Source organism: Neoarius graeffei, chromosome 23 (genome assembly GCF_027579695.1).
Source record: "Neoarius graeffei isolate fNeoGra1 chromosome 23, fNeoGra1.pri, whole genome shotgun sequence".
In the NCBI taxonomy this organism is placed as follows: Eukaryota; Metazoa; Chordata; class Actinopteri; order Siluriformes; family Ariidae; genus Neoarius; species Neoarius graeffei.
In genome coordinates, this window is record NC_083591.1 from 13,522,266 (window position 1) to 13,644,161 (window position 121,896).

General features: G+C 41.4%; 2 protein-coding genes across 5 annotated transcripts; both read left to right on the forward strand.

The window, feature by feature from the left end:
• The first annotated feature begins 26,142 nt into the window (after nucleotides 1–26,142).
• On the forward strand, nucleotides 26,143–61,055 carry ppp5c (protein phosphatase 5, catalytic subunit). Its single transcript, XM_060905799.1, has 13 exons — nucleotides 26,143–26,227; nucleotides 32,566–32,807; nucleotides 36,176–36,323; nucleotides 36,434–36,555; nucleotides 36,988–37,053; nucleotides 37,137–37,235; nucleotides 39,914–40,019; nucleotides 40,122–40,264; nucleotides 43,631–43,718; nucleotides 43,855–43,895; nucleotides 44,404–44,582; nucleotides 50,678–50,759; nucleotides 59,853–61,055. The coding sequence occupies exons 1-13, from the start codon at nucleotides 26,161–26,163 to the stop codon at nucleotides 59,913–59,915; spliced, it is 1,446 nt and encodes a 481-aa protein (XP_060761782.1). The 5' UTR covers nucleotides 26,143–26,160; the 3' UTR covers nucleotides 59,916–61,055.
• Nucleotides 61,056–72,576: 11,521 nt separating this feature from the next.
• On the forward strand, nucleotides 72,577–121,635 carry si:ch211-235m3.5 (BICD family-like cargo adapter 1). 4 transcript variants are annotated; one of them, XM_060905801.1, is made up of 10 exons: nucleotides 72,577–72,873; nucleotides 79,897–80,109; nucleotides 90,521–90,637; nucleotides 90,919–91,065; nucleotides 91,990–92,169; nucleotides 104,455–104,604; nucleotides 105,167–105,244; nucleotides 114,413–114,522; nucleotides 117,423–117,543; nucleotides 120,271–121,635. In XM_060905801.1, the coding sequence occupies exons 1-10, from the start codon at nucleotides 72,649–72,651 to the stop codon at nucleotides 120,466–120,468; spliced, it is 1,539 nt and encodes a 512-aa protein (XP_060761784.1). In that variant the 5' UTR covers nucleotides 72,577–72,648; the 3' UTR covers nucleotides 120,469–121,635. The 4 variants fall into 4 exon arrangements, with proteins under 4 accessions (XP_060761784.1, XP_060761783.1, XP_060761785.1 ...); XM_060905800.1 differs by having other exon boundaries at nucleotides 72,578–72,873; nucleotides 79,897–80,112; XM_060905802.1 differs by lacking the exon at nucleotides 105,167–105,244 and having other exon boundaries at nucleotides 72,578–72,873; nucleotides 79,897–80,112.
• Nucleotides 121,636–121,896: the final 261 nt, after the last annotated feature.

A 121,896-nucleotide genomic window follows, 5' to 3' on the forward strand; every position in this document is an offset into this window, starting at 1 on the left:
GCTTCTCTAATCTTTAGGCCATGGTTGCCCCTCATTTAAGAGGGCCAGCAAAAATATACAGTACATTACTCATGGATTGTCTCACTGATATTCAGAACAATCTTAATGAAATTTGAAACTTCCTGTAGTTAAAGATGAGGGGAAATATATGTACGTACTAGTACATAACAGTTTTTACACTACAATGATTGTCTTTATCAAAACTTTCACTGTGTAGCAACCATTTTCAGGTTTTTCTGTAAATGTTTCTAAGAACTTCAGAGCATCTTTTGTGTCACCTTTGTTCAATTTTGTGATTAACCTCACAACAAGTTTGTTTATCCATCCATCCATTATCTGTAGCCGCTTATCCTGTTCTACAGGGTTGCAGGCAAGCTGGAGCCTATCCCAGCCGATTATGGGCGAGAGGCGGGGTACACCCTAGACAAATCACCAGATCATCACAGGGCTGACATAGACACAAACAACCATTCACATTCACACCTATGGTCAATTTAGAGCCACCAATTAGCCTAACCTGCATGTCCTTAGACTGTGGGGAAACCGGAACACCCAGAGGAAACCCACACAGACCTGGGGAGAACATGCAAACTCCACACAGAAAGGCCCCTGTCAGCCACTGGGCTCAAACCCAGAATCTTCTTGCTGTGAGGAGACAGTGCTAACCACTACACCACCATGCCGCCAACACAAGCTAAATGTCAACGAAAATGTATGTCTTTCAACTTGAGTTTTTTGTCAATTTGACATTAACATGTCATGGGGGAAGCCATGGCCTAATGGTTAGAAATGCTGTTTTGGGACCAAAAGGTTGCCAGTTCAATTCCCTGAGCCAGCAGGAATAGCTGAAGTGCTCCCCAGGCTGCTCTGGGTACCTTGTACGTTGCTCTGGACAAGAGTGTCTGCTAAATGCCTGTAACATAACGTAATGTAAAATTGAAGAACGCAGCTGGAATAAATGTTTAGATTTATGCCAGTTGTCATGTCAGCCAATGTAGGCATTGTGAAGTTAAAAAAGTGCTAAGAAAAAAGTCACTGGAGTATTTTTATGTATCAGTTTTTATTGGCTGTATGTCATTGAACCATCCTGTCTGTGACTTTAAAATATTTGTGAAATGTGTTGTAAAGTGTAGAGATTCTGGCACTGAGCTCTTTGTTGAAGCCACATTTTTATTTACGTCACATGGGAACATTGCTAGCACAATTATAATGGTGTAGTATCATCTTGTCAAGTTGGAGTGTTACTATAAATAGTTCTAATGTTAAAATAAAATTGCCAAGAAATGTTATTAGATCAAATCAATGTGTATACCCCACTGGGCATTTGGAATTAGGGCTTTCGGGGATTTCAGAACATCAACAGGGGATTAAAAAAGCTGTACTTCATATAAAACAGCTTGAGAAATAATGTAAACAGACTCTTGGTATATTATAAACACACTCTGTCTTTGTCTTATCTCTGTGTCTGTTTGAATGTGTGTGTGTGTGTGTGTTTGAAAGGAAAGGAGGCAGTGCTCACGAAAGTATGTAGTTATTCTGTAGTATTTTCCGCTATATCAAATTTCCATCCTTGCAGTCACACTGAAACAACCTGAGTGAACTTTTTTTTTTTAAATGGTGATTTACACACAGGCAGCACTTTTATACAGTACTTTACTCTGCATGATTCTCGAGAAACCTGTTAATGTTAATAGTCACGATGAGTCACTGGAACAATCACCTCACAAAAACATAAATTGTCAGTGAATACCATTACGGGAGGAAAAAACAAGTCAAAATAATATGACAGGATGCCCTCTAGCACTGGAACACAACGAAGAGAATGAGGAAGGAAACTAGTAGAGAAAGTGTGTGTGTGTGTGTGTGTGTGTGTGTGTGTGTGCATGTGTGTGTGGGGCGGAAGGGTGGGACCATACAAATCAACTTCTATTTATTTAAGCAGTGACTTCAAGGTTTTGGTGGGGTTTTTTTTTTAGGTTTCTCTCGCTGCCTCTCTGAGCTCATTCCAAAAGCATATGTGGTTGCAAAAAAATGCACCCCCCTCGCCGGACTTCCAGCAGAACCCCTGTAGTCATCTACTCATTAATGATAAAGAGGAAGCTGCACATTTTCACTGCTTTCAAGCCCTTATCGTTTAAGTTGTATCATAGTTTAGGGACTACTGATAATGAAAACATGAGGCTGAAGGGAGGGAAGCAGGCCAAAGGACCACACCCAGGCTTTTATGTTGCAGTACAAACCACAGGCTGTCACTTAAAACACACACACGGGCATGATAATATGTTTACAGGGACAATGTGGCCAGTATATGTCTCTGTTCAAGTGTAAAGTGTGTGGCTCAAACCTGACCTCTTGCAAAATGCATGCTGGATATTACAATCCGGCATGCATTTTGCAAGAGGTCAGGTTTGAGCCAGGCTAATGTGAGAAATGATATGACTAACATCACCTCTTAAGGGTGATTCGCAATCCAGCATGCATTTTGCAAGAGGTCAGGTTTGAGCCAGGCTAATGTGAGGAATGGTATGACTGCTAACATCACCTCTTAAGGGTGATTCATTTGTCGCCCATCACTTTGTAGCTAACTATTGCCGCTTTTCCACTACCAACACGGCTGAGTTGGGCTGAGCCGTGCCATGCTGAGTTGGGCTGAGTCGAGCTGAGTGGGGCTGTTGGAGTTGCATTTCGACTACAACCGCGCTGAACCGTGCTGGCTGGGAGTGGGTGGACACATTGGGTGGAGTTAGCGAAAGTGGGCGGACGTCACGTGATGTCGTTAGGCGGCGCAAACAGTGACATCAGTGATCTTTTAAGCGGTAGTCTCACGACCCGGATAGTAAACAATAAACATGGAGGACATGGAGTCGTTAGTGTTGCTGGTCTTGGTGCTGTGGCTTGTTGTCACCGACAACGCCAACAGATACTGGCAAGAGCGTATAGATGAGGCGAGGCGCATAAGGCTTCATAATTCTCATAATTCGTAATTCTTCTTCTTCCGGGTTTACGGTGTTTACAGATCCCAGCATGCTCGCGGGGCGTGTGTGGGCATGTGAGGACACTCCTCCTCACCAATCAGTGCACAGGGGAGTGTCTCCTCACGCCCCTAGCCCCACTCGGCTCGGTTTGGCTCGCTTCAGCCCCACTCCAAAACCGTGCGAGTTTTGGGTGCTGAAGCGAGCTGAGTCGCGCCGCTCTGAGGTAGTCGAAATGCGAGCCGTGTCGGGCTGAAGTGAGCTGAAGTGAGCTGAAAAAGGGTAGTGGAAAAGGGCCATATTTGTTAGGTTTTGATCTGTCTGTACCAAAGGAGGTTGAATTGACAAAGCATGATCTAGGAACGTAGACCTCTGCCACCTAAAGGCCAATTTATGCTGACAACGCAGTCCTCGCAGATGGCGTAGCAGATGGCGTCTGCGTAGCCCCCCCTTCACAGACGCTCTGCGCGCACCTCCCAAAAATTGTGACCATCGCAGAAGCCTCGCAGACAGCATCGCAGACAAGAGGGCTCTGATTGGTCCACTCTACATCCGCTGTACACGCACTTCCACTTCCCTACTTTCCTGGTTTGGTTTGTTTTCACGACCGCCATTTTTAAAAACACAAGCGAAGATGGAGCAGCACGAAGAGTGGTTGATCGAGGAAGTGAGGAAGTATGTACATCTATACGACTCCAGTTCTAGTCATTATAAGTAACCGGAGGATAAACACTCCACTAACCACACCCACCAACTACTCCTAGCGATTTCGCGACTTCGCGCCCCCTTGCGTTGTGGCAGTGAATAACATCGCGCACGCCTATTACTCCCCGCTCAACGATAAATTACAACTGTCTGCGAAAAGCTATCTGCGAAAGCCTTGTCGCAAGAGCATGCAGAGGCCCTAAGAGGTTCTGCCTCATGGATCGATCCGGCCCTTATCAAAAAGAAGTATACTTCAAGTTCATTTTATTAAGTATACTTAAGTAAAGTTAAAGTAGATTTCCTTAAGTATACTTTTGTGTACCAAGTATACTGATATCAATGTTCTTACTGTATACTTGTAAGTAAACTAATCTAATACTTCTTGGGACTAAATTGGCCCACTTTTAGTTTATAAAAAGTATAATTTAAGTCTAACAGAAGTAAACTTTGAGTATACAACTAGTATTTTTTATTTTGTACTGCAAGTATACCACAAGTAAACTTGTATACTAATAGTTTACTAGTTCTATACTTGTAGTCCACTCTTTAGTTAACAAAAGCATACTTAACTGGAAATATACTATGAGTTTACTTGTTTTATACTTCTAGTCCACTTTTTAGTTTACTAAAGTATACTTTGTAGTATATTGGAAATATACTATTGGTTTACTTGTTACACACTTCTAGTCCACTTTTTAGTTTATAAAAGTATACTTTATAGCATATTGGAAATACAGTTAGGTCCATAAATATTTGGACAGAGACAACATTTTTCTAATTTTGGTTCTGTACATTACCACAATGAATTTTGAACAAAACAATTCAGATGCAGTTGAAGTTCAGACTTTCAGCTTTAATTCAGTGGGTTGAACAAAATGATTGCATAAAAATGTGAGGAACTAAAGCATTTTTTAAACACAATCCCTTCATTTCAGGGGCTCAAAAGTAATTGGACAAATTAAATAATTGTAAATAAAATGTTCATTTCTAATACTTGGTTGAAAACCCTTTGTTGGCAATGACTGTCTGAAGTCTTGAACTCATGGACATCACCAGATGCTGTGGTTCCTCCTTTTTAATGCTCTGCCAGGCCTTTACTGCAGCGGTTTTCAGTTGCTGTTTGTTTGTGGGCCTTTCTGTCTGAAGTTTAGTCTTTAACAAGTGAAATGCATGCTCAATTGGGTTGAGATCAGGTGACTGACTTGGCCATTCAAGAATATTCCACTTCTTTGCTTTAATAAACTTCTGGGTTGCTTTGGCTTTATGTTTTGGGTCATTGTCCATCTGTATTATGAAACGCTGACCAGTCAGCTTGGCTGCATTTGGATGGATTTGAGCACACAGTCTGTCTCTGAATACCTCAGAATTCATCCGGCTGCTTCTGTCCTGTGTCACATCATCAATAAACACTAGTGACCCAGTGCCACTGGCAGCCATGCATGCCCAAGCCATCACACTGCCTCCACCATGTTTTACAGATGATGTGGTATGCTTTGGATCATGAGCTGTACCACGCCTTCACCATACTTTTTTCTTTCCATCATTCTGGTAGAGGTTGATCTTGGTTTCATCTGTCCAAAGAATGTTCTTCCAGAACTGCGCTGGCTTTTTTAGATGTTTTTTTAGCAAAGTCCAATCTAGACTTTTTATTCTTGAGGCTTATGAGTGGCTTGCACCGTGCAGTGAACCCTCTGTATTTACTTTCATACAGTCTTCTCTTTATGGTAGATTTGGATATTGATACGCCTACCTCCTGGAGAGTGTTGTTCACTTGGTTGGCTGTTGTGAAGGGGTTTCTCTTCACCATGGAAATTATTCTGCGATCATCCACCACTGTTGTCTTCTGTGGGCGTCCAGGTCTTTTTGCATTGATGAGTTCACCAGTGCTTTCTTTCTTTCTTTCTTTCTTTCTTTCTTTCTTTCTTTCTTTCTTTCTTTCTTTCTTTCTTTCTTTCTCAGGATGTACCAAATTGTAGATTTTGCCACTCCTAATATTGTAGCAATTTCTCGGATGGGTTTTTTCTGTTTTCGCAGCTTAAAGATGGCTTGTTTCACCTGCATGGAGAGCTCCTTTGACCTCATGTTTTCTTCACAGCAAAATCTTCCAAATGCAAGCACCACACCTCAAATCAACTCCAGGCCTTTAATCTGCTTAATTGAGAATGACATAACGAAGGAATTGCCCACACCAGCCCATGTAATAGCCTTGGAGTCAATTGTCCAATTACTTTTGGTCCCTTTAAAAACAGGGTGGCACATGTTAAGGAGCTGAAACTCCTAAATCCTTCATCCAATTTTAATGTGGATACCCTCAAATGAAAGCTGAAAGTCTGGACTTTATGTCAATGTCCATTATATAACTATAACTTGAATATGTTTCAGTAAACAGGTAAAAAAGCAAAATTTGTGTCAGTGTCCAAATATATATGGACCTAACTGTATATTATTAGTTACTGGTTATATACATCTAGTCCACTTTTTAGTTTTGAAGTATACTGCAATTACTCTTCTAGGTATATTATTAGTTTTCTAGCCCTAACCCTTACCTCATGCAAACTACCAGGAGACAACTTAAGTGTTTGTTGAAGTTATAAAGGTAAGAATTCACAAAGTAACAAGAGATACTCAGGATTAGGAACATATTCATTTTCTTTAAAAATCAAAATTTAAAGCAACATTGTATTAAATTCCAAAGTATAAAAACATGGCAATGGCAACTGAAATTGACGTCCAAGCTCTAAAGAAAAAGAAATAAATTAAAAAAATGTAATTATCCCACTCAGGAGAAATAATAATAATAATAATAATAATAATAATAATAATAATAATAATAATTAAAGCCACTAGCGGCCTTGACAGGCCCTTGCACATGTGGTTCTGCAACCCAGGACATCTATCTCGCCACCCAACAAAACAGTCACATGTCATATATTCATCAAATGTTCAAAGGTGATGTGCATGTTGCAAATGCCATGACTGCTTGACGGATGAGAGATAGACAGACAAAGACTGTGTGTGTGTGTGTGTGTGTGTGTGTGTGTGTGTGTGTGTGTGTGTGTGTGTGTTTCTGTGGTGTGAAAATGTACATTTATATATGTACAAAACTATACGTGTCTCCTCCTTATCTCTATCTCACACTGTAATCTTAAGTCATCTTAGCTTTCCTGTGTCTGCAGTGTGTGTGTGTGTGTGTTTGTCAGAGTGTGAGTGCGTACTCGTGAGAGAGTGTATGTGTGTCAGGGGCGATTTCTCAGAGACAACAAGGGAAGCCGAGCTTCCCCTAAAATTCTCTCCCCAAACTGCGGCGTCTACAACGTTGAATTCTCATTAAAACAATAACTTGCATAACATAATATATGCCCAAGATTGTATTTATGTTCATAACTTATTTGAGTGATGTCTGACGAACTTGCAGTTCGCTACGAGAATCACCTTTGCTGCCAGGCTGTAACCTTTCTTATTTCAATGGGCTCTATGGACTGGCAGCAGTGTTGCCAGATTGGGCGGTTTTAAGTGCATTTTGGCGGGTTTTGAACATATTTTGGGATGGAAAATGTCAGCAGTATCTGGCAACACTGACTGGCAGCCGGGTTTCCGTTGCAGTCTATGAGAGGGCTCTGAACAGCCAATTTTGGCTAGTTGTTATTGGTTAAAATCAACAAAATCGTCACTTCCAGGGAAGCCGGGCTTCTCTGGGACTAAACGAGACAGTGGGAGGGACAAGAAGCCGGGCTGATAAAGGATTATTGGAGGTAGTGTTTGAAAGACATGAGGAGGGCAGTACTTCGGCGAGGAACACCACCGTATGATCAGTCAGTCCCTAGCGGATGTCGAGAAAGTGTAGTCATGTGCTAAAGTGCTGTCCGAATTTCTTTTCATATAAACGGTTCTTCTCATTGATGTCTCTGTACATTACTCTGTAAATAAATGTAAATATTACTCGTTGTGCTCCGTTAACTTTCATCCATTCTATCAGTTTGATCATTTGTGAATTCACTCATTTATTTCATTTGTAGTTCAATCTGGTTGTAGGCTAGCTTGAGCCTTATTGGGATCTGCAGTGCTACCTGCTAACAGAAATTGGTAAAGTCTCTGGAAGGCACAACCAGCTGGTATGACAGGGTCACAGACCATTTTCTGGAAAATAAGCGGAGGGCAGAATTTGTGTATAAATAGTGTTCATGTTCATGAATCTGAAGTGTGTATATTGTTCAGTAATGTTAAGAGAATGGTGGGCTCTGTGTTATAGGTTATACCTGGGTATAATATTCAAGGTTCTGTGTGTTGCATAGCCTACCTGGTTATGAATTTCCAGACTGTGTTGCAGAAGATGTTCAAGGATGTGTTGCACAGCTGGGTGTTGTGTTAAAGACTCTGTGTTGCATATCAGGGTATGATGTTCAAGGCTCTTCGTTGAATAGCCAGTGATTTTTGGATGTTTGATATTTTTGATTAAGGATATGAGGCACTAGCCTGGCAAGCCAGACTATAACATGAAATGTACAAGCAAAAATACTTTCTGCCACTAGGTAGGGTTGTCTAGTTCACTATGCTAATGGGGCACACCTTTCTATGCTTTGATAACCGGCCTACAGGTTTTACAATGAATGCGTAAAATGGGCTTCCCCTGTTTTAAAAACCAGCAGCCGCCACTGATGTGTGTATGCGTAAATATGCATATTACTGTGTGTGTATGAGTGTGCACAGAATTGTATATGTTATATCATCAGACTCACGATATCCAATATTTTGTGAAGTTACAATATGTGATATGTGATTGTAATGCAGTTTAATGAGGTGTAGCGTTTTGTTTTCACCACAGCGGGTTACAAGTCACAAGCCTGAAATTCATGTTGTGACACCACATTTTGTTTAGGACATGCCCAGGCGTGTTATGTTTGTAAAGAGATTAAAGCCCGCTTTACACGGGGACAGTCTGAAACAAAAACGCAAAAGTCTGTTTTCATTCTCACTTTTTTCCGCGTCTACACGACCGTTTTCAAGGAGGAAATCTGCGTCTATACGGTGACGCATAAATGTGTGGAATTCAATTGGATGTGCATGCCAGGCGGCTAGGTGGTGCTGTGAAAGACCTCTGCTATGTCTGCACGCATGCGCAACGTCTTCCGTCTTGTCTGATCTGCACCGCGAAAACTTTACTCTGGCTATGGCTACTCGTGAGGTGAAGAAAAACTTCGTCTGGACAGACGAGGAGGTGGAACTCCTACTTCAAGCCACGTTGGACTACAAAACAGCAAAAACACTAAACGGAATTGACTGGGAATCCTGTCAAACCAAATATGCAGATATATGGAACTCATTCATTGAACAGTACCCGGCTCCCAAAGACGGTGAGACGAGAGGTGATTACCCTCATACACCTACCGACATCACTAAACCCCAAATTGCTGCAAAGCTGAAATCAATACGGAGTAAATACAGGGATGCAGTCGATACACAACGACGGAGTGGCCATGGTCGGGTTATATATCTATTTTTTGACTTGTGTAACAACATATGGGGTGGTTCGCCATCCACCTCATCTCTAGAATTCGGATTGGAGACAGCTGAGATCAACGACGATACCTTGAATGACTCTAGTGAGTCAAGCGAGAGTCAAGCGTGTGCTACAGAAGAAAGTGACAGCCAACAGGCCCAGAGTGTCGAAACCCCCCTCCAAAGACGAAGAGGTCTACTGCAGGTATGTTTTGTTTATTTTGTTCGAAATTAGATCTGTGGAGTATGCTTAATTACTGTAATCAAGGTGTGCTGTCTTCCCGTTTCATTTCAAAAGCCAAAAAAGTCGACATTAACATTACAATAACTACCTTTCATCCAAGGCCTGATTGAGCCAGTCAGTTGAGCCAGTCCACCTACGGTGAAATGTATCAATTTTTTTAAAACCGCGGTAGAAATGAAAAATGGACAGACATCAATTGAGTGGTTGTGCGAAGAGAAAATTTAAAAAAAGAGAGGCTCCAGGCGTGTAGCTGCAATTAAAAATGTTCCAGTGTTAGATCGTTTTTTTTATAAAAACATCGACAACTGCTGTCACTACCAGCGCTGAAGCCGAAGCTAGTGAAATCAGCGATGCTAGTGAGGGAGATGACCCTGCTAGCACTAGCCGGGGAGATGCTACAACCACAGCCAGTGTTAGCCGAGGGAGACATACAAATATATGCTGTTCATTTTTGAATAAGACATTTCAATATGCCTACATGCATATCGTTGGTTGTTTTCAGTGAATTTGATGGGCTGATGTAGCCTACTTAATACATTTTCAATGAGGAAGAATGACCTTGTTTATGTGTACTATTGTTTATGTATATGCTACTATTTTTGACAGCAAAAGGCAAGGTTTGTGAGTGTGTGCAGGAGGTTACTGAACGCGTGCGTGCAGGGTGTGTGTGTGTGGGGGGGCACTTGAGGTATAGTGCCCAGGGGCACCGCATTGGCTTAATACGGCACTGCTTTCATCTGAAGGCAATTGGGCCTGCTTTTGTACTTCCATAAGTGGATATGACTTATTTTAATTTTAACTGAATATTCAACCATGTATTTCTACTTTCACTGTCAATACTAAACATTTCGGCTGCTAACGATTTTTCTCCCTGCTCTTCTTGAAGGCAAAGTTAAATAGCTACAGAAGTGAAAGGCTCCAGAAAAAAGTTCGTGTGGATCCAGTCCAGACCGAGCTCGACATAAAGAGGAAGATTGTAGATATTATGGAGAAGGCTGAGAGAAGCAACAGTGAGAGGCTGGACACAATTGCAGAGGCTCATGTCAGATTGAGCAACAGTTTTGATGTTCTTGTGAGACACTTGTGTCAACCTCGTGCAAACTGTGCCGCCCCTTTCCAGTACAACACAGCACCAGAGCATTCACACACAACCCCATCCACAGCCCCAGCAAATTCTTACTCAGCACCACCATCCATGGCCCCAGCAAATTCATCCCCAGCACCACCATCCATGGCCCCAGCAAATTCATACCCAGCACCACCATCCATGGCCCCAGCAAATTCATACCCAGCACCACCATCCATCGCCACAGCACATTCATACACAGCACCACCATCCATCGCCACAGCACATTCATACACAGCACCACCATCCATCGCCACAGCACATTCATACACAGCACCACCACCCATGGCCACAGCACATTCATACACAGCACCAACCATTGCCACAGCACATTCATACACCCCTTACGAAAATTAACCATGGTTTTACTATGAAAACTAACCATGATTTTACCATGGTTTATAGTTATTCATGGTTTTCATGGTTTTTTGGGTAACCATGAAAACCATGGTGCATTTTGCCTCAATGTTCACTTAAATTTTTAGGTTCTAAGTAAATGTTAATGTATCTGGGCTGTTAATCGAGATCCTTCTCTACAGCATTGACTGTTGGACGAAAGCATGTTAATACTACAGTTAGTGCATCCTTTTAAAAACCATACTATCCCTTTTTAAACTAATTTCGTAGTTACTATGACCTATTACACATACAACTATGATGCTACCACAGCTACTGCAGTACTATGGATAAACCACAGTAATGCTATGGTTGGTTCATAGTACTTAGAATCACCATGAAATACCATAGTAGAACCATGGTTACTACAATGGATGAACCATAGTAATACTATAGTTGGTTCATAGTACTTAGAATCACCATGAAATACCATAGTAGAACCATGGTTACTACCATGGATGAACCATAGTAATACTATGGTTGGTTCATAGTACTTAGAATAACCATGAGATACCATGGTAGAATCATGGTTACTACATAAAAACCATGGTAAAACCATAGTAAACCATGGTAGATTTTCGTAAGGGACACCACATTTGCACACAGTTAAGCAGATGGGCCCTGCACCTCAGTCCTACAGACGATTACTGGAGCGACACTCAGATGAGGAAGACGTTGATCTGGTGTCATAAACAATTTGCACTATTTTTGTTTAGTACCTGGGTAGTACTTAAGTAAGCACTTTAAGTTTTTTTTTTCTTAAACAGCAGCCAGAGGCTCACTAGTGGACAGCTGAGTGATGTGTGCCACTCAGTACGATAAAGATCTTGTTTACATTTTATTACACTTGTTCCATACCTGCCTAGTGCTACAGTTTAAGCATATGGGTCACTTGGTGTAATACAAAATAATTGTTTACATTTTGCTACACTTTTGCTCAGCACCTGCCTAGCACTACTGTTTAAGCATATAGGCAACTTATAAACCCAAAAGCATTTCATTTTTATTGTATTGTTCACATGTGTAGTTTCTGTTCTATTTACCAGGGTATATTCTGTGAAAAACACTTCTGTAAGTGTGTCCTGGAATAAAAAACAAAGAATTTACAGTCTATGCTTTGGTTAATATGGCACTTTAATATACATACAGTATTGAAACACACCTGAGCTTAAACAGTCAATGTGAGGATGAATGTAGTAAGTAACAAGGAGCTGTAAAGAACATACAGCCAATAGGCAGCCATCTTGATCACAGTCCACCTGTGGAGTCTAATACAAAGGCCATTAGGGGTCAAGGTATTTAGTGAGAATTCTTCTTACTCTCTTCCCACTTCCCTCATTGCTGTCTGTCAGGTAGTTATTTGTTTGTGTAGGAGGTTGCAAATCCCTATCGGATTGTATGGCCTCCTGTTCAACACGGGGATCCACAGGGGTGCCCCAGGCCTCACAGTAATTGTATAATACAAAGCAAGCGTAAATGACATTTGGCAGATCGGTGAGATTTATGTCCATGGGCCGTCTGAGAGCTGAAAACCTGCCCTTGAGTCGACCAAATGCACATTCAATTACCATACGGGCCCTGCACAGACAAAGTCCAAAGTATTGCTCTGATGGGTTAGAGCTTCCACCTGAGTATTCCTTCATAAGGTAAGGGAGAAGGGGGTAGGCAGGGTCTCCTAACAGAAAGACAGGTATGGGATCCTCTTCATCCACTATTCGCTTTTTCAACGAAGGTATCTTTCCTGTCTTCAAGTAGGTGTTCACTTTTGAATTGGCAAAGACGCGTGCGTCGTGCACACTTCCAGGCCATTTTATGACCACGTCCATGAATCTGTAAGTCAATAGCATTAATTGTAATTTCCAATAAATGAAGCCCCCCATGCCCCCCAAAACACACACACACACACACCACCCCGATCAACAGTGCCTCCTCCCTCCTGCCCAACTAACACTCTGGCCCTGTCATTCACAACCACACTCGTATTTTCCTACACAATATAGTGAAATGATATCAATATATATTTCTACCATAATAATAATAATAATAATAATAATATAGCATACTATAATAGCAATTTAGTGAACCCTACATGGGCTACAGAAAAAGCAGAAAACGTTTATCTTACCTATATTTGTGGTCGCAGATAGCTTGGACATTAAGGGAATACTTTCCCTTCCTGTTTATGTAGTCTGTGGCATTGACGGCTGGCTGTTTTATTTCTATATGAGTCCCATCCACTGCTCCCAAACATTGGGGCATTCCATGATCCTTCAGGAATCCGGAAACAAGCAGCTCTGTTTCGGGCACAGTGAATGGCAACTGGATATACTTCGGACCGAGGTGGACAGTTATGGCCTTGCATGTTTGTCTAATAATGACTGACACCGTTGATCGGGATAATCCGAAGGCGTTCGCAGTTTTCCTTAGCCGTCCCTCGTCGCTCAAATAGTACAAAGTACAAGCTACCTTTTTCAAGACTCCGACAGGTGCTCTCATGTTTGTTGTTACACCCTCGATGTAGGGTCGAAGTTCTTCGCTTAAAGCCACAAGAGCAGCTTTGGACATGCGAAAGTTTTCCCTCCAGGCATTGTAATCTGTTACTCCTCTCACAAAATTGTCCCACCATTGACTGGTTCTCCCGGGTCTTGTCCAAATCAGTCTCGCACGCCTCCAACGAAATGGTGTATCCAAAAATTCATAAAGGTAATTGCATACCCGCCTCTGTTCATTAACGGTATATGTGCAGATTCGGTATAGATGTTCGAAGGACTCCTGGACGTTTATTAAAGCTGCCAGAGCAGCTTGAAGGTCCATTGGATTGATGTAATCAGACATGCTCTTACTTACTTCCCGGGCTGGCATGGACAGTATATGACATATGTATGACGTAAACGCGTACCCGACGTGAGCAGAGCCGAGCAGAGTTTCGCGTATTGGGTAGTTTAGACGGATATGCAACGGGGGCCATTTTTAACTTATCCACTCTGGAAGGCGTTTTCAAATTTTTCCGTTTTTCAGCCTCAGAAACGCCGTCCCCGTGTAGATGAAAGGCACTTCTGATAAAATATTTAGTCGTTTTTACCCGACAGCATCCTCGTGTAAACGGGCCCTAAAAGAGTTCAGAGTTCTCCCTACCGCGACTAGATAAAGTGTAAGATTGTGATTGTTAATAAAGATGCCATAACGGCTAAAGAGTATCAGAATCATATTACAAGATATCAAAAATCCCTTCGCAATTTAATATCAGTGACATCTTGGCATCATGTATAACGAATTTCACATGAATCTCATGAACCGTCTAGGAGGAGCATGTTAAAATTCATCATGTGTCAAAACACACATATTCAAAACCCTATTCTTTCCTTGGCCAGTTGGTGGCACTATACCAGACAGGCATATTGGGCATCTAGATGTCATAATAATCACATTCTCTAATAACCTGAAAGGTTTCAGCCAAATCATTAAATGTATTATGACTTCATGACACATTTCCTGTTTATGTGGCGAGTATTAAAATTCATAATATTGCCATTTCAACATATTACAACATATCAAAAATCCCTTCGCAATTCAACATCAGCAATATCTTGGCATCATGTTTGCCAAGTTTGACATGAATCTGATGAACCGTCTAGGAGGAGTACATTAAAAATGACTATGTGTCCAAACGCATATAAGCCCAATTTCCTCACACCCTGTTGGACGTGGTTAATGCATAGGGGGCGCTATGAAGTCCCTGGGCTATTATTGCCATTTCAACATATTACAACATATCAAAAATCCCTTCGCAATTCAACTTCAGCAATATCTTGGCATCATGTTTGCCAGGTTTGACATGAATCTGATGAACCGTCTAGGAGGAGTACGTTAAAAATGACCATGTGACATCATCGCTCCAAATGACCTTATGACATCATCACTCCAAAGTTCTACCCATTCATTTCAATAGGAAATGGAAAAAGGGGTGCTATGAAGTCCCTGGGCCATGCCCGGCCAAACATCTGTGGCTGAGAAGCGGTTACAATTACTGATGTGTGTATCAAATTTCATGAGTTTTCGTGCATGGGAAATGCCTCAAAAAAAGCCAAGCGCGACAGAAAAATAATAATAAGAATAATAATAATCCTTCGAAAAACAATAGGGTCTTCACACCAAATGGTGCTCGGGCCCTAATAATAATAATAATAATAATAATAAAACCTTATATGGAACCACAGACATACCTAAGAGTCGACAATGCTGAAGCATAACTACAGGGCAAGTACACTTAAACATTTCATCTCATTCATCTCATTATCTCTAGCCACTTTATCCTTCTACAGGGTCACAGGCAAGCTGGAGCCTATCCCAGCTGACTACGGGCGAAAGGCGGGGTACACCCTAGACAAGTCACCAGGTCATCGCAGGGCTGACACATAGACACAGACAACCATTCACACTCACACTTATGGTCAATTTAGAGCCACCAGTTAACCTAACCTGCATGTCTTTGGACTGTGGGGGAAACCGGAGCACCTGGAGGAAACCCATGGGGACACGGGGAGAACATGCAAACTCCACACAGAAAGGCCCTCGCCGGCCCCAGGGCTCGAACCCAGGACCTTCTTGCTGTGAGGAGACAGTGCTAACCACTACACCACCGTGCCGCCCTCTGATTGCTACTTGTTTTGGTTAATTAAATCCTTGAGATTTTTCAACCATTTTTCAACAACCGCCGTCCCAAAGTCAGCAAGTCAACTGCAGTCCTAAAGTCAGCAAGTCAACTGCAGTCCCCAGCCACAAAAGCACCATTGCAAGAGTCCAGAGCGTCCTCCAGGTGCGACCCCCAACTGTCCACATGGGGCCGCCCTCCACAGGAGTGATGCAATGAGACTCCAACCAGACACAGGGCACCAGGATGGATCAGGCAGGTTCGAGGAGCAGAAGAGGTCAGCATCTCGATCCCAGGACCGACATGTAACTCAGAGGGACAGATTTTTTTTGGGGGGGGAGAAAAAAATCCCTTTTCCCTAACCTTAACCTAACTTTTCAGATGAATCGATTTGAGCTGAGTAAACATGAAAAAAGTTCAAGCACAGAACTGATTATTCATGAGAAACCAATGGTTGAAAGATTACAAAACCCACTCAATAAAAGTAGTGCTACTCCAGTAATAATTCACTTGAATAAACATCAAGAGTAGCCAAATGCTGTTGCGGTTTCATTAGCTTGCTAGACTTTTTAGCTAGCTAGCTCATTTTAATTCATACATGTTTTGAGTTCCATACACTGCAACCCCGCTATAAGGATCTCCTTGGGGGACGTCTAAATAGTTTGTTATACCGAAAAGTTCGTAATACTGAAATGGACCCACTTGTCACATCAAACACTCACTCTTACGTAAAACAAAATCAACTGTGTTTAATTTATATTTACACTTAATTCATTCACATATTTACGAAGTAAAGGAAATAAGTCACTCTTAAGTAAAGGAAATAAGTCACACTCGCCATCATTTGCTTGCTGTATCTTCTTTCTTTTCAGCTCACCATGTTGACTGCAGTTATAGAAGTCTTGGAGCTCTTTTTCTTTTGCTTTAAAAGTTGAAACTGAACTTTTCAGAATACTGTGTTTTTTAGACAAATTTGCTGCTTTCTCACTACACTTTAGACAACACAGGATGTAAATTTTGTCTTGAATGGTATCACGTCCGTGCGCAGCAGCACGCCTCAAACTGCTACTCATGTGCACATGCATAGCACCATTACGACTAATTACCATGCACCTGTTCTGGATTACAGCGCACTCACCACGTGCACTTATAAGGACTCTCACTACACACAGCCTTTGCGAAATATACATGCTGTACCTTGTGTCTCACATTACCAAGCCTTTTGTAGCACTGTGTTGATATTCTGGTTTCCGACTCTGTTTTAGATTTTGGTTTTTGCCCTTTGTCTCTGCCTTTGATATCCTGTCTGTGCCTCACTTGACCATTGCCTGTTTCTTGACTCTGATTTATTTTTATTCTGTGTATATAGCTACTTTTGTCTTTGCTAAATTCTTCTATCTTAAATGTTTAAGCACCATTCTGTCTTTGCTAAATTCTTCTGTCTTAACTGTTCAAGCACCATTCACCAAAGCAAATTCCTTGTATGTGAGAACGTACTTGGCAATAAACTTGATTCTGATTCTGATTCTTGATCACTGATTTGAATCTGTTTGCCAGTGTGTTTTTAAATAAAACTCTTCCAGTGATTACGTCTGTCTATTGCCTGCATTTTCTGACAGATGGAGATTATCTTACGTTTATGAGTAGCCATGACATCAGTGCTTACGGAGTAAAGACTCGAGTAAAACTGATTTTAGCTCATAAAATAAAGTCCTTCTAAGGGATTTTCTGAGGTCACTGATCCCCGTGCTCAATAATTGTTAGTCATCGATGCCTAAGTGAGGCTCATTAAGCCTTTGTTTTATGGTGTTAACACATATTGTTAACTTGACTGCAGACTTAATTACTTATTGTTTGTCTCTGGTAGGAAAAGGAATGCATGGCTTAGTGGGTTTTTTTTTTTTTTGAAGACTCTGACGCATTGTCATTAAAGGCAGGGGACATGAATGTAGTTTGTTATATGCAAAAGTTCATAGTAAAAGAGTTCGTTATAGCAGGGTTGCAGTGTATTAATTTGAGTGTTACCTGGTTTTCAGCTGTAGCAGCGCTTAGATTTAAGATTTTTAAGACAACAGACAATGAGTAATAAACATTAAAGTGATGTGTTATGGTTAATACAGAGCTTTCGTATTGTCAAAATATGGCTAGTTAGTTTAGCTCACTCAGCAAGCTAATGGTATAGCTGTACATGTTTCCACAGATTGGATGTTAAGCATGTTCAACACCACCATGGCTGCCCAAATACAATATCTCATCTCATCTCATTATCTCTAGCCGCTTTATCCTGTTCTACAGGGTCGCAGGCAAGCTGGAGCCTATCCCAGCTGACTACGGGCGAAAGGCGGGGTACACCCTGGACAAGTCGCCAGGTCATCACAGGGCTGACACATAGACACAGACAACCATTCACACCTACGGTCAATTTAGAGTCACCAGTTAACCTAACCTGCATGTCTTTGGACTGTGGGGGAAACCGGAGCACCCGGAGGAAACCCACGCGGACACGGGGAGAACATGCAAACTCCACACAGAAAGGCCTTCATCGGCCACAGGCTCGAACCTGGACCTTCTTGTTGTGAGGCGACAGCGCTAACCACTACACCATCGTGCCGCCCCCCAAATACAATATATTAACTGAATTTGATGCTTTACACTCTGCTTTCAGTGAACTTGAAAGAAAATTAAATAACCGACAGTGGAATTTGTAGGACAGGAAGAGTAGAAGTTAAAACGTGCTACTTCTAACTAATAAATTGGTCAAAAATGAATAGGAACGGTGTGTAGTTATGAAAGTGAGGGAAGCACTTCTAGACCAAGCAACATGTTTTGGGAGTTTAAGGGTTTAAGGTATTAATGACTACAATATTATAAGGTATTAATGACCAGGCTTGTACTCGAGTCCAGGACTCGGACTTGAGTCCAACTCATGCCCTAATTTTAAGGACTCGTGACTTGAATTGGACTTGAGCACTGATGACTTGGACTTGGACTTGGACTTAGACTCGTGCATTAAGTGCATTCAGACTCGTAAATTGGAGATAAGGACTCTGATTTTTTCTTTATTTTTTGTAACACACCATAATAATTTGGCATAAGATATTTATATCTATATTCATTTTTGTACTAATTTCATGCAAGTGAATGCACATTCACCTGTTCAATACATCATGTTCAGGAACAAATTAACATTAATGGTGTTAAAATACCTGGAGAGAAGTCCCTTAGGATTATCCACTTTGCTTATACAAACTTCTCATGCAGTGGGGAAAAATGCACTGCTATGTGTTCCATATGTAGAAGAACTATCGAGGAGACGACGGGGACAACCTCGAACTTCAGTCATCATTTGGCAAGACTCCACTCAGAAAAGGAAGTGACATGCTGTGTTCATTGCTCTGTTGATAGCGGGGCTTTCTGACTGATGAACTAGCTAGTGTTAACCCTCTCTCATGTTATTTGCTCTGTTGATAGTGGGCAGGGCTTGCTGTTCGATGAACAAGCTTTTTATCTGTAGCCTATTAACTAAAATGGGGCAGTCGAGCAGTAACGTTAGTCCAACACAGTAGCAGAGACGCTTTCACATAAAGGCAGCAACAGCCACCATCAAATGGTGCAGTTGAAGTCTTGTTCTTGGACTCGACTCAAAATTTTCTTTAATGACTTGGACTTGACTCAGACTTGAACACTGGGGACTCGAGACTTGACTCGGACTCGATGTTTAGTGACTCAACTACAACACTGTTAATGACTACAATATTATGAGTAATACCATCTGATAATGAATAAATGTAAATACTTGTAAACAAAAACTAGCTATTGAACAATCCTCCTCAGACAAATGATATATATACTGTCTTGAACATTAACATCCCCTTTCACTCAGTCATATGATGTCAGATGCTTACATAGGATGGCATATGAAGCAGTTGACACTTTTAGCTTCAAAAGTAAATTTTCCTTTTCCATAAGGTGAGGTAAAGGTCTGTTTCGTATCAGGCATTTGCCTCTTTATTAATTATTCACTCTCTGCACATTTTAAACTCATATATCATCCAGACAGAATATATATATTTTTTCAGATGCAGTGAAAACTAAGAAGGATTTCAAATGATGATTCATGAGCTGCATGACATGATGTAACATGACTAATACCAGACTAGGATTCAATCTTGTCAAGGAAACCAGCTGTATGAATTTTGTTTTCGATTTTTTTTTATTTTTGCAAATATTAAATCATCATCATCATCATCATCATCATAATCATCAGGAACCACTTTTGATTTAACACTTGACGCAAAGCAGGAGAATTCATCATGGATGTGACACCAGCCCATTCTGCGCACACACATTCACACACTCCTTCACACCTAAGGGCAATTTAGCGTCACCAATCCACCTACCTGCATGTTTAGTTTAGTTTAGTTTAGTTTAGTTTAGTTTAGTGATTTGTCAGATATGTTACATTAAGAAAGACAAAAGAATAATTTAAGATATAGCAAAATAACATGAGAAAAATTGAAAACGGCTCCTGACAGGGGAAGAATAAGGCGAAACCCTGATTGATTTCCGACCCCTACATGTTCAAGGTTCAAGGTTTGTTTTTTTGTTTTTTAATTTGTCAGTTCAACCATATACAATTGGTACAGTACACAGTTAAAACAAAACAACGTTTCTCCAGGAGCATGGTGCTACATTAAACATCACAGGACTACAATCTACAATACAACAATGTGCAACACTGCAGACAATAAATGACACAAACAACATAACGTACAGAGTTGAGTGTGCATACTGAGGTAGTATCTCATCTCATTATCTCTAGCCGCTTTATCCTTCTACAGGGTCGCAGGCAAGCTGGAGCCTATCCCAGCTGACTACGGGCGAAAGGCGGGGTACACCCTGGACAAGTCGCCAGGTCATCACAGGGCTGACACATAGACACAGACAACCATTCACACTCACATTCACACCTACGGTCAATTTAGAGTCACCAGTCAACCTAACCTGCATGTCTTTGGACTGTGGGGGAAACCGGAGCACCCGGAGGAAACCCACGCGGACACGGGGAGAACATGCAAACTCCACACAGAAAGGCCCTCGCCGGCCCCGGGGCTCGAACCCAGGACCTTCTTGCTGTGAGGCGACAGCGCTAACCACTACACCACCGTGCCGCCCCTGAGGTAGTATATGAAAGGGAATAAATAAATGTAAACCTTGTGTGTGTGAGAGAGAGACATTGTAAACATTGTAAGCAATAGTGCATTACTGTCCACTGTGCAAAGATTGCAGTGTGAGTGGTGTGTTCAGCAGTCCGTGAGAATCAGTCCAGTCCCTTAGAGATGAGAAGTCTGATGGCAGTGAGAAGAAACTGTTACAGAGTTTGACTGTGAAGGCCCGAGTGCTTCGGTACCTTTTACCAGATGGCAGGAGGGTGAAGAGATTCTGTGAGGGGTGTGTGGGGTCGGCCATGACGCTGGTGGCTTTCAGGATGCAGCGTGTGGTGTAAATGTCCGTGATGGAGGGATGAGAGACTCCGATGATCTTCTCAGCTGTCCTCACTATCTACTGTAAGGTCTTGCGATCTGAGACGGTGCAATTCCCAAACCAGACCATGATGCAACTGCTCAGAATGCTTTCAGTAGTCCCTCTGTAGAATATTGTGAGGATGGGTGATGGGAGATGGGTTTTGCTCAGCCTCCGTAGGAAGGCTGCTGGGCTTTCTTGGCTGTGGAGCTGGTGTTGAGGGACCAGGTGAGGTTCTCTGCCAGATGAACACCAAAGAATTTGGTGCTCTTGACATTCTTCACGAGTGAGCCGTCGATGTACAGTGGAGAGTGGTCACTCTGTATTACAAAATAATTAAAAGAAAAAGCTTACAACACAGAAGTGTTAAAAATGTAAAAGGGAAACTAAAGAAAGAAATATAAGAAATAAACAAAAGTACTTTACAATAATCATCATTTATTGTAAGGATAATGGACAGCACATGTGGAGAGCTTGGGAATTAAGCTAAGAGAGATGAGACTGAGATGATATGGGCACATCCTGAGAAGAGATGCAGAGCATGTGGGAAGGAGAATGTTGAGGATGGAGCTGCCAGGCACACGAAAACGAGGAAGGCCAAAGAGGAGATACATGGATGTGGTGAGAGAGGACATGAAAGTGTCAGGTGTGGTAGAGAAGGATGCGGAAGACAGGGAGCAATGGAGACGAAAGATCTGCTGTGGCGACCCCTAATCGGGAGCAGCCAAAAGAAGAAGAAGACTTTACAATAATCATCGCTTATGTTGGCCGTTATAACGCAAGCTTCACTTTATAGTGATTCTTGTGGTGTTTTAAGCCAATGGGAGGAAACTGGAAAACCTGGAGGAGACCCATTATCCAAACATGGGGAGAACATTCATAGAAAGTCCACACATACAGTAACTCAAGCTCAGAATCGAACCTGGGACCTTGGAGCTGTGAGGTAACCATTCCATAAGTGGACTGGAATTTTGAAAAAATAAAAAATAAAAATAATGTATGCACAAAGAAACTGAAATCCCCATTTGAAGTAATATATTAAACTTTGTCATATTATATACTATGTCATATTTGGCAGACAAAAGTCAACAAATATTCCTTGGCATTTCAGTGACAGGAATAATAATTTCTTTCCTGCTCTTTTAATCGTAGGACTTTTTGATGACTGTACATGTCTCACTCCTAGTTTTCTTCTTTGCCTTACATTTTGGCTCTACAGCTTCCTGTGAGAAATCCTTTCCATTTAGTCCTCCATTCCTGTCTCTCACCTGAATCAAGGGCCCAGTTCTCTTTACTCCATATGAGGAATGAATGCTGCGGAGAGAGAATCATTCCTCAAATGGCGGTGAGCGAAAGTTCACTTGCACTTCAAAACATCTGCTTCTAAAGTCTTTTGATGAGGCTGGCTGAATCACTCCAGCATGGGATACCCCTAGTGAGTCAAAATGACAGGACCCCCTACCGGCACACGCACATTTCCTTTCTGTTTGAATGACTGTCTCGCATGCATGCTGCTTTGAGTCATGATATGGATCCCCTAGAGGAAAGCTGAACAATGTCTCACCTTTTTTGCTTGAGTGAACTGAATCAAACAGTCGAATGTCTAATTAAATCAGACCCCATGAATCAAGTTTTGGAAAAGGAAGAAAGAAAAAATTTCATACCCAAGTCAAAAGCATTAGTCTTTGCAGCTGTGATGCACAATAAGCTCTTAGGAGAAATGCCCCAAGTGAGTTTGTGAGGTTTTAATTTAAGGTTGCGTGTTGTTTTTGACAAACACTAGAAGAGGGCAGGGTGTGTGTGTGTGTGTGTGTGTGTGTGTGTGTGTGTGTGTGTGTGTGTGTTGGATGGCACGGTTGTTTGTGAGTAACACTGGACACCTGCGGTACTTTGGCCCATTTCATCAGCTTTCACTGGACCCAAACTTCTTTGTTTTATTTCCAAAAATACCACATGGAGAGGAAAACTGGACAGAAAGTGTAAATAAACTTCACGGAATTGCAGCCCCAGATCAGACAACCACATGCGTATAATAAAAACCTAAATCAGAAAGCTTTCTGATGAGAAGATATTTGAGTAAGCTTTTATTGTATGTTATTGGCCTGACCTTTTATATGGCATGAAAAAGGTGGTTTAGATGAATTATTATGGCCCATGAAAACATGACTTGTCTCCAGCAGAGATGCAGCGCCCTCTAGAGACCAAGATGAGAATTACAACTAAAATAAAATTCAAGAACATTGAGTCACCTGCAAAAGCACAATTAAATGAAGTTTGGATGTTCTCACAGATCCTGCAGTGTAAAATAAAAGATAAATAATAACAAATAAGTGACAATGTTTTTTTTTAAATAGAAAATAGTAATGGGCATATTTCACATAAGCTTAGTCTGTATAGACTTGTGTGAGGTATTTGTTTCAAGATGGAGTGCAACATTGAAAGAGAAATAACATCATGGTATGAAAAATAAGCTATGCTTCAGATAACAATGAAAATTTTATATATATATATATATATATATATATATATATATATATATATATATATATATATATCGGCGGCACGGTGGTGTAGTGGTTAGCGCTGTCGCCTCACAACAAGAAGGTCCGGGTTCGAGCCTGTGGCCGATGAGGGCCTTTCTGTGTGGAGTTTGCATGTTCTCCCCGTGTCCACGTGGGTTTCCTCCGGGTGCTCCGGTTTCCCCCACAGTCCAAAGACATGCAGGTTAGGTTAACTGGTGACTCTAAATTGACCGTAGGTGTGAATGGTTGTCTGTGTCTATGTGTCGGCCCTGTGATGACCTGGCGACTTGTCCAGGGTGTACCCCGCCTTTCGCCCGTAGTCAACTGGGATAGGCTCCAGCATGCCTGCGACCCTGTAGAAGGATAAAGCGGCTAGAGATAATGAGATGATATATATATATATATATATATATATACACACACTAGTGCATCTCAAAAAATTAGAATACCATGAAAAAGTTTCTTTTTTTCATAATTTAATTCAAAAAGGTAAACTTTCATATATTCTATATTCATTACATGTAAAGTGAAATATTTAAAGCCTTTTTTGTTTTAATTTTGATGATTATGGCTTATAGCTCATGAAAATCAGAAATCCAGTATCTCAAATTATTAGAATATTCCCTAAGATCAGTCAAAAAAAAAGGATTTACAATACAGAAATGTCCAACTTCTGCAAAGTATATTCATTTATACACTCAATACTTGGTTGGGGCTCCTTTACCATGAATTACTGTATCAATGCGGTGTGGCATGGAGGTGATCAGTCTGTGGCACTGCTGAGGTGTTATTGAAGCCCAGGTTGCTTTGATAGTGGCCTTCAGCTTATCTGTATTTTTGGGTCGGGTGTTTCTCATCTTCCTCTTGACAATACCCCATAGATTCTCTATGGGGTTCAGGTCAGGCAAGTTGGCTGGCCAATCAAACACAGTAATATCATGCTCAGCAAACCATTTGGTAGTAGTTTTGGCACTGTGGGTAGGTGCTAAGTCCTGCTGGAAAAGGAAATCAGCATCTCCAAAAAGCTCGTCAGCAGATGGAAGCATGAAGTGCTCTAAAATCTCCTGGTAGATGGCTGTGTTGACTTTGGACTTGATAAAATACAGTGGACCAACACCAGCAGATGACATGGCACCCCAAATCATCACAGACTGTGGAAACTTCACACTGGGCTTCAAACAACTTGGATTCTGTGCCTCTCCACTCTTCCTCCAGACTCTAGAACCGTGATTTCCAAATCAAATGCAAAATGTACTTTCATCTGAAAAGAGGACTTTGTACCACTGAGCAACAATCCATTTCTTTCTCTCCTTAGCCCAGATAAGACACTTCTGACATTGTCTCTGGCTCAGGAGTAGCTTGATATTAGGAATGCGAAAGTTGTATCCCCTTTCTTGAAGATGTCTGTTCGTGATGGGTCTTGATACACTGACACCAGCCTCGGTCCATTCCTTGTGAAGCTCTCCCAAGTTCTTGAATCAACTTTTCTTGACAATCCTCTCAAGACTGTGGCCATCCCTGTTGCTTGTGCACCTTTTCCAGCCACCCTTTTCAGCAACGACCTTTTGTGGCTTACCCTCCTTGTGGAGGGCATCAGTGATCATCTTCTGGACAACAGTCAAGTCAGCAGTCTTCCCCATGATTGTGGTTGTGTGTACTGAACTAGACCGAGACATACACTGTGTTCATACTGTTTTACTCAAACTCGAAATGAAATATTCTAATATTTTGAGATGGGTTTTTTTATGTTTTTGTACTGTATGCCATACTGGTTAAAATTAAAATAGAAAAATGCTTGAAACATTTTAGTTTATGTGTAATTAGTCTATAATATATAACATTTTGACTTTCTTAAATAACTGATGGTGGCACGGTGGTGTAGTGGTTAGCGCTGTCGCCTCACAGCAAGAAGGTCCTGGGTTCGAGCCCCGTGGCCGGCGAGGGCCTTTCTGTGTGGAGTTTGCATGTTCTCCCCGTGTCCGCGTGGGTTTCCTCCGGGTGCTCCGGTTTCCCCCACAGTCCAAAGACATGCAGGTTAGGTTAACTGGTGACTCTAAATTGACCGTAGGTGTGAATGTGAGTGTGAATGGTTGTCTGTGTCTATGTGTCGGCCCTGTGATGACCTGGCGACTTGTCCAGGGTGTACCCCACCTTTCGCCCGTAGTCAGCTGGGATAGGCTCCAGCTTGCCTGCAACCCTGTAGAAGGATAAAGCGGCTAGAGATAATGAGATGAGATGAGAAATAACTGATGGAAAATATTGAACTTTTTCACAATATTCTCAAATTTTTGAGATGCACTTATGAGGCATTAAAAATATCAATCCTATGAACAGACCATGATATGACTTAGGGTTGCTATAACATTCATTCATATATTCATTTCGCGATATAATTTTTTTTTTTTAAAGAAAAAGGTCAAAGCTTTTCGAATTGATCATAGAAGTGAACAAGCTGTCGTAAACTTCAGTTTTTACGACAGCTCCGACGTTTGACGGCCATCCTAACGGATTACGACAATAAGAAAATGGCGGAGGAGGAGCGGAGTGCCGAGGCTGAGAAACTCAAGGAGAAGGCGAATAATTACTTTAAAGGTAAAGTTAAAACTAATAGTCGTTCGACATTTACATAACTGTGTGATATTTTATGGGTCGAAAAGTGTTCGTGTTCTCAGAATGCTTGGTGCATGTGTTAGGCGGAGGAGTTAGCCTGGCTAGTGAGTTTTGAAGTCACGAAGCCGGTAGGCAGCTTAAATCCATTATCAGCCCGCAGTACCGTGTAATTATACCCGACATAAACATGTCCGCTCGGTGAACTGTGCTGTAAAGCGTGTCTGGTTCGTGTTTGGTGAATAATTAAGTCTGTAATGCGGTGGTGTTGTTAGCCAACGTGCTAACTAGCGTGCTGTGATGGTGAGTCGCGCGGTTGCTGGAAGTTGTTCCACTCATTCCGCTTCCATTATTTAGTAAAGATTACTGTTACACACGGGGAGGCTCAGCAGCTTAGTCACATGCTGCTTGGTGGTTGAATGTTAGCTCTATTGTTCCAGTTCGAGTCAAGAGTCATACGCGTTCATTCATTCATCCATTCATTCACAAGTAGGGTGACCAGATTTCTAAAACCGGGACACTTTGCGCGTGGCCGTGATACTCGTGCACGCACACGCGTTTTGATGTAAACATGCGCCGGCTCAAACCATGGCTCAGACAGGTGCTTTTATCATTTTGTAGAAGCTCACTTTTATCAACATTTCAGAGAACAATCAAGTATTTTCTTATCTACATGTACTTCTATCATAATTCAGTTAAAGTAAGAAAATCAGACAACGGATGTGATGAAAGGGAACAGGCCAATAGCCTAAATGTCAACTGATTTATTTCACCTTTGTGAAAACGCCAAGAAAATGCATTGCTTGCATATTAACACCAACATTTTATGTAATGTTCATACAATACTTTTGAAATATCAAACAAAAACGATAAATCAAAATCTCATCTGATTATCTGTAGCCGCTTTATCCTGTTCTACAGGGTCGCAGGCAAGCTGGAGCCTATCCCAGCTGACTACGGGCGAAAGGCGGGGTACACCCTGGACAAGTCGCCAGGTCATCACAGGGCTGACACATATGGCCCTTTTCCACTACCCTTTTTCAGCTCATTTCAGCCCGACACGGCTCGCGTTTCGACTACCTCAGAGCAGCACGACTCAGCTCACTTCAGCCCTACTCAGCACCCAAAACTCGCACGGTTTTGGAGTGGGGCTGAAGCGAGCCAAACCGAGCCGAGTGGGGCTAGGGGCGTGAGGAGACGCTCCCCTGTGCACTGATTGGTGAGGAGGAGTGTCCTCACATGCCCACACACGCCCCGCAAGCACACTGGGATCTGTAAACCCGGAAGAAGAATTATTACGAATTACGAGAATTTCTGAAGCCTTATGCACCTCGCCTCATCTATACGCTCTTGCCAGTATCTGTTGGCGTTGTCGGTGACAACAAGTCACAGCACCAAGACCAATGCATTCCCATTGGGTAACTTGTGTTTGACTGACAGCTACACTCAGCGATTCCCCCAGAGGCTGTTCCCCCATTTCCTACTCAGATTTTGGCGGACTGTTTGACGAGTACGGGACAAATGTGTTGTATGTGTTGCAGTAGTACACATTATGCAGGCGTGTTTAACGTTAGCAAGACAGCTATTATATTGGGTAGTGGAGCTAAGTCTAACATTTGACTTGCCACGAAACACCTGCATAATGTGTACTACTGCAACACATACAACACATTTGTCCCGTACTTACACTTTGTTGAATTAATTCAATATCATAGTCGCCACTGAAGTCCACTCGATCCTTGTTTACCGTCAAGGGATCAGTCACTCGTCAAACAGTCCGTCAAAATCTGAGTAGGAAATGGCCGCAACAGCTTCCGGGGGAATGGCTGAACGTAGCTGTCAGTCAAACACAAGTTACCCAATGGGAATGCATTCCTGGACAGCCCACCCACACGTGAAGTTTGTGTCAAAGCTGCAAGAAAAAAGTCAGGGAGTGCAAACGAGAAAGCTGGAATCGCAACCAAAATAAATTACGTCAAACAAAACTGAGAAAGACACGGAACAAAAATAAAAGGTTTCTGAAGAGTAATAGACTGATATTTTGCACGATTACACGAATAATTTGTTTGCCAGTCTGAAAAAAATTGACTTTTTTTTGTATTTTGATTTGTCGTTTTTGTTTGATATTTCAAAAGTATTGTATGAACATTTTGGCACAAAATTGATTCCATATTTATGCGATGAACTTTTTTTTTTTTAAACAGGCTATGCACTGTAACAGGAACGAGCGCATGAGCCTAATCATTGTCACCTCCGAACCTTTACCCAAAATGCCTCTGTTTAATATTAACCAGTGTAGGCTTATTAACTATTTTGAAACCGTGAACCCTGAGTTGACAACAGCATCAAACAAGTCAAGACAATCTGTGATACAGATTAAAGACAGATGAAAGACAACAAAAAATGTTTCAGAAACACAGCCACCCAACCCTCCCACCCTAAAGAAGACGCCATTTTATTGCATATATTTACATGATGAGTGAATTTGCTCCAGTAGCGCTTTATTGCCCGAGAGCCTGCTGTGAAACTGCGAGCAAGTATCGTCGAAATTGGCCCGGGTAATGAGCAAGGCTTCGAGAGTAGGCATGGTCATGCGATTCTTCTCATCAGTCCAGGTGTTGTTCATGAGTGAAAATATTCGCTCAGCTGGAGCATTGGTGCAGGTAGGTACATGGCAAACTGGCAAAGCTGGCTGACATTGCTGTGAGGAATCTCCCTACTCTTGAAGTACGCGAACATCTCCGCCCAGCGCTCATCCGTTCGGCATTGTCGCGTAGTAGTTGACAGCCGCTAGCGAAAAAAACGTTATAACGCGGCCTCCATGTTGTAACATTGTACAAATAGATACATTGTAAGGTTGACTGCGCGCACACGCACATTGATGCTGAATTGCTAGAAGCTTTATTGACATCTCGTTGGCTATGTATGATCGCTGTAACCTGGACAGTTTTTGTTAGTGTTTGGTGTAAACTGGGACATTTCAGCATCCTGACGGACCTTTGTCAGGACTGGGGACACGCAACTCAAAATCGGGACTGTCCCGGTCAAACCGGGACGTCTGGTCACGCTATTCACAAGACTAATGTTTTTGTAACTTTACAACAATGAAAGAAAGTATGCTTTAATTAGAGAGGGGGTAAAAAATCCAGAAATTAATGTTTTTTTTTTCTCTAACTGGCAACCCTCATATATGCAGGTAGTCCTCATCTCTTTCCCTTTGTCTTGTCCAGTGGTGTGAAACTTCAGCATGTTGCCTATAATCACAGTTGGCCATGTGATTGTTAGAAAATGAATTAAAGCTTAATAATCAGTGTCTTTTAGCCTATTCTCTCAAAGGACAATTTAGTTTCTTTGACTGTCCTGCCTTTAAAAAAAACACCATCATATACGCAGTCCATGGTGAGTAACTTGAATTGACCCTCCAGCTTATCACATCTGATCTCATACCCAGGGCTGGTTAAATTCAAGGTACAGTATTTATCTCCCATTGGCAAAAACAGAGACCCTGAATCACCTTTTTTTTTTTTTGAAGGTGGGAAATTATGTGAGAGCTGATTCCTGATTATACATTCACAATGAATGTTCTCACAGCAACCAAGCTGACTGACTTTTTGCCAAGTCATGTAAAACTTCAAAGGAATGATGTGCATGTGGTTTGATTGAGCCCGTTCCCGGCTGCTCCCGAAGGGTTTCTGGCAGACACTCCTGCAGAAAATGTAATCAATCCCATCCAGGTTTGCAGAAAGTTTGACCAATCCTACTCGCTCTCATGGAAAGCCAGGGCTCGACATTAATGATAGTCCGACTGTCCGGGACAACCAAATGTTTGGTCCGGACAAGTTAAATCCGCATCTGGCTGTCCTACGGGACAAGAAAATATTTGTTGAAAATCACCATTTTTATAGTAATTATTCAAGAGTTACGTCAGTAAAGTTCCAACAAAACTAGTTCAATCCCCTCAGTGATCCAGCCATGTTATTGTTTACGAAGTTCTGGGGAAGCAGAGTCAAACAGGTACGTGTGTAAAAAAAAAATAATAATAATAACCATGTCGTAATATCTAATTATAGGTGATTAGATCTTTAATTGAACTGGCAATCAAATACCTCAATAAAATAAATATCTGTAGTGAATCTTTATTTCATTCAGACGTTTGTTTGTTTGTTTTGTATGATTCACATTAACCATCACAAATGATGTAAAATATTCCGGGGAAGTTTTATAACCGTGCTGAACTCACTATTTGTTTTCATTCACATCCTGATTTGGTCACCCTTATCATGTCCAGCTTGTTTTCCTTCGGTTTCTTTTTTTATTATTATTAATTTAGACTTCAAGTTTTACTGGATTAATCAAGATTTAACTTTTTTCCTCCAGAAGCTTTGACTGTGGCTGAGTCTAACTCTTGAAATTTCAGATCAGGTAATGGGTTATAATAATAACATCCACCATAATGGGGCATTGGATAGTTTTTGTTTGTTGCTAGTTAGTTTTAATGAAAAAATAATACCGTATTTTCTGGACTATAAGCCGCTACTTTTTTCCTAGGTTTTGAACCATGCGGCTTATACAAAGGTGCGGCTATTCTGTGGATTTTTCTTCCACCGCTAGGGGCGCTCTAACCGGAAGTAGAATCAAAAATAAGATAGACGAAAAATCAATGCAAAGAAGAATTAGCAGATCTTTAGCAGATAGAACACGCACAACAAATTACTAACTGGTAATTATTTTCAAATCCAGCGAAGATGATTAAAGTGACTTGTGGTTTCAAACACAGGAGAAATGAAGGTAAATAAATACCGGTTATTTTCTCTTGGTTCTGTTCCGTTTTAATCAGCAAAGTTGCTGCCGTGTTAAAAGGCACTGTTCGGAAAAAATCTGTTCAGGTACATACATGTACATTTACAGTACAAAATCGTTCTGTACATGCAGTAAATATCTAATTTTTCAACATAGATATCTGCGGCTTATAGCCCGGTGCGGCTTGTATATCTTTTTTTTAATTTTTTTTAAAAATAGAGCGGATGCGGCTTATATACAGGTGCGCTCTATAGTCCAGAAAATACGGGTAAGTCATTAAAAGTATAATGATTATCATAACTATACCTGCTTTTTGATAAACTTTGTTAACCACTTTCCTTCCACTGAACTAGTAAATACATAGTAATACAACGGTTATGGTCAGGACAAGTGAAACATCTTGCTGCTTGTCCGACTGGACGTGTGGATTAAAAAGTTAACGTTGAGCCCTGAAAGAAGAAGAAGAACTTTATTCATCACATGTACACTTGTGAAAGTCCTCTCTGCATTTAACCCATCTGAAGCAGTGAACACACACATGAGCAATGAGCACACACCCAGAGCAGTGGGTAGCTATGCTGCAGCACCCAGGGAGCAATTGGGGGGGGTTAACCATGTTAACCTAATCACATGTCTTTGGACTGTGGAGGAAACCCACACAGAAAGGCCCCCGTCAGCTGCTGGGCTCGAACCCAGAACCTTCTTGCTGTGAGGCGACCGTGCTAACCACTACACCACCGTGTGATCAGTCTTGTTTGCATGTTCAGACTCTCTTCACCAATCCCACCCAGTCCTGCAGAAACTTTGACCAATCGTCTCTGCTTCTGAAGAACATTTGTCCAGTTCTATTTGCACCTGTAGAAAGTTTGACCAATCGCACCCACTCCAGGAGACTTTTTTTTTTTTTTTTAAATCAAAACAACTTTGTCCCCTTCCCATAGATACACTTTATCAATCTGGAATGTTCCTGCAGAAACTTTAAGCAACCCTGACCAGTCCTGCCCACTTCCCACAGTTACTATTCTTTGCACCTGTCTGCAATATTTTTTGATGATGTTTTGTTTCTCGGTTCCTGATGCACATCTCTGCTTTGCAGGTCAAGTTTAGTCCTGTGCTCATGTTCAAGTTCAGCAGCAAATTAATTTGACGATTTGCAAAACCTGAGTCAGCATTTTAGCCTCGTATCAATACAGATACACACATTTGATGTCTGATCTGTGTATTTTGTCTCTCATTCTGTTGGCTGAAAAGCAGCGTTTGATGGGAAGGCTTGCTTTAGCCCAGCTCTATAATCCTGCTGCTGCTGTCGTCGACAAGGGATTTACTGACCAACATCAAGTGTGTCTAGATAATCAGAAATGTTCCACTGGTTTCAGTAGTTTGCCCTTTGTTCTGCATTGAATGTTTATTGCGTTAACATCGAAAGCATTTGTTGAATCAGCATTCCGTAGCGTGACGTGAAAGAACAAAGGTAAACGTAGATAGACAGATTGTGGTGATCACTCTTTGGCTCTTCTTTTCAGAAAAAGACTACGAGAATGCAATCAAGTATTACACCGAGGCGCTGGAACTGAATCCATCCAATGCCATCTACTACAGTAACCGGAGCCTGGCATACCTGCGCACAGAGTGCTATGGCTACGCCCTGGCAGATGCCACCCGTGCCCTGGAGATTGATAAGAACTACATCAAGGGTTATTACCGGCGTGCCACTTCTAACATGGCGCTGGGTAAATTCAAGGCCGCGCTTAAAGATTACGAAACGGTATGCTTATTAAACAGGCAACTTTCAAAAGCAGGGTCCTGAAATGAACTCTTGTTGTGTGTAAAAAAAAAATTGTCACTGGTTCACTTTTTTTTTTTTCTTGGTCACAAGTAAATACATCTTTCATTCTGATTAACTTGACAATTTATTGGATATACAGTGGGGCAAAAAAGTATTTAGTCAGCCACCAATTGTGCAAGTTCTCCCACTTAAAAAGATGAGAGAGGCCTGTAATTTTCATCATAGGTACACTTCAACTATGAGAGACAGAATGGGGGGAAAGAATCCAGGAAATCACATTGTAGGATTTTTAATGAATTAATTGGTAAATTCCTCAGTAAAATAAGTATTTGGTCACCTACAAACAAGCAAGATTTCTGGCTCTCACAGACCTGTAACAACTTCTTTAAGAGGCTCCTCTGTCCTCCACTCGTTACCTGTATTAATGGCACCTGTTTGAACTCGTTATCAGTATAAAAGACACCTGTCCACAACCTCAAACAGTCACACTCCAAACTACTATGGCCAAGACCAAAGAGCTGTCAAAGGACACCAGAAACAAAACTGTAGACCTGCACCAGGCTGGGAAGACTGAATCTGCAATAGGTAAGCAGCTTGGTGTGAAGAAATCAACTGTGGGAGCAATTATTAGAAAATGGAAGACATACAAGACCACTGATAATCTCCCTCGATCTGGGGCTCCACGCAAGATCTCACCCCGTGGGGTCAAAATGATCACAAGAACGGTGAGCAAAAATCCCAGAACCACATGGGGGGACCTAGTGAATGACCTGCAGAGAGCTGGGACCAAAGTAACAAAGGCTACCATCAGTAACACACTACGCCGCCAGGGACTCAAATCCTGCAGTGCCAGACGTGTCCCCCTGCTTAAGCCAGTACATGTCCAGGCCCGTCTGAAGTTTAGTTTGCTAGAGAGCATTTGGATGATCCAGAAGAGGATTGGGAGAATGTCATATGGTCACATGAAACCAAAATAGAACTTTTTGGTAAAAACTCAACTTGTCGTGTTTGGAGGAGAAAGAATGCAGAGTTACAGCCAAAGAACACCATACCTACTGTGAAGCATGGGGGTGGAAACATCATGCTTTGGGGCTGTTTTTCTGCAAAGGGACCAGGACGACTGATCCGTGTAAAGGAAAGAATGAATGGGGCCATGTATTGTGAGATTTTGAGTGAAAACCTCCTTCCATCAGCAAGGGCATTGAAGATGAAACGTGGCTGGGTCTTTCAGCATGACAATGATCCCAAACACACCACCCGGGCAATGAAGGAGTGGCTTCTTAAGAAGCATTTCAAGGTCCTGGAGTGGCCTAGCCAGTCTCCAGATCTCAACCCCATAGAAAATCTTTGGAGGGAGTTGAAAGTCCGTGTTGCCCAGCGACAGTCCCAAAACATCACTGCTCTAGAGGAGATCTGCATGGAGGAATGGGCCAAAATACCAGCAACAGTGTGTGAAAACCTTGTGAAGACTTACAGAAAACGTTTGACTTCTGTCATTGCCAACAAAGGGTATATAACAAAGTATTGAGATGAACTTTTGTTATTGACCAAATACTTATTTTCCACCATAATTTGCAAATAAATTCTTTAAAAATCAGACAATGTGATTTTCTGGATTTTTTTTTTCTGATTTTGTCTCTCATAGTTGAGGTATACCTATGATGAAAATTAAAGGCTTTTCTCATCTTTTTAAGTGGGAGAACTTGCACAATTGGTGACTGACTAAATACTTTTTTGCCCCACTGTAGATGTTTTCCAGTGTGCTGTACAAATTAAACTGAATTTAATGTCCCTAAATCTCACTTTTTTTTTTTTCCCTTGTACAAAGCAGCAATTATGTTGATTTGACCATGTGTTTTTGAACCATAGCTGATCCATAGGCTATAAATTAATGGAAAATCAATGAAATCAGCCGATTTTCACTGAACCGGAAGATCCCGAAGAGGTGCGTGACGTCACACGTGTAACAATCCAGGTATCAATTTCGTTCCCTTGGAATCACGTTTTGGAGAGAATTCTGATCGTGATTGGGATTCTTATATGTCGGACGAAGGGGCAGATGATTATCAAGGATATTCCGGAGTAAATGGTTATCTTTTCGAGCCCCTAAGATGAGAAACTGCCAGTTCACCCAATTCACGACACTCCCACTCAGCGCCGATAGCGCACCACCAGCCAGAGAGAACTGGAAACACAGATTGGTTTGTGGATTTTTATTCTAAGCTGGCCGCTGCAAAATATAGGGAAAATATTTACATGTACCTCGATAAATGCAGAAATATAATCTTTAAAACGTACACTTAGTGTAATTACTGAAAGAAAATATGAAGTGGGCGATAATAGGGGAATCGACGAACTGTCCAAATATCAGATTAAATGTCGTTTATTAAATAAATGGGTTTCTTTTTTGCTCCAGTAATTCCTGTGTGGTCGTTCTGGTCGTGATGAACACATGATGAATCAGATTTATTATTAGTAGGCAACACGAAATCTGTCACTTTGTTTGCGCAAACCTCACCCATTGTCACCTTTTTAGATTAGTGTCATTTCTTGGAAATTCATGAACTGAATGTCCTGTTGTATTTGGATTTGACCATCCAAACACAACGCAGCGCTTTCCCATCGTTATTTTTGTAAGATTCCAACAACAATATCCAATTTCAGCGAGTAAACAAGCACAGAGTCAGATGAACCGAAATGACCCAGATAACCGAGGTTCCACGTGTGACGTCGTGAGATTAGCCCTGGGGCAAGGCTGCCTTTTTCCGGGGATGCGGAAGCCGTGATTTATCAGTAGTTTTGTGCTTGATGATAAAATAACAAATATTATCTCCCCCCCCCCCCCCCCCCCCCCCCCCCACCCCCCCCCCCCCCCCCCCCCCCCCCCGCTTTATTAATTCATTTTGGTCGTTACTAATGATATATATTCATTTTAAAGCATTACAATAAGGCATTACATTCACTTTAAACCTGTAGATTTATGGGTTTATTTTGTGCAAATTCCCACATATATTCCTGATTAGTCCATGTCAGTTTCATGTTGTAGGACCTGCTGTAAATCCTTATGCAGCACACTGTATGTTAAAGATGTAAATTTTTATGTAACGAGCAATAATGTTTTTCGAAGTCAAATAACTCGAGTGACTTTAAAATGCCGAGAGATATTTCTGCAGGATGCTTGCGGTTGATTTCATTTGCATGATTCGCTGTTTCACCCTCCACTTATGTATTCAATAAGATTATTCTGCCCAAACACTTAGTATAAGCTTTGAGAAATCGTTCATCTTTGCACAGACTCTGTTCAAACGTGCTTCACTTGCATTTGTTCTCATCTTCGGCGTGAACAGGTAGTCCGGGTGCGACCCAACGATAAGGATGCCAAGCTGAAATATCAAGAGTGCAACAAGATTGTAAAGCAGAAGGCCTTCGAGAGAGCCATCGCCAGTGACGAGCTGAAACGATCAGTAGTGGATTCGTTAGACATCGAGAACATGAGTAAGTCAGGAGTCGTCTCTGCAACTTGGTCGTTATTTTGAAAAGATGCAGGTTCTCTGTAATGGAATAACCTTCCAACATGTTTTTGTTATGAATTTTCTCCTTTACAGCGATTGAGGATGAGTACATAGGTCCAAAACTGGAAGACAGTAAGGTCACGTTGAAATTCATGAAGGAGCTGATGGAGTGGTTTAAGGAGCAGAAGAAACTGCACAGGAAGTGTGCTTACCAGGTAAACCTCAAGTCCGTAATTTGCTGTCTCGCTACTCATCTTGTGACTAGCAGCTTGACTTAAGTTTTCTTATTCACCCAATTATGACTCAAGTAACTTGTAAAAGAATAAAGTCTCCAATTTTTTTCCCCCCCTGCCATTAATATTGTAAGGTCTCTACTGAAGTAAAAAAAAAACAAATATATTTCACCAAATTGTATGGAAAGCTCCTGCAATTATCATGATGGATAAGGAGCCATTGTAACAGACGTGGTGATGAATCCAGTCAGTCTGCTTAAAGACGGCTAAAACCCTGGTAGCTCGGTGAGATTTGCTCACACAGTGACTGTCATCTACGTGCTGTAGCCAAATGCACCAGGACTTGGAGCTTTTTGGCTCCACTCTAACATGCAGAAGGTTTTCATATTGTGGTGTTTGTGAACTCCTTTTCAGATACTGGTTCAAGTAAAAGACGTTTTATCCAAATTACCAAGCCTCGTTGAAATTACGTTAAAAGAGGTAAGAAAATAAACTTTGTTAGGATTAAGATCTAAATTGTTTTCTTGTTGCGTTTATTCACAAATTATTCCTGACTCTTCCAGACAGAGAAAGTAACTATTTGTGGGGACACGCATGGCCAGTACTACGACCTTCTAAACATCTTTGAGCTGAACGGCTTACCGTCTCCGACCAATCCATACGTATCCTTCTCCTGTCTTCTTAAAGAATTTAACGCAGATGCTTATTCGCCAGTGAGATTTCGCTCTAATAAGGTTTAGTTGGCACCAGGGCTTTGAACCAGAATTTTTTTCCTATTGGTTCGTTCCGAACAGAAACGGAATTTTAACGTTTCTGGTTTTGGGTTCCACCATTAAATAGACGTTCCCGAACCGGTTAGAACAAAAAAAAATTTCGTTCCCGGAACGGTTAATTACGTTCCCTGTCAGCTGTTTAACAAATAGCTATAAAATTATGTCTCTGTCTCATCCAGCTTAAGCCAAATGTAGGCTAATTCTATTACAACCTTCATTAAATAAGACAAGAAATAATTCAAAACAATTATTATTTCAAATGTTGGCGATTTGGATTCTCAGTATGTCTTCCCATCTACACAAACAGAAAAAGTGCCAAAAATGAAAGATAGTTCGTTTAGTGTGTTACCAAAGGCTAGTCAGGCCCTATGCATTGATAGGCTAACAGAGGTTAACTTCATTTAATGTTCGCGAGCCTCTCATTAACGTGGACAAATATATTGATATCGTGTTTGAAATTGATGTTTTTGAATAACGATAGACTGCAATATTTACCTCTTATTTAAGATGTGGAGACGTGATAGTAGTCCACCCTCCCGCTCTCTCCATTCAGTCAGCGAACGTCACACAGGAAGTGAACCCCAGCGGGTCATAGAAACTTGCGCAGGAGAAGAATGACCTTTTTATTTGTAGGCTATGGAAACTTTGAGGAACGAAATAAAAACCGGTATTAACCGGTTACCATTATTTTTAATAAGCGTTTCTGTTCCGGAACATAAAAAATAATAAAGTTTCTGGTTTCGTTTCTGTTCCATGTGAAATAGAAAAAGTTCCCGGTTTTCATTTTCGTTCCTTGAACCGGTTCAAAGCCCTGGTTGGCACCAATGGACAAAAATCTGATGGGAGAAAAAGCATTTAGTGGTGCGTTGCTTTTGATTTGACCGCGACAGCTGAAGTACCTGGAGCTTGGTCCAATACATGCACTAATTTATTCCTATTCACCTGATTCCATGTAATACTGTGTAACACAGGACTGTGAAAAATCCGCGGAATTCCGCAAATTTGGCCGCCAAAAATATCATTTTAGTAAATCATCTAATTTTGCAATAAAAATGGGGGGGGTAGGTTTCTTTTGCGACAATGACAGACCGGTTTACGGCATTTGCGCCATGCTTACAAACCACGGCGTGAATCTTGTGCTCTTTAAACATGCTTTCAATATCAACGGTTTTGAAAAGGAGAATTTTGCGGTATGTCCGTGTCACGGAGGGACATCGTTCAGAGGGAGGACGGTGAGACCGACGATGTCAAAAACATTTGACAAGGAAAACGGCATCAAAAATCCATGGAATTGGCGATGGCTGGAGTTTAAAGTCGGTAGAGAATGAGCACATACGGAAGATAAAAGAACCGGGGAAAGCTTACTGCATCTTGTGCCATCAGGATGTGAAGTACGGTTCTGGTGGAAGAACGCGTTTGGTTGACCATGTTAAAGGAAAAAAACATGCGGAATTGGTGAAATTGAAGCTGTCGAACTATAGATTACCAGGTAGACCATCTTGTTCACATTTATATATTCAATTTATAATAATAATAATAATAATAAACAGTTCAAATTAAATGGCATGGTTGAGAAAATATTTGCTTTCAGGAGATGCTTCAAATCTATCAATATACACAAAATCTGTTCAGCTTCTGGGGCCCTGTGGGCCCCCGGCTCTTGGGGGGCTGCTCCCCCCAGACCCCCTGCTAAAATTGTTTCCTCGGATTTTGTCATTTCTATTTCACAGCCCTGGTAACATAAGATTAGAGTACGCTGTTGCGGTAAAGAACAGGCGATGCAACATGACCGCGATCTGGACTTGTGTTATGAGTAATGCTGATAATCATATCAAAGTAGATTGAAAAATGTGGCTTGTGAAAATGTCAAGAGGAGGAACTGCAGCAATACAATACAGAAAATTATGACTTCCAGCTGAACAAAGCCATGACACAGTTATGCCTCAGTCACAACCGGCCGTACGTGCTCCTACGGCCGGTCTACGTGCAAAAAAACGCAAGAAACGCATGGAGGGCGCGTGTGTGACGTGCTGATTTTCGAGCCGTAGACTGGCCGCAGAGGTTCTTTGTCATGTCAAACAAACTCTACGGGCGCTTACGTTTTTTTTCAGGTTGCAAGATAAACTTACGGCCAACGTGCGTCTTTCTCCACGAACAAAAAATCGCAGCAATTTGGGAAACGCCAAAAATCGCACGGCCAAAAAATCGTACGTCCAGTTGTGACCTAGGCTTTATTTTAAACTACGTTTAAAATAATCTAGCTAACATTATAAAGCAGGAGAGTAGTAGCCAAAGCGCATGAACGCACATGTAGCCTTTTTTTTTTTTTTTTAAATGGCTTCTGATTAAACCGGGGAAACTTTTTAAACTGAGCTAAATAACATCCTTTGATGGTCCTGACTGATTAATATTAAGAATGTTAGTCATTTCAGTATCAGTAGTGCTCTAGTACTCAATATGAAAGGGTACTGATTCATCCCTACTTTTCACAAGAAGTTTAAAGGCATAACTTTCTATTTAATGACTTGCTTATTGCAATGTGTATGAGTCTTAACCGCAAACCACAGCTGTTCAACGGTGACTTTGTGGATCGTGGCTCCTTCTCAGTGGAGGTTATTCTCACGCTCTTTGGTTTCAAGCTCCTTTACCCAGACCACTTCTACCTACTGAGAGGTATGCTCTGCCTTCAGTATTTCACATCAACACACACACACACACACACACACACACACACACACCAAGAGTAAGGATTCATAACCTCCACTTCATCCCTAGGTAACCACGAAACGGATAACATGAATCAGATGTATGGCTTCGAAGGCGAGGTCAAGGCCAAGTACACGGCACAGATGTTCCAGCTGTTCAGTGAGGTCTTTCAGTGGCTTCCGCTTGCACAGTGCATCAACAACAAAGTGCTGGTGAGCAACACTATGTCCATTTTTGAACAACCCCTATATCTGCAAATGTCCATCATTTGTGGAACGTGAAATGCTGCCCTAATCTTCACATAGTCAGTTCCAGAATTATTGGCACCCTTAGTAAAGATGGGTTTAAAAAAAAAAGTCCGCAATTAATTAATCTCGAACTGAAAATGTGGAGAACACTAAAGTTTATTAATTCATTCATCTTCAGTAACACAGCGTTTCCCTTAAAGTGCATATTCTGGAACAATTTCGTTTTGTTTTTTTTATATGAAAGAATGTCCCTTTACACACTCATCCAGAAGGGTAATTTTGCACAAGGCCATCTGTCTACAGCAGAAAAAAATAAAATAAAAAGCGTCTGGAAAAATCCCAAGGGAATCTGGGGCCATGATTCGTGACGTAACCTGCGGAAGCGCCAGCAGGCTGCGAGAGCTTGCACGGTTTCAGTGCCCAGCCTGTGTAGACCAAGCGCTCCCATTTCTCTCTCATTGTCCGGTCTTTTGGGAAACGATGAGTACTAATCCCATCAAGATTGGTGTTGCTACACCCTCCTCCGTTTCACCTGTTAACCATTTTAATAATGATGTGATAACGTCACGAAAATCAATGTTTGCCGGGAAATCCAAATGCCAAGTTTTTTCAGAGGCGGACCAATTCGCCTCAAATGGCTTGATTTCAACTGAATTTTTCTGGTATTGCGCAAGGTAAAAAAATTGCACAAAATGCAAAAATTGACAGATATTTGACCAAAGTTTAATATAAAATAGGAGAATTACATTGATCTTGCTCCTTAATTTGCCCGTGATATGCACTTTAAGTTTACTGGGGTTTTTTTGGGGGGGGCGCTAGATGAGTGTGGTCATCTGCAGGACCCCTCTCCGTGGCTCCTATTACAGAGCATTTGGACCTGAACGAACAGTTAAAGGAGTCATATTTAAGTCTTCACATTTATTTTAGAACAAAAAGTAGAACAATTTTTACAACAGAACTGCAGTCCTGGGGTTTTTTTTTTTTGTATGGTGGTTTTTTTGTTGTTTTTTGTTTTGTTTTTCCCCTGGACTGTAAAATGTTTGTATGTGGGGGGGACTTTCAGGGGTGTGTGGGACCTGGGCTTTTTAAATTAAAAAAAAAAAATTTTGTGGGGGTGTTAGCACTGTAGCACCCCCACAATATCACGGTAGGGGAAACACTGATAACCTAAATAAAACCCCTAAACTTCACCCTTCTTTGTTAGTTTTGCCTTTAATTTGTCACCCATCTATAGATAAAGCATGATGTTACAGCATGAGTTTATAACAAAACTGTTCTTACAGTGCCTTGCAAAAGTATTCATACCCCTTGAACTTTTTCACATTTTTCCACCTTACAACCACGAACTTAAAAGTTTTTTATTGAGATTTTATGTGATAGACCAACACAGAGTAGCACATAATTGTGAAGTGAAACGAAAATGATAAATGGTCTTCAAAATTTTAAACAAATAAAAATCTGAAAAATGTGGTGTGCATTAGTATTCAGCCCCCTGTACTCTGATACCTCTAAATACAATCCAGTGCAATCAATTGCCTTCAGAAGTCATCTAATTAGTTAATAGAGTCCTACTGTGTGTAATTTACTCTCAGCATAAATGCACTTGTTCTGTGAAGGCCTCAGTGGTTTGTTAGAGAACACTGAAGAACAAACAGCATCATGAAGACCAAAGAACTCACCAGACAGGTCAGGGATAAAGTTCTGGAGAAGTTTAAAGCAGGGTTAGGTTATAAAAAAAATCCCAAGCTCTGAACATCTCAAGAAGCACTGTTCAATCCATCATTCAAAAATGGAAAAAGTATGGCACAACTGCAAACCTACCAAGACATGGCCGTCCACCTAAACTGACAGAGCGAGCAAGGAGAGCACTGATCAGAGAAGCAGCCAAGAGGCCCATGATCACTCTGGAGGAGCTGCAGAAATCCACAGCTCAGGTGGGAGAATCTGTGCACAGGACAACTATAAGTCGTACACTCCACAAATCTGGCCTTTTTGGAAGAGTGGCAAGAAGAAAGCCATTGTTGAAAGACAGGCATAAGAAGCCATGTAGGGGACACAGCAAACGTGTGGAAGAAGGTGCTTTGGTCAGATGAGACCAAAGTTGAACTTTTTGGCCTAAATGCAAAGCGCTATGTGTGGCGGAAACTAACACTGCTCTGCTCATCACCGTGCACACACCATCCCCACTGTGAAACATGGTGGTGGCAGCATCATGCTATGGGGATGCTTTTCTTCAGCAGGGACAGGGAAGCTGGTCAGAGTTGATGGGAAGATGGATGGAGCTAAATACAGGGCAATCGTGGAAGAAAACCTGTTGGAGGCTGCAAAAGACTTGAGACTGGGAAGGAGATTCACCTTCCAGCAAGACAATGACCCTAAACATACAGCCAGAGCTACAATGGAATGGTTTAGATCAAAGAATTTTCATGTGTTAGAATGGCCCAGTCAAAGTCCAGACCTAAATCCCATTGAGCATCTGTGGCAAGACTTGAAAATTGCTGTTCACAGACGCTCTCCATCCAATCTGGCTGAGCTTGAGCTATTTTGCAAAGAAGAATGGGCAAAAATGTCAGTGTCTAGATGTGCAAAGTTGGTAGAGACATACCACAAAAGACTTGCAGTTGTAATTGCAGCAAAAGGTGGCTCTACAAAGTATTGACGCAGGGGGGCTGAATACTAACGCACACCACTTTTTTTTTTTTTTTTCAGATTTTCATTTGTTTAAAATTTTGAAGACCATTTATCATTTTCGTTTCACTTCACAATTATGTGCTACTCTGTGTTGGTCTATCACATGAAATCTCAATAAAAAACTTTTAAGTTCGTGGTTGTAAGGTGGAAAAATGTGAAAAAGTTCAAGGGGTATGAATACTTTTGCAAGGCACTGTACCTTCAGTGAACTAGCAGAATGCACTGAACGTGAAACTCCACTGATAGATCGTATCCCGATGGATATTTCATACTTGTCTAATTGCTTGTTTGTTTTATGCATTTGAGCAGGAAAATTTTACATCCGCTATAGTTTCTAGTTTAAAACATATTTTTTACAAGACACATTTTATTAATTTATTTTGAACCGTGGCTGTATCCTGCAGCATAACATAAGACAAAAGAAAATGATAAAAGAAAGAAATCACTTGCTGTGACGCTTTCAATCCCCAAGCCTGAGCTGAACCAAGGCAGTGTGTAACATCTGACAAGAACATGGTGTAGGAGTTTTAATAAAATGAGATCTTGTGATTGTCTTTATTACTTTATCCTGAGGGTGTACAAACTTTTGCATGCTACTTTTTTTGTTCTTCTGGTTAAGTGACCTGTGTGTGTTTTTAGGTGATGCACGGGGGACTATTTAGTGAAGATGGTGTAACTTTAGATGATCTTAGAAAGATTGACAGAAACAGACAGCCTCCAGACTCCGGTAGGAAATCCAGCTGCTTTGAATGAGTCAAAAAAAAAAAAAATTTTAAGATGGCTAATCCTGCTGCTTTTTTTTTTTTCTCCCTCTCTCTTCTTCCCCTTTCTCACCTCATTTATCACATCCATCAACTGTTCAGGTCCTATGTGTGATCTCTTGTGGTCAGACCCTCAGCCTCAGGTCAGTCTTTGCTCTAATTATAAAGCTAAGCTCTGCTGACAGTTGACTTGTGGGATATAGCGTATTCCCAGCTTGCTGTTTTAATATGATGATTTTTTTTCTAGTCATTTTTATGCATCCACAACTCATAGACTTGATTCAGATGACATTTTTGCTGCAGTTCCATCTTCAACAGGGAACCACTTTCTTCCCAAAATTATCATTATAACCGATTTAAATTGACTTCACTTGAGGTCATGGTTCTTACTTGAGCTCCTTCTAACAAGCTCGTAATAAATTCAAATGCAAAGCTAACCGGGAATAAACTAAAATTAGTCATTTGATGTGTTACCTTTGCATTTGTTATTTGAATGCTGGCTATGCAGGCAAATTTGTCATCTGAATTTCCGGTCTCAGTGGTAGATATGAGAGTGGCAGAGTGCTATGATGATGTTTTGTCTTCATTTGATTCACAGATATTGAATGGTCTTGCCAAATTGAATTTTTAAAATGTGACATTGCGTTTCAGAACGGGCGGTCCATCAGTAAACGTGGCGTGAGCTGTCAGTTCGGGCCTGACGTCACCGAACGTTTCCTGGAACAGAATAAGCTGCAGTACATTGTGCGCAGTCATGAGGTGAAAGCTGAAGGCTATGAGGTCACTCACTCAGGGAAGTGCATCACGGTGTTCTCCGCGCCCAATTACTGGTACGGTACTCCTTTATTAGGGCCCGAGCACCGTTCGGTGCGAGACCCTATTGTTTTTCGAAGGATTATTATTATTATTATTATGCCGTGTTTGGCCTTATTTGAGGCATTTCCCATGCTGAATACTCATGAAATTTGATACACGCATCAGTCATTTGTCATCGCTACTCAGCCACAGACTTATGGCCCAGGGACTTCAAAGAAAGAAAGCACAGCTTTATTCATCACACACTTGTGAAATTTCCTCTCTGCATTTAACCCATCTGAAGCAGTGCACACACACATACCCAGAGCAGTGGGCAGCCATGCTAACAGCGCCCGGGGAGCAATCAGGAGTTGGGTGCCTCGCTCAAGGGCACCTCAGCCCAAGGCTGTCCCATATTAACCTAACCGCATGTCTTTGGACTGTGGGGGAAACCGGAGCACCCGGAGGAAACCCACGCAGACACGGGGAGAACATGCAAACTCCACACAGAAAGGCCCTTGCCAGCCGCTGGGTTCAAACCCAGAACCTTCTTGCTGTGAGGCGACCGTGCTAACCACTACACCACTGTAGCGCCCCTTTTTCCTTTTCCCATTGAAATGAATGGGTAGAACTTTGGAGTGATGTCATAAGGCCATTTGGAGTGAGTCATTTTAACGTACTCCTCCTAGACGGTTCATCAAATTCATGTCAAACTTGGCAAACATGATGCCAAGATATTGCTGAAGTTGAATTGCTAAGGGATTTTTGACATGTTGTAATACAACCCCGATTCCAAAAAAGTTGGGACAAAGTACAAATTGTAAATAAAAACGGAATGCAATAATTTACAAATCTCAAAAACTGATATTGTATTCACAATAGAACATAGACAACATATCAAATGTCGAAAGTGAGACATTTTTAAATTTCATGCCAAATATTGGCTCATTTGAAATTTCATGACAGCAACACATCTCAAAAAAGTTGGGACAGGGGCAATAAGAGGCTGGAAAAGTTAAAGGTACAAAAAAGGAACAGCTGGAGGACCAAATTGCAACTCATTAGGTCAATTGGCAATAGGTCATTAACATGACTGGGTATAAAAAGAGCATCTTGGAGTGGCAGCGGCTCTCAGAAGTAAAGATGGGAAGAGGATCACCAATCCCCCTAATTCTGCGCCGACAAATAGTGGAGCAATATCAGAAAGGAGTTCGACAGTGTAAAATTGCAAAGAGTTTGAACATATCATCATCTACAGTGCATAATATCATCAAAAGATTCAGAGAATCTGGAAGAATCTCTGTGCGTAAGGGTCAAGGCCGGAAAACCATACTGGGTGCCCGTGATCTTCGGGCCCTTAGATGGCACTGCATCGCATACAGGCATGCTTCTGTATTGGAAATCACAAAATGGGCTCAGGAATATTTCCAGAGAACATTATCTGTGAACACAATTCACCGTGCCATCCGCCGTTGCCAGCTAAAACTCTATAGTTCAAAGAAGAAGTCGTATCTAAACATGATCCAGAAGCGCAGACGTCTTCTCTGGGCCAAGGCTCATTTAAAATGGACTGTGGCAAAGTGGAAAACTGTTCTGTGGTCAGACGAATCAAAATTTGAAGTTCTTTATGGAAATCAGGGACGCCGTGTCATTCGGACTAAAGAGGAGAAGGACGACCCAAGTTGTTATCAGCGCTCAGTTCAGAAGCCTGCATCTCTGATGGTATGGGGTTGCATTAGTTCGTGTGGCATGGGCAGCTTACACATCTGGAAAGACACCATCAATGCTGAAAGGTATATCCAGGTTCTAGAGCAACATATGCTCCCATCCAGACGACGTCTCTTTCAGGGAAGACCTTGCATTTTCCAACATGACAATGCCAAACCACATACTGCATCAATTACAGCATCATGGCTGCGTAGAAGAAGGGTCCGGGTACTGAACTGGCCAGCCTGCAGTCCAGATCTTTCACCCATAGAAAACATTTGGCGCATCATAAAACGGAAGATACGACAAAAAAGACCTAAGACAGTTGAGCAACTAGAATCCTACATTAGACAAGAATGGGTTAACATTCCTATCCCTAAACTTGAGCAACTTGTCTCCTCAGTCCCCAGACGTTTACAGACTGTTGTAAAGAGAAAAGGGGATGTCTCACAGTGGTAAACATGGCCTTGTCCCAACTTTTTTGAGATGTGTTGCTGTCATGAAATTTAAAATCACCTAATTTTTCTCTTTAAATGATACATTTTCTCAGTTTAAACATTTGATATGTCATCCATGTTCTATTCTGAATAAAATATGGAATTTTGAAACTTCCACATCATTGCATTCCGTTTTTATTTACAATTTGTACTTTGTCCCAACTTTTTTGGAATTGGGGTTGTATGTTGAAATATTATGAAATATAATATGCCAAGATATTGCTGAATGTTGAACTTGATATCTTGTAATATGATTCTGATTCTGATACTCTTTAGCCATTATGGGCCTGTCTGGTATAGCGCCACCGACTGGTCAAGGAAAGAATAGGGTTTTGAATATGTGTGTTTTGACACGATGAATTTTAACATGCTCCTTCTAGAAGGTTCATGAGATTCATGCGAAACTTGTTATACGTGATGCCAAGATGCCGCTGATATTAAATTGCAAGGGGATTTTTGATATGTTGAAATGGCCTTATGATTTTAATATCTTGCCACATAAACAGGAAACGTGTCAGAAAGCCACAGTGCATTGACTGTATGGTCAGACACTTCTTACTTCAATAGATATGATGATTATTATGATAACCTGACGCCCAATGGGCCTGTCTGTTATAGCGCCACCACCTGGCCAAGCAGGAAATATGCCAGAAATTGGCAATGCCTTAACTGATTGATCTGACACTTTACAAAATATTGTGTATTATGATTGTGGTGTAATTCAGATGCCTAGCACAGCGCCACCATCTGGCCAAGCAGGAAATGGGGGGAAAAAAATGTTCAATTCATTGATGGATTAATCTGAAACTTTACAAAATATTGGATATCATAAGTCTGATGATGTACAATTCTGTGCACACTCATACACACTCAGTCATATGCATATTTATGCATACACACATGCACTCACATGCACATGCAACATCTGTGAGCACACACACTCTCTCACACACACACTCTCTCTCTCTCTCTCTCTCTCTCTCTCTCTCGCTCTCTGACAAACAGACACACACACACAATAATAGTGGAGCTCCAGCGGAGCACCATACCTAAGAAAAAATGGTAAACCCATCGAGTCGATATTTTTTTTGTGGTTTGTCCGTGTATGTGTACCACCAGTCATACACACCGCCTAGTGGCCAGTGCTAGTAATTACCAGTCATACACACCGCCTAGTGGCCAGTGTTAGTAATTACCAGTCATACACACCGACTAGTGGCCAGTGCTAACCAGTAAAGAAATAAAACAAAAGAGACTGGTTAGGATATAAGAAAATTCTACAACCCAGAAACAGATGGGAGCTCCGCTTTTAGGCAGTGCCTAAATCTATATATTAGTGACCTGCCATCATTGTGCATTTTGTTGCAGACATATGAAAATTCTGCATGTACACACACACAGACACACACACACACACACACACACTGCAGACACAGGAAAGCTAAGATGACTTAAGATTACAGCGTGAGATAGAGATAAGGAGGAGACACATGTATAGTTTTGTACATATATAAATGCACATTTTCACACCACAGAAACACACACACAGTCTTTGCCTGACTATCTCTCATCCGTCAAGCAGTCATGGCATTTGCAACATGCACGTCACCTTTGAACATTTGATGAATATATGACGTGACTGTTTTGTTGGGTGGCGGGATGTCCTGGGTTGCGGAACCACACGTGCGAGGGCCCGTCAAATCCGCTAGCGGCTTTAATTAACATGAAAAATTAATGCCAACTCTGTCTGTCTCACTCACACACACACTATAGCATAGGGTAAACTTTAAAATGAATAATTAATTATGTTATGATTGGTCATAAAGCAGGACATTTTGTTTTTTTGATCATTTGTAACAATCTATAAATGCACACTAATTCGACATCATGTCTAATGTCTGTATACCAGGGGCATTCAACTAAAATGCTTGTTTGGCAGCAATAGTTACCTTTGTTTTGTTTCATAGTGGTGCATTACGTTACCACTTCTGACTGAAACCACAGACTGAATTTGATGCTGGGAGAGAAAACACATGCTTCTTTGCCATGCCATCATTTCACTCGTCTGTGGCTCGTCTCTGGTCTGATGAGCTGCCTTCAGCTAAATAATTTACTAAATGCATGTGACTGGCCACAGCAGTAGATCTGCTACAGAAGCTGCATCGCTTCATGTTAAGCGCTGCTGAATGACAACCATTGTCCCTAGGCATGTAACGATCCACCCAGTTCCTCATTCGATACACAATATTGGGTTCATAATGCAATCCCCCCCCCCCCCATCTATCTTTATATATAATTATTTTTAAAAAAAATTTAATTTTTTTAATTATCAAAAATGCAGCGTTTTCCTTTTCTTTATCATCTTAAATATTCCTTTTCTTAAAAATAAACCTTTTTGTTTCATTTTCTTAATAAGCAACAATACCGGGGCGGCACGGTGGTGTAGTGGTTAGCGCTGTCGCCTCACAGCAAGAAGGTCCGGGTTCGAGCCCCATGGCCGGCGAGGGCCTTTCTGTGCGGAGTTTGCATGTTCTCCCCGTGTCCGCGTGGGTTTCCTCCGGGTGCTCCGGTTTCCCCCACAGTCCAAAGACATGCAGGTTAGGTTAACTGGTGACTCTAAATTGAGCGTAGGTGTGAATGTGAGTGTGAATGGTTGTCTGTGTCTATGTGTCAGCCCTATGATGATCTGGCGACTTGTCCAGGGTGTACCCTGCCTTTCGCCCGTAGTCAGCTGGGATAGGCTCCAGCTTGCCTGCGACCCTGTAGAAGGATAAAGCGGCTAGAGATAGAGATGAGATGAGCAACAATACCCACATTTGTAAAGGTTGGAGTAAAATATAATAATCTATTAACTAAAATTTTCCTTTTATTAAAAGTGTGGGGGGGAAATAGGCCATTTTTTAAAATAACCATTTATGAACATTTGTACTACCTTTGTTTTGTTTTTCTTCAGCAGTCTGTAAAAAGAGAGGTCTGGTTTCTTGTTAAATCTATTTGTATACAGTCAACCACACAATAATCTTTTCTCATTTTAGATGGGTTTTTTTTTCTTTTTTTTTTTTGATGGGGGGGTTTCGTTCCCCCCATTAGAGCTCTGTTACTTCCGTCGAGGGTAAAGTCACGGTTATTCCCACTATTATACGTTATTGCTCCCTCTGCTGTCTAAACAATGCAATTACAACTAGGAAAAAACTAGGGTTACGTAGCCTGATAATTGTGGGGTGTTTTTATATTTCATTGATTCAAATTGTCATAAATTGGTATCACGATTTATCATTGCACAGCATATCATTACATGCCTAATTGTCCACCATTGTAGTTCAAACTAACCGGGTAACTCAGCGGTATGGTGGGATTCACTAATATAGCAGAAAAAGAGGAGGTTAGTTCATTACACATTACACATTATACTTTATAATGACTGCTCTGACCTTCAAAGACTTGGATCTCATAATAATGCCAGCCTGAAATGTACATTATTGTGAGTTGGCCTAGTGGTTCACGTGTCTGCCTTTCGATCGGGAGATCGTCAGTTCTACTCATGGTTGGGTCATACCAAAGACCATCATCAAAATAGTACCTACTGCCGTCTGGCAAGGCATACAGATGTGAGTGGGGAGTCAAACTCTTGCGGTTACCAGAGGACTAGCCCCCCACTGTAACCCTAGCTGCAAGAGGCCTAGGGCTAAGGAAACCAAGATCGGCACCACCCAATGTGCCCTATTGTATGGCGCGGGAAGGACTTTAGACTTCGAAATGTACATTAATTTGATAATGTTCATAGGAATGGGAATTTATTTTACATTAAAATTAAAACATTTCAAGGTAATTCTAATGTGACGTACAGATCAAAAATTTATGTAGATGAATGATTGCATTCCTTGTGACCTGATGTAAGCATCCTCTTCTTCTCTTTCTGCCTGTAGTGACCAGATGGGTAACAAGGGAGCCTACATTCACCTCAGGGGATCAGACCTCAAGCCTGAATTCCACCAGTTCACTGCTGTGGTTAGTATCTTCACTCTTAACCACTTTGTAAAGTTAGACAGGGACAACGTGACCTGAAATCATTATTAATTATTAGCCATGTTTGATTTGGATGTGGGATTTTGTTTTATGCCTGTAAATCTATTTGGTATAAATACACAGGTGATTTATCGAAAGTCATGTGCGCTGATTGGTCGAGAAATTCATACGATTTAACAATTCACTGAAGGTGACGTGAACATCGGTAATTATTCTATCCAAATTTCACTGGATTTGAGCAATCGCATGCTCTGATTTACTACCCTACGACTAGGCTATCAGCTCATGTACCGTGAGTAGAGAAAAACAAAATGGCAGAATGCATCAAGTCAGATACATTGCTTTATCAAGTATTTAAAAGAAACAAATGGCTAAAAGAATAATCATTGCCCCACCCCCCAAATATCTCCTGTTCCACACTCCAGCCCAGTTGGTGGCAGTAATGCACCTTTAAGTTGGTTTGTCACCCGCCAGAAAAACCCTAAAAAAGAAGAAAATGGCAGCACGTTTTGCTGAACCAACCGAGAATGAAATAAAAACTCTCTACTCGAAAACAAAACTCCGAAAAATACAAAAAAGCAACAAAATATAGAATGAAAGTATTTGATGATAAGCACTTTTTTTTTCCCCAAAAAAATTATAGCATTTTTCACAAATCGCTACTATCATTTCGTCGGTTTGTTTACATTCTAAGCGGAAATGATTGTCAGACGTTTTGTATAAAATTTTTATTTATCGAATTTGCAAAAAAAAAATTTAAAGTGCTCTGTTTCTCAAAATCCAGTGAAATGTGGATAGAATAAAACAGTCTCGTTGTACGTGGCTTATAGCCAACTTGGCTGTACGCGCCTCGTAGTCTATCAGCTCGTGTACAGTGGTGCTTGAAAAGTTTGTGAACCCTTTAGAATTTTCTATATTTCTGCAGAAATATGACCTAAAACATCATCAGATTTTCACACAAGTCCTAAAAGTAGATAAAGAGAACGCAGTTAAACAAATGAGACAAAAATATTATACTTGGTCATTTATTTATTGAGGAAAATGATCCAGTGTGACACATCTGTGAGTGGCAAAAGTATGTAAACCTTTGCTTTCAGTATCTGGTGTGACCCCCTTGTGCAGCAATAACTGCAACTAAACGTTTCCGGTAACTGTTGATCAGTCCTGCACACCGGCTTGGAGGAATTTTAGCCCATTCCTCCGTACAGAACAGCTTCAACTCTGGGATGTTGGTGGGTTTCCTCACATTAACTGCTCGCTTCAGGTCCTTCCACAACATTTTGATTGGATTAAGGTCAGGACTTTGACTTGGCCATTCCAAAACATTAACTTTATTCTTCTTTAACCATTCTTTGGTAGAACGACTTGTGTGCTTAGGGTCGTTGTCTTGCTGCATGATCCACCTTCTCTTGAGATTCAGTTCATGGACAGATGTCCTGACATTTTCCTTTAGAATTCGCTGGTATAATTCAGAATTCATTGTTCCATCAATGACAAGCTGTCCTGGCCCAGATGCAGCAAAACAGCCCCAAACCATGATACTATCACCACCATGTTTCACAGATGGGATAAGGTTCTTATGCTGGAATGCAGCGTTTTTCCTTTCTCCAAACATAATGCTTCCCATTTAAACCAAAAAGTTCTATTTTGGTCTCATCCATCCACTAAACATTTTTCCAATAGCCTTCTGGCTTGTCCACGTGATCTTTAGCAAACTGCAGACGGGCAGCAATGTTCTTTTTGGAGAGCAGTGGCTTTCTCCTTGCAACCCTGCCATGCACACCACTGTTGTTCAGTGTTCTCCTGATGGTGGACTCATGAACGTTAACATTAGCCAATGTGAGAGAGGCCTTCAGTTGCTTAGAAGTTACCCTGGGGTCCTTTGTGACCTCGCCAACTATTACACGCCTTGCTCTTGGAGTGATCTTTGTTGGTCGACCACTCCTGGGGAGGGTAACAATGGTCTTGAATTTCCTCAATTTGTACACAATCTGTCTGACTGTGGATTGGTGGAGTCCGAACTCTTTAGAGATGGTTTTGTAACCTTTTCCAGCCTGATGAGCATCAACAACGCTTTTTCCGAGGCCCGCAGGAATCTCCTTTGTTCGTGCCATGATACACTTCCACAAATGTGTTGTGAAGATCAGACTTTGATAGATCCCTGTTCTTTAAATAAAACAGGGTGCCCACTCACACCTGATTGTCATCCCATTGATTGAAAACACCTGACTCTAATTTCACCTTCAAATTAACTGCTAATCCTAGAGGTTCACATACTTTTGCCACTCACAGATGTGGATCATTTTCCTCAATAAATAAATGACCAAGTATAATATTTTTGTCTCATTTGTTTAACTGGGTTCTCTTTATCTACTTTTAGGACTTGTGTGAAAATCTGGTGATGTTTTAGGTCATATTTATGCAGAAATATAGAAAATTCTAAAGGGTTCACAAGCTTTCAAGCACCACTGTACGACTCCATTTCATGGAATAACTGTTAAATATTATTCACTGAGCCTGAGGTGGATAATTGTTCTAATATAAATACATCAGTGATTTTTATTTTTAATAAAATCATATTAAATTTCAGTCTTCAAAAGTGGCATGCGCATGTAAATTTTTCCTCACTTAGTGACAAAGCGATTGGCTGCCATTTTGCCAAGTTGTTCAAGGTGATTTATGAAGAAGTCACTCGACTTCATGACGGTTATTATTCACTTTGCCTTCGGCGAATAATTGTTAATCATCGCGGTGATCGGACTCATGTCACAGTCTTTATTCCAAGAAAAACAGTAATGAAGCATATGAAAAACACCAAAGGTTTCGGACTGAGCATTCAAACCAAAACCTTTACAGTACACTCTTGAGCTCCAGTTACCATTGATTATGTAAACATTTCATCCATTTCTATAGTTGAATAGCTTCCTGGTGTAAGTGTGAATGCGATGGCTTTTTACTGATGCTATAGTTTCTTCATCAGTGCTAATAGTTTCTTCAGCTGATAATTCAGGTCAGAGTGCCTTGGCCACTTTGTTTAGTATGTTTACTGGACCTTAATTTTATATTTGAACTCACAAATTCCCAGTACAGTGACTCTCTTCTTTAAAAAAAAAAATGCAGATTGCTTGGTATGCAGCCATATTCTATTTTTAGAATATTTTAATGATATCTACAAAGGATTTTTTTTTTTCCCCCCTCATTGAACACATTCTGCTTTCTGGAAATTTACTGGATATAGATTTCCAGAATTGGAACATCTGGAAAATAGGATGTTGGTGTCATGATAATAGCATTTGATTATTAATAATTCGTAAAGACTAGGAGGATTATTAATGCTTATGTAAAATCATATGGAATAATCTGATTTTTCTACACATTGTCTGTCTGTGAAGGTTCTCTGTCATGTAGGTCATCGTAAACCGTAGGTGCTAAAGAAGGCAACTGGACTTGCTTGAAATCTTTTGAAGACGTTTCACCTCTCATCCGAAAGGCTTCTTCAGCTCTGTCTGACTAGTAGTCAGGGAGCATATGTAACCTACTTTGCAAAATTTGCCAAGTCTGGTTTCTCAGTATTAACCCTTTATTTACATCCCAAACAAATTATTTTTACTTGTTGTAATGTCAGCAATCACCATTTTCACCAAAAAAAGGAAATGCTAAATATTGTATGTAAAAACATAAAAAAAAAAAACCAACAACCATATATCCGTATCACTCAAGTCAGTCACTCACTATCCGTTTTTACGTCCTTTATCCTCAATGCAGAGGGTTGGATGGCGCATGGTTCGTCAGAGTTCTCCAACGCCTTCTGTCTTGGGTGTCAGTTGAACTTGGACCGAGCCCTTTAAGGTCACTTTCCACACACTCCCTCCATGACTTCTGTGGCCTCCCTTTCCTTCTGTTGCCATCAACATTGAAGTTGTAAACGCGATTTATTATTGAACTGCTCCTTTGCACATGGCCATACCAATGGAGTCTCCGCTGCTGGAGTGTAGACTTTAGATCTTTAAGACCAAGCTTCTCTCTTAGGACGGCAGTTCTTGTTCTGTCGTCAGGTCTTATGTGGCAAAGCCAACGCAACATGGCCCTCTCATTTCTTTCGAGTCTCTTGATATCGCTATCCTTCACCGGCCAGCACTCGCTACCATACAGCATAGCTCCTCTTATGCAGGTGCTATACACCTTCCCACGGGTTGACAGAGACAGGCTCCTACTGGACAGGACTGGGAGTAGCTCTCTAAACTTGCCCCATGCATATCTTGTTCTAAGGATAGTAGCAGCCTCACAGCCACCACCAGGCATAAGGGTATCCCCAAGGTAACAGAACGAGTCTACAACTTCAAGCCTTTGGTTGCCAATGGTCACATGGTCTGGTGTCGATTGGACGGGCTATTCCGCAACACCTACTACATCTAAAAGCAGAGTCAGCGGTCAGCCTTCCCTTGATGCCACTACACCTCTTGTGGATCCAGTGGGAACAGCCTGAGCAGAATATAGAGTTGCTGCCTACACCACTGCGACAGACACCACACGGGTGCTTTCCAGAGTCCTTGAGAGGGTTTAGGTTTGGACCACAGAACATAACCTTAGTTTATGTCTTTTAGTTCATACCAAGTGGTTTAAGTCCATTATAACATCTGTATTTTTTAATTACCCGTTTACTAACTTTTATGTGAATAAAAATCATATTTTTACAAGTTTAAAATGACATTTAAGTACATAAACATAAAAATGCCAGAAATATTTTACACTATTGCTACAGAACTTGAGAATATTTATAGCTTATCTACATTCCAGAACTCAGCTCACAATCTCTCATTTCAGAAATTTCCGAGATACATTTATTACTAAGCTGCTAGTGTTTTTTTTTATGTCCAAACTACATCAAGAAGTAACACACTGCCTAAGGATTCAAACACAAAACACGAAGGTAAAAGCAGTTATTGGTAACACATATTATGACCAGAACAGCCTCTGGACTATTTTCAAAAGTAAACAATGTCATTTTCACAACTAGACAATGTCCGTTTTCTCTGTATCTGCTGGACTGTCTGTTGTTCTGTTTTGGCATGCATCGCCACATCCATTTTCTAAGAGCATGCATATTAAGCTACCTTCAAATGTGTCCACATGTTTATGATGCAATGAACTCTTCATCATTTGATATTCCATATTAATGAATAAGTAAAAAACGAATGTGTGGCAGCGGGGGCGTGGTCAAGCGTGTCACTGTGACAGGAGGGCGGAGTCAGGGAAGGTAAGTGGCAGAATCACTACACCTGACTGCAATTAACCTGTGTTTGTGTGTGTCTTCCCAGTGTCCGCGCCCTATTTAAGGAGGGAGAGTGAGAGCGGAAGGGAGCTTCCCCAGAGGAGACCACAGTGTGTGTGTGTGTCTCTCTGATTGATTGTTTAGTTGTCAGACTGAAAAATACGGCAATAAAGCCTCCTGTTTACCCTGATCTCTGTCCTGCCGTCCTCTGTGCTCCACCCACACGCAGGGAACATTTACAGTGGTGCCGAAACGCCTCGCGGTCTTCCTGCTGGGCCAGCACCAGGGCTTCGAAGCGCCGCTCCTGTTCCTTCCGGAGTGCGATGAGCGCCTGGTGCTGGCTTTGCTGAGCCGTGGCGAGGGAGTGGACCAGGTCGGCGCTCCACTGTCCCGGGTTTCGGCACCACTGTAAATGTTCCCTGCGTGTGGGTGGAGCACAGAGGACGGCAGGACAGAGATCAGGGTAAACAGGAGGCTTTATTGCCGTACTTTTCAGTCTGACAACTAAACAATCAGAGAGAGAGACACACACACACACTGTGGTCTCCTCTGGGGAAGCTCCCTTCTGCTCTCACTCTCCCTCCTTAAATAGGGCGCGGACACTGGGAAGACACACACAAACACAGGTTAATTGCCGTCAGGTGTAGTGATTCTGCCACTTACCTTCCCTGACTCTGCCCTCCTGTCACAGACCGCCGCTTGACCACGCCCCCACTGCCACAGAATGATACTTCTAATTCGAAATATTATATTTGACATGTGCAGGTTTCAAATTTTGTCTTTATAAAATCTTGTATTCAGAGAAGGAATCACTTATCCTAGCTTTTTATGGAAGAGTTATGTGGACACATTAAGCATTAGCATGTTAGCACAAAGCATATTTACAGGATAGGTGCAAGGATGAGGAATCTGTTGTGGTTGTGCATGGACAGATAAGCATCAGACATTTCAGTAACTCTATAACTAAGAGGTTCACTAGTTATCGACAGTTTGTAAGAGAGTTATATTCTTAATTATGGCAGACATCTGAGACAAGCATGCAAACGTACAGATAGGCAAAGATAGACACACAAAGATGCGACTAACTTGCTGAAATATTTTTGCAACAAATCTCTGAGTTATGGGACCCCAACAGAAAATCAGTCACCTTGTTAAACACTTTTTTTTTTCATCAATCTTGAAACAAACATACTTTTAGATAAAGACTCTATAGAGTAACAAACTCCAAAAAGCAAAAAGTTATGTCAGTTGAATAGACTGAGCAGCACACCACACCACCTCTGCGGTTCTAATGGCCCTTTTCCACTACCCTTTTTCAGCTCACTTCAGCTCGCTTCAGCCCGACACGAGTGAGGCTGGGGGCGTGAGCAGACACTCCCCTGTGCACTGATTGGTGAGGAGGAGTGTCCTCACATGCCCACACACGCCCCGCGAGCACGCTGGGATCTGTAAACACCGTAAACCCGGAAGAAGAAGAATTACGAATTACGAGAATTTCTGAAGCCTTATGCGCCTCGCCTCATCTATACGCTCTTGCCAGTATCTGTTGGCGTTGTCGGTGACAACAAGCCACAGAACCAAGACCAGCAACACTAACGACTCCATGTCCTCCATGTTTATTGTTTACTATTCGGGTCGTGAGACTACCGCTTAAAAGCTCACTGATGTCACTGTTTGCGCTGCTTAACGACATCACGTGACGTCCACCCACTTTCGCTAACTCCACCCAATGTGTCCACCCACTTCCAGCCAGCAGGGTTCAGCGCGGTTGTAGTCGAAATGCAACTCCAATAGCCCCGCTCAGCTCGACTCAGCACGGCACGGCTCAGCCCGACTCAGCCGTGTTTGTCGTGGAAAAGCGGCATAACTGATCCCACTCAGTAGTTTCGGTCCTTTTAGGGTTAAATGGGTATCTAATGTATGAACCATGCTTTTGACCTGAGTAAAAAGGTTGTGTGCCACAAATGACACCTATTATGGATATAATAATTGCATATTAATGATGTAATACTTTTATACCAATATCCTATATGTGGTTTCAGGGCTCTTTTTATGCACAAAGTTCCCCTGCATAATTAACGATGAAACAGCAGCCTACAAACATTACAAGAAGTCCAGATTTATGGATTTATATCTGAACTTGCATATTATTACCAAAAACAAGACTTGGCAAATTTTGCAAAGTAGCCTCCAAATACACTACCGTTCAAAAGTTTGGGGTCACCCAGACAATTTTGTGTTTTCCATGAAAAGTCACACTTTTATTTACCACCATAAGTTGTAAAATGAATAGAAAATATAGTCAAGACATTTTTCTGGCCATTTTGAGCATTTAATCGACCCCACAAATGTGATGCTCCAGAAACTCAATCTGCTGAAAGGAAGGTCAGTTTTATAGCTTCTCTAAGGCCAAGTTTACATTAGACCGTATCTGTCTCGTTTTCTTCGCGGATGCACTGTCTGTTTACATTAAAATGCCTGGAAACGCCGGGAAACGGGAATTCACCAGGGTCCACGTATTCAATCCAGATCGTGTCTGGTCCGGTGCTGTGTAAACATTGAGAATACGCGGATATGCTGTGCTGAGCTCTAGCTGGCGTCGTCATTGGACAACGTCACTGTGACATCCACCTTCCTGATTCGCTGGCGTTGGTCATGTGACGCGACTGCTGAAAAATGGTGCGGACTTCCGCCTTGTATCACCTTTCATTAAAGAGTATAAAAGTATGAAAATACTGCAAATACTGCCCATTGTGTAGTTATGATTGTCTTTAGGCTTGCCATCCTTCCACTTGCAAGTGGTAAGTGACGCGCATGCCCGACATGCACTGAGATCACACACACAGCGGCTCAGTCCCGAATCACAGCTCGCGCGCTCTGTGAGCTGCGCAGGGCCGGAGTGCGCACCCTCCAGAGGGCACTCGCTGTTCAGGGCGGAGTGATTTGGAGCGCAGGATGCCTGCGTAGCCGAGCGTAGCCGTGTATTGGCGTTGCTGTGTGCACGCGAATCGTGTATTGGCGTTGCTGTGTGCACACTAATCGTTTTAAAAACGTTAATCTGATGATCCGCTGATACGGTCTAATGTAAACCCCACCTAAAGAGCTAAACTGTTTTCAGCTGTGCTAACATGATTGTACAAGTAATCATCCATTAGCCTTCTGAGGCAATGAGCAAACACATTGTACCATTAGAACACTGGAGTGAGAGTTGCTGGAAATGGGCCTCTATACACCTATGGAGATATTGCACCAAAAACCAGACATTTGCAGCTAGAATAGTCATTTACCACATTAGCAATGTATAGAGTGGATTTCTGATTAGTTTAAAGTGATCTTCATTGAAAAGAACAGTGCTTTTCTTTCAAAAATAAGGACATTTCAAAGTGACCCCAAACTTTTGAACGGTACTGTATAAACAAATATCGCCTGACTATAGTGGGGAGTTTCAGGTATTTATCCTCTAGTGGACCAAAAGCAACCCAAAGGAGAGTCACATGGGTTGTTGACCCTGTCAGCCATCCTGTAGGGTCTCCTGAGGGTTGCTTTTGGCCCACTAGAGGATAAATACCTGAAACTCCCCACTAGTCAGACAGAACTGAAGAAGCTTTTTGGATGAGAGTGAAACGTCTTGAAGGATATCAAGCAAGTCCAGTTGCCTTCTTTAGCACCTACGGATTATGCATATCTACAAAAGTCTTGTTTTCCCTCAGGTTTTTTTTTTAAATACTTTCATGTCAGGTACAATGTTACTCAAAACCTTGCAGCCGTGAATGACTAACTGAATGTTTCCTCTGTCTCTACAGCCTCATCCGAATGTTAAGCCCATGGCATACGCCAACTCGCTCTTGCAGTTGGGAATGATGTAGAGGCTCGAGTCATCTCTTAGCAGCTGTTACTCTCTCAAGTTCACACTAGTCCCTCCAGACACATCACATTTGTCATTCCTGTTCTTTTTTTTTCCCCCCCCCCACAAGCGATTGGTCTTCTTAATGCACATGAACACTCAGAGTGATCCGATGCTTCTTGCTCTAGCGAGGAGACGAACTCTTGAGCGTGCCAAGTTGAAAGAAAGAAAACAGGACCTCTTTTGTTAATCCGTTTTAATTTCGTTATGCATCAGTGTATTTCGCCTCCATTTTTCATTGATGTAAAGCTGTTAGGGTTTTTAATCCAGTATTAGCAGATAATTTCTGAGCTCTAGAGCACTGAGCTGGATTGAACCAAAGACCTGGGGTCATGTGTCTCAAATGGTTTGGAGAAAGATGGTCGAGGGTGTAATTTTAAAAAAAAAAAATTTTGATTTATTGCCCTGCCATTTGAATGACTGTGGATGAGCCGCTTGATGCATCAAGATCCTGAGTTAGGAAACTGAATATAAAGTGTCATCATGTGTAACCAAGCCTGCATTTGTCACACAACGGTGTGTTTCTGTAGCAGTGAACTCATCCGTCGCAACTTGGGTTTTTGTAATCAGCTGCCTTCATGTGTATGTCTCGGTCTTTACTGTAGAGCCAGACTGAGTTGGATTCATTTCGACTCAAGCTTTTGCCCATCATATAAATGAGCTCAATGAGACGACTGTACAGAATCCAAGCGCACAATAACATCTACTCCCTGTAGTTACTTGACTGTTTAACTCTCTCCATATGTTCTTCAGTATTGTGAAGCTCCACTGTGTCAGTCGTACTCCGATCTGTTGGCAGCACCAACACCCGTTTTTCTCCCAGCTCCCTTAACTGAAGTGCACTGGAGATAGCTGTAGTCCTCCCCATTGTACGATTGTTTAGCTAAATCCACCCCCCTCTTGCCAGTGTGGATTTGTGACAGAACATGACTGGTGTTTAGAAATCTTAAAACGCACAGCAGCCATATCCCATGCCCTTGACTTTTTAGATAATGTTCTATACACAAATGTGTATGTATATACAGTATATACTGTAACAAATTCCCTGTGTACATGTTTGGAAAAAATTACTGAATTAAAAAAAAAAAATCCATTCTAGTAATGAAGCGTGTCGTCTTATTGTAAACCACTCAGGGAGGAAGCTAAATGGAGAATAAAGTGGTGGTGCGTTTTCCATAAATATATAGTGGGTTTGGAAAGTGTTCAGACTTCCCATTTTTGCACATTTTATTGCATTCTAGTTTTAATTTCAAACGTGTCTAATTTTTTTTGCCATTATTTTACACACACACACACTTGTAATGCCAAAATGAAATGAACACGTTTACCTGTCAGACCAGGGGTGGGTTTCCCAAAAGCCTCTTAACGCAAAGGGCATCTTAACTAAGAGAGTGTGTGTTCATTGTGCTGCTCGCTCTACCATTTATAATGATGATCTTTATGTCACGATGGTTTTTGGGGAAACTCGGCACAGTTTTTTGCAGCACGTCTTCTGACAGGTTTTGAGATTCACCCCCAAACCAACTTCAACTCGTCCAACGTGGAACCAAATAGCGTGCTTGTATATAGCTTTTGGAAAGATGTACTCGTTCTCTCATTTTTTTTTCTGTCATGTTTTTTTCACTTATTGAAATGATTGGAGTGTTAGAATAAGTCTTTCTGCAGTCATGCTTCATTGGAAAGCTTAATCTAACATCTCAGGATAACTTACCCAATACATGCATGAAATCAGCAAAGATCTATTTTTTGCCTCTTTTTTTTTTTTTTTGAACGACCGTGTATTAGAGCTACTGTAGGTTTAAAAAATCTATGTAACTCGGGGAGGGGTTCATATTCAGAGGGGAAAAAACCTCAATTTCTGAGACTGAACTCGGAAATTTGTGAGAAAAAGTTTGGATATTTGAGGAGACTAAAAAGTCTCAAATTTTCAAGAAAAAAAATTGTAAAATAATGTTTTTGATCACTTTGCAAGGTTGAATCAACACACAACTCTCTGCCCAGCTGTAGTATAGGAAATGCACTGTTTCCTCCATGATTGCACAATATAAAAGAATAATGTGCTAAGAGACTCTCATACATTTCCCAGAATGCACTGCAGCCAGGAACCGCAGAAGCATGAAAGTGCCCCCCCTCGTAACTTTGTGACTTTTTCTTAATATTGGAATTTGAGTTTTTCTCTGAATTTTTTTTTTTTCCTCGCAAATTTTTGACTTGATAAACTTAGAGAAAATCTGAGTAGGTTTTTTTTTTTTTCCTCATAAATATGCAACTTTAAATCTCAGAAATTCTGAATTTCTTTCCCAGAATTTTATACCCCCAACTCCGCTCCATTTTTTTTTTCTCCCCAACAATGACTCCAATACTTTTTTTCTTCAATTGGTGGCAGTGCATTTTTGGCCCCAGAGAAATACTTGGAGCTTTGGAAGAAAGGTCTTTCAACTCTCTCATGCTTTACAATATAACAAAACAAAAACAGTAGTGCCTAGACAATGAATAGAAGATGTGTAATGAGCCAAGGGAAGAGGTAGAATTTTAAAGTGCAAATTAAATCCTTAAGTGATTGATTTTATACAGTATCAGTATTTTGTAGTATATACACCTGTACTCGTTCTTTTTTTTTATATTACCATTTTCTAAACTGCAGAATAATACTGAAGACACAAATTTTGAATCAACATATGGAACACACACAGAACTATGTGACATGCAAAAAGTATTAAATTAATATTTTATATTCTTCAAAATAGCTACCGTTTATCACCCCCAAAACACACATGCTACAGGAATGACAGACCGTACAAGAAATAAGGGGATATAAAAATTAGAACAACAGATAATAGAAATAAAAGAGGAATGACAAAAAAAAAACCAGCAGGAAAGATCAACCAAAAACAGATTTCATCTCATCTCATTATCTCTAGCCGCTTTATCCTGTTCTACAGGGTCGCAGGCAAGCTGGAGCCTATCCCAGCTGACTACGGGCGAAAGGCGGGGTACACCCTGGACAAGTCGCCAGGTCATCACAGGGCTGACACATAGACACAGACAACCATTCACACCTATGGTCAATTTAGAGTCACCAGTTAACCTAACCTGCATGTCTTTGGACTGTGGGGGAAACCCACACGGACACGGGGAGAACATGCAGACTCCGCACAGAAAGGCCCTCGCCGGCCACGGGGCTCAAACCCGGACCTTCTTGCTCTGAGGCAACAGCGCTAACCACTACACCACCGTGCCGCCTCCAAAAACAGATTTAAAAAAAAAAAACTTATAATACTGATACAATGATCATAATGTAAAAGGACAGCTACCAGCGAAACAAGCAGGGGCCCAGTGTAGACACGGCAACCACCGACAGGCACATATCGCTGCACCCAGCACCCCAGACAGACCAATTCAGGGCAGCAAACGTGAGAGTAGAGCCGACACCAGTGCACAGCTTTGTCCTTGCCCTGCACTGTGACTACCTCAGGCCACCTCTCCAACAGCTCAATGTCAGTGAGCACCATCAGCCACCAGGTGGGCCACAGTATGTGGGGCACAACTGGTGCTCCAGGCATTAGCACTCTCTAACAGGAGCATTTTTTTTTCTTTCCCCTGTCGACAGGCAGCCATGCTGAGTCCTTAGCAGTAGGTGTACAGTGCTTGTGTGGCCTGTCGAGATTGTAACATTCATTTGCAAGCAAGGGTCTGGACTGAATCTGCCATACGTTGGTGTCCAGCTTCACCAGCCAGGTTCATCCAATATTGTATAGCCTTTGTGTTGGAAGAAGAAGCTCGGTCATGCATTATCAGATACCCATAACTTCATTTCATAGCTTATCACACTCATCTTTTTCTTCACTGCAGAGAAATCCCATGTCAGTTTAACAGGGATGAGAATGAAAAATATTTTCAAAAGTCTGAAAAAAGCCAGGGGTTTGGGGGCCGCAGGCACCCAGCGGGGCCCAGGGGCAGGAGCTAATGATTTTTGGCTTTTTTTTTTTTTTTTACCCCAAAACCATTAATTTTATCAGCAAAAAGTTGCAATTTATCTGGAAATAAATTCCCCTTCTTGGTGGACTACCAGGTGAAAATGATTAATATGGTACAAGAGACTTGTTTTTAATCAATTCACATTTGATTATTTCAAAAAATCAATGCACCTTTTCATATAAACGAGCTCTACAGTATTATATTTCTGCATTTTTGCTATTCATGTCTTTGAATACTCTAATCCTTTAAAATGAAGTGCAAACCAGAAAAAAGTTCTATCGTATAATTCTCTTAAGCTTTCTTCTGATGTTATCATGGTAGCAGGAGGTCTTGCATATTAAGCAGGCAACATTCAACATCACTCATCACTTCCCTTTCAACTGTTGTGGGTACTAACTAGGTTTTATCTGGACAGGATGTTGTGTAATGTAATACATATACCATATGGTCAATTTGAAGATCAAGATGGTGATTTTGAATTAAAGAACAGGCATGTACAATGGGCATTACATATTGGACATTTTTTTTAAATCAAAAACTATAAGTTCATCTCGGCCTAAAAAATTTGGGCAGACGCTCCCGCGCGGCTCTTGCCAGCAATTCCCCCCCATCCCCATATGAAATGAGCAATAAGTAGGAGAGTTATACACGGTATGGTATCATACCTAAAATTTTATCAGAAATATAGATACGATACTATGATTCTCCCCAACATGCTACATTAGATAAGCTAACCCCATTTATAAAAGATACACTTATGACGTATGAACAGGCAAAATAATTTTCAACCTACCTTTGTGTTTTTTGGTGTATATGTGAAGTTCGATAATCCTTGCCCCTCTACTAGCGTAGTTTATCATGTCAGAACACAATGAGCAAAGTACTTTTCCTGGTATGTCTATTTTCCGTATGTGATCACTGAGCTTCGTTGTGACAGTCTGCTTGTCGATCTCGACATTCAGTGTTCTTTCTAACCAAGCCCATCGAAAACAGTTCTTTATTCCTGCACCTTTATCAATCTCCCTCGCTCGATCCTCTTCTTTCTTATGTAGGATTTTTGCCATTGTCGATATGCTAAAATATCCCGCCTGAATACGTGTCTTTCCGATGTTACCAATGCGTATCGTCATTGACCGTGTGTACGGTCGGTGAACGGCGATTGCAAGCCACGTGTGGAGAGCATGCGTACTTGTGTTTATACACTGTACGCGATGGGATTTCCCGAAAATTCTACCGCAAATAAGTCGAACATTGTCACAAAAGTGAATGTTAATTACGACATGTCGAAAAACTGAAGTGTGTTAACCCGGAGCCCACCAAGAATCAAGACGTTATAAGGTGACCACAGATCGTTAACCATACCCCCCCCCCCCCCCCCCCCCCAAAAAAAAAAAAAAACTTCTCAACGGATTTACGTCAATCTCAAAAACGATCATTTTGGTCTGAAAAAGTCGGAAATCCGCCGATCGGCGGAAAATTCTCATCCCTGGTTTAATTTTGCAAATTTATTAAAAATCCAAAATTTTCATTCCCCAAAAAAACTCCATTCAAATTTCATCTGTAACACAATGTGTAAAATCTGAAGGGGTCTGAATACTTTCTGAAACCACTGTGTGTAGTGTACTGTATGTATTCACAGTATCAACTTAGAAGGCAGAGGAATTATATATTGGACAGCAAATGTCATGTTGTAATATGTAGATGTAACCACTAGATGGGAGGACTGAACTTTCCAAGGCAAGTGCTTCTGAAAGATAAGTAGATATTGTATCAAGTAACCAGAAGTTTAGCATGAGCCTGGACATTTAAGTGAAATATTGCAAAAAAAAAAAATTTGCATTGTGACAAATATGTGAATGTTGAATTATGTTTGAATTGGATTCATTAATCAATTCAAGTACAGGGACATTTTTTGTCTTGGTGAAAAATTTCATACTTTTAAAAAAAAAAAAAAATCTACATTTAATAATAAAGAAGCTTCTGTGACTATTGCTTGTGCCAAATTTCATGAACACTGGATAAAACTGGTGACCTGTGAAACATTTTAAGCATTTTGAAAAAATCCAAAATGGCAGAAATTGACATCATGGGGTAAGTTGAACTCTGCTTGAGTTAAGGAATCCAATGGTACCTCATTTTTGAACATGGGACATATGGTTCAAATGTGCAGGCGGCGTGGTGGTGTAGTGGTTAGCAAGAAGGTTCTGGGTTCCAGTGGCCAATGAGGGCATGTTCTCCCCGTGTCTGCATGGATTTCCTCTGGGTGCTCCGGTTTTCTCCACAGTCCAAAGACATGCAGTTTAGGCTAATTGGTGGCTCTAAATTGACTAGGTGTGAATGAGGGTGTGAATGGTTTGTTGCTATGTGCCAGCCCTGTGATGATCTGGCGGCTTGTCCAGGGTGTACCCTGCCTCTCACCCATAGTCAGCTGGGATAGGCTGCCTGCAACCCTGCACAGGATGAGCAGTTACGGACAATGGATGGATGGTTCAAATGTTCCATGCATAAATGCACCTCCAAATTTGACCCATTGGTGGCGATAAAGCACTCGCAGTATAAACATGAAATTTGGTGAAAAGAATCAGGGGACCGTCCTCAGTCAATGTGCCAAATTTCAAAACATTTTACCATACAGTTCTATGGATTGCCATAGACACTCAAACCAGAAGAAAACGAAGAGGTAGAAACCCAGTGGGTGCCTATGCAGCTTTTGTGCTTGGCTCCCTAATAATAATAATTATAATAATGTTTTTACTTTGTGACATCATACCTAAATCAACTGAATCAAAAAGTATGTCCAAATAAGCTATAAATGCCTTGTTCTCGGCATTTAAATAAACCCATCAAGTAAGTGTTTTTAGTTTGTCACTGATTGGAGTGCATTTTCAATGTAGCCTTGTTAACCAAAAGGCTGTGAAGTAACAACAGTTTTTTTTTTTTTTATAGATCATTGTTAAATTGAATACTTAAATCCAAGTTCTCATCAAGCACTCTTGATGTGATGCTTTGCTTTTGTGCGTCCTTCACAGGCTGTCTTTTCATAAGCAGGTTGTAAACTGTTAAATGACAATAGGAGCATCGTGGCTGGCTGGAAAGCTCCTGATCTGCATGTGCTCAGGGGATTCTCTCCCCAGGCCATATGTACAGACGCGTGGGGTCTCCTGAATACAATGCGGATGCCATGCGTCATGATGCTATCCTCCTTTATTCACACCCTGATAATCTCTACCTAAAACAGCTTTTCATGCTCTGACCCCTGACCTTGACAGCAAACACAGATTTACCCTCCATCCCAATGCATATATTGCCACTGTCACTCAAAATACCAGCCTCCATGCTGGTTTCATTAGCGACAGAGACTAATTGACCTCTAAGAACTTAAGCTGGTGCTGATACAGATTAGGTTTGCTAAATCGTCTTATGTTCTTTACCAGTTTTCGTCCCGAGAAAATTAAATGACCACAATGTTTTTCTTTATTAACAAACTTTCGCTGTTTGCCAAGATTAGATTAGAATCACAAGGACTGCCAGATTGGATTAACAATTCCCAGACTTGTAATGGTCTCAACACTGAATTTAGTGTGTTAGAAAAGGTGGGAAAAAAACTAATAGCTTTACATCTGTGGACCTAAAAGACGCGAGTTTGACTCTCCTGGTGTAAACCAATTAACTGTAAAATGAATAAAAGTGATCCAATCTAGCAAAGTTAGCATTGTCTGTTTGGGTTCCCAGTTCAACCTTGAGCTCAGGTTACTGACTGTGTGGTGCTTTCACTTTGTTTGTGTGCTCAGTCTCTTTGCATGGGTTTCCTCTGGGTTCTCTGGTTTTCTCCCACATCCCAAAAGATTCATCATATAAGTGCCCTGTAATTGACTGGCATCCCATACAAGGTGTATTCCCACCTCACTTCCAGTGTTCCCAGGATAGACTTTGGAACCACCATTACTGAAAATGGCTAGGAGGAATTTCAAGGTTGCCAGATCTTTTCATCAGTGGTACAGGTTTACTATTTTCCATACATCCATAACTGCTTATCCTGTGCAGGGTCACGGGCAAGCTGGAACCTATCCCAGTTGACTATGGGCAAGAAGCGGGGTACACTCTGGACAAGTCGCTGAATCATTGCAGGGCTGACGCATAGAGACGCACAACCATTCACACTCACATTCACACCTGTGGTCAATTGAGAGCTACCAATTAGCCTAACCTGCATGTCTTTTGGACTGTGGAGGAAACCCATGCAGATACGGGGAGAACATACAAACTCCACACAGAAAGGCCCCCATTGGGCCACTGGGCTCGAACCCAGAACCTCCTTGCTGTGAAGCGACAGTCCTAACCAAAAAATCAATCTTTTAAAGTAGACTTTAATAGGAACAGCTGTACTCTTGCTCATTCATACAATTATCCAAGCAGCCAATCAGATAGATCTATCGCAGAAAAATGAGACCCTATTTCACAATTATGATTTTCAATCTCATAATAATGAGATCTCATAACAATGACTTGGTATCTTATAATTATGACTTGCTCTCACTTAATCATTAAATATGAATTAGCTTCTAATAATTATGACTTGGTATCTCATGATAATATAAAATATGAGAAGCTTTCTCATAATTGTGATTTAGTATCTAATCGTTGTGACTTGTTAACTCAGAATGCAATATAATATCATAATTATGACTTAGTATCTCATAATTAAGACTTACTCTCATAATAATGAAATATGAGAGAGTCTCATAATTATGACTTAGTATCTCATAAAACCTCTCATAATAATAATGAAATATGAGGACAATTCTCATAATTATGACTTACATTACATTACGTTTAGCAAATACTCTTATCCAGAGCGACGTACGAGTGCAAGTCAAACTTAATCTCATAATAATGAAATATGAGAAAGATCCTCATAATTATGTAGTATCTCATAATTAAGACCTACTATCTCATAATAATTAAATATGAGAAAGCTTCTCATAATTGACTTACTATCTCATAATTAAGACCTGCTATCTCATAATAAGGAAATATGAGAAAATATATCATAATTATGACTTATTATCTCATAATAATGGAATATGAGAGTCTCATAATTATTAATTAGTATCTCACAGTTAAGGTCTGCTATCTCATAATAATGAAATATGAGAAATATTCTCATAAATATGAATTACTATCTCGTAATTAAGACCTGCTGTCTCATAATAATGGAATATGAGGAAGTTTCTCAATTATGGCTTATATCATAATTAAGACCTACTATCTAATAATAATGGAATATGAGAATCTCATAATTATGAATTAGTATCTCATAATTAAGGCCTACTATCTCATAATAATACAACACGAGAAAGATTCTCACAATTATGAGATACTAAGTCATAATTAAAACCTGCTGTCTCATAATAATGGAATATGAGAAAGTTTCTCGTAAATTATGAGATAGTAAGTCATAATAAGACCTGCTCTCTCATCATAACGCAATATGAGAAAGATCCTCATAATTATGAATTAGTATCTCGTAATTAAGACCTGCTCTCTCATAATAATGAAATATGAGAAATATCCTCATCGTTATGAATTAGTATCTCATAATTAAGGCCTGCTACCTCATAATAAAGGAATATGAGAAAGATTCTCACAATTATGACTTACAGTGCCTTGCAAAAGTATTCATATCCCTTGAACTTTTTCACATTTTTCCACCTTACAACCACGAACTTAAAAGTTTTTTATTGAGATTTTATGTGATAGACCAACACAGAGTAGCACATAATTGTGAAGTGAAACGAAAATGATAAATGGTCTTCAAAATTTTAAACAAATAAAAATCTGAAAAATGTGGTCTTCATTAGTATTCAGCCCCCCTGCGTCAATACTTTGTAGAGCCACCTTTTGCTGCAATTACAGCTGTAAGTCTTTTGTGGTATGTCTCTACAAGCTTTGCACATCTAGACACTGAAATTCTTGCCCATTCTTCTTTGCAAAATAGCTCAAGCTCAGCCAGATCGGATGGAGAGCGTCTGTGAACAGCAATTTTCAAGTCTTGCCACAGATGCTCAATGGGATTTAGGTCTGGACTTTGACTGGGCCATTCTAACACATGAATATTCTTTGATCTAAACCATTCCATTGTAGGTCTGGCTGTATGTTTAGGGTCATTGTCTTGCTGGAAGGTGAATCTCCTTCCCAGTCTCAAGTCTTTTGCAGCCTCCAACAGGTTTTCTTCCAGGATTGCCCTGTATTTAGCTCCATCCCTCTTCCCATCAACTCTGACCAGCTTCCCTGTCCCTGCTGAAGAAAAGCATCCCCATAGCATGATGCTGCCACCACCATGTTTCACAGTGGGGATGGTGTGTGCAGGGTGATGAGCAGAGCAGTGTTAGTTTCCGCCACACATAGCGCTTTGCATTTAGGCCAAAAAGTTCAACTTTGGTCTCATCTGACCAAAGCACCTTCTTCCACATGTTTGCTGTGTCCCCTACATGGCTTCTTATGCCTGTCTTTCAACATTGGCTTTCTTCTTGCCACTCTTCCAAAAAGGCCAGATTTGTGGAGCGTACGACTTTTATAGTTGTCCTGTGCACAGATTCTCCCACCTGAGCTGTGGATTTCTGCAGCTCCTCCAGAGTGATCATGGGCCTCTTGGCTGCTTCTCTGACCAGTGCTCTCCTTACTCGCTCTGTCAGTGTAAGTGGACAGCCATGTCTTGGTAGGCTTGCAGTTGTGCCATACTTTTTCCATTTTTGAATGATGGATTGAACAGTGCTTCTTGAGATGTTCAGAGCTTGGGATATTTTTTTTATAACCTAACCCTGCTTTAAACTTCTCCAGAACTTTATCCCTGACCTGTCTGCTGAGTTCTTTGGTCTTCATGATGCTGTTTGTTCTTCAGTGTTCTCTAACAAACCACTGAGGCCTTCACAGAACAAGTGTATTTATGCTGAGAGTAAATTACACACAGTAGGACTCTATTAACTAATTAGATTACTTCTGAAGGCAATTGATTGCACTGGATTGTATTTAGAGGTATCAGAGAACAGGGGGCTGAATACTAATGCACATCACATTTTTCAGATTTTTATTTGTTTAAAATTTTGAAGCCCGTTTATCATTTTCGTTCCACTTCACAGTTATGTGCTACTCTGTGTTGGTCTATCACATAAAATCTCAATAAAAAACTTTTAAAGTTCGTGGTTGTAAGGTGGAAAAATGTGAAAATGTTCAAGGGGTATCTCATAATGAAGACCTGCTATCTCATAATAATGGAATATGAGAAAGATTCTCACAATTATGATTTCTTTCTTTCTTTCCATAAATTTCCACTTTTTAAATAAATCAAACAAACACATATTTTTAGTGTGGGCTCAGGCTTTTGGACCCCACTGCACTGCAAAAAATGATCTCTTGTTGAGAGAAAATTATCTTTAATATGGGTGAATTTATCTCATCTCATTATCTCTAGCCGCTTTATCCTTCTACAGCAGGGGTGTCAAACCTGATCCATAAAGGGCCTTGTGGCTGCAGGTTTTCATTCCAGCCATGCAGCAGCACACCTGACTTGGCTCATTCAATCAACTGAACTGTCTTCACACAGTCAAATACTTGCAGCCACACCCACCCTTGATTAAAGGGTGGGTGTGTCAGTTGATTGAATAAGCCAAATCAGGGTGCTGCTGCATGGCTGGAATGAAAACCTGCAGCCACACGGCCCTTTATGGATCAGGTTTGACACCCCTGTTCTACAGGGTCGCAGGCAAGCTGGAGCCTATCCCAGCTGACTACGGGCGAAAGGCGGGGTACACCCTGGACAAGTCGCCAGGTCATCACAGGGCTGACACATAGACACAGACAACCATTCACACTCACATTCACACCTACGGTCAATTTAGAGTCACCAGTTAACCTAACCTGCATGTCTTTGGACTGTGGGGGAAACCGGAGCACCCGGAGGAAACCCACGCGGACACAGGGAGAACATGCAAACTCCGCACAGAAAGGCCCCCGGGGCTTGAACCCAGGACCTTCTTGCTGTGAGGCGACAGCGCTAACCACTACACCACCGTGCCGCCCGTGAATTTATCTATTATTTCTTATTAGAAGTTTACTAGAACTCAAATATAAGATTATTTAGCTTACTTTGAGACACTTTTACTAATTTCAAGCCTTAAATTTTCTTATTCTATTGGCAGATAATTTTGGTTCTTTCTAGATTTGAGTGCTTAAAATGAGCAAAATTATCTGCCAATAGAATAAGAAAATTTAAGGCTTGAAATTAGTAAAAGCGTCTCAAAGTAAGCTAAATAATCTTATATTTGAGTTCTAGTAAACTTCTAATAAGAAATAATAGATGAATTCACCCATATTAAAGAAATATTTTCTCTCAACAAGAGATCATTTTTTGCAGTGTATGGTTATGGAATGGATGCCTACTTTGGCAGTTTGGTGAAAAACGAGCAGGCAACCTTGACTTCATCTCATTCATTCTGGCACCGAGTTTTCAGTGTAACACACACCGTCACCTGTAAGTGACAGGTCCTGCCCCTCTTTTTTTTTTTTTCTTTTCCTCTTACCGTTGGAGGTTAGGAGTTTCCTTCCATCCTTCCACCTCTCTGCACTTCATTTGCCCTCAGGCTGCCTCCAGAGAGCTTCTATACTGAGCCACAGTCCTGAACCGGTCCGTCTCAGCTAAAACTGTTTATGGGTTCATTATGAGTCGGCTGGAGGAGATCTGTTTTCGGGCGCACAGAATGGACTTGGAGGAGGATTTCTACCCGTACGGAGACGGCGGTGAGGTGCGGGTGCGCGCGGCGCTGCGCCGGAAGGAGGAAGAGCTTGTGCTCGCAGCCCAACTCGGGAACGCGCTCCTGACCGAGAACCGACAGCTGAAGGAGGAGAAGAACAAACTGCAGGAAGAGTACACGGAGAAGATAGAGGTAAGATCAGCTCGAATGGCACCAGTCGTGCTGGTGCGCAGTTATGGCACCTGTCAGATTTTCCACTTGGCGCACATCAAGGGTGAAGTTCAGAACTTTCAGAGGGGAAATGAGTGATGAGTGTAGGTTCATTTCCCATAGCTTCACTCCTTTGTTTGTTTGTTTGATTGATTGACTTCTTCACATGTTGTCGAGGAAAAAGTAAATCTTTGCACCTACTGTATATGAAAAGGGGGGAAAAAGTGACTAATGCATTCAAATTGCAAGCTGCAACTCTTTCTCTAAGTATCTCATCCATTACAAAATTATATTAACACTATTATTTGGATTATTCTTATTTTGATCATTCTTTAGGGCGGCACGGTGGTGTAGTGGTTAGCGCTGTCGCCTCACAGCAAGAAGGTCCTGGGTTCGAGCCCCGGGGCCGGCGAGGGCCTTTCTGTGTGGAGTTTGCATGTTTTCCCCGTGTCCGCGTGGGTTTCCTCCGGGTGCTCCGGTTTCCCCCACAGTCCAAAGACATGCAGGTTAGGTTAACTGGTGACTCTAAATTGACCGTAGGTGTGAATGGTTGTCTGTGTCTATGTGTCAGCCCTGTGATGACCTGGCGACTTGTCCAGGGTGTACCCCACCTTTCGCCCGTAGTCAGCTGGGATAGGCTCCAGCTTGCCTGCGACCCTGTAGAAGGATAAAGCAGCTAGAGATAATGAGATGAGATGAGATGATCATTCTTTACGGTACTGTTGCTCACTAGTTTTCGTGTGTTGAACACGATGGCGAACAGACTGAAACCGTCCTGCACATATGATGTATGTTTTGTGAATAAATGGTTTCTACCATTTAAGAGTTAACATAATTTTGAACAACTGATCAGCCGTAACATTTAAAACCACTGAGATCAAGTGAAAAACATCGAGTGGACAGTCAGTTTTCGAAGTTGATGTGTTGGAAGCAGGAAAAATGGGCAAGCGTAAGGATCTGAGCGGCTTTGAGAAGAACCACATCCCACATCTGGAGCCTATCCCAGCTGACTATGGGCGAAAGGCGGGGTACACCCTGGACAAGTCGCCAGGTCATCAGAGGGCTGACACGTAGACACAGACAACCATTCACACTCACATTCACACCTACGGTCAATTTAGAGTCACCAGTTAACCTAACCTGCATGTCTTTGGACTGTGGGGGAAACCGGAGCACCCGGAGGAAACCCATGCGGACACGGGGAGAACATGCAAGCTCCGCACAGAAAGGCCCTCACCAGCCACGGGGCTCGAACCCGGACCTTCTTGCTGTGAGGCGACAGTGCTAACCACTACACCACCATGCCGCCCACACAAAAATATATAAATGTAAATAAAAAAGGAAAGAATGTTGGCCTGTATGGTGATCTTTATTTATTTTTAAATATTTTTTAAAAACTTTATTCTTGGATTTCCCCACCAATGATAAATCTACCAGTAATTAATATTTGAATAATATTGATTAGCACTGATGGAATGGAATACATCTGATATACCACGAGGAAAGAAAACAAAACATTATTGTTATACATACACATTCCTTTTGGGTGTTCAACACGTCTTTCTCTTTCAAAATTCTCTCAAAATCTTCCTTATTTAACAAAACAAACCTGGCGGCCACAAATTGTCAGTCGCTCACTAGCGTGGAAATTTTACATCTCCGACGTGTGATGTCATGTTGTCTTGACAACCATGCAATATTGTAAACCATATTCAACGCTCCTTTTCCAGGTAGAGTGACGTAATACACATAGGATAAGCGATATGATAACAATATTGCATGCTATTAAGCCAAATGGATGAAACCTGCTAGAAAGGAATAGAACACTTTGAAAAAGTGTCCTGGATGTATAATAATACTAATTTTCAGAGATATTTTTGTTCAACCCAACACCTACAACCAACTGTTTTTAAATTTCCCTATCCAGCAATGCACTGCCTATATATATATATAGAATATAACATAGAACCAAATCATCGCTGAAGCAAATTATGTTGTAAATCCTTAACTAGGTTCCAGGTCTGCCTTTAATCTTTAATCTTATATGGCTCTCTTAATCTTGCGAACGTCAGAAGTCCTCCTGATTACAAGGCTGCGAGAGTGACACTGCCCTCGGATCAGCGAGACGTTTCAAGAACACCTCGCTCATCATGTAAATGCTCTCTGTCTGCATGGGCAGTAAAAATTAAAGTGACCTTTGAACTCGTACAGCAGCTGTACTTGGAAAAACCCTGTAACAACAGCTGATGACACTTGCGCAACCTTAAGATGTTACATTCACATGAATAAACATGGATGAGTACTTTTTTTTTTAATTTGAATTCATTCTGCATCCATTCACAGTGATCTCCTGCTTAAAAAGCAGTCATATCCGTTCAGCATGTCCCAGTCCTTTAATCATGTGCTTTAATGAGGCATGATAAATGGCAAATAGTTTGTTTTTAGAAAAGAGAAGAATTTCCCTGTAAAATTTCCACTGCGTACATGCGTTATATACAGTACGTAGATGTGTTGCTCACTGATCTGTTTACGCAGGTCCTCCAGTGCTAAGAAGTCTCTTGTGTTCAGTCGGCCGGTTAGCAATTAAACCAGCTGATGCTCAGTTGTTTAGCAACCTGGAAGAATAACTCGTACTGAGAAAACGTCCATTTCTCATTTCTGTCGCTTGCTGTTTTTGGTAAATATATCATTCTTTTACTTGGCAACGGGTGTCATGTTAACCAAGGTGGTCTCTTTTGTGCTTGTATGTCCGGTTTTGTTTGCATGCTTTCTGTATGTCTGTCTTTATCCACCTCTCTCTGCTGTAGTGCTTTGGGTCTCATGTGGACTCCACGTATTCACTTTTGAAATTGTGCATGGTGTAAGAAAACAAGAATTTTTCTTTTTGATTGGCAGAGGTGGAAACGCTGGCATAAAGATTCAGAGGTAACATTGCTGCCTCACAGCTCCTGTGGTTACTGTGCAGCTTTCCTGTGGTTTCCCTCCACCTCCAAAAAAACTATACTGTGTAGGTGAATTGTCTACTCTAAACTGCCTTATCTTGAATGCACGTGTTAATGTGCATGTGCGATGGACTGGCGTTATGTCCACTGTGTACTGTATTCCCACCTTGTGTATAGATGGTGTTCCCAGGATAGGCTCCAAATCCAGACCAGGACAAAGAGCTTCCAGAAAATGAATGAATGCTTCGTCGTATTTCATTTACATTTCAGAAGTTGTTGTTGTTGTTGTTGTTTTGAGGTCATTTATTTGGTTCTGAGATTAATGCCTTGAGATAAGTGTTGAAACTGACTGGTCTTTAAATATGAAATGAAAGGTGATCACTGTCTTTGTTTCCAATTTTTCCATAATCTTTATAAATCTTGTGTTAATTTTGCCTATGTATATCGTGTTCTGCAGCCTGTGAATTGCACTTGCAAAGGGAAAAATGAACAACCCCATTCTCTTTCCCCTAATGAACCCCACACTGTCTGTCTGTATTTCACTATGTTTAATTTCTCATTTAAAACTCACTGTGATCGCATTCAGAAAGTAACAGCTTGTGTCTTAAAGGAGAACCGAAGTCATTTTTAAACTTGCTTTATTTCTTAATTAACGTGTTTATTCAGTTACGTTTTCGGTTTTAGTAACCTTATATCGTGACTCGTACTGGCAACTAATCACAATTAAATATTATACTTATCGGCCTATTCGTTTTTTAGCCATGTTGAATGTAGTTCGTTTGGTCCACGGCAGGCGTCACTTATCCGTGCGATCTTCATGAGACTTGTGCGAGACTCCGAAACGTCAAGTGTCAGCCAGGTGTCAGCGCCGCCATTTTGCAAACTGGTTTCCAAACGAAATTTTGCACAAAAACGAGTTTAAATGACGATTACTGCCTACTTTTTTCAAATTTTCGTGATTGCTATCAAAACAAACAAAACTTCCGGCTTGATTACGTCAGCATTCGAAAGAGGGCGCGCGCGTCTTTTGACAATGTTGGCAGATGTTGGTCACTTTGATTTCCGCTGTACGTTTTACTTCCGTCCTACGATGTCTGGCAGGTCTCGACGAATCTCGTTTACGGCCATTGCTTCAACATATGGACTGATATATTCCATAGCATATTTCAAACACTCATAACTTGCTATAGCGGTGACAAAATAGCTATCGAAAATGCATTCCTATGTTTAATAAAATGAGAGAAATAGAATTTTGATAAAAAAATTTGCCTTCAGTTCCCCTTTAAGAAGGTATTTTAATGATGATAATAGTTGTTGCTATTATTATTATTATTATTATTATTATTATTGGGGGTACATCTTGAGATTTACTCCATATTATTATTCGGTGCTATTGAATTCTCAAATCTGATTGATTTAAAGAGTATCCACTGTTGGTGCTTTGTCACAGTCAGAAATAAAACTAACTTTAAAGCTATACGGCCTTTTGATTTCATAAAATCGGTGAAATGTAGTTCCCTCTGAAATTTGCTCATTGTGATATATTTATTTCTGCAAGATCTCAAAAAAAAAAAAAAACCAGGCCATTTTGTGGCTGGAAAGTTATTTAATTTGAGGGGATTCCTGAGCAAATAATGTGCATAAAATTACTCCCTTCGCACAGTCAGGCAGACAGGGGAAGTCCGATATGTGCATGTGCCGGTTTACCTTCTTCTTCTTCTTCTTCTTTTGGGTTTTATGGCAGCTGGCATCCAGTGTTGCATTACTGCCATCTACAGGTTCACACACCGAGGTGCTCACTGACCGCCAGTATTTATTAGTTTGGTCCTGCGTTTCCTTTCCTTCACAGCATAACGTCTTTCCTCCTCGCTTTCCGTTACTGTAGTCGGTCTTTCACGTTTCATTCGTGTCCTCCATTTTCCTCTCCTGTTTCAAATTTGCATTCCACAAAGCCTTGCGCAAATGGGGAAAGCCCACCATGTGATGCATGACGTAGTATCTTGAATTGCATCATGGTGAAGCAGGAAAAAAAGAGCGGTGAATTTAGGGCCACATGGCCCTAAATTCATTAGGTTTTTTTAAATAGAACAATTAATAAAATTGGAAGTCTGTGATTTTGAACTCCGTAGGGTGCCGGGGAAAATTCTTTTTTTTTTTTTTACCTACACTTGAAAAATCTAAAAGGCAGCCTACCTTTAAATTTCCTAATGATACAGAAAAGGTTTCAAGACAGAGGTTTTTTTAAGCTTTCCAGTTTCTCATTAAGGTGGCAAGCTTCATTAATTTTTACTTTAAAGAGAGACAAAAACAGGGGCTGGTGAGGGAATGATTGCTGTAATATGAATGATAACAAGAACAATGAACATATAAATAATACAAATTATTGCAAATAATACAAAGCACATGCTTGTTACCAATAAAAATCGACTACACGTAATGACCAAATGAGCACCAAGCATTTGACCATTCACAATGCGTATTAATCGGCCTGGTGTGGTGGTGTAATTATCTCTACGTGAACCAAACAGTGGTGCAAAGCTGACGGAGTTTTTTGGGTGAGCTTCTTCAAGCACTGAAGATGATGTAAGGGCTGAAACAGCCACGGGGGAGGCGCACTCAGATCCCTGAGCACATCAGACAGTGTCGGTAAAAAAAAAAAAAAACCCGGAAAAGTGAACGTGCAGTCAGCCAGCAAGCGACTGAAGGGAGCTATGTTTTGGGGGCATGGCGTATTGAGTCTCCATGCCTAATGTATGATGTGAAACACGGTGTTATTCTGTGTTCAGTTTGTAAATCAACGGGAAATTCAGATTCCTTCACTGTTGGTTGTTTCCAGACTCTTCTTGTCTCTGTTCAATTGTAAATCAAGTTTATGTTGAAGTAGAGGCTAAAGGGAGTCCTAATACCTCTTTTGAATAACTTCATGCTAAAATAACCTTCAGTAAGCTGAAACTAGAGGTTTAGCTTGATGGTCCAAAATCAACTTTCTTACTAGAGGCTGGAGTGGAGCCTAAATTTTATATGTAATGGAGAGAGCTGTATCTGAGCAAATATTTGAATTGTGCCGGTTTGGTTGGTATAAACCTGTATTAAGTTCACTTTGATAAGTTGGTAACTAAGGGGGAAAAAAAGAAAAAGTGAAGAATACTTCTATGACTTGATTTTTCAAGGAAAAAAGTGGAGAATATTTTTCAGAACCCAGGGGGAACGCTGAAAAAGTACTTATTGGCAAATTGCTGTGGTAAAAGAGGAATAAAATGCTTCTGAACATGCTGTTAGAGTACACTTTGGGGTAGCAAGAGTTTGTGTTGGGGGCATCACACTTGCACATCGTTGATTATTTTCCTATAATAGTATACCCTGTCGTATTTCATGCCTTACTTACACAACCGTTCAAAAGTTTGGGGTCACTTTGAAATGTCCTTATTTTTGAAAGAAAAGCACTGTTCTTTTCAATGAAGATCACTTTAAACTAAACAGAAATCCACTCTATACATTGCTAATGTGGTAAATGACTATTCTAGCTGCAAATGTCTGGTTTTTGGTGCAATATCTCCATAGGTGTATAGAGGCCCATTTCCAGCAACTCTCACTCCAGTGTTCTAATGGTACAATGTGTTTGCTCATTGCCTCAGAAGGCTAATGGATGATTAGAAAACCCTTGTACAATCATGTTAGCACAGCTGAAAACAGTTGAGCTCTTTAGAGAAGCTATAAAACTGACCTTCCTTTGAGCAGATTGAGTTTCTGGAGCATCACATTTGTGGGGTCGATTAAATGCTCAAAATGGCCAGAAAAATGTCTCGACTATATTTTCTATTCATTTTACAACTTATGGTGGGAAATAAAAGTGTGACTTTTTTCATGGAAAACACAAAATTGTCTGGGTGACCCCAAACTTTTGAACGGTAGTGTAAACATACCTTTAACCCCACCTCGTGGTGATCAATCACCTTCAGGATATCTGATGAATAAAATACATTTTACTGGATTGTAATTGGACAGAGCGTGAGGGTTAAGTATGGCTGTGTGATTAATCCTATCTCTCTTCCTTCTTGTACAGGAGCTGGAGCAGGACAGACACGATCTGAGGCTGAAGCTGCAGGGATGCCAGGCTCAGTGGGAGAGTCAGGTGGGAGAGCTGGAGCGGGACGTCCGGGCTCTGAATGCCCACACTGAGCAGCTTACCCGGCAACTGAGCGAGGCAGAGAGAGAGAAGGGTCGGAGTGAAGAGCAGCACAACGAGATCAGTCAGCAGCTTCAGGAACAGCTCCAGGTGGTGAGCACGACTTCTCTTTTAATAGACTGAAATGGCTGTGCTCTGTCTTCTTAGTTTGGCGAGTTGTTTAATTTTTTATTACTGATCCTGGCTAAAAGCTGACTGGATGTTGTCATGTTTCTTTACAAAACTGACAAGTCATCCTTAACTAATCTAAATATAAAGACTTATCATTTGTCGTTATCATGACAACGCAGTATCGTTTTGCCATATCGGCCACGTTTAGTGTCCTTGCGCCGTGCCAGTAGGAATCAGCATTATGACGAGTCAGGATTTCTGCTCGTAAACACTTTAAAAGTACCGTAGGAATGCTGATCTACCAAGTGAATCATCTCTTCTTTAAGCTGCTTGTTCTAAATATAAGCCTAAGGAAGATATATACTATGCATCTTGGAATGGAACAAACATGCTGACTCAAAACCAACTGCCCCGGTTGTTCATGTAATCACAGCACCAAAAATAAAAATGACAGAATGCCCCTGCCTGAGTCACTTTTTTTTTTTTTTCCCCCGAGGACACACACAGTCACAACACTACAGATTACTCCCAGCTGTGGCTTCTACATTAAAGACGTAGCACATAATAGATGAGGAGTGGCATTACTCACCACTGAAACTGCTGAACTACTTTTTTTGCCACATCAAAGTCACAAAAAGCAACAGGTTAAAAAAAAAAGAACAAGGTAAATGTCCTTTATACGTAATAATGATGAACGAGTTTACTGAAGGTTCACTTTCAGTGCTCTAAGAAGTGCATCGTTGTACAGATAGATGGAATAAAAGTGTACTTGGACTGCAGGAGAATGAAAACATTGCTTTGCGTGTTTACTGTCAGGAGCACTGCTCCTCTTCTTCCTGCTTCCTTCCTGAGTATGAGATCATTAGTGAAGTATGTGGCGCACAGAAAGAGAAAACTAGAAGGGCACTTGGTTGAGTGCATACCTCTGCCAAGTCACATATATTCAGATTTGGATCAATATCTAATCAATTATTCGTTGGCCCATGGTCCACCTTTCTTCAGAATTTCATCAAAATCCGTTCAATACTTTTTGAGTTACATTGGGAACAAAAAACGAAGACGGAAACATAACCACCTCCAGAAAAGTTGGTGGATCTTCATCAATGAAGAGTTATAACATCAACAAAAAACTTCATGTTAAAACTGTTAATGTTATAGTCATGTTGTCTGTTGTTGCCCAAATGAGGATGGGTTCCCTTTTGAGTCTGGTTCCTCTCAAGGTTTCTTCCTCATGTCATCTGGGAGTTTTTCCTTGCCACCGTCACCACAGGCTGCTCATTGGGGATAAAATTAGCTCATGTTTTAAGTCGTTCAAATTGTGTAAAGCTGCTTTGCGACAATGTTTATTGTTAAAAGCGCTATACAAATAAACTTGACTTGACTTGGATGTAAAAACTAAGATTCAAATAAATGATGGTGTATTTCAAATAATTTCAAGATCGTCCGGAAATTTCACTTTGGGAAGGATTCACAAAGTTGGAATAGTTGACTTGGTGTTGGGTAAAGAAAATGAATTCGCACTCTTCTACTCTAATCTAATCTTCAAAAAGTCCCTTTCTGTCAAGGTCAGATTTTGTACAGAACATCAGCACATAGTGCTAGTGTTCGAAAACTCTGTGCTCCAGTTCACAAGGACTTCTTATCTGTTTTTATTCGAGTAATCAGAATGGCTATGGGGATGATAAGAGATGAATGTCAGGGCCTTGTGGGTTTTTTTTTTTTTTCTTTCTTAACCCCCCCCCCCCCCCCCCCCCCCCCCCCCCCCGTGCCTGCAGCATTGTTTTGTTGTCATGTCACACATTCACACATGTTTCCTGGTGTAATTCCTAACTTGGGTTGTACGGTACAGCAGGTTCATTCCAGAAATCAAAGTTCAAGGAAATTAGTACATTTAAGAATCGTTCCATCTCTCGAGTCTTTGGGAGGAGGAAATGGCTCATTCAGATTCTACCTTCACCATGTACGAGTCACAGATTTTGAGCAGAGTAAATGAAGAGTTCGAGAGCAGCCTGAAACATGGTTATAATAGAACTACTTTGAGCAGCTGGATAGAGGGAATGCCTTTACCAGATGTAGTGAATGGCGGCGCTTTTGTTTCCAAGGTGCCTGAGAAGGTAAGTTCCTTCCTGGAACCTCCTTAATATGTATGTGCAAGAGAGAGAGAGAGATCTAGAATGTTGTCCTGAGGTTACTCAATCTTAGAAATTTGGCTACTACTTATCTACGGCAGAAATGTGGAGGAGGATAGGTGTAGGGAGTTAGAAAGTGTAGGAGACAACAGGTGTTGCAGGGTCACTGAAAACAAGAAACAGCCATTCCAGGAATCCAGTGTCTGCCCGTACCAGCGAATGCAGACACCCAAAGGCCCTGTGTGTGGCTCCATGTGCATGTGTGCACGCATAGGTTGGCCTTTCAGCCCATAAACATCCTGACATTCTCACATGGCGCTCTCAGTCACACCATTACGCCGTTGTCAAGCTGTTGTGTGATTTTCCAGTGACAAGGAAATATATGATGTTACCGTCAGCCTAGGTCAATATTATAGGCTACCCATGATAGCAGGTCCAACATAGCAGCTGATTTAATGATACTTATTTGCATGTCTGTCAAAACCAACCTGAGTGAGTGAGTGAGAAAGATGAACTCTTTTACAAATGATTTCTGTATACGTTCACATTCATGACGGCGTATGCTTCCACGATGTTGACATTTCATATAAAAGCCGAAACTGATCCGATAAAGCATCCAGCAACGTAAAATGTGCTGGTTTTATTGTGTAGGAAAAATGGTGGTGCGTTTAAAATGACAAAACACTTGTAATAACCCACATTTCCTCCCTGCACATCAAATAATTTTCAAACATGTTTACTGTTTTGCAAGTGTATGGGAGTTTTAAGACTAATTTGTTTCAGGAACAGAACAAATGAGATTGTGTTTGTGAATTATTCATTCCTGCACCGTTTCTGACAGAAGGAGATAAATATTATATGAAGGAACTGGATATGGTAGTTTTATCTTAACTTACCATTTAGCTTAAGAATGAGCTTCATCTGAGACTCGTCTGTTAGATGAACTGTCAATATGCATGTTAAAAAAAAAAACGCAACAACAAAAGCCATCAAGAAGTATCACTGGGTAATTTTCAGATTAATGTGGGACTCAAATCTTAAATCGAGTAAGTCCGACAAAATAATTTCCGCTTAGAATGTAAACAAACCGGTGAAATGACAGGAGCAATTTGTGAAAAATGCGATAATAATAATCCTTGAAAAATAAAAAAAAGATACGTTCTTACCATCAAATACTTTTGTTCCGTATCTTGTTGCTTTTTTTTTTTTTAAATTTTTTGGGGTTTTGTTTTCGAGTAGAGTCCTTGGTTGGTTCAGCAAAACACTCCGCCATTTTGTTCTTCTCTACTCACGGTATATGAGCTGACAGCTTAGTAGTAGAGTAGCCAATCAGAGTGCGCGATTGCTCATATCCAGTGAATGTGGATAGAAAATGTATAATATAGGGTGTCACGATGGTGTAGTAGTTAGCACTGTCGCCTCACAGCAAGAAGGTTCTGGGCTCAAGCCCAGCAGCTGACGGGAGGCCTTTCTGTGTGGCGTTTGCATGTTCTCCCTGTGTCTGCGTGGGTTTCCTCCGGGTGCTCCGATTTGAGCGAGGCACCTATCCACCAACTGCCCCCTGGGTGCTGTTAGCATGGCTACCCACTGCTCTGGGCATGTGTGTGTGCTCACTGCTTCAGATGAGTTAAATGCAGACAGAAACTTCACAAGTGTACGTGTGATAAATAAAGTTCTTCTTATATCCGGTTTTTTTTAAGCAAAAAAAAAACCTTTTTATTTTTAGTAAAGCGATACTGGATATAGTTTAAAGCTAGACGGCCTTTCGATTTCATAAAATCGGTGAAATTTAGTTCCCTCTGAAATTTGCTGATTGTGATGTATGTTTATTTCTGTAATATCTCGCAAAATATCTATGGAATCAATTTTGTGCCAAAATGTTCATACAATACTTTTGAAATATCAAACAAAAACGACAAATCAAAATACAAAAAAAGAAAAAAAAAGTCAATTTTTTTAGACTGGCAAACAAATTATTCGTGTAATCGTGCAAAATATCAGTCTATTACTCTTCAGAAACCTTTTATTTTTGTTCCGCGTCTTTCTCAGTTTTGTTTGACGTAATTTATTTTGGTTGCGAATCCAGCTTTCTCGTTTGCGCTCCCTGACTTTTTGCTTGCAGTTTTGGCACAAACTTCACGTGTGGGTGGGCTGTCCAGGAATGCATTCCCATTGGCTAACTTGTGTTTGACTGACAGCTACACTCAGCCATTCCCTACTCGGATTCTGGCGGACTGTTTGAAGAGTGACCGATCCATTGACGGTAAACAAGGATCGAGTGGACTTCAGTGGCGACTATGATATTGAATTTACACTTTGTTGAATTAATTCAATATCATAGTCACCACTGAAGTCCACTCGATCCTTGTTTACCGTCAATGGATCGGTCACTCGTCAAACAGTCCGCCAGAATCCGAGTAGGAAATGGCCGCAACAGCCTCCGGGGAATAGCTGAGCGTAGCTGTCAGTCAAACACAAGTTAGCCAATGGGAATGCTTTCCTGGACAGCCCACCCACACGTGAAGTTTGTGCCAAAACTGCAAGCAAAAAGTCAGGGAGCGCAAACGAGAAAGCTGGAATCGCAACCAAAATAAATTACGTCAAACAAAACTGAGAAAGACGCGGAACAAAAATAAAAGGTTTCTGAAGAGTAATAGACTGATATTTTGCACGATTACATGAATGATTTGTTTGCCAGTCTAAAAAATTGACTTCTTTTTTTGTATTTTGATTTGTCATTTTTGTTTGATATTTCAAAAGTATTGTATGAACATTTTGGCACAAAATTGATTCCATAATATCAGGCCATTCTGTGGCTAGGAAGTTATTTAATTTGAGGGGATTTGCGAGCAAATAATGTGCATGAAATCTCTCATTTCGTGCAGACAGAGGAAGACTGTGTGTGTGTGTGTGTGTGTGTGTGTGTGTGTGTGTGTGTGTGTGCGTGCATGCGCAGGTTTACCTTTGACCGTGCACTGACGGTTATATCATTCTGTTGCTAAACGAACAGCTGATCACACCGAGGTGCTCGCTGACCGCCGATATTTATTAGTTTGGTCCTGCGTTTCCTTTCCTTCGCAACATCTTTTCTTCTCGCTTTTTTACCATTACTGTAGTTGGTCTCCCACATTTCATTCCCACACTTGCGTCCTCCATTTTTCTCTCCTGTTTCAAATTTGTATCCCACAATGCCTTGTGAGAACGGGGAAAGCCCACCACATGATGCATGACGTAGTATCTTGAATTGGGTCATGGTGAAGCAGGAAAAAGTAGCAGAGAATTTAGGGCCACATGGCCCTAAATTCATTAATTGTCCTATTGGGGGGAAAAAAAAAAAACAGAATAAAATTGGAAGTCTGTGATTCGAATTCAGTAGCTTTCGGTCCACTAAACAAAAATAATTGGTTGTCGGGGAAAATTCTTTTTATGACCTAAGCTTGAAAAATCTGAAAGACAGTCTACCTTTAATACCTTTTAAATCCTTTTTGTGCTTGGCTCAATTTGTCGAATAAACATGAGCAATAATTAATGAATAATTTTCATATATTAAGAGGTCATGATTCTGTCATTTTGTTTTGAGAACAACAGGGTGGAAAATGTAGTTTTAGTGCTTGTCAATGTCAAACTAAATTTCTTTAGTCCTGGTTTCATTCCTCCATCTCTGATTTATCTGTAATCTGTGCCCATATTCCTACTATCATTATAGTTACGCATTTTGTTTATTTTAGGATTGCGATAACGCTCAAAATGTTAACAGGATGTTCACTGTAAATAGTGCACCCAAAATGCAGGGGGGGTTGTTTCTAGTTTGGATTGAAACACACCCCTAAAGCAAGTCCCGCCCCTATGGGGAAGAAATTGCAGTTGGGTCGTCTCATCCACTGACTATACCTCCCTAGGGGTTTGGTCCTGACCGGGGGTTTCAGTTAGTTGTTAAACGCATTAACAAACAGTGAAATGACATCCCACAGCGTGCTTATTTAACTATCATGTTGTGTCTTCTGCTTAGAAATGAATGTCCCACAGACTTGTATGTACTTCTGTAAAATGTATTGTAGCCCCAATATGTCTTATCTGTATCCCAATTATTGGCAACATTTACATACGGGTGTTTTTACCTAAAAGCACAACAGAACAGTAGACAGGCTCAGGATGGCCTCTAGCTTTGTTTGTGGATTTCATTACCACGGGGTTTGACTGGAAACCAACCCGCACACCCTGTCGCCCCCAACTGTGCCTAATATGGCATGATTATATGCCAGTGCCAAATCCAAGATGCCACACTCCATCTGCCAAGCTCGCCTTTGATCCTCTTTCGAGCGTGCGTGATGGGAACTGACGTGAGGGGGCACAGACCGCTGAATCAGGATCAGGCCACCCTTTTGTTTTGGTGTTGACAAGCACACATAACTCCCTTTCATTGTGTGGTCGCTGAGGCACATTACTTGTGGCAGAAAACATCAATTAATATTGATTTTTCAAAAAATAATGGGACCCTTAGTCAATTAGGCTGTCTTTTATTGGAATTAACAAGGGAACCATTGGAACCATCACTGGATAACCGTATGTACTGACATGAGTTTTCATATCAACAATATTTTAGAATTCAGTCGTGGTTTATAGCTACATCACTGTGTCCTAATTGGGGGGGGGGGAGTGTTTAAATTGTGATTGTTGCATGTGGAGAACGACTGTCCTTAAATGGCTGTGTAGATACTAAGTACACACTTTCTCAGAAGTTCTGAACAGTCAGTATTTATGAATTAAATAAACGAAACACTGCTCATTACTATGAGAACATCACAGTGAAGCATGGTGGTGGTAGCATTGTGTCATACCTTCACGTAGGGTTGAATGTGAATCATTTTATTGGTTTATCATTATATTTTCAGAGCTATGTTTAATCTTTTGTGTTCAACTGAAAGAAATTATGAAACTGTTGCTCCAAAAAATTTATATCAAATCAAAGTCCTTCCCATGCCATGTGGCGCATAGGGCGGCGCCGATCTCCGTTTCCGTAGCCCTCAGCCTCTCACATATTACACAGCTAGGGTTACAGTAGGGGGCTAGTCCTCTGGTAACCGCAAGAGTTTGACTCCCCACTCGCATCTGTATTGCAGCGTGCCTTGCCAAATGGCAGTAGATACCATTTTTTATAATGGTCTTTGGTATGACCCGACCGTGAGTAGAAGTCACGATCTCCCGATCGAGAGGCGGACATGCTAACCACTAGGCCAACTCGCGGTACAAAAAAAAAAATTTATATACTGGTTTCAAATTAGACGTCGTCGAGAGTGTCATCGCCGAATCGGCGTTTGGCGAACCATATCATGCCACGTTTCCCTCTGTCTTGCCAAGACCCAGATGTCTGCAGGGGTGAGATCAAAGTTCTTGAGGAATGTTTTCCTCTGACCTCCCCGGGCTTTCTTTCCCACGATCCTTCCACTGAGGCTGAGATCTTCAAGTGCTTGTTTTCTCACACAGTGGCCAAGAAACTTGAGCTGCCGTTGATCAATCGTACGGAGTAGCTCGCGCTCCATACCAACCCGTCGGAGGACCTCTTCGTTTGTAACGTGGTCCACGTATGAAATGCGAAGCATCCTGCGATAAAACCACATCTCTGCTCCCTCAATATTTCTACGAGTCTCAGTGGTGAACGTCCATGATTCACAGCCGTACAGAAGAATTGACCATACATAGGACTTGAGCAGCTGGATTTTGATCTTCATCGAGAGCTTGCGATCAGTGAAGATCGAGCGCATGTTGCTAAAAGCGTCCTTCCCTATTCCAATTCGTCTACGGATTTCTTTCTTACATCGCGCGTCCGAGGTGACACTGGCGCCGAGATAATTGAACTAGGATACTTGGTCAATAGAGTTGTTTCCATGGCGTAGCTGGCACGTTGGTGGGATCTCTGATTTCGAAATGACCATGGTTTTTGTCTTCTTTGTGTTGACATTAAGACCAAGGCGCTGGCTGGCATCAACCGTAACATCGAAGAGGGAGTGGAGCTCTTCCTCGGACCAAGCCAGCAGGACGATATCATCAGCGTATCTGAGATTGTTTATCTTGACGCCGTTGATAATAATGCCTTCAGGTCTTTCTTCAAGCTCGCGTAGGATCATTTCTGAATAAAGATTAAAGAGGTCCGCGGACATGACACAGCCTTGTCGTACTCCTCGTTTGATTTTGAACCAGTTCGTTGTGCTGCAAGGGAGACGGACAGCCGCTAGTTGGTCACGATATACCGACTGTACAATGCGGAAGTCCTTGTCATCTACTTGGATACTGATGAGCATCTTGAACAGTTCAGAGTGGCGCACCTTGTCAAAAGCCTTTTGATAGTCAATAAAGCAGAGATGGATGTCCTTCTGGTGCTGGATTAGACAAAAATGTATCAAGTCACATAATTCATAAATTCTTCTTTTTTTAAATAAATCTATTATTTTTTCCTTCGGATGTTCTGAAAGGGCCATATTCAGAGTTCAATTAAGAGCTTAGAATGAGAATTTGTGAATTAAATGAATAAAACACTGCTCATCACCCTGAGAAAATCATCCCCAGAGTGAAGCATGGTGGTGGTGGCATTATGTTGAGCATTCTCCTTGGATTGAATATGAATCATTTTATGGGTTTATGATGATATGTTCAGAGCTACTTTGTAAACCTGCTTAAAAAACAGTAATGTATCTGCTGGGAAAAAAAATTGAGATTATTTCCACAAAAGGCGTAATGAAATACTTGTGAACGGGACAGACTTATCCTTGAAAGCAAAGCCTGCTGGAAAATATTGCTTATTCAGTTCAGTTTTATTTGTATAGTGCTTTTGACAACACACTGTCTTAAAGCAGTTTTACAGAAATGTGGACATGTATTTTAGATCTGTCCGAGCAAGCCAGAAGCAAAAGGAGCAAGGTACACTCCCATGAGAAAGAAACATTAAGAGAAACCTGAAGATTTGTACTTGTCAGACACAGTTTATACCCAAGTCTCACCCTTGCATCAGTGGATGATCTTACGTAATAGACTTGCATACTAGACTTGTTCCTAAGAATTGCTGCTGGAAAGCCTTCCCAGGAATTTTATTAACAATATGTTCATACCGAACATCCTTTTAACACACTGTGCTGTTTGCTTTTACTCTTCATCTGTATACTATAATCTAATGTAGAAGCACCAGGCTTGTAGTACTCGAGTCCAGGACTCAGACTCAAATCCAACTCGTGCCCTAATTTTATGGACTTGTGACTTGACTTGGACTCAGACTCATGCATTAACTGCATTCAGACTCGTAAATTGGAGACGAGGACTCTGATTTTTTCTTTATTTTTTTGTAACATGCCATAATAATTTGGCATAAGATATTTATATCTACATTCATTTTTGTACTAATTTCATGCAAGTGAATGCACATTCACCTGTTCAATACATCATGTTCAGGAACAAATTAACATTAATGGCGTTAAAATACCTGGAGAGAACGCCCCTAGGATTGTTCACTTTGCTTATAAAGACTTCTTGTGCAGTGGGAAAAAATGCACTGCTATGTGTTCCATATGTAGAAGAACTATCGAGGAGACGACAGGGACAACCTCGAACTTCAATCGTCATTTGGCCAGACTCCACCTAGAAAAGTAACCGACACGCTATGTTCATTGCTCTGTTGATAGCGGGGCTTGCTTGCTGACCGATGAACTAGCTAGTGTTAACCCTCTCTCTCTCATGTTATTTGCCGTGTTGATAGTGGGCGGGGCTTGCATAGCGATTAAACAAGCTTTTTATCTGTAGCCTGTTAATTAAAATGGGGCAGTCAAGCAGTAGTGTTAGTCCAACACAGTAGCAGAGACGCTTTCACATAAAGGCAGCAACAGCCACCGTCAAATGGTGCGGGTGGAGTCTTGTTCTCGGACTCGACTCAAAATTTTCTTTAATGACTCGGACTCGAGACTGGACTCTGACTCGAGGTTTAGTGACTCGACTACAACACTGATGAGCACACTGTCCAGTGTCCGGTATAATCTATCCTCCTGATTAGCCTATTTGGTATTTTCCATAATAACAATATGCATATTGAACATTGTAATACCCCATATCACTGATTAGCACATCTCTTGTGTGCTAATAATCAGACACTTTATTGCTTTATACCATCACTGATACTGTTCAGGTACCAGTTCACTCACTCACTCAGAGACTTCCACTGACCACACAGAACTTCCAGTAAGTGTTGATGCATTTTTTTTTTTTGTGTGTGTGTGTAGGCTATGGAGGCGAAACTGGCCGTCACGGCTGAGCTGCAGAGCCTGAAGCAGGAGCTGGACGAGAGGGGCCACCCAAGACCACAAGATGAGGAACTGCTCAGTGCCTTGAAAGAAGAGGTGAACTATTCAGCCTTATACACACAGCCAGTGAAGAAGAACCCTTAACTTTATCTTGGAAACCTTTCTGATATCATAAATTAGATCTAATTAAGTCCATGGACCTTATCAAAATACAGTTTTGCCTGTCTTTCTGAACTCCTTCACAGCTTTTTCTCACAAATAATTATTAACTTGGCATTTTATGTTTTTATTAGTTAATGACTATCTAGATCACCAAGCACTCTAAAGGGAATACATGGATGTGTGTGTGTGCGCGCGCGCATGCTATGTTTGTCCAGATTGCTCAACTGACACAGCGTGAGCAGTCTCTGGGACAGCGGTTGGAGACAGTGTGTGAAGAGAATGCTGAGCTAAAAGACAGTGTGTCCTCACTATGCACACGACTGGCCTTGCAGGAGCAACAAAGTAATATGCAAACGCAGCAGGTACACAACACCCACACAGTCATGATCCTTTATTCCCAGTTTGACTGTCTTGAGTTTTCCAGTTTAATGAACAAATGGAGATTCTGTGGACATTTCAAATCTGGTGCTTTGACAGTCTCAGCCATGAGAAGAATTTTCAAGCACCTGAAGTAGCTTTTGTTGCTCTCAATCCATACGAGAGGTGCCACCCAAGACCTATTATATAACCATATATATGTTATATAATTACGAATAACATATATTAGGTGTTTTAACATGCCTTTAACAATCATATTGCTTTAAAAACAGATTTTACAGCAATTCAATTGAGTAGATAGGGTGGCACGGTGGTGCAGTGGTTAGCACTGTCACCTCACAGCAAGAAGGTTCCAGGTTCAAACCTCACAGCAGACAGGGGCCTTTCTGTGTGCAGGGGTGATAGCGTTCCGGCGCCGCGCCGGATTTCCGGCGTACCGTGGCTGGGGGAAAAAAAAAAATCTAGTTCGCCCATTGTCCTGTGTCATTCTGAGATGCGCAGATAGACAGTAAAGGGAATTCGCATGATATGGAACTAGTGGGAAAAAAGTGCAGTCACAGCACGAATTAGACCCTCCCGCGGCGCCGGAACGCTATCACCCCTGTGTGTGGCGTTTGCATGTTCTCCCCATGTCTGCGTGGGTTTCCTCTGGGTGCTCCAGTTTCCTCCACAGTTGCAGATTAGGTAGAATACCCAGCCACTGGGGTTGCGCAAGCCAGTGCATACTTGGTGCTAGTCAAAAGCACGGATAGACTGGGGAGGGTAGCATCAGGAAGGGCATTCGGTGTAAAACCTATGCCAAGTCAAATATGCAGAAAAGATCCTTAACAGGAGCAGCCAAAAGAAGAATTTCCATTGAGTAGATGGAACATGAGGGTTAATATGTGTTGTTGAATCTGTGTGTATAGCTGGCAGAGGCCTGCCAAGAGGTGGAGCTTGCAAAAGCCAGAGCTCAAGCTCTCCAGTCTCAGATAGAGGAATTACAGGAAGAGGTTTCCCTCCAGAGGAGCACTGATGGAGACACATCCCTGCTTTCAGAGATGGAGCGTAGTCTAGACACCATGAACTGGAGCCAAGACAAGAAGCAGGTAAGCAGTCGAACAAAATAAAATCCAAAATGGCGCAAAAACATGCCATTATGACTAGTGAAAAGCACATAGTGTGTAGTGTATAGTGCAAAATTCATGGCCTTAGGGGCAATAAATAAATGTGTGTGTGTGTGTGTGTGTGTGTGTGTGTGTGTGTGTGTGTGTGTGTGTGTGTGTGTGTGTGTGTATCAGTGGCAAAACATTACTATCAGATCTAGGACTTGAGCTCAAAACTTAGCCAGACACACCAAAAAAGCAACAGGGCAAAGGATGCAAGGGATTAGCGTCAGGCTGCAAGGTCGCGCCATTGTGTGTAGCTGTCGATGTTGGTTTTACAAGCTACTAAGTAAATTACATAGTGAAATGAATACTTAAGTCCAAGTGAAAAATACTGTAGCGAGCGTGCATGGAAGAAAAGTCTGGAGACAGAAATCTTAGTTTCTCTGTCTCGATAGCACTGGCTTGACTGCTTTATTAGCATATGCTAACACTACTGATGAATGCTACACCGGCTGGAAGGTGACTTCACTGCTCCGCTGATGGCGCCAACTCGCGGTTAAGCTAGCGTTGGCCTTCGAGCAGGCCTAGGGCGATACATTTTTGGTCATTCCCACTATAAATCTGAATCAAAATCTTAAATCAAAATCTGATTGGTTAATTCATCTGTCACTTCCTACATAAACATACACTGCCATGGCCTTCTGTCCCGGCAATGAAGTCCTAACCAATGAGTGAGCCAGCTCTAAACTCTTCTCAGCCTAGAGACAACAAACAAAACAAATCTCATTGGATAACTCAATTTTAATGTTTTCAGGACAGTCACCCTTTCATTTCTGAAGCACATTTGATAGAAAATGAGGCCTTAATTAGAAGAGGATAATTATAATGAATTTGTGAAAGAAATTAAATATAACATTTGAAATGCTGATGTGTTTGGGCCTTCTCTGAAGGACTAGAAGGCTCTAACAGTTCCCTTCTGGTGTGTGTGTGTGTGTGTGTGTGTGTGTGTGTGTGTGTGTGTGTGTGTGTGTGTGTGTGTGTGTGTGTGTGTAACACTAAAGTCAAGAAAGTTCAGTGGTATGCGACCTTTAACAGGATTCTTTCATTAGCTTGCCTGTACTGCTGAAAAAATTAGTGCGTGGACTTGTTTTCCATTTCCTACAGCTTGTCTGACCTGACGTACATACTGTCGTGTTTAAACATTCAATAAGTGACACATTTAGAGTTGAGCTTTATTGCCTCTAGCAAGAAATTAATGTCAAAACTGCATTCCTCATTTAATGCAGCTACAAACAGCAGTCACAGCGTTTTACATTCCTCACAGTTTATACTGTACGTTCAGTTATTTTTAAGAGCAGACAATAAATGTGGGTGAATCCCAGTTTGCTAAATTAAGACAAATCTGCAGAGATGATATATGAATATGGTAATCATCTCTAGAACATAACGTTGTGGCAAATAAAACTACGGGATTTAATGTTATGGTTCCGGAAGGAGGTTCATCTCCTCTGTTAAGAAAATGCAATTGATGTCCTCGACTGCATTCATTAATCTCATGGCTGAGAGTACACACATGTAGGCTGTAACCCAAACCACACAATGCACAGGAAGTAATAGGCCTACAGAAAGTAAAAGCAATTACAGCAATAGTGTAGTGACGTATAATTTAGTGCTAAATGCAATATGGGATACCTGGTGTCCAAATATTTCCAACTCATGGTTTCTCAGTATTGCATGAGTGTTATGAGGATAAAATAACTTTACTGAGCATATCAATGTGACTGACCCAGTTGTTAAATGAACAACAAAAAAACTAGATAGAACTCGACACCAACGGCATTGATGGGGATGCCTCCGCCTGGTAGACTACACACCTTATTAAGTTGTGATTTGGGGATGGACATTTGACCTCACGGTAATCTTGACCTGTGACCTTTTAACCTTAAAATCTAATCAGTTAATGTTTGTCCCCAAATGCACAAATGGTGAAAGTTTGGTGAAATTCCATTCATTTGCCTTGGAGATATTGTGTTCACAAGGTTTTCGGACAGACATTTGACCTCACATTGACCTTAGACCGTTTGATCTCAAAATCTAATCATTTCATCTTTGTCCCAAAGTGCACAAATGGTGAAAGTTTGGTGAAATTCCTTTCATTAGTCTTTGAGATATGGCATTCACAAGGTTTGGGGATGGACATTTGACCTCACAGTAATCTTGACCTGTGACCTTTTGACCTCAAAATCTAATCAGTTCATGTCTGTCCCAAAGCGCACAAATGGTGAAAGTTTGGTGAAATTCCTTTCATTAGCCTTTGAAATATCGTGTTCACAAGGTTTTTGGACAGACGGACAGACGGACAACCCGAAAACATAATGCCTCCTGCACCTTAAGGTGGCGGAGGCATAAAAAAAAAAGCTCTTAATCAGAGCTTGTTGTCACTACCATCAGCTGGTTAGCTCTTACTGTGATTGCCTGATCAAGCAGCAGTTCCCATGCATTGCTGACCTGCTGAGCTGTAGCTGTGCCAGAATGGACTGGTCACATGAGATCAGCTAAAAAAGTTTGATGTATCTGGCTTGGTACTGTATACGACCCTATTTGCACTTCTCTGGGATGCATCAGGACACATTAGTGTTTACACTGCAAAAGATATGTGATCAGATGTGTCCCAGACCACCTCGGGATGTGATTTGAGTGATCGGATCACAATGCTTCTTGGTGATCGTTTACACTTGTATTTAGCGCTGTCTAATTGTGACTTACCTCTGCCATGATGAGACTGAATGTGATCTCCAGGAGCAACAACACCAGCTTCCCAGTAAAGATCCAATTATACAGATTTCTTGTGGTATCCATCCTCTTATATGGATGCAAGAGTTGGACCCTAACAGCAGGCTGTGAACATAGAATTGAAGCATTTGAACATAAGTGCTTCAGGAGACTGCTATACATTTCATATCTCTCTGGCTTGGCTTTGCAAACGAAGATTAAGAAGGTGATGGTCCACATCGACTGCAGGCTGACAAGGCTGATACGGGATTGGCAGGTGCAAGAGCTGGTGGACGTGGACGCATCCTTCGGCCTGCGTAATGAAGTTTTATAGGTGAAGTACAGTGTGTGCAGAACTGGCCCCACCCTTTACACCTGGGGTTCATCTGCCATGGCCTAGCAAGCTGGGACAGTGACAGCGAGGTCCTCAGGTTGTAGGTTTTATATCGGAGTGTCCTTCTCCTAGACAGATGCCTACCATGGCTGACGAGCCCCATCTGCCCAGAGCGACCTGGTTATACTGTGCCAGGTACCTGCAGTTGTCCTCTCCTGTCGGTTTTAATCCAGGTGGCACCACAAGGAGGTCAGAGTAGGACTTGAGGTCTGCGCCACTCGGTGAATGTTTTAGATCCAGTATAGAGCTCGCTCATACCAGCATCCAGTGACTATGTTGGCCCCCATTTGCCCCCTCATTTGCATCTCATATATAGAGTACAGGACTAACAAGTTTGTCAGGCAACAAGTTAATAACCTTGCAGGTAGACAGGAACCACTCTTAGCAGTCATTAGGTGCAGAAAACTTGGCTGGTATGGACATGTGAGCCGCCACAACTCCTTAGCCAAAACATTTCTCCAAGGCACAATAGAAGGTAAGTGCCAACGAGGCAGACCAAGAAAGGCTTGGTTGGACAACATCAAGAGTTGGACCGACAGCAGCCTTGACACTCTCCTTTGCTTCACAGAGGACCGTGACCAGTAGAAGGTGTTGACCACCCAGTCTAGCATGGCACCCCTACAGCCTCAGCAGTCAAGGGATAACTGAACTGAACTGAATTGTGACTCAGTTGCCCAAGACGCATTTTAAAATCAAGTGAAAACAGATGTACGCAAACAAATTTCCAGCCAATTCTAACACTTGCTATTACAGGATTGTCTGGGTGACTCACAGGAGCTCGGAAACATCATATTATGGAGACTTCTTTCTCCTATGACTCAATGATCATGTTTTTAAGAATAAAATCCTACACATTTTAGCTCTAAATGTGTTACACTATTTCAAGATGTTTTATTAAAAATTTTATATCTCTTGTATATTATAGTATTTGTACATTACTGTATACATTTTCAACCTTAGAGCTCTCAGATCTTTACTGCTTTGAATTATGGGTAGCTTTCACCTGGAACAACTGCAATAGGATGTGATCTGTCTACAGCAAACCTAGAGGGTTAAAATACACTGGCAAAAGACAAAGTGAATCTGGAGCGCTTTGTGTTCACAATGCACAGGCTAAGCAATATATAATGCTAATTTGAAGTGAACCTCAAGAGGTGGTTTCAGTTAGGTTGGTTTCAGACGGGTGTGAGCTCATTTGACGTGTTCACGTATGTACAAAAAATGCTAACCAATCACTCAGTTCATTTTAAGGGCTGAAAGGGACCAAGTTTGAAAACACCCTTACCCAATGTTCACACCAAATGTAACAAACGCATCATTACATTACATTACAGGCATTTAACAGACACTCTTATCCAGAGTGACATACAACAGGACCCTGACATACCCACAGCAGTGGGCAGCCCGGGGAGCAGTTGGGGATTAGTCGCCTTGCTCAAGGGCACTTCAGCCATTCCTGCTGGTCCAGGGAATCGAACCAGCAACCTTTTGGTCCCAAAGCTGCTTCGTTAACCTTTAGGCCATAGCGTCAAAATGACCAGAAGTCGTTCATTTTCTATGTGAGCCAGCGTCTCTTGGCAGCAACATGGTTGGTGGCACATATTACATGGTGGGGCATCAGAATAAAGATGAAGTCCAGGCAAATTTATGGTCATGAGCTATGATGGTCCACCGGCAACTAATCAGAATTTAGAAGTGCTCTGCTTGAAAGAATCCTAGAGAACGCAGTTGTGTAAATTTTGGTTCCGTTCAAACTGCTTCCAAGTAGCCTACCATGGAGGAGAAATTGATAATTGCAGTGGTGGGTTTCCCTCCATTATGTATGATGTTTTATACAGGGATATAAATTTAAAAAATGAAGCATGGACCAAGGTGTCTGAAACTGTAGGTGTTTCAAGTGAGTTGGTGAAGTGCATAATATATTTTGTGAAAATGGGAGGGAACAGCATGCTAGCTAGCATGCCAAAGAGTGTTGGCTATATACTGTACTTACATGTGACTTGAATGATACTGTCAAATGGGAGGTATTACAAGACGAGAGATGCATGTTGGACATGTGAAAATGAAAGCAGTCACTTGTTTAAAGTCCTTCCCGTACCATGTGGCGCATTAGGCGGCATCGATCTCCGTTTCTGTAGCCCTCGGCCTCTCGCCTATTACATAGCTAGGGTTACAGTGGGGGGCGGGTCCTCTGGTAACCACGAGAGTTTGACTCCCCACTCGCATCTGTATTGCAGCATGCCTTACCAGACGGTAGTAGGTACTATTTTTATGATGGTTTTTGGTATGACCCAACCGTTTGTAGAACTCACGATCTCCCGATCGAGAGGCAGACACGCTAACCACTAGGCCAACTCGTGGTTGCAGTCACTTTTGATGTTGGGTTTTTTTTGGTTGTTTGTGTGTGTGTATACACACCATAATATATATATATAAAAAAACACGTAAAAACAAAGTCCACCCGGTCTCCTTAATGATGGTGTTAACCAATTTTTAAAAATAAGAATATTATTTTTATTGTTGTTGTTGTTGTTGTTTTTCTTAACATAATACCATGTACAGCAAAAAGCATTCTGAACAACCTTGTAGCTGCCCATTTCATCTACGTCACAGAGCATCCATGAACTTACCAGTGTCCTTGGCAGGACAGCCAGAGTGGATTTTGACGCTGTCACTGCATTTGGTGTGTACATAGGGTTAGACAGGGGAAAGCCATTGCCTCATGGTTAGAGAAACAGCTTTGAGACCAAAAGGTCACCGGTAGAAAATCAGGTTAAGCAGCTGTGTTGGCAAATATCCTACATGTCAAACTTAGATCAGTATCCTGCATACTCAACTTCACTCACCAGTGAAGTTGGTCCCGGATAAGCGGAAGAAGACGAGACGAGGCTTTATGACCTACAACAATGATGATTATAAAAGCATGATGAATGAGACTGAGAATCAGTCTCATTCAATACATCCTCATAGTAATATACACCTTATAGTGCTTTGTATGAAGCTTCTTTTTTTTTATTTTTTATTTACATTTATCTGAAAGAAAAGATTCCAGACCTCTTGTCTAGAGCTTTTGATTCAATATTTTCTGGTACAAATGGAGTCAAGTGTAGAATCTTCTTAATCTCTTGCCACAATGCGTTTAGCAGAGATATAGCGTTAAGGTTATAGTATAACTCCATATTATTCTATCCACATTCACTGGATATGATCAATCACACACTCTGATTGGCTACTCTACTACTAGGCTATCAGCTCATATGCCGTGAGTAGAGAAAAACAAAATGGCGGACCGTGTTGCTGAACCAACCAAGGACGAAATAAAAACTACTTGAAAACAAAACCCCAAAAAATAAAACAAGAAAATATGGAATAAAAGTATTTGAAGGTAAGAACATATCTTTTTCAAGAATTATTATCAAATTTTTCACAAATTGTTCCTGTGAGTTCACCGGTTTGTTTACAATCTTAAGTGGAAATGAATGTTGGATGTTTTGTATCAAGTTTTTATTTATCGAATTTGCTAAAAATAAAAATGCTCTGTTTCTCAAAATCCAGTGAATATGGATAGAATAAAATGGTTATTCCAGTCAATCTCGGCGCTACGCACCTCGTCAGCTATCAGCTCATGTACGACTCGATTTTGTGGAATAACTGTTAAGTATAAACTAAAATCCCAAGCCTATGATAAGTAGTAAAACAGTCAACATTCAAAACGGTGAAACGTTCTGTTTGTTTTCTCATCTAAGAACAAACACTGGATAAATATAGATTGGGTGACATTTAAGCCAAAGTAAACAAAGTAGATATTAATCTTTATATTAGTTTTAAGGGGATGGATAGGAACTGTTCTTTATTTAGTTAGCTCACCTCACGGTTGGTTTAGCACCTTATTCTTAACAGGAATGAACTACTTTGTGGGGCAGTGAGGTTTTTATTGGCATATTTGTTCCTGTTGAGTTCATTTTGCGTTCAGGCTTCATGCCAGTACGATCATTGAAACCTTCCTGAACACTTCTTTAATTGAGAGCTTTACAGTAATGTGTGAATAATCAGAAACTACATCTAGGGTTGTGGCTTTTCTAGGTCACAGTGTGACAGTAATAAGCAAGTATGATGGTATGAGAAGAGGCATTATAATTATAAACAAAGCACTCTAGTGTAAGACCATAAAGTTGGTAATGAATTACTGAAATTCCTCAGGAATGATGTTAGGTTATTGTACATTGTGTACATGATTCAAGCATTTTTACTTCACGTTAATTAGGATAAACGGCCTATTCGTGAACCTGACTGATGTGCCACATGCTGACGGTGCTGTATTGTGCTCTTAAAAGACTTAACTTGTGAGTTCATACTGCAATATTGGGATTGTCATTTAACCACTAATGCATTCTAACCAGAGGTATAATAGTGGTTGGGTTCGATTGCTGGACTGATGCAATGTCTTGACAAACTGGCATGGATTAAAGCTAGGATAGGAAATTTTTATTTTAGAATAATTTTTGTGACGTTTCTTGAAATTCTCTTTACATCCTGAGAATTAGCAATAAACAAATAAAATGTGCAGACAATAAAACGAAAAAAAATCCGTCATCTGTGGCAGTCACAGGCAGTGTTGTAGTCGAGTCACTAAACCTCGAGTCCGAGTCCAGTCTCGAGTCCCCAGTGTTCAAGTTCAAGTCATTTAAAGAAAATTTTGAGTTGAGTCTGAGTCCACTATTGATCTGACTCAAATCCGAGTCGAGTCCGAGAACAAGACTCCAACCGTACCATTTGACGGTGGCTGAGGCTGTCGCTGCCTTTATGTGAAAGCGTCTCTGCTACTGTGTTGGACTAACGTTACTGCTTGACTGCCCCATTTTAGTTAATAGGCTACAGATAAAAAGCTTGTTCAGCGCTCAGCAAGCCCCACCCACTATCAACAGGGCAGATAACATGAGAGACGGTTAACACTAGCTAGTTCATCACTCAGCAAGCCCCGCTATCAACAGGGCAATGAACATAGCGTGTCGCTTACTTCTCTGGGTGTAGTCTGAAGTTCGAGGTTGTCCTCGTCGCCTCCTCGGTAGTTCTTTTACATATGGAACACATAGTGGTGCGGGTTTTTTTTCCCCACTGCACGAGTAGTCTGTATAAGCAAAGCGGACAATCCTAGGAGCGTTCTCTCCAGGCATTTTTGTGCCATTAATGTTGGTTTGTTCCTGAACAGGACGTATGAACAGGTGAATGTGCATTGTCTTGCATGAAATTAGTATAAAATTTAATGTAGATATAAATATCTTATGCCAAATTATTATGGCATGTTACAAAAAATAAAGAAAAAATCAGAGTCCTCGTCTCCAATTTACGAGTCTGAATACAGTTAATACGCGAGCCCGAGTCCAAGTCAAGTCACGAGTCCATAAAATTAGGGCACGAGTCGGACTCAAGTACTACAAGCCTCGTCATAGGGCTGTAAAAAAAAAAAAAAGAGCCAGTTCAATCATTTAATTCTGTCCAATAGTCTAACTGCCTGCACTTATTGCGCTTGACTAGTGTCCTCCACACTGCAGACATATTGCTAAAGCTAGAGAGCGAGTTGATAGCTGTGAGTACTAACAATAGCTATGTTTGCTGTTTTACATTCATTATGATAATGTTATGTTTAATAAACATGAGAGAGTTGGAGGGGCGGCACGGTGGTGTAGTGGTTAGCGCTGTCGCCTCACAGCAAGAAGGTCCTGGGTTCGAGCCCCGTGGCCGACGAGGGCCTTTCTGTGTGGAGTTTGCATGTTCTCCCCGTGTCCGCGTGGGTTTCCTCCGGGTGCTCCGGTTTCCCCCACAGTCCAAAGACATGCAGGTTAGGTTAACTGGTGACTCTAAATTGACCGTAGGTGTGAATGTGAGTGTGAATGGTTGTCTGTGTCTATGTGTCAGCCCTGTGATGACCTGGCGACTTGTCCAGGGTGTACCCCGCCTTTCGCCCGTAGTCAGCTGGGATAGGCTCCAGCTTGCCTGCGACCCTGTAGAACAGGATAAAAGCGGCTAGAGATGATGAGAATGAGATGAGAGAGTTGGATATGACAACAATGCGCTACACTCCTCCCCTTGTAGACTCCTCCTCCAGCAGTAATCAGGCAGTGCACATTCATGTGTTTTGGAGGAGTGACTTATTGGGGGGAGGGGCATCTGATGAGAAGGGGTGGGATTTTTTTTCTGTTGGACACTGTCAAAATCTAGCTTCCTCTTGCTGGTTTCTCCAACGGTGCCTAGCCTAGCTTTAAAGTAACTCCTAGCTAGAGACTTTGACTTTCTACTTCTCATTCTCATCTCATTATCTCTAGCCGCTTTATCCTTCTACAGGGTCGCAGGCAAGCTGGAGCCTATCCCAGCTGACTATGGGCGAAAGGCGGGGTACACCCTGGACAAGTCGCCAGGTCATCACAGGGCTGACACATAGACACAACCATTCACACTCACATTCACACCTACGGTCAATTTAGAGTCACCAGTTAACCTAACCTGCATGTCTTTGGACTGTGGGGGAAACTGGAGCACCCGGAGGAAACCCACGCGGACACGGGGAGAACATGCAAACTCCGCACAGAAAGGCCCTCGCCGGCCCCGGGGCTCGAACCCAGGACCTTCTTGCTGTGAGGCGACAGCGCTAACCACTACACCACTGTGCCGCCCCACTTTCTACTTCTCTGCTGAGAAAATATCTGCGAAAGCATTTTCAGCGGGTGTGTATGCATCATGGGCGTCGCCACCATTGAATGTGAAGGGGACGTGTCCCCCTCACATTTCATAACTCTTCGTTTGGACCCCCCCCACATTTAACATAAAATATTAGTTCACCCAGCGCCGTTTCTATTGCTTCATGAAAGAATCCATTCCACTTGATCGATAAGAGAATACACAGACCATTGAAAATCCACTCCGGGTTTTCCGGGTGTTACGCTCACCACGCGCAAGCGAATCTCAGTGCGAGCAGAGACATGTTGGTGCAGCTGCTCGAGAGTGGAGGAGGTGACGTCAGCCCCATTGCCACCTCACAATGGCTAGCTTTTGCTGAAACCTTATTCTTTTGTTATCTGCTCTCAAAATTAACCCCAGGCCATGTTAAATTAATGTTCAACTTAACAGTGAAATAAGCTTAGCCTAATGGGGTATTCTTGGTTGATGATGAATTGTTTGCAGTATTTGCTCCTCCCCAGACACAATGGACATAAGGACATTCTTTACAAAGAAGCGGAAAGTCAGTCAAAATTTCCCCACAGGACAGGGTTTTTTGTCCCAATGGAAATGTTAGTGCAGTTAGCTGGCTAGTCAATGTTAGGAGATGTATCAGCTAGCTTAACGTTAGCTATCATTTAATTCAAACCCAGTAGGCCTGCCTTACTGTAATGCCAAGAATGAGGTCAAGTTTGCTCTGATGATATTTATTGATTCCTTGTTTTGTCTGGTCTTTGGCAGTTTTCTGGAAAGTAACATGGGAAATCAGTGTATGGGGAAGGAATAGTAGAAAGGAAAGTGATGGAGAGAGATGGATGTTATTCCAGGTGGATTGTGAAGGAAAGGGGGATAAAAGTTATGAAGTGGTAGAAATTGTGGTGGCACCAATGTAAGAAGGAGTTCTATCTATAAATCTATTTGTTATACTAATCTGTAAATGTTACTGTAGTACCACCATTGCATGTAGGTTGACAAAACTGCACTTGTTCATTGTGTGAAGTTCTCTTTTATGTGTCGTTGCTTGACACAGTGTGATTTTGTGTTATGAAGACTGCATGATGCCATGCCATTTTTGTTATATCACTAAATCGGAAAAAAGTAAAATGCACCCACTAAAGTCACTGTTGGTGGTGAACAAAATTGCACCTGTTCATTGTGTGAAGGTATTTTTGTGTCACCGTTGCTTGACACAGTGTGATTTTGTGTTATGAAGTTTGCATGATGCCATGTCATGCCTGGTCATTGTGTGAAGTTATGAATATTCTTATTTTTAAACATACAGTTGAGCGTCACTATTGCTTGGCACAGTGGCATGTTGTGTTACATCTAAAACTAAATAAAAAAGGAAACACAAAATAAAAAGTAAAATGCACCCATAAAGTCATTGTTGGTGATAAACTGCGTCACATTCATCTCATTATCTTAGGCGTAGCGGTGGGTTTAAAAACAGGCTGATGAATATATGGACTAGTTGAATGAGGACTTGTTGTTGAGTCTCTAAAATAGTCACTGAATTAAGTGACTTTTGTAGGTAAAATTAGGTGTTTAACAACCTGTTAAAAATACACCAGAATGCAGGAAATGGCCTCTAATTAATTAATAAATGTTCTGGGGGAGGACCCCCCACACCCCCCGCCAGTGTGTCCCCCCACATTAAAAATGCTTCTGACGCCCCTGGTATGCATAGTTACACGATGATGATGATGATGATGATGATGATGATGATTAGTAGTAGTAGTACCAACAACAATAATAATGTGTTATTTATGTAGTACCTTTTTAAAATTCAAGGTCTCGTTAAGCAGTAATCACGTAACAAAAATAATGGTCATTAAGGAGATTTAGAGCAGTTGGATGAAGGAACATCGAGATGTCAGAAAGCAGAGATAATCTGTAAATGGAGAAGAAGTAGAGAAAGGAGAGGAGCTGCTTAGTTGCTGATGAGAGATGGATAGCACTGAGAAGAAAGAGGTATATTTTAAAAGAAGAATGATGAGACTTCACATACACTTCCTAAATTACTGAAAGAACTGCCACTAGTGTAAGAAAATCTAAATCTGGGAACAACAAGAAGTGGAGCTAGAGGACCTTAACGTATGGACAGGGTCATAGGGGCAGGATAGTTCACCAAGGTACCCCAGGGCACAGCTGTTTTTGTCAGTGAGAAGAGTTTTATATAGAATACAGTAGGGGATGGGTGATCTGGGGGGGAGGGGGGGGTGATGAGGGCTGAATGTATGTGACAACTCGATAGTATTAAAGTCAGCTTTATGTCACACAAGTGTAAAACTGCTAAATGATAAAATGATGCACATGTTTAGATGTGTTTTATACAACTGGTATGAAGCAGTTTTCGGTCATGTAGCAAACACTACAGACACTCAGCTCCTTGAATTTACCTTTAGGTCGAACAGGAAGTGAGGTCCATCTTAGACATGCTTCTTCCTGTTTCCCATGGTTCGGAGGCTCCATGCAATCATGAAGATAGCCTGCAAGGCATGCTGGGACAGCTTAAGAGTGTGGCAGAAAGGATTGTGTGCAATGCGACACTGCAGGTGAGCTCTGTTGCCAGGGTGACACACACACGCGTGCGTGCGCGCGCACACACAGCTGTCTCTCTCTCTCTCTCTCTCTCTCTCTCTCTCTCTCTCTCTCAAACACACATGGAAACAATGCCCTAAACAATGGTTGACCTCTTTTTCCTTTGCTGGCTTCATTCCCATCCGCAAACTTGATCTGCTCATCACGTCACATTGTAGCTTATTTATTTCCAATGATTATGTCCAGTGGTTGTTTATTTATATTAACTAACAACTTACCAATATGGTTCATTCATATCATACTTTCATATATTTGCTGTACTTTAACTAAAAAAAAAAAAACAGAAACCACACATCTTTGGGGTCATTTTGTCATTACATTAAAAAAAAAAATGGGACAAAAATAAATAAACAAAGGAAGCAGAGACAGAATAGAAGGTCATTCATATCTGTACTATTTGTTCTCATGCATTAGTGCTTGACATAAGACCCCTCCCTATAGCCTGTAACAAAGGGCTCCCCTCATATCAGCCCGTTGATACTGATGTGCCGTATCTGTATTTCGTTGCGTCTTAAGGACATGAAGAGGCCCATTGTGGGAGGAGACATGGCACTGTGTGAGAATACAGCCTGCATGCAGGAGCTGCGAGATCAGGTGACAATGGTTCATGTGTTAGAGCTATCAGGGGGCCAAGGGCTGCTTCTGACCTCGCCTTTGTTCTCGAGTTACAAAAAGGCACCGATGAGCCGGGAAGAATTTCGGGACAGAGAGTTCTTAAGAGTACTGCTCTTCAGTAGTTTATGGACAAGGCAGAAATTGAGTGACTGAATGATTGGCTGCCCTTTAAAAAAAAAAAATCAAAAGCATTTTTTAAAAGAAGCAAAGGTTGAAAGTAACAGCTTACACATTGTTGGTGTACTTAAGTCTGTTGTTTAAGTATCTCTAGTTTACTTCAGTTTTTCTTTCACTGAATATGTTCCAGAAAATCTCTGGTTTCTACTCATACATACAAACAAAACAACAAAAATACTTCTTATAAAGCACTCATAGGCTACATCCACACGACAACGGCAACGAGATTTTTTTTTTTAGCGGGTAAAATAAAATATCGCGTCCACATGGGCAACGGATCAGTAAAATATCAGGTACATATGGCAACGCAACGCTTGCTGAAAACGATGCAATACACATGCCACACCTCTACATGCGCTGTAAGACGATCCCATCGGAGACACCAGAACAATAGAAGAAGTAGGACGCATGCGCATAAACCCCTTCTTCTACCCGGCGTGAATGAGTGAGTGCTGCTTGTTCTAGTCATGTCGTTGTGACGTCATCGTAAACAAATCCGTTCTACTCATCCAGACGACTTCACAATGGCGCCGTTGCCAGATTTTTCCACTCTGGAAACCGTTCTCAAAAAATATCGTTTTGGGGCACCCAAAACGCCGGTGCCGTATGGATGCCAGGCTGAAACGATAAAAAATTTTATCGGATTCACCTGAATCCGTTGCCGTGTGGACAGGGCCATAGTGAAATAGTTCTGAGCACTAAATATACAATATGTAAATATATGAATGGGCAATAAGATACTAATATGAAGTTCTAAATAGATGAATCTTAAGTTTTGACTTGAAAAGAGACAGGGAGTCACAAGATAACGTCTATAGGTAACGTGTTCCAGAGACGAGGCGCAGTTACAGCAAAAGAATGATAGCCATGTCTTGAGATGGTAATCCACCGGCTTTAAAAGAACAGCATTTGAAGATCTAAGTGTTCTTGTTGGGATAGAGCATCACTGTAGAACCAGGCACAAGACCATGCAACCCTTTGAGGCCAGAAGTAGAATCTTGAAGTGGATACGTTTCTCTACTGGTCACCAGTGAAGCTGCTTAAAGCAGATACGCAGAACTTTTATTTTTAAATACATTTCTGAGTAGATAGTATCTCCAGCCTTGACTCTTGCATGCTGCATACATGGGAATAACAATGTATATATATTTGTGAATTAAAATCGACCGCAAACTTGGCATTCGAGCTGCCCCGCTGAGCCAGCCAGCCCTGAGTGTGTGACGTCACAGCAGGAACCGGTTTTAAGGCCGAGGCCTTTGACAGCTATAGACCAAAGTCATAAAAATGTATGGTGAAAGTAAGAAATACCGTTACTGACTTGCTCAACTAAGACTGATTTGACTTAATTGATTGTGGGTTGACTCTCATTAAAACAGGATAGGTGTTATAACTTATGCATTTTCACTGATAAAACGTAAAAGGCTAATTAAATAATTAGATGAACTGAGACGATCACATTCTGAAGCAAATTAAATAATCTTATACCGGTAACTTAAATACGCAATACATGTATTAATCTAAATGCAGGTAAACAACAAGTGGTGTTTTTGTTGTTTTGTATCCAAATGATGATCTTCGCATCTTACCCGTCTGTGTTCTTGCTTCTTGAAGGCCGACCTTGTGGCCGATTTGTTATGAAACAATCTGACTTTCAGTTGTTCGTTATGTTCTCCATTCATTTGCTTCTTCCACATAAGGGCGAGATACTGCTGCTAAGGCAAGTATATCCAGCAGAGAAATCAGACGGCTGGTCCACTCATTTTCCATTTTCTCCATACTGAGTACTCTGCCATTACTGCTCGGCTCAGGCAGTTACTAAAACCCGGGACGGGACGTCACCGGTTTTAGCAACAACCGCAGGATTGAGTGATAATAAGTCACGTCCTGTTCCAGGTTTTAGCAACAACCCTCAGTTCACACTCCAGGAGAACTGGTGCAACTGAACTTACTCATCTCATCTCATTATCTCTAGCCGCTTTATCCTGTTCTACAGGGTCGCAGGCAAGCTGGAGCCTATCCCAGCTGACTACGGGCGAAAGGCGGGGTACACCCTGGACAAGTCGCCAGGTCATCACAGGGCTGACACATAGACACAGACAACCATTCACACTCACATTCACACCTACGGTCAATTTAGAGTCACCAGTTAACCTAACCTGCATGTCTTTGGACTGTGGGGGGAACCGGAGCACCCGGAGGAAACCCACGCGGACACGGGGAGAACATGCAAGCTCCGCACAGAAAGGCCCTCGCCGGCCACAGGGCTCGAACCCAGAACCTTCTTGCTGTGAGGCGACAGCGCTAACCACTACACCAGGGGCAGCTCCTGAATTTTTTTTCGGGGGGGCAATTTTCCCCTGTTATGTCTACACGGACCATAAATGTCCACAGGACTGAAGTAAATTGGCCTAGGTAGCAAGTCAGTAGTCAACCAAACCCAGAAAAGCACCACGGTGACTGGAGCCCTCAGTTTCGTCTTTGCCTCGTAGAGCTAACTCGAACACTCCACAAAATTTCATGCGTTGGGTGAGCCGGTTTAATCATAGACATATAAACATAGACGCCGCATTGAGCTGGTGGCCCCGTTGCTGGGATATGTCAGAGTGTCCGCCATATTTGATGTGGCAAATCTTCCCCGTAAACCAATGCAAGTAAATGGACTGAACTTCATAAAGCCCCTTTCTACAATAATATTTAACTCGATGCCTTTTATTCACCCATTAAGACACACATTTGGGAAACAAACAGGCATCAAAACAACACATATAACTTTTAATGTGCTGGTTATAAATAGTGTGCGAAATACCCTGTACACTGCAAACTAGCGACAGATACGCGATAGATAGCTCAGGTAAGCTAATCAGTCAGCATACCGTAGCAAGCTACCAAAACCTGAGGCTACAATAACCAACCTACAAGACTGAATATGATAAATGATGGAAATAGTGGAAAAACTGGAAATAGTGAATGAAAATAAAAATGTACTGTTTTATTTATTGAGTCACCACACAGACCTACTCTCGTTGAATAAAGTGAGCTGAATGAGCGCCAAACTGAGTTCGGCCAGGTTCTAACGTCATACCAAAACAAAATACATCACTGATTCCTTCACATTCAGAAAGGTTAAAAATATTCATCATACATTCAAAAACGTTCATTATAGTGTGGCACTGTATTATCTAATTCTCACTGCTTACAGTGCTGCCTAGTAGTATTGGCACCCTTGAAGTTTATGTACTTAAAGTTAAGCATCTCCTGAACAAAAGTGATGTAGTGATGCAGAATTTTTCTACAGATAGTTCGTGGTTAATATAAAAGAGCAAAGTATCAACAAAATAAAAAAAATAAACAATTAGAGTGAAAAAAAATGAAAAAGGTAAATCTTGCTGTATCACTAATATTGGCACCCTTTGCTGTTAGTCCTAAAACCTAACCTAACTAAACCTAATTTGACTCACGTATGGTAAATTACAAATGGAAATCACCTGTGAAGACCTGTCTGTGCCCATGTGACATGAAATGGCCAATGAATGATGAGATTTGTGTTTTGAAAAACCAACTGTTTCACTCAGTCCCTTTTTCACAATGGTGAAGACAAAAGAGCTGTCTGAAGAAACAAGAAATGCAGTTGTTGACAAACACAAGAGCTCCAAAGGATATAAAGCCATCTCCAAAGAGCTTGGTAGCCCTGTGTCAACAGTGCGTAATGTTATTAAGAAATATTTGAAGCATGGAACTGTCAAGAACCTCCCTGGGCGTGGGTGTAAGAGAAAAATCAATGATAGAAGTCGTCGAAGGTTGGTGCGATTGGTGGCAGAATCGCCTCAGTTAACATCTACGGACCTGCAGGCCCACCTGGAACAGTCTGGGGTAACTGTTTCAAGAAGCACCATAAGGCGCACACTCAACACAGCAGGGCTACATGGGCGGAGGCCAAGGAAGACCCCATTATTGAAAAAAAGACACAAAAAGGCGCGTCTGGAGTTTGCAAAAGAGAACCTGGACAAGCCACAGTCCTTCTGGGAAAATGTCCTGTGGACAGATGAGACAAAAGTAGAGCTTTTTGGGAATTCTCACAGGCAGTATGTTTACAGGCGCTGCAATGAAGCATTCAAAGAAAAGAACATCCTACCAACAGTCAAGCATGGTGGAGGATCAATAATGCTGTGGGGCTGCTTTGCTGCATCTGGGACTGGAGGCCTTACCCGTGTCATAGGTATTATGAAATCTGAAGATTATCAACAGATTTTGGAGCAAAATGTCCTGCCCAGTGTAAGAAAGCTCGGTTTGAGGCGAAGATCTTGGGTACTCCAGCAGGACAAAGACCCCAAACACACATCTAAAAGCACACAAAAATGGTTAGAAAAGAAAAAATGGACTGTTTTGAAATGGCCAGCAAGAAGTCCTGACCTCAATCCAATTGAGAATCTTTGGGGGGAGTTGAAATCTGCCATTGGCAGAAGGAATCCTTCAAATATCCAAGACCTAGAGCGCATAGCGAAGGATGAGTGGGAGAAAATACCACAAGACAAATGCAAGAAGCTCATTGATGGCTACAGGAAACGTTTGGAGGCTGTGATCGCTGCCAAAGGGTGTGCAACCAAATACTAAGGAGGGGTGCCAATATTCCTGCACCTGCTATATTTCTGTTTTTTGTTGTCTTAGAAATTAAAATGCCTATTTTGAATGAAAACAACTTTTCAGTTCCTTTGGACCTTCAATTAAAAGATCTTGGTATTGCAAATTGTGTCCATTTCCATTTATTTCTGGAGATATTACAAAAGTTGTGAATAAAATTAAGGGGTGTCAATACTGCTAGGCGGGGCTGTATAACTATACACCTACCCGGTGGAGATGAGCTGGGAAACTGAAGACTGAAGGAACAGCTCCCTCTCTGATCCTGACTGTCTGACCTGTTCTGTCAAAATCCTTCATATTAGCCACAAAGTCAGAAAAATCTGTTCGTAAAATTACGTTATAATGACCAAATACAATGAAAAGTATTTTTCCAGTCTCACCTGTGAAAGGTAATCCCATGTGATCTCGTTTGGACGGTAAACCTGTTGGTACAGTTAAACGCAGCACATGAATGAGGCATCTTTATTCTCGGCTACTGTCTAGACGCTATACCAGAGATGGTTGAAGAATCTCCACTTTGCCACATCCAATATGGCTGCGAGGATGACGTATGATTCTACGCAGAATGCGACGTCTATGTTTATATGTCTATGGGTTTAATATGTGCCTGTTCTTGCTCACCTCATCGTTGTGGCGGTGAACTGCTAGCCTGTGACCCTCATCCGGTTGTGTAGCGATGTTCACTCTCCCAAAAGCCGAAAATTTCAGGCGGCTGCCCATGTGAATCTTTGATGACTCATGTTTTTTTATTTTCTCCGACAAATGATGCATGTCCGAAACTCCAGTGACTGTCCAAGCAGCGTTGTCCGTGGAGCCACCTCCAGGGTGGAAAAGTAAGCAGGGGGAGCAGAAAACCGCTGAGGCGTCCTCGCAGCCAGCTCGCCAGGATTTGCGCTGGGACCATGTTGACGTAAAAACTCGAGTATATGATTTCCCCCCCTTGTCGAAATTTGTTTTATGTTTAGATTTGGTCGAGGGGGGGTCCAGCTTGTTTTGTTGCCAATTTAGCTCGATTTGATCGCTGACTAAATGGAACTTCTTTTAAGGACCGCACTGAATTGCTTTCCGCATCCATCTCACCTCAGAAACTGAGCGGATCGAATGCAACTTTGCCGCACTTCGCAGTGACGTAAGCACGTTAGGGCAAGCCCCCCCGGAACCTATAGAGATTGCATTGAAGTGCCAGTCAGGAGAAAAAAAATATATTAACATGGGACTCTATCAGTGAACTCTTGGGCGATTTTCAGCGTGACTGAAATCGCCCCAAAAGGGGCGGTACTCTAGAAGCAAGACCACCCTGATTGGACAATGATACCCAGAGACAGATTAAAACGACCTCGAGCAGCGCTGGTGAAAGTTTGTTTTAAAAAAAGAAAAAAAACTTTTTTTTTTTTCGTTTTGGCAGTGCGTCGCCCAGTCACCCTTATGCACCAGCCACCCTTGCACTACACCACCGTGCCGCCCACTGAACTTACTTTCCTTTTCTTATAGTTTTCTTTTTCTTTAATTATTTGTACTGCACCCTCTTTCAATACGGGCTTATAGCCAACGCTCCTCAACAGATCAGAGGTTTCGTACAAGTCTTCAGTAAAATGTGCAGAGCAGAGGAGAGACCACTTCATAGGTGCCCAATGTGCCCATGAACTTCTTGCAAAACGCGTCCAAATCTTTGCAGTTTGAACATTCTTGGGCCATGAATGCAACGTAACTCCACCTTCGGTTGTGTTGCTGCACCCGCCAGCAACACAGCTACGTGGCATGGCGATAAATTAGCTCAAAATGGAAGCTCGAAGTTGCAGCCAGCTCTGTGTTTTGGTTTTGCGGAAATGGCGATGAGACGGATATCCTTCCTGCTGTGACGTCACAGATGTCAAGGTCATTCACTCAGACTGCTACCTATAGGAATCATTTTAATCGTAAAAACTACTATATTAGATTTATTGTTAACGCTTAAACTATTCCTATGCCATTCTTGAGGTCTCAAGGTATTTATAAACAAAAAGTGAGGCCATGGCTCTGCGTATCTCCTTTAAGTACTGGACCGATTATGGTCAAATTTACATGTATATGTCAGAAGCCGAGCAGCAGCATTAAGAACACGTTGAAGCTTCAGAAGTTCATACTTTGGCAAACCAAAGAGAAGCGTATTGTACGAGTCAACCTTTGATGTCACGAAAGCATGAATAAGGATCTCTGCTGTGTTGAACAACAAAAACTTCCTGATTTGTGCAATATTTTGTAGACATACATACGCTACACTAAATCATGAGGTAACTTTTTAGCATCACACAGCTTCAGTGTTGATCTACTAAATTCTTAAACCTTTAACAGATGTGACAGCAAAAATTAGATCTAATACCCCTCAGTGTAATCTTTCTGCTAAGTACACTTGGTATTTATCAAGGCAGTTCCTTAATAAATACAAGACCGTTCCTAACATGGCAGCTATTAACATTCAGCTAGTTTGTATGGTCAGAACTATTATCATGCTCGCTAATGTTTTCGAGCTGAGGAACAAAGGTGCCTAATCTAATTCCTAATCACTCAAATGTTAGCTTGCTAGTAGGATTCAGCTAGTTTGTATTGTCCAAAGTATTATCATGCTAGCTAACATCTAAGAGGTTAGAATATTAGCCTTAACTTATTCCTAATCATTCAAATGTTAGTTTGCTAGTAGGATTCAGCTAGATTTTGTTTTGTCAGAGTTCTCATGCTAACTAACATTTGAGAGCCTTAGCGTTAGCTTATTCTGAGTCACTCAAATGTTAACTATAGCTATTAGGATTCAGCTAGTTTGTATAGATAGTTTTCACTGGCATCACGGCATTCCAGGGAACGCCCTCCAGCCGCCATCTTGTGGGGCTAACAAAACGGACCATCGCTATTACCGGCTACGTTATCTCGGACGAATTTATAAAGTTATATAGTCAGTTTTCTAAAATAAAGATCAATGTCGGCAAAATCAAGCAAACGGAAGTATATGGATACATTGGACGACATCTCATGACAACGGTATGCAACCAAACTGGCCTTGATTGGGGGAATTGACCCCTACGAAGTGGACAAAGATGCATTTTCAAGTGACTATGCATTTCTGCCATCCATATCGTACCCTGATATTGTGAACTATTTCGTGAATAGTAAAAGTGCCTACACACTTGACGACCTCAAAGCATACAAGTCACTGGAGTCATACAATTATTTTGTCTGTGGCTGGGTCCGTGAAGTCCACCATATAAAAACAAGTGACAGTCGTGTCCTAATTACAGCCAAGGTATGTAAACATTGGAATTTTAGAGCTCTCAACACTGCATATAAATATATGTGTGTGTATAATATCGAGTTGATTTAAGACAAATTTTACATCCATTAGTGGTATTACAGTACCATGTCAGTTCCAGTTAGGCATCCTCCAGAGATTGTTTACATGATGTTTTGGTTTCCAAAAACAAACTTAAACACAATTGATTGTTTATTTAAACAACTTACCACTTATAAAATGATCGGAGCAGACTTTACTGTGTTTGGAAGGCTGATAATCCTTGCGGTTGATTCTTGCAAGCCATAGATTTCTCCTTTGTATGCTGAGTTTCTTTGTTTGCTCGCCTTCGTGCTCCCGTACAGTGGGAATTCCATAAAAGCTCCGCTTAACGTCATCAACTGACCTATTACGACAGCCATGAATACAACAGGTGTGCACCATAGCTAGCTTTAAATAGCCTGCTTGGGTTATTTTGAAGACTTTGTACTCGCGCGTTACAATGTGTGCTCAGTGACCCGTACGGTAAGCTTGACCCACAAGATGGCCGCCACTAGGGAATCCCCGACTCTGTGACGTCATGTGAAAACTATCTATTGTCAGAGTTACCATGATCCATAAGATTTGAGAGAGTAGAAAATTTTAGCTAATTACAAATCACTCAAATATTAGCAACATATTAGAATTCAGTGAGTTTGTATCATCAGAATTATCACAGTAGCTAACATTTGAAAGAATAAAGCTGTTAGCTAATTTTTCCTCATGTATCTGGGTTATTTCAGACACTAATTGACGTTAAGTAACAAAAATGGGTGTTTTTCATTTTGTGAATGAGTGTTTCATTGATTACTATTTCTGTTGTTGTTTTTTCCTTTAATAAATTCGACTTGCAGTGCACACTTGAATGGATTTTTCACCTTGCAATCCAGTAAACACATTTTAATCATGATGTTCTTTTTCACTTCTGTGTGTTTAACTAACCGTAACAGATTTCCCATGTGTGTGTCTGTCTCTCTCTCTCTCTCTCTCTCTCTCTCTCTCTCTCCCCGTTTCCCTCTTTCTTTCCCTGTCAGAATGCACAGCTCTTAAAAGAGAATGCTGAACTCCGGCTCAAAGCTGACAGCAGGCTGGATGACGAGATCATTCAAAGAGCTATAAAGGACAGAGATGACGCCATTGCAAAGTACGTAATTGGGCCTATAAAGGAACACATAAAACTGTTTTTCACCAAGAACAAAATTACAAACAAAGCCCAGTTTTTCTAAAACACCTATAAAGATTTTTATAGCAGTCTGAAGAAGCACCATGATATTGCGATGCTTTTACGGAAATAGCCCTTGAAGTAAACCCAAACTTTATATAATGATTTAGATGTTTATTGCAACATTAATGCTATGCAAATGCACCATGCAACATTGGGTCCAATTAGCATATACAGTGGATATAAAAAGTGTACACACCCCGTTAAAACGATCGGTTTTTCTGATGTAAAGAAATGAGACCACGATAAATAATTTCAAAACTTTTCCCACGTTTAATGTGACCTATAACCTGTACAATTCAATTGAAAAAAAAATCTGTTAGGGGGGAAAAAGTACAATAAGCTGGTTGCATAAGTGTACACACTCTTAAACTAATACTTTGTTGACGCGCTTTTTGATTTAATTACAGCATTCAGTCTTTTTGGGTCGGAGTCTATCAGCCTGCCACATCTAGACCCACTCTTCCTTGCAAAAGCGCTCCAAATCTGTCAGATTGCGAGGGCATCTCTTGTGCACAGCCCTCTTCAGGTCACCCCACAGATTTTCAATTGGATTTAGGTCTGGGCTCTGGCTGGGCCATTCCAAAAATTTTTTTTTTTTTTGGGGGGGTTGGTCATTGTCGTGCTGAAAGATGAAATTCCTTTTCATCTTCAGCTTTCTAGCAGACACTTGAAGGTTTTGGGCCAAAATTGACTGGTATTTAGAACTGTTCATAATTTCCTCCACCTTGACTAAAGCCCCTGTTCCAGCTGAAGAAAAACAACCCCAAAACATGATGCTGCCACCACCATGCATCACACCATGGGTGTGGTGTTCTTTTGGTGATGCACAGTGTTGTTTTTGTGCCAAACATACCTTTTGGAATTGTGGCCAAAAAGTTCAACCTTGGTATCATCAGACCATAACACATTTTCCCACATGCTTTTGGGAGAGGTGATGTATTTTTGTTTTGTTTTTTTCAAAATTTAGCCGGGCCTGGATGTTTTTCTTTGACCCTACCCCATAGTCCAGACATGGGGAGAATACGGGAGATTATTGTCACATATAGTACACAACCAGTACTTGCCAGAAATTCCTGCAGCTCCTTCAGTGTTGCTGTAGGCCTCTTGGCAGCCTCCCTGACCAGTTTTCATCTTGTCTTTTCATCAATTTTGGAGGGACGTCCAGTTCTCGGTAATGTCACTGTTGTCCCATATTTTCTCCACTTCTTGATGACTGTCCTCACTGTGCTTCATGGTATATCTAATGCCATGGAAAAAAATTTTGAACCCTTCTCCTGACTGATACCTTTCAACAATGAGATCCCTTTGATGCTTTGTAAGCTCTCTGTGAACCCTGGCTTTTGCTGGAGGATGCAACGGAGTAAATGCCTGAACTGTATTTGGGGTTAATCAGAGTCATTTTAATTGATGGCAGGTGTGAACCCAAAAAGACTGAATGCTGTAATTGAATCAAAAGATGCTTCAACAAAGTATTAGTTTAAGGGTGTGCACACTTAAGCTGGTTGCATATTGTACTTTTTTTGTGTGTGTGTGTGTGTGTGTTTTTCCCCCTGAAAGATTTGCTTGTTTTTCAATTGAACTGTACAGGTTATAGGTCGCATTAAAAGTAGGAAATGTTTTGAAATTATTTATCGTGGTCTCGTTTTTGTTTTTTTTTACATCAGAAAAACCTATAATTTTAACGGGGTGTGTACACTTTTTATATTCACTATAGGTTGTTCGTCTAATGCCAATTTTGTTAAGTCACCATCTCATCTCATCTCATTATCTCTAGCTGCTTTATCCTGTTCTACAGGGTCGCAGGCAAGCTGGAGCCTATCCCAGCTGACTACGGGCGGAAGGCGGGGTACACCCTGGACAAGTCGCCAGGTCATCACAGGGCTGACACATAGACACAGACAACCATTCACACTCACATTCACACCTACGGTCAATTTAGAGTCACCAGTTAACCTAACCTGCATGTCTTTGGACTGTGGGGGAAACCGGAGCACCCGGAGGAAACCCACGCGGACACGGGGAGAACATGCAAACTCCACACAGAAAGGCCCTCGCCAGCCCCGGGGCTCGAACCTGGACCTTCTTGCTGTGAGGCGACAGTGCTAACCACTACACCACCGTGCCGCCGTTAAGTCACCAAAACAAGTAATTTATCTAATACTGAAAAAAATCGAAACAAGCTTTCAGTGACTTTAAAGTTCTTTAGACCTTTGTTTGAATTCTCGATTCTGATTGGACGCAAGGTTTCTATAACAGCAGCTCTGACAGTAGTTCCGGCTGTAAGGCAAATCCCAACTTAATATGAACATGTTTGTTTCGATACACTATCAGAAATAGGGGTACAGTAGGAGTCCATTTCTGTCCCTTAAGGTATGGTCTACACTAATGTACCCCCTAGGGCTCATAATTGGACCTCAAGGTAACTGTGTACCTTTTTAGGGCCAGAAAGGTACATGTATGTTTCCAAGCAGTATATAAAGGGTACTGCCCCACTGACAAGCCATTGTACCCCTAAAGGTACAGTAATGTACTTTATTTTCTGAGAGTGTGGGACTTGTATGGCAAATGCTTCACATTTAAAAAAAAAAAGCGTGTGCCATTTTTGATATGGTGAAGTTGTGTGTGGAGATTATTACAATTTTTGTCCGGCGTTTCCAGTGTAACAGTCAGACGTAAAACGGGATGTTTGTTTTCTGATATGGCAGATTTCTTCAGGACACATTGCCATGATCATATGCAGTGTGTGGACTAACATTGCACAGTTTATCTGTAACTTGTACACCATGAGTGATGGTATTTTGACTCCTCTGTCAATGCAGGAAAACAGCAGTGGAGGCAGAACTGGTGCGGAGCAGAAACGATATGATGTATCTGAACAACCAGCTGCTGGAGGCCATCCAGCGTAAACTAGAGCTATCTCAGGAACTGGAGGCTTGGCAGGTGGGAAAACTCTCACACACACTCTCTCACACACACACACACACACACACACACACACACACAAAAAAAAAAAAACAGTTTGTGTGAGAGAAAGGTTAGGGTCAATTTCTTCGCTGCAACTTGATGCTTCCTGTCAGATGATGAACAAGATCCAGACATGTCCCCTAGAACTGCTATGAATGGATGTGATCAAAGCAGAGGCCAGGGTCGATTTCTTCGCCCCCAGGTGAAGCTTCCTGTTGGATGACAATTTAAACGAGCGCTGATCAGAGTGAAATGCTGTGAGCATCTCATTTGCACAAACTTTGATCCACTGGAGAAATAAGGATGTTTGTGATACGGAATGATCATATGTCTCCCCCTGCTGGCCAACACATTGCAATGCACAAACATACAGTATGCAGCTATACAGACATCATTAGTAACATGACGAAGCTACAGAAGCGGCAGGTCTTTTGGAGAAAAAAAGCCATTGATATCAGATTGTTTGTTTGATATTATGCTTTTCTCATCCTTGATAGTTTCATTCACTGCACTATTTTAGTCCTCATCTCATCTCATCTCATCTCATCTCATTATCTCTAGCCACTTTATCCTGTTCTACAGGGTCGCAGGCAAGCTGGAGCCTATCCCAGCTGACTACGGGCGAAAGGCGGGGTACACCCTGGACAAGTCGCCAGGTCATCACAGGGCTGACACATAGACACAGACAACCATTCACACTCACATTCACACCTACGGTCAATTTAGAGTCACCAGTTAACCTAACCTGCATGTCTTTGGACTGTGGGGGAAACCGGAGCACCCGGAGGAAACCCACGCGGACACGGGGAGAACATGCAAACTCCGCACAGAAAGGCCCTCACCGGCCACGGGGCTCGAACCCGGACCTTCTTGCTGTGAGGCAACAGCGCTAAACACTACACCACCGTGCCGCCTGTTTTAGTCCTCACATCTAATAAAACAATCAATCAGCCATTACTGTGATACTATACAGTGTCTTGCAAAATTATTCATGTCCCTTGGTGTTTGTCCTGTTTTGTCGCATTACAAGCTGGAATTAAAGTAGATTTTTGGAGGGTTAGTACCATTTGATTTACACAACATGCCTACCACTTTTAAAGGTGCATATTGTTTTTTTTTTTTAATTGTAACACAAACAATAATTAAGATGAAAAAACAGAAATCTGGACTGTGCATAGGTATTCACCCCCCAAATTCAATATTTTGTAGAGCCACCTTTTGCTGCAATTACAGCTGCAAGTCTCTTGGGGTATGTCTCTATTAGCTTAGCACATCTAGCCACTGGGATTTTTGCCCATTCCTCAAGGCAAAACTGCTCCAACTCCTTTAAGTTAGATGGGTTGCGCTGGTGGACAGCAATCTTCAAGTTATGCCACAGATTCTCAGTTGGATTGAGGTCTGGACTTCGACTTGGCCATTCCAAGACATTTAAATGTTTCCCTTTAAACCACTCCAGTGTAGCTTTAGCAGTATGTTTAGGCTCATTGTCCTGCTGGAACGTGAACCTTCATCCCAGTCTCAAACCTCTGGCCGACTCAAACAGGTTTTCCTCCAGAATTGTTCTGTATTTAGTGCCATCCATCTTTCCTTCAGTCCTGACCAGCTTTCCTGTCCCTGCAGATGAAAAACATCCCCACAGCATGATGCTGCCACCACCATGCTTCACTGTAGGAATGGTATTCTCGGGGTGTTGGGTTTGTGCCACACATGGCATTACCCATGATGGCCAAAAAGTTCAGTCTTGGTCTCATCTGACCAGAGAATCTTCTTCCATGTGTTTGGGGAGTCTGCCACATGCTGTTGGGCAAACTCCAAAGGTTCCCCCCTCCCCCTTTAAGCAATGGCTTTTTTCTGGCCACTCTTCCATAAAGCCCCGTTTTGTGGTGTGTACAGCTTAAAGTGGTCCTATGGACAGATACTCCCATCTCCGCTGTGGATCTTTGCAGCTCCTTCAGTGTTATCTTTGGTGTCTTTGTTGCATCTCTGATTAATGCCCTCCTTGCCCGGTCTGTGAGTTTTGATGGGCGGCCTTCTCTTGTCAGGTTTGTAGTGGTGACATACTCTTTCCATTTTGCTATAATGGATTTAATGGTGCTCCCTGGGATATTCAAAGTTTGGGATATTTTTTATAACCCAACCCTGATCTATACTTCTCCACAACTTTGTCTCTGACCTGTTTGGAGGCTCCTTGGTTTTCATGTTGCTTGCTCAGTAATGTAGCAGAGTCCGGGTCCTTCCAGAACAGGTTGATTTATACAGACATCATGTGACAGATCATGTGACACTTTGATTGCACACAGGTGGATCTTAATCAACTAATTATGTGACTTATGAAGTGAATTGGTTGGACCAGCTCTTATTTAGGGGTTTCATATGAAAGGAAGTGAATACCTATACACACTCGAGCTTTGTTTTTTCATCTTAATTATTGTTTTGTGTCACAATTTTAAAAAAAAAGGGGGGGGGAGACAATTTGGACCTTTAAAGTGGTAGACATGATGTATAAATCGAATGGTGCAAACCCCCCCCAAAATCCATTTTAATTTCAGCTTGTAATGCGACAAAACAGGACAAACACCAAGGGGGATGAATACTTTTGCAAGACACTATATCTGTTTTATTGTCCATATGTCATTCATTACTCTCACAGAATTAGACTGTACCTCAATAATATTGCTTGTTTATGTGTGTTGCTTTTAAAAGGATGACATCCAGGTAATCATTAACCAGCAGCTGAAGAGCCAGGCAGAGAAGCAGATGCAGTCAAAGCGGCCTGGAGGAGGCCGTCTCTCTTTTTTCCGCAAACCACTGAAAACATCGACTTCTGTGTCGTGCATACCGGAGACCACCACAGTGGCCAGCTATTCGTCATGGAAAAACTGGCTCAAAGTGGCCAAATAAACCACACTCACAGACAGCACAGGAAATGGAAATGCACGTGCACACAAACTGCTATACAGAGTGTATCAGCATCAGAATATCAAATATGTGACACTGCAAGCTGTAAAGTTTTTAGCTCTCGGGTAAAAGGTCACCGAATGCATCGGATCAGAAAACACTAGTATTAAATGTAATCTTCCTGGATAAAAGTGGATCGGTTTAACCTAATTTTGCCTTGAGATCATGTGTGCGTGCGCATGGTTTTTTTTTTTTTTAATAAACACACCATGTCCGTGTGGTATTTTTGAACAAAAATGCATTCAAGGATCAAATGGTTATGCTTATATTATTTATTTAAAAGCAAGGGAACAAATCTATAATTTAGTGGCTGCTCTTAGATATTAAAACATTTCTCGAGTATCATTCAGGAAAACCATTTCTATTGCAATGAACTGCATTCTTTAAAATACGCACGAGTAAATGGAAATGTGTTTATAAGGCGTCAAAGTCAGCAAAACTTATACTAACTTTTTCCCTGAATGTTCTGCTTTTGTAAATATTTTGTATTAAATATGGAAGAATAACTCAAATTGAGTTGACCAGTATTAAAAAAAGAAAAAAAACAAACAAACAAACAACAAACTCCGGTGGATATGAATGTCTAGGAACTGTTGTATGAAGTAAATGGCTTGATATTTCAGTATTTCGTCGAAGTGCCACGTCACCACCTCCTGATAACCAACTAAAATCCAGCTGCTCATATCTTTGGACATGAATGTTCTACATGCCTTGCAGAAAGGATCTGTCTCATTTTTTCGTGGTCTGGCACATGTGTACATTAAGTGTTTTTGTTAAAAGTGTTTGAGAGATGTGAAAGTAATGCAGACTCGTACTTTATAATCTATCAGGTTTCAACTGCTAGGACAGATTCATGGTCAAGTCCTTCAGGAAATTCATACTATTTGTATTTTTTCTTCTTCTGTATCTATTTGACTCAAGTGTGTTAAGTAGCTGAAGAGAACACAAAGAGAAAAGATCAAAATCCTAAGTGGCTGCCCCATAAAGTTACATTTAATAAAACCCGCTTTAGTATTGTTTATCTTATTATTGACCAGTAATAAGTTATCTATATTGATAAATGTAGTCGCAATCGCATGTATATAATAACTAATGAGGACTCTTGCCTTACACTGTAAAATAAAGATTTTTTTTCAAAATTTGAAAAATGAGTTTATTCTTTTTTTATTTGTTTCTTTATGACTGGTGTGTTTCACCAAGTCAAAGGAATCGGTGAGTGAAATTTTGACCTTTCCCACAAAAGCGTAAAGACATTTTTGCTATCAAAGTTTTACATAGAAACGACTATATATATAATGATTCAAACAATGCTGTTAAACTACAGAATGTCATTTTTAAACCAAGATTTTGTTAACTCCAGAACATACAGCT

Coding starts and splice junctions, on each gene's coding strand:
- ppp5c (XM_060905799.1), top strand. CDS start 26,161: ATGGCGGAGGAGGAGCGGAGTGCCGAGGCTGAGAAACTCAAGGAGAAG. Junction 36,324..36,433: donor GTTAGACATCGAGAACATGA/GTAAGTCAGGAG, acceptor TCTCCTTTACAG/CGATTGAGGATGAGTACATA. Junction 44,583..50,677: donor TTCTCCGCGCCCAATTACTG/GTACGGTACTCC, acceptor TTCTGCCTGTAG/TGACCAGATGGGTAACAAGG.
- si:ch211-235m3.5 (XM_060905800.1), top strand. CDS start 72,649: ATGAGTCGGCTGGAGGAGATCTGTTTTCGGGCGCACAGAATGGACTTG. Junction 90,638..90,918: donor TCAGTGCCTTGAAAGAAGAG/GTGAACTATTCA, acceptor ATGTTTGTCCAG/ATTGCTCAACTGACACAGCG. Junction 105,245..114,412: donor TGCAGGAGCTGCGAGATCAG/GTGACAATGGTT, acceptor TTTCCCTGTCAG/AATGCACAGCTCTTAAAAGA.